This window comes from Syzygium oleosum, unplaced genomic scaffold (assembly GCF_021117445.2).
Source record: "Syzygium oleosum isolate NSW1041296 unplaced genomic scaffold, Sole_v2.1 Sole_v2.23, whole genome shotgun sequence".
In the NCBI taxonomy this organism is placed as follows: Eukaryota; Viridiplantae; Streptophyta; class Magnoliopsida; order Myrtales; family Myrtaceae; genus Syzygium; species Syzygium oleosum.
In genome coordinates this window covers 1-136,611 of record NW_026607507.1, presented here as the reverse complement: position 1 = coordinate 136,611, position 136,611 = coordinate 1, and the positions used below count along the sequence as shown (strand labels likewise).

Below are 136,611 nucleotides of genomic sequence, written 5' to 3'. Positions count from 1 at the left end.
GTTGTGGCACATGCGCATGGGTCATCCTTCTGACCGTGTGCTGCAAACTATTGATAAAACTTTATTTCATAATTGCAGTACTTGTGACTCTTGTCATTATGCTAAAGAACATAGATTACCTTTTCCTCAAAGTTCTAATTTAGCTTATGAGGTGTTTGATTTAGTACATTCGGATGTTTGGAGTGCTCCAATTGATTCAAGAGATGGTTTTAAGTATTTTGTTTCTTTTATTGATGACAAATCGCGAGCTACTTGGCTGTACCTTCTCAAAGCTAAAAGTGATGTGGTCACTATTTTTCAAGAATTTTGTAGCATGATTCAGAATCAGTTCAAAACATGCATAAAGGTCTTACGCACTGATAATGGCACAGAATATTCCAATCAAACCTTCCAATCTTATTTGAGCAGCTTGGGAATTATTAATCAAACTTCGTGTGTAGATACACCTCAGCAGAATGGGGTGGCCGAACGAAAGAATCGACACCTTCTTGAGGTGACTCGAGCATTATTATTTTCTGGAAGCATGCCGAAGACTTATTGGAGCGATGCTGTTTTAACTAGCTGTTATATTATTAATCGACTTCCTAGTCGTGTTCTGGGTTACAAGACTCCTATGGAAATCCTTTACGGGCGCAAACTTAATATCTGGCATTTGAGAGTTTTTGGGTGTGTCTGTTATGTGCACTCTCGAAGTGGTGGTAAGCTTGACCCCCGCGCTAAGAAGTGTGTGTTTATGGGCTATTCATCAACAAAAAAGGGGTACAAGTGCTTTGATCCAACCACTAGGCGGATGTATATATCGCGTGATGTTACATTTGATGAATCAACTATGTTTTTTCATTCCAGGAGTCCAATTCAGGGGGAGTACAATGAGTTGACAGTTGAATTAGCTCCTATTCCCATGGTGGATGAGTTGAACAATGGCCCTGGAATTGGAAGTAACCCGCGAAATGAGCCCGAAGGAATAGATGAGACTGAAGAAGTAATCAGCAATAACAGCCCTGAATCAATGCCTACACCAAGGACAGCATCGGATGGGATAGCTACCGAATTGATTCCCACTGCTTCTGAACCTGTTCCTGCAGCTCCAGTTCCTGTTCGGAGATCTACCCGTGTGTCTAGACCCTCAACACGACTTCAAGACTTCACCACTTATCACACGGTACAGTATCCCATCCAGAATCACATTGGCTATGACAAGTTATCTTCTGGTTTTGTTGGTTTTTTATCTGTTCTTGAAGAGACCACAGAACCTAATAGTTTTGAGGAAGCTAGCAAGCAACTTGTATGGGTTGAAGCCATGAAAGATGAGTTACAAGCGCTTGACAAGAATAATACTTGGGATGTAGTTCGCTTGCCTAATGGAAAGCGCACTATTGGGTGTCGCTGGATTTATAAAGTTAAATATAATAGTGATGGCTCGGTAGAGAGCTACAAAGCCAGGTTGGTTGCTAAGGGATACACCCAGACTTATGGTATTGACTATAAGGAAACTTTTGCTCCTGTTGTAAAAATGAATACTGTCAGGGTTCTTATGTCAGTTGCAGTCAATTGTGGGTGGCCCTTATTTCAAATGGACGTGAAGAATGCATTCCTTCATGGTGATCTCGAAGAGGAAGTGTACATGGATCTTCCGCCTGGGCACCGCTTGCAAAGAGAAGAAGGGATGGTGTGTAGACTCAGGAAGTCTATATATGGACTCAAACAGTCCCCTCGGGCTTGGTATGGAAAACTTAGCACCTCGCTTCTTAAGTTTGGATATAAGCGGGGAGCAACAGATTCCTCTATGTTTACCAAGACTGATGAAAATGGTCTTGTGGTATTACTTGTATATGTCGACGATATTGTCATCACTGGGAGTAATCAGTCAGGGATTGATGTGCTCAAAACTCAGTTGCGCCAGGAGTTCGATATTAAAGATCTTGGACGGCTGAAATATTTCTTGGGCATTGAGGTGGCAAATTCTAGCAAAGGCTTGTTTCTTTCACAACGAAAATATGTTTTAGATCTATTGAAGGAGACTGGCAAGATAGGTGCAAAACCAGCTAGTGTTCCCATGGACTACAGCAAGAAAATGGTTTCGGATGACTTTCCTTTGCAGGATGTGGGTCAATTTCAACGTCTTGTCGGTAGACTAATCTACTTAACTATTACCAGACCTGATATTACTTATGCTGTTAGTTTCGTGAGTCAGTTCATGCAAAATCCTACACAAGGACATATGTGTTTAGTTGATTATCTGCTAAGGTACTTAAAGGCCACACCAGGGAGAGGTTTATTGATGAAGAACAATGGTCATACAGAAATAGTCGGATATACGGATGCAGATTGGGCTGGAAGCCCTCATGACCGAAAATCCACCTCTGGATTCTGTATGTTCGTAGGAGGTAATGTTGTCACATGGAAAAGTAAGAAACAATCTGTGGTTGCCCGGTCAAGTGCTGAAACAGAGTATCGAGCAATGGCATCTGCTACTAGTGAAATTGTTTGGCTACAACTGCTACTTCAAGAATTGGGTTGTAGGCCTTCAGATTCACCTACGAAATTATTTTGTGACAACCAAGCCGCTACTCACATTGCCTTGAACCCTGTGTTTCATGAAAGGACTAAACACATTGAGGTGGACTGCCATTTCGTACGGGAAAAGGTTCAAGACAAAACCATTGAGACAACTTATATCCAGAGTGGAGAACAATTGGCGGATGTGTTCACCAAAGCTCTTCCTAAGGGGCCATTTCAAGAGATAGTGAGCAAGTTGACCTCCGATGATATCTTTGCTCCAACTTGAGGGGGAGTGTTGGCGTGATTGGTGCTGGTTCTCTTTCTTTTGGGAAGAAATTATGTAGATTTGTTTGATTTCTGTAATTTTGGGAATTGTCTATTTTGGCTTTAGGTTTTCTCGTTGTCTTCCTTTCCTGTACTTCATCAATAAAAGGCAGTCCCTCTCTCAAAGACAAGATAACAAAAAAGAAAAACTTTGAGAGAGGATTACCCGAGGACGTAGGCACATTGCTGAACCTCGTTAAATCGTGTCTTCTTGTCTAATTTCTTCAGAAAGGACTACATTGAACATTTTTATATAGTTCCGAGACCAAATTGAACATGTACCAAAAGTTTGGGAATAATATTAAACAAATTAAAAATTCAGCAATGAGGGGATCTATGCTGAGAGCCAGGGAAAACCAGGTCAGCTTACAGCAGGTATGCTATTCCACATGGGCGAACCTCTTGTTCAAGCCCTTCAGGAACTGCTTTTTAGCTGCAAAACTACCCGGAGATTTAGCTCAGAGCATAGAGACGCTCAGAGTGACCAGGATGATGTTATGCCCAACTGGCCGAGCTGCATTTCTTAGAGGATCATGTCAGGCTTTGAAGAAAGAGATTTTTAGAAAGGCATGGAAAGTGAGAGGATTTAGATTTCACAACTTTCTCTCTTATTCCAAACCGAAGGATTACATGGCCTTATATAGGCATTGGGGAATACATGCTGGACGACAGTCCAGATAAGACAAAACATACTTAGAACGAGTACATTATTGGACTTCTGTCCGCATAAAACAAAACTCACATAAACTAAATACATTATTTGGCACACATTGAGTTAAAGTTTATGGATCAAAGCAAATTAAAAATTTATGGATCATATTGCATATTAGATCAAAGTTCATGGACTGTTTGTGTTATTTTCCCTTTTTATTACGAGGTCAAAATGAAAATCTGTTTTACCACAAAACCGACACCGTCTTTTACGAAGGTCAACAAAAGTAACCCCTCCCAAAACACGGTTTCTGCTGACCAAAAGAAAGGAAAGAAAAAAAACGCGGTTTCTTCACCGACCACCGATTACCGGCTCGTGACCGGGATTCTCCTGGCGGGGCCATACAGTGGGCAGGTTCGGTTCCGCCGAACCTCGCCCCCACCGCCTAGGTTCGTGGCCCGCTTCCCTCTATATATACCCACCCACCTCTCCCACTGTACCACGCACGCCTCGCCATCCGGTCCGACCCGACCCGACCCGACCAAATCCATTTGCCCCCTCTCGCTCTCTCGTCTCGTCTCTCGGAGATATTGCGCCGCCGTTCAAGGTAATACGACTGATGGCCTCTCGTTTTCAATCCTTCTCGGATTTCGAGCGCCCTTTTCGCGGGTTCGATCGCGCGTAAACTAGAGATTACAGTCGAATTCGAGTCTGCGCTTGCTGATCCCATGTTGACTCGCTTGGATCCGAGAGAAAGTTGAAGATGGATCGAGCTTTTCCCCGATTTTTTTTTTTGTTGACGTACGGATTCGTCCGTGCCGTTTGATTGTCTTGAAGTGCCGAGGGATTCTGTTTTTTTGGAGAGATTCGTAGCTTGTTTGCTTTGATCTGTGGCGAGCTCGCGCTGATTTGGGAGGAGGAGGAGGAGGATAATCGCGCTTTTGTATCAGCTCTCCTCGCGTTATGTACCGTTTGAGCTTGTTAGCTTCGTGTTTGTGAATATATTAGGGCTTTTGGAGGCTCTAGCGAGCGTCTGTGTTGCGGTTGCGGTCGATAACGGCATGGAGAGCTCAAACAGCGAGGATCACTTCGAGGTCGCGGCAAAATATGGTTATTGGGACGTTTTGAGGGTTTTAGTAGCAAAATTATAGGATGTTTGGTACTAGGTTTGGTCTTGTTTTCTTGCATGACGAAAATAGTTATGCGGAAGAACAATCTGGTCTTATGTTTGTTGGTGGAATTTGAGAAAAGGTTTGTTTTTTTTTTTGGATCCCAATGAAATGGTAAAACGAGGAAAGAAAAGGAGCTCGTGGGATGGGTATTGTGCTAGTTGTTTGGGTCTCTGGAAAGATAATATAATCACACAGCAGCTGTTCTTTTCTGCTGTATGCACTGATCTAGCTCTTGGCTAGTTGATCGCAAATGATCTGCTGATCTAGAGGGAGAGAAGGGATATGGGCTCCATGATCTGTTTAATATGGCTGTGGTTTGTTTATTCTATGACGCATCTGATGCCGAATTACTTCTGATTCTTTCTTTAACATTTGGTGAACAGATAGGGAGTTGCTAGAGGCAAGTTATTTCGAAGATGGCGCTTGTTTCAGGAGGAAGGTCGTCCACATTGAACCCAGATGCCCCTCTATTCATACCCGCCGCTGTTCGCCAAGTCGAGGATTTCTCCCCAGAATGGTGGCAGCTGGTTACGACCTCTACATGGTATCGTGATTACTGGCTCAGCGAACATCCTGAAGGGCTTTATGACAATGTGGACTTGGAGGATGAACCTCATGGTAGCTACGTGGCAGATTTGCTTCCAGATACCTTTGATCTCAATGCTGAAGATTTTTCCATCATGGAATCCCAGTTCGAGGAGTTCATCCAATTTGCTGAGTCTGAGGGGAACGAATTGTGTTTTCCACCATTCGATGGAACAAGCGGAAAAGGTATACTGCTAGATTCCTGGAAGTCCTTGTTGGGAGAATGTTCATTGTTTGTAACTTTTCTCATGATAACTCCATCTCTATCCTTTCAGTCAAAATAAGCTTATGCCCAGCGTCTAAAAAGTATAGGACCAAAGCAAGCGAAAAGATCTCTCCATCCTAATCTATATCAAAACTGATCACAAATCCAAGACTGGAATAGAAAAACTTCATTTGATGTAGATTTAAGGAGCTCTACAGCTTTTATGAGAAAGCCATACTTGCAGAAGAGGGCATACTTGCTTAAACTTGTTGGGTCTTCTTTGGTTATGTTGAACTCCTAACAAATAATGGTCTTTCTTCTTGTTTTCTCCGAATTAGCAGGCCTTCAAGATATTGCGCCAATGAAGCAGAATGCAGACTTGTTGAAGTCTTTGGACGTTGAACGCCAATGGACAAAGAAAGAACCGGCAAAATATGCGGAGAAGCCAGCCAAGAATGTGAATGCAAAATGCAGCCCCCGCTTCATCCAACAGCCTCGCTGAAGTTCCCTCTCAGGATAGTTCTTCAGAGTAGGCTTGCATCGCTACTGGGGTAGCTTTTTTTCCTGTTTCCTGTAGCTTCTTTCTGTAGAGCAAGGTCGCTTTATCTTGCCCTTGACCCTCTGCCATGTATTTTCCTTTCTTAACCAAAGGCACTTTGTGAAAATGTAAAAAAATCAAAGTGTACAATCAACTAGAAAAAGAAAAGAGAAATCTACTTGTTCAGCCTACCTTATTCGTGCATCTGTTTTCATATGTTTCATCGTACAGAGCTGTAGTTTCGCAAAGGGACGTTTCATAGTATTTTGGGACGGCCATTTTGACAACTTTGTTACTTCCAGCCGCGTTGTGATACCTCGCCATCTTCTCAACGTCAAATGAGTCGAGTATAGGATGATGAGGAAAACAGAATGTTCTAAGGATTATGCCACTGACTGGGTCCGATAGTGAACTAAGGTGACTGCTGATTGGATTTCGGAGAACATACCACCTTCCAATTCTGAACTTTTTATAACCGAGTCTCTTCGACAACTTTCCTCCGTACATCGATACCGTCAGCAGGAGACTCAAAAGGGTTACCTACCTCTACCTGTCATCTCTTCCCCAATTTTTCCATCGAGAATTACTAGATCGGACGTCATTGTCCTGAACCAAAGGGTCACCTACCTCCACAGGAATACTTTCGACATTAGCAGATTAAGATGCAACTAGAACTTACTTAGTTGAGTAAAAAATGGGACACTGGTTTAAGTGATGCTGCCTCAAGAAAAGGAAGATTTTCGCGCCGGCAAACCTCGTGAATAATTTCAAGAGATGCATCTTTATCAACCCCTTGAATAGAAAACCAGTTGTTACATTTAGTTTGAATCATTCTACAATCATCTAACAGCTGATTCTGACATCGTTGTAGCAGCAACAGTCCTCACACTGATTCATTTGCACCTCCCCTGCCTTCTGAATCCAAAATTGGTGTTTGAAAAAGCCGACAAAAAGCGGGAGCTCTGTCTGTGGGCACATGAACCAAGCGCTCGGCACAAAAAGGCTGCATTGTTCCCCATGGCCTATAAACCTCTGCCACAGACCTTAATGCTCAATTACATCGCCAAAAGGGCGTTCATGCTTCAAACAGAGACCTGAGAAAGCAAATCATCAGTCTCCTCTTGGAGTTCCTTCTCTCTCTTGGATTCAAGTTTGTTTTGGTTGCCAATGGCTTCAGATATAGCTTTCGGCAGCCAGAACCCAGGTCTTTCAAGGAAAGGAGCCCGATCTAGAACCAAAGGTTCTCGTAAAGTGACTTCGATGCCATTGTATGTCCACAATGACAGGGTTGCCTCACCCTTGAGACCTACAGAAAACCAACCGAGTCCAGCTATTGCAATGTCCAAACTATTCACATCCCAACTGGTCCCGGAAACTTTGATTTCCCTTTCCTCCCATTTGCCTAATTCAGAGGCTCTTTCTTTTCCAACTGGAGGCTAAGAAAAAAGAGAGAACTCAGAATCATTGTCACAAGAAACACTGAATTTAGTTTGGACAAATTTATATTGTCAGCGACCACGTGGACACCCATCACAACATTTGCCAACAATTCAGTTCTAAATTGGTCAAGCTTTTAAGTGCACGTTCCCATAAGAAAAGGAAACGTGACGGAACATTGAGACTCAGTAAGCTAAAATAAACTCTGAAGATGCGATTACATCCCAAATTTGAAATGTTCTTTCAGCTTCAAAACTCAAGGACACAGAGCAATATGTGGAGAGAAACCAAACAGCTAAGGACAAGCTCAGGCATTTTCAGCTACAATATGCTCATTACGACTGAGTAGGGAAACAAGTACGGAAATACACATTTACAGTATCAAACCAGAACAAGAATATATATAAGCCAAACTAGGAACTCCATTGTTTTGATTGATAAACGAGGAGCCCCATGTTACTTGTAGTAAAAAAATTGGCCAGGCACTTACCTGCAACCTTATGCCAACATTGTTTCTCCAAATCTCTTCAGCATTTTCAATTTTCCCTAAATGTAGAGAGACGCTTGGAGATGCCCAGATCGTGACATAAATTGTCTCTACAGAAGCTTGATTAAGGTCTAATCTCGTTAAGCCACCAACATGCACAGCCTGCTCAGCCTACAAAAGCACAAGGAAGAATTAGTTCCTATGGCACAACCGACTCAAGCATCCATTGTAGGAACGCACCTACACAAAGCTTAGAAATGCCCAACATCTGTGTATCGTGAAGGTCCCACATTATTAAAAGTCTATACAGGCACATATCCTCCAGCTTTCTGCCAGCGCCATCTATAATCCTTCCAGGGGAAGAGGAAAAAAAGGCCTTTTGTTAAACTGAAGACCTTTACTAGGCTGGTGAAACTGGTGACCACCTCATCTCAATAAGCATGTTTTTTGAGATCGTTTAATCACAACATTGGCTATAAAGAGACAGTTTATGCCCTTAAAAGGTAATCCTAGTGCAGAAAATCTTAAGCACGTCAAGTTCAACTCTTTACCCTGTAAGTCAGTGATAGAGGGGAATGTATCATGCCGTTTATCATGATATGGTATCACTATCGATGAAAAATTTATGTAAAAGAATTTGTTGGTAAGAAGCTTGCCTTCACTCTGTAAGTCCGAGGTTGTAGCTCTTTTCTTATTTCGATCATTTTCTGCTCATCCCTGTTCAGTCTCATAGACATCAAGTATGGATGAAGAAGCCCTGGCGTGTCGTACATCTTTGCCTTGGCTGACAGAATCCCTCCAATCCTCAAAATACCCAGTGTCGTCCCAGGAATGGGAGCTTCCGTCAGTTTCGTGATTTTTGCTCCTTCCTTCCTTGCCATAATATTAATTAGAGTAGATTTTCCAGCATTTTGTGCCCCAACTACCCACACATTTCCTCTTGGACCTGCCAGCTGCTTGATGAACGCCAACAAATTCCTCACTCCCAAATCCTTACGAGAACTGACCATATAAACTCCACTTAGCTTAGGTGCTCCTCCTGCCTTAGCACGGTGCCGGACCCAACTATCTAATCTTGGGGGCGAAATTTGAGAAGGGAGCAGATCCACCTTTGTAGCCACAAGAACAAGCTTGGGCAACTTCTTATTAAGCTTCGGGTCATTTTTAGTTCCTTCAATTGCCTCGAACAAGGTCTTTGCTGCTCTTTTCGGGAAAGACCCATCGAAATCGACACAATCAACCACCATAACCACAACAGTAGAATTTGCGTTTCCAGTGGGCTTCATCAAACGGGTGGTGATTAACCTATCGAAATCAAAATCGGGTATCAAGTTCTCAGCTGCTTGGTTTTTCACATGCCCGTAGTTCCTCAACGAATGGCATCGAGCGCACACCGTGACCTTCTCTATCTCCTTCCGAGCCTCTCTAGCCAATCTCTTCCTTTCGGCTTTCGACAACTTCTCCTTCTTCTTCTGCTGCTGCTGTCGCTCCACAATCTCCTCCGTGATGTTGCCATACCCAACTCCAGCGGGCGTGAAACCATCCAATTCCAAATCCTCCGAATCGCTTTCCTCCAAGAACTCCCCCTCCCATCCATCACTCTCCCAATCAAACTCGCCTCCCACCTCACCATCCATCCCCAATTGACCCTGGAAAACGTCCCCAAGCTCCCCGATTTCTTCTTCGAAATGGTCCTCCACGACACCATCACCACTCTCATCCTCATCTCCCGACGCTCCTCCCTCACCGACCTTCCGCTTCTGGTAATACCCAGGAAGGTCCGGGTCCTCGTCCTGCATGAAGACTCCGCACCCGGGACAAATCTGCCCGCGCTGCTCATCCTCGTCCCTCCCTTCGCTCAAAACCGGACCCCTAACGCTCTTCCTACGCGCGACGTTGCCCTCGCCTCTCTTGCTCGTCTCCACAGCCGAATGGTTTCTCGCAGCCGAGGTCACGAGCGCAAAGTTCCGGTCTTTGTTGTCACCTGAGCATAACAGCAGCGTTTCTTTATCTCCGACGGTCTCCATATCATCTTCTTCCCCTTCTTCTGCTTGTAATCAGTTGGAAATCGACAAAGGGTGTGCGGAAGAGAGTGGTACTTACTTGGGAAGAGACGAGCTTTCGTCCTTCTTGTTGTTGTCGCGGGGAATGCTCCGACGACGTTGCCGCCGAGAGCTCTGAGCGTGATTGTAATGGAAGAGAGAGGCGATGAGGGTAGCGCCGTCGCCATTTTCGTCGGGCCTCGGAGGCGATATAGCTCGGCGCCGCTGATACAGAGCGTGTGACTTCGTTGATGATTTCTCATTTTTATTTATTTATTCACCTTTTATTATTGAAAATCTCGCTTTTTTTCTTTTTTAGATGTAGATGAAATGTCGATTTTTCCCGTTAATTTTCCCATTAATTTGTTTATTTTCTTTCGTAATTTGAATCGACAAAACGGATCTGACCAAAAAAAAAAAATCGACGAAACGGCTTGTACTTTCTCTTTGTTCTACGGTATTATTTTTTGTTAATTATAAATAAATTAAGAGTTACAATTCACGAAATTTTAATTCTTGATCCTAATTTGATTGTTCTTGCCTATGGAGCAATTTAACAAATAAAGCATCGTGCTAAGCACATTATTAAGCGATAAAAAATAAGATAGTATGGGTGCGGAGCCTTTTAAAATACTTTTTTACACCAATTTCATTTTTAAAATACTGTCTCCAAATTTATAGGCAAGTTATGTGACTGATTTTCTGTGGTTTTGAAAATATCTTAAACTAATGCTCTGTATGGGAAAAGGAGAGAGGAGGAGGGAATGATAGTAATGGCTGGATTAGAGAATTTTCTGTGAGAATAATTAACTAATTTTCTTCCAAATTTTCAATCCTCCTCATTTATCTAGTTTCCAAAAACGAAATAAATATCAACAGATTTTCAAAATGCTTTTCCGAAACGAAAGAAGTTTTACTATGCAATTATTTTGAATCTCAACAAATGTCTGATGACACCGATCGGAAGAGTTTAAAAGAAAATAAGAATAATGGCATTGGAGTCTATGAATTTTTTCTAGTCATGCAATGTTGTCTAAAGCAAACGGATCGTTGAACTGTACATTTATTCGTTTATATTGGTCTCCCCGTTTAAACATTCAACGGACATGGCGACAAAACCGTAAAGTGCCATGCGGGCGCTCATGTGGCATTGACATGGCATCCATGATGTGGTCGACAAAAAAAAACTTAGAAACGAAATTGTGAACTCTAAAGAACGGGGTGGGGGCGGTGGGCGGTGGCTGGCTGGTGCCTAGCTGCCAGTGAGGGTCACTGCCTCACTGGACCCGAACCGATGGCTGGGCGGCACCGCCGCACCTGATCGCCCCGTTGGCCTTCCCCTCTCTCTCGGATTGCAATTTTTTTTTTCTAATTTGTTATGTCTCTGATGGTCGTGTAGGCACCACGCAGGCGCTCACGAGGCACTTAACGGCCACGTCATTCGAATCTTTCTGATGGAGGGACGAAGGTGAATAAACAAACTTATATAGTTCAGGGATTTGATTGCAAAGAGAAGAAAGGTCTAGGGGCGACATTACAAAAACCGGAAAAATCCAGGACGTCCCACGCCATTATTCAAAGTAAATAGAGCAAAACATCGCGCGGAGAGCGTCCGAAATTTATCATTTTCCCGCCTTATAAAAATTGCTTGCTCGATACACCTGCGAGCGAAGTCCAAACGAACGATCCCCAACGCCGGAAAACTCCAGAAGCTCCCGTTCGCACCTCCCATGGCGACGCCGCCGACCGGAATTTCGTCTCCTTCCTCTCCAATCGCCATCGGTGAACCATCTGGAACCTCGACCGCTCCGCCATCGCTCTCACGTTTTTCTGTTTTTGACTTCTCCGGCGATGATTCCCCGGCGTCGATCGAACTGAGGTTTTTCCTGTGTGGTTTTCCTCGCAGGCAACTGCGAAGTGACGATCGAGTCCAAGAAGTTCGCGCTGGAATCCGACTCGAAATGCCTCGGCATATCCGTCTCCAGAAAGGCGCAGATCAAGATCGCAGGTACCGATGAATCGCAGGAGGTCCTGCGTGTGCGTCGCGTCTCTGTTCGTGCGTGGTTGCTTCGTTTTTTTTTGTTCTCTCTCGGGTGCGATCGTGTCCACGTCTGAACGCCGCACCTAGTTAGTTACCTTCTAACGTTCGCTGATTATTGTTGTACACGCTCGTTTTGAATGGATTTTGGTAGTGAAAGGAGATGTGAGTAGGAGCAGCAACGATGGAAATAGGCTCGCAGAATGTAAAGGTGAACTAGCACCGTCCCCTTTTCATAAGCTCGGTTAGGCGTAACCGGCTCATCTGACGTTTTTTTTTGCTTTTCTGAACATGTTTTGGCTCAGGCGAGGAGCTCGCATTCTCGGGCGACGAGTACTATTTTGTCTTGGTTAGTCCGAAAGATGCCGATTCCCGTTGCAGATCGCTGATTCAGGTCTCTTCTTTTTTCTCTGGCCTCTGTGTCATCATACCATATCCATTATCTGGGTGCTGTTTCTTTCGATTCCTTGTTTAGCATATCTGATCATATGGTTTTTGATCAGTTTTCAGCAGCACTATATTGATCAGTCCTGTTGGATCATTTCACTAGACCTAATTAAGAGCATACCTGCATGCAGGAAGTGCTAAAATTGTATTCGAACGAGCTACCTGCAATGAATTATGCTGCTAATACGGGGAAGGAGTCGATGTTCCTCGAACGATGCGTCGCCAATGGGTATGGTGCTTTTCCTTTTCTGTTTCTTGATGTCATTCTGACCATATCCAAATTTGGTGGTTTTCCATTCTTTATTCACATTAAAATTTCAGATACTGCACTTTGTTTTGAACTGATTACTCTTCTGTTTTTAATTCTGGGGCTTTCAATGAACTACTACCATCAGTTTTGACTGTATCTTGGTATTTATTGCAGAAAATACCGCACACTGCTTTTGAAAAGAAAGTCTCCGGAAGGTCTTGAGGAGGTAGTCATAGTATTTACCTTCTCTTTAAAAAAAATTATTTTTCCACCCTGCGCGATGCCATGGCGTCCTGCTAAGATTTTACCTGGAGCTGCAGCACTTGTATGCAATAGTGGTTGATTTGGTTTCCATGTGGAGTTGGCACTTGGCACCAAATTTGTGGGTCATGCAATAGTAATATGGACATAATAATGGCCTAATCCTGATCTATATGGCCAAGCAACAGTGGATCATATGGTAAATGGGCAACCATCTGACTGTTAGCCATTCCATTTATCAGCCTTATGCTAATATTCTTCCACACCACTTGCTGCTCAGCAGAAACCAGACTGCTATGGAAGAAAATGTCTTAGGTTTCTATAGATATTCATACTTTTGGAAGCCATATTTTGCAAAAGTAATCTGCCTGCTGGAAATTCTTGAGATTCACGCTCAAAGTCTGGTATCCAGAGAATGCTCCAGCCATTTCTCACATGCAGTGCAACCAGTAGTGATGCTTTGTTCCCTAAATTACAGCTTTAGATCACAGTCATTGGATTGATGCAAATGTTCTACCTGAAAGGCCCATCTACTGTGCATCATGATAGACTCTGCAACTGCGTCATTCGTGTCATGAACTCATTTATTCTAACAAATCATTATAATTGGGTACGGTGCTCCACCAGTGCATTGCATGAGTATTTTGCAAATCAATATTAGGATAAAATGACTTTCTGAAGTATACAAGGTCATTAATCATCATTCCACCCTTCCCATTCTTCTATATATATATAGGGGAGGGGTCTATGGACACCATAACCTCGCTGTAAACCCCTAGGCAGTGTACAACCTTAAGAATCTTCAGGTTGGCAGATGCCTCTCAGTCATTGTTGATTGATTTTGTTCTGATGATGATCAACAATCTTTGAGACAAAATGAAGTTTATCTTTGATAGTGCTATATTATACTTCTTGCTTGTGCCAATGCATTCAACAGTTTGACGAAGAAATGAGATGCCCAGAGACACAAAATTTACTTGGCTGTACGAATTAATAACTACTCTCATCTCATTCACGCAGGTTTTGGCTGCAATTACTTATCAAATAGTGCCTGTTGACACACATTATGCTGAGATTCCTCTCGCTGCTGTTAGTGCAATTTACCAGCATAAGGTTAATTTTTAGCTCATTTTTGTCTTATTGCCTCAATTTTTTAAACGTAGCTTGACATGGGGGATGCTGTCACTCTGGTCCTGTCTCCTGTTCTTTCACTAAATGTAGTGCTTCTTATGACCTCAAACATAGTTTCTTTATTTCTGGACTGTGCTAAACTCAAGAGCCAACACATTTCACAATTATGAGAGCTAGTCAAAGCGACGCGTGATAAATTAGTCCTTAATGCTAGAAAGATAGAATTTTTCGTTGATATTCATGATTATGTGAAGTAATTTCAAGTGTATATCCAGAAATTAGCATTTTGTTCCTTATAAACCATTTTCGCTCAATTTAGGCTAGCTCTTCATAAATAAATTGCCATTTAAGGACAAAAAGGAAAGCTTAAGAAATTATGACAATGCCCTTTCTCCTTGTAATGCCATCTCTTATTGTTTATGCTATTGCCATATGCTCGTAATCTCTACAGACAAACACATTGTAAAATTTGGACAACTGCATATTTCTATTCAGGATAAATTATATAAGCAGCATCTAACATCTCGAGCTAAATTATTGTTAATAGAGCTGATCTTGAAGGTCTGTCTTTACTTATTACTTACTTTTCCCCCTTTTTTCAGGGCATAGGCCGCCTCTTGTTCATGGAACTGAGAAATAGACTTCAGAGTGTTGGTATCTGCACGATATTTTGCTGGGGAGACAAGGAATCTGAAGAGTTTTGGTTCAAGATGGTAATTTTGAAACTTTTTTCCTAACGGTACTGAAGAGCATTACATGGTCGTGTTAGTTCATTTTTTCCCTCCATTTCCCAATTTTGTTATCTGGCCTATATGCTGTGTTCAATTAGTCATTACGTCAAAGAAATCTCCTCTAAGTATCTATATTCTCCAAATTATTTTGTTTCAAAGATGTTAGATAGGAATTGTGTAGTTCTGACCATTAGATTTCTTTCTGATAGTTGATCAATGCCGCAGGGCTTTGTATCAGTTGCGGAGGTTGACAGCAAGGGTAGAGCTCGCAGGCTTCCAGTCAGGGCTGACATTCGAAAAGGATTATGCTTTCCAGGTGGTTCAACCCTCATGGTTTCTCATCTTAGCAAGGATATTTCAGTTGATCCTTCAGATTCACTGAAGTTGTCTATGAGGCAAAGCAAGATGTTCTCCTCGTGTGCTTGCGTTAAAATTCAGGGGCTTGGTCCCTCAGGAGAAAATTGTACTACTCTGGCAATGACCAGCGGGACAGAGAACTGTCAACCTGAAGAATTGCTGGCAGATGGGATCACAAGAGAAGCTAAGAAGGCTGAGGGTAAGACATGGATTATTCTTTTTGTTTGACTATTTGCTAAAATACAGCTACATTGCATCTGCACCCATTCTCGCAAAAACAAATAAAATAATTGGGGTTTACAAATTTGTAAGAACTGACATAACTCTCCTGCATCACATGATATACAATTTCTGCGAAGAGAATTGACTTTGAAGGGAGTCCCTTGAGGATTCTACCAATACATAAGCTCTTTACTATCCCGGGTCTCACTGATTCTGTAATTATGGCCAAAACGAGGACTGAAGTAGTGTCTGGATCCATACTCCTTACTGAAGCCTTCTATTCATATGCCTTCACTTTCTTATGATCAGAAAATTTCTTATCGTAGTTCAGTGATTGCAGTTCTTTCTTTCAGGATGTTCTCAAAATTATGGCAGTGGTAAGGACAAGGTTCCTCCCAACAAAGTGGACTACCGTAACAAAAAACACAGTGCTGAACTTTCTGACTGCGGAGCTCATGATGATGTAGATTGCTGTCATTGCTCTGGACATGGCAAAAAGAGGATAGTCTGGGAAGCTACATTATCGTCATTGAAGTCCAAAAAAGTGAAGGGAAGCCAACAACCTGATTGTCAGTTACATTGTGATAGATATCCAGTTTTAGAAAGTGAAGGAAATGATTCTTGCTTTAAAGGATGCTCGTCCGGATTTCCAAGAAATAACTTCCTAGGGGAACCTATCCCTGGCAACCATGAGGAAAATATTGCTACAAATTTGACCACATTAGACACAGCATCAGCACCACTGCTTCAAAATGAAGTTCATTCTGGAGAAGCATGCTTCAGAATCATGCTGATGGACATTGCCGAAGATACTAAGAAAGCCCATCTCACAAAGGTATATCCACTTTTCCCTTTTACTTTTCACCTGACACATGTGCATGGTGGTAGTTATTCGTCTATTTCATTTTAGAGACCCCATAGTGTGCATATGTTAGGATTTTAAATTGCTGCAAAATCACTGTCAGACAATGTATTTATGGAAAGATTCCGATTCACGGGATAGTTTTTGCTATTTAAGCATGATTCTAAAAGACATGTTGACGAAGTTATAATGACAAACATAGATCACACAAAAAGAGATTAAAGTTATGCCTACTGCTATGTTTGAGATGAATGAAAGTGGAAGCATAGTGAAAAAAAATAATAACAGAGAATAGTGGAGGGAAATTGTTTGGAATAGGTACAAATAAGAGGGAAACAATTTGTCTGAACATCTGCTCATTGGGAGGACATGACTTGAAAGTTCCACTGCAGTTGCTCGAATACTACCCATCACTTTGTTTGAAAAGTAGAAAAGATGAAGGATTAGTTTATTAACTAACTTCATTTCTCTCCACAATTTTAGCCTTCAAGACTCATCCAAACAAGAATAGAATGGCATTTATCTTTCTCTTCTTTCCTTCAATTTCCTTTCTCATTTTCCCTTCATTTCTCTCACAACTTAATTGCCATGTATATCTTGATGCATACACAAAACTTCGAAATTTTGTGCTTTCACAACATTTTAATCTATGACTGGTCTTTTGTTTTTTAGGTAATTGAAGGACTTGGGGGTGTTGTAGCTTCAGATGGAAGCACAAGCACACACATCGTAACTGGGAAAGTCAGGAGGACTCTGAATTTCTGCACTGCCCTCTGCTCAGGGTATGGAATTTCTTAGGACATGAAACCATGATATTCTATTATTAGGTTCAACATGTTATAGCATGGAATGGGATGTTGCATCTGCAGCTGGTTTTAAATATTTGCTTCAAATTTCTGAATGGCATCCTGAATACAGCTGGCGTGATTTTTGTTGACAAGTAGATTGAGCAAACAGTTGTTCCTCTTCAGGTTTTGGCAAAATGACTCATCTTTTTTGATGTTATTGTTTAGTTTAAATTTCTGTTGGGATATTTTCATTGTTTCATTCAGAGTGATGATTATCCAGTTCCCTGACTTATAGTCAGCTGGGAGTCTGTGTTCCTGGATTATGAATGAGATGAGACAGAACACACTATTGATATTTGAGCTTGCCTGAAATAATTTGAATCCCGAGATAAATATACCTGACTTTGCTTGGTGAACACTCCTAAGGGTCTATGTGATTTTAAAGTCGTAGGTGTTATCCTTGATTCTAATCGCCAAGTTAAAACTGCAGAAAGAATATATCCTGTGATCACAAATAATTATTACGACATAATTAACTTTCCAGCTTTCAGTAATAACTCATGGCAATATTGCAAATTGTGTACATATGTCTTCTATGCGTTTTCCTTGTCAAGCTTGAAGTGTATATAGTTTTTAAATGAATTCATTTCTTGGCCCGATAAACAAAATGAGTTATCAACGATTGTTCATATTACTTGCATTATGGCAATATCGATTATGTAACTTGGCCTTTCTTTTTATCCTTCCTCTAAATCTAAGGCCAGTATCTTCAGCCGACCAATTATTTCTAATAATTGATGTGCATACAGTAGCAAAGATAACTATAAAATTCTCATTGCTGTCATGCTTTAGTTCATTTTCTTTCAGATATGGAGTACCTCTATGTTGCTTATGTTTGATCATATATATCATGGTATTTGCATCATTATGCAGAGCTTGGATACTCTCGCCCCTTTGGTTGAAACAGAGCTTTCGTGAAGGCAAATTCGTGGGTGGGTCAAGAGTAATGATACAGTCTCTGCTATTTCAATCGCTCAACTGTCTTACCTTGTCTCCTCTTATGTTGATGTGTTACAGATGAACTGCCATATATATTAGATGACAAAGAATATTCCCTGAAGTATAGATCGGAGTTAAAAGGTGCCGTTATCAGAGGAAAAACTATGACAAGGGCTCTACTTAAAGGGTATAAAGTATGCATTTCAGCTCATGTTCAACCCCCCATTAAGACTTTGACAGCCATTGTCATTGCTGCCGGTGGAACTGTAAGTATAAAAAATCTCCTGAAGCTTTAATTTTTCTTGGTTGTGCTAGCAGCTGAAGTGGTAACATAATTGCATAGAGCTACAAACAGTGTTCCTAATTACTGTTTGCACCAGGCTTTTAGTTAATTAGCATTCTCTATTAAGGAAACTGTTCTATATCAATTGCATAATTTGCGCTTTAGAGGAAATAGTTGAACTATATTTGGTAGTTTAAGAATTAGTTTTTAAATAATTATCAAATAAGGTAACTGAAGTTTTTCGAGTGTCTCCCTATGTTCAATAGATAAATGGAGTTGTATAATCTTTCAACAAATCAATCGAGTAATCATCTGGTCTTTAGTGGTTTTCTCTGTCTCTCTTGCAATCCTATAACATTCACGCACGTGAACAATTCTTTCCATCATTATGCTTAGTGATTTATTAAAGGAAACAGATTGGACAAATGTGGGTGGTCGAGTATGCGAAAATATTCTATTCAAAATCATCTGTTGAGAAACGGAGCTGAAATCAGACAATGATGTAACCTCGTCAATCCAGTATCAGTTAATTCATTCTGTCAAATTATGGTGAGACTTTTCTGGTATCTGCTGTAAGAGGAATAAGTGAAACTCACATCATGTCTGACCAGAAAAAGTAAACCTTACGTCCATATAATTTGAACATGCTTATATTTTCTATTCTCAATGTCTATGCTCAGTATCTCTTCCTTTCCCCGGAGAAAATTCAGATTATTCGTCGACTGGACAAAGTGAATGATCCATCGAAGACTATCTTCATAGCATGTGAGGAAGATATGGAGGAGGCATTGGCGGCTGTAAAGAAGGGAGCATGGACATTCAGCAGTGACTGGTTTATGAATTGCATCATGAGACAAAAGCTTGATTTGGAGGAGCCACAGTTTGCAGAGTCTCTATAAGAGGTAACTGTGTGTCGATGAAATGAAATAAGTCCCTACAACTAAGATTAGAGATGTAAATGGCTCTTGCTCTTTTAGGCATGAAATGTACAGGACCAACAGCACCACATTTATAAATTACTGTCATGATCATGGATCATCCTTTTATCCAAATGTGCATTGTCTGACGAAGGACACTGCTCAAATTGATGTCAGGAGGTTTAAATTCAAAATCTTTCCATAAGTATACTGGGAAAAGTCCTTTTACAGTGGGTTGTTTTCTTCACAACTAAACTGCATAGCTGTATTATGTATCCAAGACCGTACGCCTAGTGCATGTGAATTGAAGGTGCGCCCGTTAACTGAATGCTGGATTTGATGCTCTTTCCTTTCCTTACTCTTGTCCCGTAATTTAGGCAATTCTCTTGCTTCCTACATGAGGTACAATATATGTCCACTGAAGCAGAAAGCATTTTGAATATGTAAGCTCTTGATCTATTCCTTTGTTCCTACTCTTCACACTGAAGCTTCCTTAGGACGGCGTCCATCGTAAATCAGATGACAGAAGATCTATGAGGAAACTGCTCCCATGGGAGAACACAGTTTCATTGTGCATTAGCCATTTAAAAATCCTCGATGCATGCCCATTCAGGCTTATTTTTCTGACCAAGCCCGTCCTTGTGATGGGCGGGCCTATCGGATGGCCGAGCTTGTCTATTAGGTAGGTCTAATCCAAAGAAAGATGTGCTCTGAAGTTCTACAATTCCATATCTCCAACGTCTTTTCCTCCCTTTTGCTTTAGGACAGATGCTGAATGCGTTAAGGATCCAATGCACAACTCAATCTATGAGTAGCGCACGAGCCCCGGCGGCTTTTCAAGTCTGAATCAAGTATGAAGGCTAGGAAATATCAGGGCATGACTGAGGGTAAATAGCAGAAGAGGATGGCGGGCGCCGCAATTTTTTGGGTGGAGTGGGCCAAGAAATTGTCTACCTGCTCAGTTAGAATGCCTAGTTGCTCCAATGTTCTATCTCATGAGAGAGCCAGCTAGTGCTTGCTAAAAGTGAAAGTCATCTGGTTGGTGGGATGGTGTAGAGTTGGGACCTAGAGGCTTCCTTGCCAACACTCATTTGAAGACAAAGTCCGCTTAGGTGGTTCCAATTATAGACTTCATTATCTTAGAGTTGGGAATGAGTAATATAACAGGCAGAGATAACTGTAGACGAAAGTTCAAATTAGAAGCGTTAGAAAGTCCAACTTTCAATAATTAGTTTTAAATCTTAGGATTAAATTGACATCAATACAACGTTAGGGTATGTGAGTGTATGTATATATATATCCTATGAATGTGGAAAATATCCTAATTATGTCTAATATATGAATCAATGCATAGATTATCCTTGATTGATATGTTAGAAATAATTATGAGATTCTTCATATCTCATAATTAGTTCTAAATCTTAGGATTAAATTGACACCAATGCAACGTTAGGGTATGTGAGTGTATGTATATATATCCTATGAATGTGGAAAATATCCTTATTATGTCTAATATATGAATCAATACATAGATCATTCTTGATCAATATGTTAGAAATAATTATGAGATTCTTCATATCCCCTTTGATTCTCCATATCCATAAATGATATAACAATCATGAGATTTGGAGAATCAAGAGAGATATGAATAATCTCATAATTATATTTAATACATCAATCAAAGAAGATACATGCATAATCATGAGAGATTGGGCATATCTTATTAAATTTTAATTGACGTTGTAATATTGTATCATTTTAAATAGTCATCTTGTAAAGCATATATATACCGAATGTATTTTGCATTATGAAATACAGATAAATTATACGATTCTCTTCTGCTATATTCTTCTCTAGAAGCACATGCTTTTTAAACTTAGACTTCACCACTCCACTTTTCCCCCCATCCTAACTCTCGAGTCCTTGGACCATGCTTAAGAGCATTTCTGTCCACCAAAACAGAAGGGAACTCTTCCCCTACTCTCTGCTCTGTTCCAAAAGAGATAGAATTGGTGTATTAGATCCTCACACGCTCAAGATAGCAATTGGTCTAAGCATACTTTATTCGAAATATAATGAGAGTGTCTTTGAAGAATGTCTAGAGACTCTAAAGGGCCCAATGAAAAGTGGGATCTTAGGAGAGCTCCATTAAAGCCATGGAAGCAACAGCTCACCCTCCCAGGCCGAGGCATTTTGTTTAAGTGTATATCATGACCAGAAATGGGAGAGTGAAACAAAATGGCACAAGAGAGTCTAGGACTGACGAAAGAATTAATTTGTTTTTTTAGGCCAAGAATGAGAGCAAGCATTAATGTTTCTTTGAACCCCACGATGATCCAGAGTTGTATACTTTGTAGTTATTTCCTGATGGGAAATTCTATGGTCCCGCGTTGGATACACGAGGCCGGTCCCGCAATTTCCGTAAACTATTAGATTAATTTGAAAAAAAGGACGATTGGATCCTCTTTGAAAGATGGAACCTATTATCTTAGAAATCGATTTTAGGTCGTAATTTACAGGCTACTTTAGTAAATAGAAAAATTACACGAGAGATCGATTTTAAGTCATCACGATAAATAAAATTTACAAACTCAAAAGTAATCAAACTTATATTTGATTAAGGGAAATTAAAGACTCAAGGGTTGGCCAAATTTACCGACTCTAAAGGAAACAAGCCCGGTTAGGTATTAGACTAATAATGGGAGAAACGTTCTTTACTATTTTTTTTGGGTACGTTACTATTTCTTATGGAAAATTACGAATAAGGAGAACCAAAGTACTCTGGATGTTGAAAGGGAAATTACTCCACAAAAAAAATGGTTGTGCGATGATTTTTGATCGGCAAATTGTTATTAGTAAGGATAAATAGTCACGTAACCGATTCAATCAAATCATGTGTAAAATGAGTGGCGATGCATAAAATAGCACCATAATGATTTGATGATACATGCCCTCTTAACTTCTTTTAGCTCGCCAATAAGTATGCGACTCTGCTGGTAAATAAATTCGAGAGGTGAATAACGCTAGTATCACAGATGCGCGGGTCGACTTTTGGATTCTGCAAGATGCAGATCAAAAATCAGAAAGTGAGAAGGGATTTAGAGATAGGACAGATAAAAAAAAAAAAAAACCTCTTTTATCTCTCCATGCTTTTTCAAATTAAAAAGATGAATTTTATTACAAGTATACCGAGGGAGGGAAATAGAAGAGGTGGATTATGTCTTTGAACGATGGAATTTGTTCCAAATGCTTTTGGCGTGGCGTGAGAAAATAAATTTTAATAAGGAGGTATGATTTTCGCTGTTCCCGTGTCCCATATACTGTTTGATGGTTACGAGAGGTGTATATTTATTTGAGCGTTATGCTCGTATCTTATTTTAGTATAACTATTCTGCGAATTATCGATTACAATTTTCTCATATTGCCACCGACACGCTTTCGCACTAGACAAATGGTATTAAAGCCACATTTCCATACTCAGTAAGGCGGTGCCCTCTGTACAGGAGAGGGACCCGGGGAGAGAAGCAAGCCAAATGAGAGAGAATACCAAAACAAAAAGAAGCGTGCTTTGGAAATGGAGTCCTCCTAGCATTCATTATTGGAAAGGGTAATTTAAAATTTTATGGTATGGTGTGTCTTCGGCCATTTTTGGTTATGGATTTAGCTTCCTGGTTCTCATTATCTATGTGACGGATTTGAGTATTCCGAGCTTCAATTTTCCTTTTAGGAGTACAAAAGCCAAACCATGGTCTTCAAATTCGCCACAACCGATCTCACTTACGATCCTCCCGATTTTGATTCCGACTCGCCGCCCACTTCTCAATCACCGACGGTTTGCCTGTCATGTATTTCCCGGTTGCACTTTCAAGAAACCCATAACATCCCCCAGGCTGTCGCCAGGGCTTTGCTGCGCCTAACATTTCATCGGTTGCACTTGCAGGCCAAATGAATCTATGGAGCTCCGGCAGTGACACCTTAAAAGGTTCGCTTTCGGTGAGCTATAGGCAGCTACCAACCACTTCAGCGACGAAAAGATTGTGGGCAGGGGCGGGTTCGTTGCACTGATTAGCATCTACTTAATGTGACAATCCTATTTTTGCAAGTTCCTGTCTTCCTTTATAATTCGCCAACACAACCGGCGAGCCCTACCGTTTGGAGAGCTCACTAGGCTGCCAAAAAAACAAAAAAAAAGAGGAGACAAAGCTCAGAAAAATCTGAAAGTACGCAAGAAATGTCGTTAAAAACGGACCAAACTGCCCTATTAGACCGGGCACTCGTGATCGTATTCCCAAGCCTTTTACTAATCAAAATTGGGTAATATTACGAGAACAACCGCATCGGCCCGTCTTTTGACTTTGATGCTGCGGTTCTAAATAATACTTTGTGTGATATAAGCAAGACTGGATACTCAAACTTTTAAATTATCCTTCAACTTGTCAGCTATATACAATTATGTACATGCTATGTTGCAAGTCCGGTACTATTCTAGACCCACAGAAGTATTACGTGGCTAATGGATTTGATGTCTGAACTGATCCATCTTATATGCTACATGGGTATACTCGATGTCCATACCCGTAGCATTTACTCACGTGCATCTTCAATGTAATAAGGTTGTAATCTATTACGTAGTAATTTGGCATGGTTTGCAACCGACAGTAATAAGTCACCTGCACGATGGACTTGGTATAGACAGCGCAGTAATTTACACCCACGCATCAGTATTCTTGCGCGACCCACTATAGCCCGTCACAATGGCCACAGGACATCCCACGTCAATCCAGGCACAGCATTGTAGCAATGATCAGGCGAATGTTTGTACCAAGTGACTTGCACCTTCGTATGGGCACACAACAATATTTGCTTTTGAGTTACATTATCTAGACCATTAACTAGATAAATCCATCCTCTCCTACTTTTAATCGTCAACAAAAAGGGGAAACACACAAGAGGCAGTTAAGCCAAAAACCAGAAACATCCATTATTCATGGCCTTGCTGCTTCCCATATTGGGTAAAAATGCATAAGAGCCATTACATAATTTATAATTCAGGAGCAACAAATAATTAATAAACAAACATAAATCCGCAGTCGAAAAAAAACTTTAAAGAGGGGAAGAGGATCAGGTTGCAGAATCAAAGCCATCCATAACAGCTCTCTGGATGCCGCATGAAAGATGCTCTGGTTTCGTTAATTAATCACCAGCTCAATTCTAGAAGGCAAGTTTCCCTTGAGCTGTTGCTGAGCACGCTCTCTAGGTTCCTTCACTTTTTTCAACCCGCCCGTGACATATTCTTCTTCACAAGGATTCACCACTAACTTCTCTAGAGCAATGGCATTGTCGATAAAATAATTCACTAGTTCAAGATCACAAGATCGACCATAATAGTTATGAAATTCCACCACCTTTAGGTATCGATGTGGAGGTCCAACAACTCTTTTCAGTTCCCTCTGTCTGCACAGCATGTCCATCGGGTACATCAACTGTGGCAAAAGAAGAATGCCGTATATGAGTAATCAACGCAATATATCGTTGCCTTGGAGAATGCCCGTAGAAGAAAGAACTTGCAAAGTAGAGTATGTCCGTGTGGATGGTCGCATCTAGTAGATACTAGTCACATGATGTCGCAACAACGCGCCGGTGAGAGAGACTCCAATAGGATTCAATAGTGGCTGGGTTCATTAAATCCGATCCTACTGCACCAATCTAACGCCTAAATAGATGGAGACTTGAATGAGGCCCGAAAACCCACCTCTACTACAAAACTCCGCAAGCAGGGAAATGCCTCGATCACGGGAGTCAAGGGAAGTAGACTCGAGTCTCCAAATACCTCAAATCTCAGTTCCAATTGCTTGACGTTTGTTAATTTAGGCACTCGACGTAGATGAATCCATAGTCTTTCCTGCATTTTTGAGAGAGATAGAGAATCAAAGGCGGCACATATCGTGATAAGGAAATAACTCATGAAACCTTAGGAAAGATCAGTCAGTGCTCTTACCGGGGATGGCATAGAAAAGGAAAGCTTAAGAATCCGCAGACAAGAAAGACTTGAAAGCAGAGACATGATCAAAACCACTCGTTCCGCAAAAAATCCTTCAATGGACACCTCAGACAGCCGGGGGACCTCGTCCAAACACCATCGAATTTCATCTTCTATTCCTTTGTAAGTGAAGGACACTAGATTCGTGTCATAAATCTCGACGAGTTGAAGATCCTCACAACATCTTATGCGCAAGTATTTCAACTTCAGTGATTGGCCAGAAACTCTCAAACTTTTCAAAGCACGAGCTTTTTCCAAAACCAATTTCTCTAATACCGGACAAGTGGCGAGCAATTGCTCAATGAGTTCTCCTTCCACATTTACTCGAAATAAGGAGAGCTGTTCAAGATACCTACAGCCAACATGCCAAGAAATGGAAGGGCTCGAGCCAAAGTTGCCGAGACCCGAAGCCCGCCGTGAACACCCTACATCAGCATCTATAAGTATCTCACGCCCTAACAGATATGGCAAGCAACTAGGGTCACAATCAGGCTTAAAATCCCCGTAACACGCGGGCATGAAATATAGTTCAAGCACTTTAACTTGTTTTGCCAAAGCAAACCTAATCCAGCGATCGATGCGAGACTCGTAAGAGATATTCAGGTCAAACCGTAACGCGAATCTTCGTAAAGAGTGCTCTCCTCCAGTTTGACGATGCACGACATTGTCCACCCATTCCACATATCTCGCCCTCTTCTTTTCCACCCACTCGGGGTTTAATTCCTGCTTCTCCAATAAGTGCAACCAGTCGAAATCAAGGTCGGTGAGAAGAGAAGTATACAAGTGCCTCCATCTCCTGGAAAGAACACAAGTCGCTTGTGCTTCTCTAGATGTCAATCGAGATAATATACGGTCTATAACTTGTTCGGGCAAACAGCTGATCCGATCCTGGATTGAGTTTCGCCAGAAGAAAAAAAAAATTTAAAAAAAAAAAAAATCTGGGGAAAAGATGCAGGGAAAACAGGAAGCAGGAAAAATTCAACGACAAACATACAAAAATAACAACTCTAGCACAACAAGACCGAATCCCTGGTAGAAACAACTGGTATGTATCGGACATCAACCAAAAAAACTCAATAATCCGAGACCGCACAAAACGCAGAGAGACAGAGAGGTGTCTTCTTCCGACCAGAACCATGCTGAAAAACGAAACTTTACAAGAAGAATACGTTACCTTATCGTCAGATTCGGCTTCAGATTCAGAGCGGGGCCTCTGTGGAGATAGAGAATCCATAGACGACAGCTCCAGTTTCGGCTTTCGCAGAAACCCTTGAGTTCCTCTGTTTGAGTATGACGGTTGAGTCTTGACAAGGGTCATCCAGGGTTCAGATTGTACGTCATTTCATGGGAAGCACGGGCACGTATCAATCATTGAATGCCGTGATCTGCTCTTTCGCTTTACAGATTTCAACTTGGGCCACTTTTTAAGATAAGCAAATAAGGGTTATGGACTGGGTTGTTCTGGTCCAGCGGAATAAAATGCCCTTGTACAAGACTGCTCGTCTTTCTCTCTACGAGGCCTTATAGACTTGCTATGTAACGATGCCCTTTTAGACTCCGGACAGATTAGGGAAAGAATCCCACTAGATTAAATTAAATCAGATAAATTTAACTTACTTAATTGATCTGAATCTTAAAAAAAAATAAAAAAAAGAAGAAGTAGAAAATACCGAACATGATGACCTAACTAATGAGTCTACCTACGTGAACACTATTATCCTAACTTAATTCGTAAATATTCATAATATAATATACATTGAGAAATCGGCATAAGAAGTTTTTAGCCAATCGAATTACGATGGGACCTTTTGCGTAGTTTCTTAAGTGCTTATGAGGCGATAATCCATGATGGCACAACCCTTTTTACATAGACGTTGGGGATAATTGTTCTAAAAAGTCATAACATCTGTCGTACGGCGGCCAATGCAATCTTCAATCTTTCAATTGTGCTAGTTTAGCTAATACCTTTCGACGTTTTGCCAGTTTAGTTCTAAACCTTTCTCGACGATCACGAATGAAAATCCGTATAATCTAGCGATCCGGACATTCGATTTAAGAAAATTGGCGGTTGTTCTAAAGATGTCCCTATCTCACATAGATCAAATGTCATTGACCATGTCCTAAACATGCGTGAAGTTCAAAAAGAAGAACCTTGCTTTAGAACGTCGCTCTTAATCTATATGAATTTCGTATTTAGCCATACAATGGGATATGCATTGCATGCTTTTAATTAAGAAAAGCATTTCGTACACCAACCGTTTAAACATTTCCTGCTTTTCGAAAAGTTAATTAAGGAAGCAAAAATAATAAAATGAAGAGGCACGATCCATTAAGTAACATTGCATAGACGATACTCCAAACGAAAAACGAAATGATAGATGTGGGAGTGGGTTTCCGAAATGTTTTTTTTTTTCAAATTAAATACAAAAGAAAATGATAATCGAGTACGTGGAACTTTCAGGATTTTTTTTTTTTTGTGAATAGAGATACTTCTATTTATAAGACACCATCATCCTACATTCTTCAATGTCGTCTTCTCTCTCTCTATTTTTTTTTTTTTTGGCGATCACACCTGAGAGCATGTGACATGTATGGACTAATAAACTAAAACAGGTCTCTAAGACCAAATCTAACAAAGGCAATACAATTTAAGGACACGCTGTTGGTGGCTATGCCCCTTCCTTCTTTTTCTTTTTCAGACTTTTTTCCCCTTTTTTTTTTCTTCTTTATTAAGTTCTTAACACAATCATCAACATAATTTGATAAAAGTGGGTTGATGACGGAAAGAAAATAATTATAGATGATAAACTAAAACTTTAAGGATCCAAAATTAAAATTTTGAGTCATTTCTCTTTGCGGATCGACAGAAAGAAGGAAAAAAAGAAAGATAGAATTTGAGCACTTAAAGGAGAAACTCGATTGAATTTGCCTCCGCTTGTCTCTGGTCCACCGCACCAAAAGTGAGATCGAATTCATCCAATTTAGCTAAATGTCACACGACAGCAGATATCTTAAACGAGCCGCGTAACGAATTTTTCAAGCATATCAAAAGGACACTTCCATAACAAAATGAGCCTCATTTGGGGTTTCAGGTGAAGTTGCCGCTAGGGCTGAGGCCTCTGGCTCTCCCAATGGGCCCATAGCCTACCCAAAATTTCCGAGCTTTTGGTGCTAGACCAAGAAGCCAAAAAGCTATGTTTGGTGACGTTTTTGTTTTTCTAATTTTCCGTTCTTTTGTTCCCAGGAATATAAAAAAAAATGGAAATCCGTCTGGTAACGTCGGTTAATTTTTATATTCTCCGGAATAGAAAAGTGGCCAGGGAATAGATTTGGAATAGAAATAAGAACTAAAAAAAAATATACTTTTCTGTTCCAAGAACAAAAGGAGAAACAATAGAAAAACAAGATCGGCTCTCTCTTTATCTTTCACAAGACATTCCCGTGCTAAACCCTAAAACCTTAACCTTAATACCCAAACCCTAAAACCCTAAACCTTAAATCCTAAAATCCCAAAACACAAAACCTGAATCCCAAACCCCTAAATCCCAAAACCCTATACCTTAAACCCTAAAACCCTAAACCCCAAACCACAAATCATAAACTTGAAAACCGAAACCCTAACCCTAAAACCCTAAACTCTAAACCCCAAACCCCAAAACCCTAAACCAGAATCCCTAAAATCCTAACCCTAAACCCTAAACTGTAATTTCCTTGACCACCACCCGATATTTATTTTGTCTATAAGGAGTAATTTTTTTTTATGATTGTATTGAGGTCATCCAATTTTATATCATAATATATTTTGATTCTATTTCAAGTCTAGTTTTATCCAAATATGGATTGTTAAGTCTCCACTGACATTTTTGTAATTAAATGAACAAATTATGAGTAGAAATTTATAGGGTAGTACCACAAAATTGGACTAGAAATAGAATCATAATATATTATGATATAGAGTTGGATAATCTCAATACAATCATAAAGAAAATTACTCCTTATAAATAGTGGTCGAGGAAATTACAATTTAGGGTTTTAGTATTTGGGGTTTATGGTTTGGGATTTTGGATTTTCGGTTTTAGGGTTTGGGGTTTAGGTTTTCGAATTTAGGGTTTAGTGTTTTGGGTTTTAGGATTTAAGGTTTGGGGTTAGGGTTTTAGGGATTCGGATTTTAGGTTTTAAGGTTTAGGATTTACGGTTTAGGGTTCGTGGTTTTGCTGTTTAGGGTTTTTGGGTTTGGGGTTCATGATTTTAGGGGTTCGGGTTTTGGGGTTTACGGTTTAGTGTTTGGGGTTTAGGGTTTTAGGGTTTCGGGTTTCGAGTTTTGGTGTTTAGGGTTTTATGGTTTGGGTATTGAGGTTTAGGGTTTTAGGGTTCCGGATTTTGGGATTTAGGATTTAGCATGGGAATATCTTATGAAAGAGAGAGGATCTTGTTTCTCGTTTTGTTCTTGGGAACAGAAAAACAGACTTTTTTTACTTTCTATTTTTGTTCCAAATCTATTCCCTGACCTACTTTTCTATATGGGGAATAGAAAAAATAACTGACATTACCAAACGGATTTCTGTTCTTTTTCTATTCCGAGGAATAAGAACAGAAAAATAGAAAGACTGAATAAATGGCCATTCCACTCAGTCATGGCCACGGTTCGAAACCGGCCGGTTCCGGTTCGTGGCCATGTGTGAACCGGAACCGGCCGGTTCCGATTCCGAACCAGCCGGTTTCGGTTCGTAATTTAAAAATTAAAAAAAATAAATTATGAAATAAAAAATAAATAATTATAAAAATATGAAATAATGAATTATTCAAAATAAATTATAATCAAAATGAAAATTGTAGGGGTGATCGGTTCCTGATCGAAACCGGGAACCGAACCGGTAAGACCGGTCTTTTAATTTTAGAACTAGGAACCGGACCGGCAAACCATAGAATTGGGAACCGGACCATTGGTCCGGTCCGGTTCTAGGCGGTCCAATGGAACCCTTTGCTCTTAATTAGCAAACGATCGTAGCCACAAAAGGCATACAACTTCACATGCTCATGGCTTGGCTTGGATTTTATAAACAACCTCTTTGATGGTTTCTTCATTCCCATTCGATGTGGGACTCTTGGCATTTGCATGAAGACAAGTCAAGAGTCTCATATTGAAGGCGTTCAAGGCAAACCGAGAGTTCCACATCGAATGGGAATGAAGAGACCATCAAAGGGGTTGTTTATATATAAAACCCAAGCCAAGTCTTGTAATTAGAGTTCAATACACCCAAGCCAAGCATTGCAATTGGAGATCAATGCACTTACAATGCATGGCAATTAGAGTTTAATTTGTTTTATAAAAAAAATTAAATGATGAAATTTTTTTTAAAAAAAATTTTCATTATTATTTTTAAAAAAAAATAATAATTTGGAACCGGAACCGGGCCTGTAGGCCACGGGCCGGTTCCGGTTTTGAACCGCGGGCCGGGTCAACGGGCCGGACCCGGGTTTGACCGGGCCGGTTCCGGGCCAAAACCGGCCCGTGGCCATGACTAATTCCACTTCTCACCTCCGGATCTCGTCAGCAGTCGCCAAAATAAATCTTCTCCGTCTCATACTCGTGCTCACTTTAATATTTGAGTTAGGCTTGCAAAGTATTCTACATTTTAATGTTTTGAACATACTCATCCTCATGGAAACTAGTTAATAGCTTAATTTCGTCAATTATCATGGGAGAAGAAATTCGTGTTTTTTCTTGTCAACATCCGATTTTGTGAAGTTCTTACATAGCATTTATGAAAATAGCATTTACCTTCTTACGCGTTCATCGGATGTAGGCTTATTGACATGTTAAAATTATTAAGTCATACATACTGACTCGCCCAAGATAATATTGTCTCTAGACAATTATTTTGCTTACAACCGGATGTTGGATTCCAAGCGTGCATGTTGCATATCCTGAGAGAAACAAAAAAATCTAAAAGGGTAATTTTTATTACTGATTGGCTAACAAGTGCGTAGCATTTGGTTAATTATCAACTTATGGAAATCCAATTAGATTGGCTAGCGACGCCATCACTACCAACTCTTAATTTTGAACGTGTGCATAGTTGGCCAAAGCAATAAAGTACCGAATAACAGGGGAAAAAAAGAAAACAAAAAACGTAATAAAAAATTGGATAAAATTGCAAGTATGCATTTTTTCTAGGACCTAAAAAGTATTTCAATCTTCCAAGAAATAAAAACTCTCATCAATAATTCGTCTGCTTCAGAGTGAAAAGAGAGACAAAGAAACGAGCAGTTCCAAATCGAAAGAGCCAAGCTAGTGAACCGAGTTCTTCTTGTCCCAAACTAAAAATTAGTGCTACAACTCGACGATTTCGATGTAATTCGTCAGTTTGCATGGAATGAAAACTTGATGGTGGGCATTTTAAGTAAAAGTTCACTCTTTTTTTTTTTGCCTGAAAAGTGAGGATATTTTTGTCTAAGTGTGTATAAGTTTCGATTATATACTATATTTATTTGTGTCTGCTAGGATGTACGTAACATAAAATAAAATAAAGATACTCAATAGCAGGGATTATGAGTAATAATGAACTGTTCCACAAGCTTCGAGGGAGAGGCTTGTATATCATCCTTAATCGTTTTAAACCACTCGCTAATTAGTAGTTAATCTCATATTCACGTTACGAGATGTCACGACATATGAAAATGATCATGTATGTATGTATGTGTGTGTGTTCGAGATATTTTCCGAATACGGTGTCATGGACATAGCTTTAATTATTACAAAAATCTAACACCGGGGCAAAATTGAGTTGACCTACACAAAACGTATCTGGTGCAATTTGAAAGCGCGAGCTACAATTCTTAGCTTCATAAATCTGAAGGTCCGTCCATTTTTATATACCAAAAACGTCAACTCTTAAATCGTCCCTGCTGTATCCAAAGATCGACGCGTGCATGGTGTCAAATGTATCAAGTTCACATCCAAATTCTTATTTTTGGCTAACAAAATTGGAATTCTAATGTAATTGATTCATAAGCGAGCCCATGAGCGACTGAATTTGGGTGCCTCGAAACCAATTGTGGGGGGTTCGACCCCCGACCTATCCGGTGCAACTATAAAAGCAAATCGGTTGGGTCCAATCAAACTTCGCGGAACACTTCTTTTTTTGGGTACTAAATCGGGGTAATTTTTCAATGAAAAGTGCCTATATGTCATCAGAATAGAAGTCACAAGACCGAACAGCAATCAAACATCAACTTCTTTTTAGCTTCCCCTGAAGCTATGGAACAGAATTTGGCGTATGCCATCCCCCAAAAAATTAAGATCTTTTGTCTGGAGCTTATGTCGAAACTCCCCTTCCTCCTAAGGTAAGGAACAACCTGTTAGGTAGGAAAGTTGGTACATGACCCCTTGTGCCGGATCTGTCGAAGCCATCCAGAGACTAGGGAGCGAGCATCATTTCTTGCTTTGCCTATGGAAGAAACCTGTTCGGGGAGAACCCAGCCCTGTCGATGGATGGACATCCAAAACTTGGGATAATACCACGAAAAATCTTAAACCGGTACCCTTATGATAAATTTATCCCAGATTAATTTTTTGACTACCAAAAATTCCAAACTGATACACATGTGACAAATTTACCATCCGTTAGTTTCCGTTAAATTTTTATCATCGAATTGCTAAGTTGGATGGCACGTGGCAGTTGACGGGTGTATCAATTTGAGGTTTACCTTTGTTCGTCACATGTGTATCAGTTTGTGATTTTTCGTGGTATTAATCCAATTTAACGAAAACTAACGAAAGGTAAATTTGTCACAAATGTACCGGTTTGGATTTTTAATGATAAAAAAAATTAGTTTGGGGTAAATTTGTTATAAGTGTACCGGTTTGGGGTTTTTCGTAGGGGTGAGCACGGTTCCAAGGTAAAACCGGGAACCGGAGAATTTGATCGATGAGTCCGATTCAGTTCTCGATTCTAGGGAGGGAGGTTCCGGTTCCCGGTTCCACTTTTTTAGGAGCTGTCGGTTCCAGGTTCTATAGGAACCGAACCGGGAACCCTAAATCTAAATCTAAAATTTCTAATTTTCTTACTACTTCTCACTTCTCAGCTCTCGAATTCTTATCTACTTAGATTAGTGGTTGGAAGTTTAGTTTAGTTTAGTTTAGTTTTTTTCTTTTTTTTTGTCTCTATAAGGAGCTGGACCATTACCATGTGAGGAAAAGGGCAAATATCTTCTTTAAATGATCGACTCTAACAGGTCTAGCAAAATAATTGTGGCCCATCACTGCACGTGCATGGTTTGATCGGATGTCTTTCTCATCAATAGGAGAAGAATGATTTTCCGATTTACTGAGAGGTTGATATTCAATTTTCGTTTATTGCAAACACTTGCGTTTGGGAACGTAGCTATATGGTTTGGAGGGGCATGTAGAACATTTTCCAAAGTTGGTTTAGATGGTTTTGAAGTACCCACCATTTCGCATGCTCATTACTTTGCTTTGGGATTGTTTCCGTCATTTACTCTTTCGGGAAATATCTTAAGTTTGACGGTTGCATAATTATAACCGTGGTGATAATGGGTGGTGGGAGGAGAAAAGAAAAAGTTGTAGTTGCACTTGCAAACAATTTTAAATTTAAAACTATTTATTAAGTTATTAACTATGATTATTGTTTCTTTTGATCCCAGGTGGTCAGAATTCGGAACAAAATTTTATGAATGTTTGAAGACCAAAACCTCATCTTTCTTTCCTTCCATTTTGATTGTGGTCCTGGATATTGTCTTAATCGAAATGCCAGTCCCTTGTGAATTCGGTTGCATATCGATTCACCCAATAATTTATCACTTTAATTGTATTTATTTGAATCGTAAAGCCAGGAAAACTAGTCTTTTATATTCTCTTTGGGTAAATGACAAGCTCGTTCAGCATTGTTGCGTTTATTTTCGTTTTGTTTAACTAAAAAAGAAAAAAAGAGAACCTGGAAACCGCTAACCTCTAAATTTTTTCGTGGTATTAGCCATTTGGATTTTGTAAGAAATCAAGTAAACTCACCGAATTTCGAACGGGTCACAGGAATTCCATGGCTCGTCCGGAAGACTTGAAACAACACCGAGTTCCGATGTCTCCGACCAGAGTGGTCCGGCACCATTCAATTCGCCCCAGACTAGACTCTGCTCTAATGTTAGGCCAACTGAAATGAGCCCGGATCTCCAATTACTGCGAAATTTCACTTTCAATAATCGGACGAATTCCATCAATTCCAGATGGCGGTGGCGGATGATCCGAGGGGTGCTGCGGTGACGACACCGACAATGACGATGATCGATGAGACCTACGAGTTCTCTGCGCCTCGTTTCTTCGACTCCATCAACGGAGAACCAAAGTACACTGGAGTGTTGAAAGGGCAATTACTCCATAAAAAAAATGGTTGTGCGATGATATGTAATCGGCAAATTGTTGTTAGTAAGGATAAATATCGTCAAATTGTTATTAGTAAGGATAAATAGCCACACCAGAGGATTTAAAATATAGGCTCTTTACTAATGATAGGAGAAAATGAAGTTTAATCTTAAGGCTCAATTTGTTTCGCGAAAAACGAGTGATTTCTTAAAAATGATAATTAATTAATGAAAAAACATCTTCATTATGGACAAAATTTATGTCTCACGAAAATATTTTTCGTTTACTCATTTTTGTAAGAGATATAAGTGATCATTTTTAAAAAAAGAATATTTTTAAAAGATTTGATTTTTGCGAAATATAAGGAATTTTAGGTGCTGCATGAAAACCATTCTGGTTCTGTCCAGAACTGATTTTTTGTTCCCAAAATCAGTTTTGGACCAGAAACCCGTTTGGTAACGCAATTTCATTTTTCTATTTCCGGGACAAGTTTGCTTCCAAAACTAATTCTGAAACCAGAAATGAGAACCAAAAAAAAGTTGATTTTTCATTTCTGGAACAAAAGTGAGAACCATTTCTGAGGAATTCATTTTCTTCAACACACATATTCATATGGAAGTCACGATCTTTGAGGTGAGAAAAAAAAGTAAAAAATCAAAAATTTCAAAACTTAACAGAATGGTTTAGAATCTGTGACTACCCACTTTCAGTGAAATTTAAATTTTTTTAGGTACCGAAAAAAATAAAAATAAATAAATAAAAATAAAAAATTTCAAAATTTCACAAAATGGTTTAGAAAACCTATGGCCACCCACTTTGAGCAAAATTTAATTTTTTTAGTTGCCAAAAAAAAATAAAAAATTCTAAAATTTAAAAACTTCACGAATATCTTAGAATACCTGTACACCCAATTTGAGCGAAATTTTATTTTTTTAGGTGCCAAAAAATAAAAAAAGCAAAAATCAAAAATTTCAAAACTTCACGAAATCGGCTTAGAATACTTGTGGCCATCCACCGAGTAAATTTAAATTTTTTAGGTGCCGAAAAAAATTAAAAAAAAAAATTTCAAAACTTCACGGAATAGCTTTAAAATACCCGCGCCACCCACTTTGAGTGAAATTTAAATTTTTTATATGCCAAAAAAATAAAAAAAAAAAAAAGTAAAAATTTCAAAACTTTACGTAATGGCTTAAAATACCCGCGCCACCCACTTTGAGCGAAATTTTATTTTTTTAGGTGCCGAAAAAAATAAAAAAAAATTTCAAAACTTCACAAAATGGCTTAGAATACCTGTGGCCATCCACTTTAAGCGAAATTTAAATTTTTTTAGGTGCCAAAAAAAATAAAAAAATAAAAAACTTCACATAATTACTTAGAATACCTGTGGCCACCCACTTTGAGTGAAATTTAATTTTTTTTAGGTGTAAAAAAAAAATAAGCAAAAAAGAAAAATTTTCAAAACTTCACAGAATGGCTTAGAATACATGTGGCCATCCACTTTGAGTGAAATTTAATTTTCTTTAGGAACCAAAAAAAATAAAAAAAATAAAAAATACCATTTGGGCACCTAAAAAAAATTAAATTTTACTCAAAGTAGGTAGCTAGAGGTATTGTAAGTCATTCTGTGAAGTTTTGAAATTTTTGATTTTTTATGTTTTTTTTCACCTAAAAAAATTTAAATTTCACTCAAAGTGGATGGCCACATGTATTCTAAGTCATTCTATGAAGTTTTGAAATTTTTGATTTTTTGCTTTTTTTTTCACCTCCAAAATTAAAATTTCACTCAAAGTGGTGGCCACACACGTATTCTAAGCCATTCTGTAAATTTTTGAAATTTTTGAGTTTTTGAATTTTTTTGGGCACCTTAAAAAATTTAAATTTCACTCAAAGTGGGTGGCCACATGTATTCTAAACTATTCTGTGAAGTTTTGAAAATTTTGATTTTTTTAAGCACCTAAAAAATTTTAATTTCACTAAAAGTGGGTGGCCACAGTATTCTAAGCAATTCATGAAGTTTTGAAATTTTTGATTTCTTGATTTTTTTTGAAAAATTCAACAAATTTCCTATTTTCCTGAAATCTAAATTTTTTTTATTTTCTCTACATTTTGATGATTTTTTCTGGAATTTTTCCATTTTTTGGGATTTTTTGAATTTTTTTAAAGATTTTTATGAATTTTTTGGATTTTTTATTCCATTTCTAAAAAAATGGATTTTGTTCCCGGAAATAGAATTTTCTCATTGTTTATCAAACGGGTTTTATTTCGGGAAATAGAAATTTTGTCTTTGTTATCAAACGGGTTTAGTCAGTTCTAGAAATAGAAATTTTTGTCATTATCAAACAGGTTTTTTCTCGTAAACTCATCTAGGAACCAGTAAATGTAAAAATCTATTTCTGCCTCGGAACTCGCTCCTAACGTAATAGTTATTATTCGGCTACCTTAGGTTGCATTTATTTCGCGAAAAATTCAAAATGAAAAATAATTATTTGCATCGCTTACAAAAATCATTGAACGAAAAAAAAAATTTCATCACCCACACGAAAACAGCAGTTAGTTATAAATTCTCGTTACGATGAAAAAATTTTCTACTGACTGATTTTTTTAAACGGCGCGACTAATTATTTTTCGAAAGAATATTTTCTAAAATTTGAGTTCTTCGCGAAAGAAACGCACATTTCATGCCCCAGTTACCACCGCCGAACGATTATGGAAAATGCGGAAAGAGGGGGAAAAAAAAAGAAAAGAAAAGAAAAGAAAGAAGCTTCGGTGAATTTGACCGGGAGAAACAAGCACCAGCCAGGAGAATTCATTATGTTCAACGGCCAGGAAAAACAGTAAAACACGGGACGACGGCCAATTCCATTGGAGGGATTTCATGGAGGAGGAGGAGGAGGAGGAGGAGACAACGACGTTTGGTGCTAAACAAAGCGAGATGGGGTGGGGTCCTCCTCCCGATAACCCTAGAGGTCAGCCCTGGTCGCGTGAATTGTACTCGAACCAATTAACCCGCGTCCGCGCGAATCCCGTCGGCTTCTCACATCATCGTCGGCCGTATATATATGGGGAGGCAGTTCGAGCCACGAAGCTTGGAGCAGCAGGAGCAGAAGGAGGAGGGGACAAGGCCCATATCAACAGGTGGCGCTCCGGAGTTTGGAAACCAAGCTTCCGAGATAATGCTTCACGAGTGAGTCAATCCAATGCTCCCCCCCCGTCCTCCTCCTCCTCTCTCTCTCTCTCACCCTTCTTTCTCTTTTTTTTTTTATGTACTGTTTTGACTGGAGAGGTTGACGGCGGACACGCGTCTCGATGGGAATGTGTTCTGGGTGTCCTTCTATGTGCTGCTGTTTCATTAAACAAGTCATGGGTGTTTGCTTTTTTGGGGGGTTTGGAAGTTTGGTGGATTGGGGTTGATGAAGGGTTGTGTCGGGATTGGCGTGTAGAAGAAGTAGAGGAGGAGAGGAAGGAAAAAGGTTTTGACTTTTGTTGCGATGAGAGCCATGCTTGATGCTCTGTGTGGTTGAGTGGGTTAAGATTAATTTTGAAAGGAGGATTTTTTTCTGCGCCTGTGTTGGTTGTTGGATCTTGGAATTTGATAAACGATGCAGTCTTCGAGATTGGTGTGGTTAGTTTTTCCATATCCATGTATCTCCTTTATGTTCTGAAAGTCAAATTTAGCTCGTTCATATCCAAACTGCCTCCATAGTTTATATAATTAATTCTTCTTATTAATTTCCTTTGGCAGGGTTGGCATTCTCTAATGCTCGTGCATACAGAGGTTTACCTGAAGTGTGGAATACTTGGTTCTTCACACTTCCGTAGGGAGAGCCATCCATTATCAGGAAAAGCGACATGGCGCGTGTCTGACTTTCCGGCATCTGGTCTCTCTCAGAATCTCAAAGTACCAAGTAAGCTCTACTTTGAAGCAAGTCCTTGATTGTCCTAACTAGATACATGAAGTTTATAATGACAAGGAAATAAGTATTAAAGCTGTGTTTTCCAAGTACTTCTAGTTGAGTAAGGAATTCAGAGTCGTAGAATTCCAGCAACCTCTAGCAGAAGTTGGTTTGTGTTTGCTTTCTTTTCTGGGGATAGGTAGAAGGGGTTGAGGGAAGACTGGTGATGGAGATCATACTGTTGGACTGCAACTTTAGCGTTGTCTTGTACCCTGCTCGTCTCTGTATTGCTTTGATATTGGGTTTGCAAGCATTTTGGGTATTATATTATACTGACAGTTTCTAGCAATCTGAATGGTGAAAGTTTTCTGAATTAACTCGTAATACTTTTAAGATGGGGGGATCGCATCTCTGAAATGATCAAATGGGGCAGTTGGAAAGGAGAGAGATGTTGAATAGTAGGTACAGAGGAACCAAACGGTCGCTGGCCAACCCAAAGTGTCGTGGCTTCCCTGCAACGCCTCCAATAGTATTTCAGCACTCATAAAATTTCTGTGAGGTCTTTCATGTCAGGTAACCTGATTAGGGATTCTCCATCTGTGTGATTTGGGCATGCTCCTGCAAGCACGTGACTGTAATTTGTCCAAGTACTGCTTTGATTGATTTCATTGCTTTTTTTTGGATGAGAATTCTTGGAAATGCATCTTGTTTCTGGCTAGTTCATTTCGCTCTCTCTCTCTCTCTCTCTCTCTTCAGACCTTGTAGTCCTGCCTCATTCTCGAGTTGCTTCCTGCTATGTGTCCACTCAGGTGTCATGGTGGCACCTATAGAATTTGATTGAAGATTATATTCCGCTTTCATCTATTTCTTTTCTTTCCTGCTTTCGTCAATTTGATAGAATTATATAGGATAGGTGTCTTCATAATGTGAAAGAGCTTTATTTGTGGAGACTACTCAAAGTATGTGGTCATATTAATAAATGGGAAGTATTAGCAAGCATTTAGAAAATCAATCTTTGACTGACTCTGGTACCGTATTTCACCTTATTGCTTCAGGATCTAGATACACGAAAATGTCACTGCAAGTAGTAGAGAAAATGGAGAATGAGCTAACTTTTAAGGGCAATTGTCAAGACCTGCCTCTTTCATCTTCTTATGAAGCTGCAATGGAAGCACTTTCCTCACTCATAACTCGTCAGAATCGTGGAGACCGAACACCTGTTGCTGGGAAGTTTGGGAAACTGGAAAGGATGTCAATCTATCTCAGGGTATAATCCCATGGTCATTCAGATATGAATGCATTATGGAGTGACTTCATGGTTTTACATTGGAACTTAGCAGTCATGATTAAATAGAGTAGAAACATCTCTTTCTATCAACTCCATGCATTTTGAGGTCTGGCATTTACAAGTGAAAGTCTTTTCACATACTACCGCATCAACTTTTGACCAAGTCAAGCAATGCCATAATGCAGTAAGAACTATTTTTTTCTAATCATCCATTGCCTTTGCATGTTATTTATGTAGCATGTCTTTTCTAAGCATGCATGCTCTTGCTATTCTTCTTGCCCCTTATATGCAGTATGAGCTTTTCTTAAGCTCGTCTGGACTTTAATAGTCAACATAATGAAAGCATGGGCTTTGTCTACTAAATCATTTGCCTGGCTATCTTCGTAGATACTTGGGTTGGAGGAAAAGATTGCTGGGCTTAAAATAATACATGTTGCTGGAACTAAAGGGAAGGTAATGTTAAATTCTTCTGTTTTACCGTCTCTATTGAGCTCATTGCCTACCTCGACCGATGTTAATTCAACCTGTAAAGATCCTCTTATCTCCTATTACAGGTGTTTTAAACGGAAGTTATAGTCGATATCTTCAGTAGAAATCAACAGTTGCCTCTGCATTATATCTTAGTCAGTGAAAAAGTAGAAATTACAAATCGAAATATCCTAGATGGCGTAGCTGCAGATGAATGACTCTTTGTCTAATACTGAGTGACAGGTCTCTATGGTCTACTTTTCATATTATCGTAATATAATGTAAAAGTTTCTTCAGAATAACAGTGACAACAAATTTCGCATTCTTGACGGTGTTTCCTGTCTTCCTACATCCATTTTCTGATTTTTATTGCAGGGTTCGACATGTGCTTTCTGTGAGGCTATTTTGCGCGAGTGTGGATTTAGGACTGGACTGTTCACATCTCCTCACCTAATTGATGTGAGGGAAAGGTTCCGGTTGGATGGGTCAGTACATTCTTTGACTTGTGATTTCATTATAGCCTATAGATTAGTAAACCTTTTTCTCTGGTGTCGTATGGTGTGTTATTAACATGATGAATCATTATGGGTGAAGTTTGATGTTGAATAGCTGATGGCTCCATATTTTCTTTACTTTAAAAATGGTGGAAATGAGATATCCATTTGCAGTCAGTATGCCGGCACTATGATGACAACTCATTTTTGTAGTTTACCCCAGCTATCAAGAAATAGATAAATTAATTTTGTTTCTGAGTCAATTGACTGATTAAATGTGATACGAATACGCTCCCCCCCCTTGAAATTCAAGAATTTTCAAGATAGCTACTTGGCCAAAGGCTAATGTCACACGGCCTTTCATCTATTAATTTTTATAACCAGGGAGGAGATGAATTTGGACTTTATGGGGTAAAGCGAATTTATGAGTGACAATAACTTATTGTCATTATTGAACCCCATGGACTTTTCTGCAACTCACACACGAGGTAGCTAATGATTCTGCCATATGAGAGCTTTGTACGTGGATGGTGACTGTTGACATATGCCCCATGCTGATAATTCTTCTAATCATCAGTCTATTTGCCAAAGTGTAGATCGACGTCCGACGGGCTTTCATTTAAGAGCAGAAACTGAGTCTGAATTGTACTTAAATATGATTGCACCGATTATAATAGTGAACTCAAATTGTAATTTCTAGGATCAGATTGTTCATTCCAGTTTATGAGTGAAGTTATTTAAGGAAATGAATTTAAATGCAAGTTCAACATCTATTGTTTCTGTTTGAATGAACTTTGTTTAGGTTGGATGTGTCTGAGGAGAAGTTCCTGCTATATTTTTGGGATTGCTGGAGTCAACTGAAGGTAATATATTGTCCCTTTCTGAAATTGTTTAGTTATACCAACTTTGGCTCTTGAATGGCACAAGTAATGATCACGATGGGTTTTATATTTTGGATGAGGAACTGGGAGCTTCCTGTTTGTGGCATAAACAACCACATTCCTTGATTAAGTCTCTGCCTTTTTCGGCTTTGACAGCCAAATTAATACATTGGAATACGTTAAAGCATCGATTACCTCATTCTTCTCAAAAGCTGCATCTTCTTTTCTGGAAGCTTCTCAAATATCGGTTTCTCTTTAAAATCGAAGGTTCAGTTACTTTTACTATAAGAAAATAGATGAAGACATGAAATGTGGAAAAGTGATTTTTGAATTTGACTGACAGCACTTGCTCTTGAATTCGTGGCTTTGTGCTTAAATTATCATCTCAATGATTTATGAATGTGCTCGAGTAATCTGATACTTTATTTGGGTAGGTGATTTACATAGACTGTACTTTTAATTCAGACATTTGGATTTACAGGAAAATGTTTCAGAAGATCTGCCAATGCCACCGTTATTCCAATTTCTCACGATACTGGCTTTTAAAATGTTCTTATCTGAACAGGTTTGTCGTGATTTGTTTCTTGCTCCCAAATTTTCATAACTAATGACGCCTCTTTGTTTGAATCGGTTGCAGCAAGAGTTGCTTTGATCTCTTTACTTCATTTCATTAGGGTCTGTCTTGGCCTGCCGACAGGATGATGGCAGAAGATAGGTCTCGGAATAATGTTGGCACTTATGTTAGAGTTGATTGATTGGTGTGCTGAAGTAATGTTTTCCTGGTTCATATTGCAATTTGACATGATAAAGGCTTATTTGGGTTTTGTATCTAAGTTTAACAAGACTTTCTAGAGATTGATAGGAAAGCAGATAAAAGGTTCTGAGGCAGCCTGAGCTAACACATGAATTTGGCTCAATGCTTCCGAATCTTAAATGGGAAACACTTTCCAAAGAGCCTACATACTTTTCCTTTAGTTATATGTTGTTCCAATCATAAAGATCCTGCTAGGCAGTTTGTTTATGCCAGAGGCAGCGTTATCTGTTACTCCATCTATTAAGACCAGTTTGGAAGAGTTGCTTTCATTTTTCTATAGCTTCTTTGCCAGGATGTGGTTTTCGTCAAACTGACAATCCGAGAGTTCATGACCTTGTATTTAATGGAGAAAAGTACACAAATTCTAGATGAAAATATATTCAAAATTTTACATTTGAAGGAGGATTTTGGTTTTTGACATTTCCTAACCTTTCCATGTTCTGCAATTATGTAGCTCTTCCGAGATTATAAGTAGGGGAAGTTAGTTACCACCTTTTCCTTTGCTATAGAAATACAGTCATTGGTTTTTTGATACTTAGGCAGTCTTTCTGTGAAGTTTAATAGTTGGCGCAGTTTAACATGTTCCAGCACATTATCCTCTTTTGGTTATCTGTGGGTGAATTTAAATGTCAATGTATCTCTTGGTTAATCAGTTTTTGCCAAGGATTTTTGTAAGTACCACGTGACAGAATTGTTTTTTCAATAGGTTGATGTGGCAATAATTGAGGTGGGTCTTGGAGGGAAAAAGGACTCAACGAATGTGGTATATTCACCTCAGCTAATTTTGAGCTATTGTCTGTTCATGTATGTTTCCTTTTATTTAATTACAGAAAGAATGCCCCCAAGAAACCTTATACCAATATCTCCGTCTCCTCTACCTTGGACAAACTTAAATGTGAAACTGATAAGGCAGCCAATGGTCACTATTTTTGGTGCTATTGTGCAGATAAAAGAGCCTGTTGTTTGTGGCATTGCTTCCCTTGGGATGGATCACATGGAAGCTTTGGGTGTGTCTAATCTTGACAACTTGAATTTGTTTTAATTCATAAGCCCCTACCATCAGTATCACTGCTTAATTGGTTTTTTATGTGCCTATGTCAATCATGTTCAATAGGAGGGTCATCAAATCAAGCTTAACCTGTCTTGTGCTATGCAGGGAACACCCTAGGGCAGATTGCTTCTCATAAGGCTGGGATTTTCAAGGTGTAAGGCTCTTGCATAGCGGACTCAAATTCAGCATAGCATTGTCATTTAACAAAGATTAATTATTGCAGCATTTCCTTTATCATCAAATCAACATATGTAGTTTGAAATTTGAGTATCTATTTTGAATTTTGTGACTTCCTTGCTCCTGAAGCCTCAAATTCCAGCATTCACCGTTCCCCAACCATCTGAGGCAATGGATGCTCTTGAGGAGACAGCTGGTGAACTAAAGGTAATTGTTTTGCCTCTTAATTCTGATAGACTGATCATTTATGTCAACATTGATCAGGTCATTTCTCAAGTGGTAGTTAAACTACCTTTGCTTTTTCCTAAAGTTTAGTAGCACTTGCTACGTTTTGTTGCCAATCTTAAGTTATCGATTATAAACCTACCTACTTGTTAATTAAATGGGACGATTGATTTTTGTTGTGAAGCAGATGGAGTTGAAATGGTAATCATGGCATTTTCCAACATTTGAGTTGAGAGTTCTTATCGAAGGGAGAAGAATACTAGAAGTGCCAAAACTTGTGTACGGCGCTCACTTTAGTGCCAAAAGTTTTCGCCGGATCACTTACATGCCAAATCGGAGAAAAAATGATCACTTAAGTGCCAACGGCGAGAAATTCCGGCCAAATTAATACGTGACTTTTATAATTAAAATTTTAATCTAAGTTGGGTTTTTTTAAAAAAAAAATCAGTCTATGTGGCATTTCCATGTGTATATTTTAATTTTTTTAAATATTTTTTCTGATTTTTTCTTTTTTCCTTTTCTTTCTTTTTTCCTTTATTTTCTTTTTTTTCCTTTTCTGATCTTCTTTTTGTTTCGCCGGTGGCCGGCCGGCCACTGGCTAAGCCCGGGAAGGGCTGGGCGAGGGTCGCCCTTGCCCGACGGGCGAGGGCCACCCTCACCGGCAACAGCGAGGCCGCCGCTGTATCCGGGCGAGGCCTCGCCTCGGCGAGGCGACCCTTGCCCTGGGCGAGGCCGCCCTCGAAAGCCACAGGCGAGGGCCGGCCTAGCCTGGGCAATGGGTCTCGTTATTCTCGGTCGCGAGACCAATCCGATGACTCCGGCGTGCTCTCGCGGCTGAAGCGGAGGAAATGACCTTGGTCGGCGGCGGCGGCAATGGGGGAAGCGTCATCAGGTTGGTCTCGCGACCAAGAACCGCGGGACCTGTCGCCCAGGCGAGGCCGGCCCTCGCTTGTGGCTTTCGAGGGTGGCTTCGCCCATGGCGAGGGTCGCCTTGCTGAGGCAAGACTGGCCTTGCCCAGATCTGGCAAGGTCATCCCTCATCGGCAGCTGTTGACGCCAACCTCACTCAGATCTGGGCCGGTGAGGGTGGCCTTCACCAGATCGGGCGAGGGCGACCCTCGCCTAGCCCTTCCCAGGCTTTGCCGGTAGCCGGGCAAGCCACCGGCGAAACAAAGAGAAGAAGATAAGAAAAGGAAAAAAAGAAAAGAAAGGAAAAAAGAAAGAAAAGGAAAAAAAAGAAAGGAAAGGAAAAAAGAAAAAAAATAAAATTAAACCGAAATAGGGTGAATAAGCTAAACTACGTTGTTTTGAAGTGGACATGCTGACTGTACATGCTGACTAAACCTTCGGCGGGTCACATCGGCTTCAGAAATTAATAAAAAAATGACACGTCGGATTTCTGGCCAAACTCACCGGAGTTGACACTTAAGTAATCGTTTTTCAAAAAGTTTGGCACTTCAGTGATTCAACTGAAACTTTTGATACTAAAATGTGCGCTGTATACAAGTTTTGGCACTTATGCTGTTATTCTCCATCTTATTGAATGTGCGAGTAGTTTGGATATACTTCCGCAGATAGACATTATTTATGATCGCGTAAACTTTTAGAAGTAGGCATGGCTTGTTATTGGGGTTAGGAGTACTCTAAAACCAGAATCAAGCGAGAGAGCATCTTACCCTTCCCTCTCTTAAAATTCTTTTACATGGCACTGAGTCAGATAATATCCTTTAATAGATGAACAGTTTCCTGGCCGTTGCTTTGTATTTATATTAATTATCCTCTGCATTCATCGTTACTCACCTCAGAGAATAAATCATCTGTTTGTCCTTAGGTATAAATCTTCTTGATTTGAAAGAAAAATTTTGTGAGGCGATCAGTAGAGAAAGAAGGGCAACAAAAGTTGTAATATGAAACCCAGATTGGGCCCATGCAGTAGTGCATGCAATTTACGAGCGGAAATCTTGAACCTGAATTAAATCCTGAAGGAATATACCAGATTAGACCTATTGACTTTGGATGGATAAGATAACCTTAAAGCTGTTTGGTTCTTGTGCGGCTATTTTGAATACTGATGGGGTAGGGGATCTTTCTGTTTTTATTTGTTGATGCATCTATAACAAATTAATGGGCTGTTAAATTTGTAAATATTATGTATGGAAGTTGGAGATCTTATGACATTCTAAATCTCAATATCAAGCAGTACTTCTCTTATCGGCTGTTTGGCCCTTTGTGGGATTATAAGATTCAATGAGTGCAAATCTAGCTCACTGCATTTGATATGTACAGAGCATGTCTTCTCTTTATGTCATCCTTGAATACTTCACAGTTATAAGGACTCAGGAGAGACTGAAATATTTCAGATGGCTATTATACATATGGTTTCTTGTCTCATTTATAAGCACATTATTGCCATTAGTGGTTGTGACTTATTGAAGGTGATGTAGTTACTGTCAACACACGGAAACCTTGAACTTCTGCTGGTTGTATCTGAAGCCTGCAAGCCTTTTCTTATAGGTTCCATTGCAAGTAGCTGTACCACTTGATATTCAAAGGTGGGGCAGAGAAACACTTGGCCTGTCTGGTGATCACCAGTTTGTTAACGCTGGGCTTGCTGTTTCACTCTGCAAATGCTGGCTTCAGAGAACCGGAAACTGGGAAAAACTACTCAGAAAGGTTGCATTGTATTCTCATGGTCCTCTCTTGAATTTTAAACAGAACTTAAATGGACAAACCTGCAGACTTAAGCTCCTATTTTGTGTATAAATGGTTCGACAATTTGGGTTGAAGTGATGAGAGTATACTTGGATGACAAACCTTATGCATAATGGCATTGTACTTCTCAATCTTAATTTATGATTGAGCAGCAAAGTACTCTAATGTCAGTGCATATCCATTATTTATTTTCTCTTAAGGGAATGGTGCTCCTATCTGATTAATTTTGTGTTATCAGTATATCATGGTTATCTGAATTTGGCGACCACTTAATTCTGACATCTCAATCTGCTGGTGTGAGAAACAGGATGAGGAGGCCGCTGGATTAGAACTGCCTCCTGCATTCGTTAGAGGTCTTTCAACAGCACGCCTTTCTGGAAGGGCGCAGATTGTCCACGATAATGGCTCAGCAGATACTTCAGAAAATTCGGGAGAGTTGACTTTCTACTTAGATGGAGCTCATAGTCCTGAGAGCATGGAGGCTTGTGCCGGATGGTTCTCTGGTGCCACTAAAGCAAACCAAAAATTATCATCATTGTCGTCACCACCATCTACTTCTGTCGATGTTCACAGTATGAAATCATTGTGGGGAAATGGTTGCCTCCATTATGAAAAGGATTGCCTGAAGTCATCTAATAAGACGTCAAAGCAGGTAAAGTTACTTAGATTGAGTTTCTTTTGAGATGTAATTATTTTGAATTGCTTCTATGAGGTATCTTTTGGCAAAGACAAGACACATTTTTTTTTCTCATTTAAGAAGTTCAGTTTTGCTTGATTTATGGTTTTTGATACTTTGCTTGTTTTGTATTTGGTAGATTCTATTATTTAATTGCATGGATGTTAGAGACCCTCAAATTCTGCTCCCAAGACTTGTGAATATATGCGCTTCATCAGGTATCTCCACTTCCAAAGATATATGCAATCTTCATGATGCAAGCTGTTTCTTTTCGCATCCTGACGAAGCCTGTATAATTTAGTGCATGAAGGCATTTGATTTGCTAATTGATAGTTTTCTCTTGATGGTTGTCATTCTCATTCCCTGCTATGGGCCTGTTTGTTTCAACTTTGAAAATGCTACTTGGGGGAATGCAAATACCTTTGGGTGAAAGCCCATTGGGGAAATGCAAATGGTGTTTGGTAAAAATATTTTGTAAAGCTACTTTGGCCAAAATATATAGTGTTTGGTGAATTTTTTTTGCAAATGGACTTTGGGAATAAAAAACCTAATTTACCCTTCGCCGGAGCCAGCGCTGGCCGGCCGCCGGCGAGCCAGATCTGGCGCCGGCCGCCGTCGCCTGAGGTCGGGCGACCGCCGGCGGGCCAGATCTGGGCTAGCGACCGTCGCCCGCCTCGAGCGATGGATCGGCCGCTCGAGGTTGCGCGACCTCAGGCGCCGCCGCCCGGGTCGCGCGACCCAGCGCGCGGCCGGCCGAGGTCGCGCGACCCAGCGCCGGGCCGCCCGAGGTCGCTGCGACCCAGCGCCGGCCGCCCGAGGTCGCTGCGACCCAGCGCCGGCCGCCTCGAGGTCGCGCGACCCAGCGCCGGCCGCCCGAGGTCGCGCGACCCAGCGCCGGCCGCTGAGGTCGCATACCTCAGCGCCGGCCGCCCTGAGGTCGCGCGACCCAGCGCCGGCCGCTCGAGGTCGCGCGACCCAAAGTGCCGCTTGGTCCCGCCACCCTCGCCGAGGGTCGCCCGGCCTCGGGCGACGGCCGCCGGCCTCTTGCCGGCCCGATCCGGCGCCGGCCGCCTCGCCGGCCTCCCTCGCCGGCCACCTCACGAAGAAGAAGATGAACAGTACACACGAGGGGCAAAAGTGGGTTTTTAGACAAATTTTAAGGGCAAAAAAGGCAACTAACATATTTTCATTAATTGGGTATTAGCATTCCGAGAATGCTGAAAGCTCAAGGCACCCCCTAGGGTGCCTTGAGCTTTCAGCCTTGAGAAGGCCAACATTTGGCCAAAGAGTCCCAAAAATAATTTGCCAAACGCTCCATATTTCCCCCAAAGGGCTTTGGAGGCTGAAAGCTCCTTCACAGTGCCCAACCAAACACCTCCTATATCAATGTTATCATGTGTGCATTGATGCGTCAGTTCTCTTTTGTGTTGTATGCTTCTCATGTCTGATGGCTATCAGGGTCTTCAAAATGACTTCACCTCATTCTTTTATCAAAGCATATTTTGCCAGTTAGCTGTGTTCTTCTTACCCATCAGTAACACCCTTGTATAATAATTGTTAAATAGAAAAGGGGTATGTTATTTTTATGTAGAATTTAGTGCATCAGCTTTATCCTGGAAATAATCTTAAGCACTTATCATAAGTGAGGTGATGCAAGTTTCTGTTGCTGCTGCTTCCGTGGATGCAATGTTGGTTGTTCAGATTTGAACATTACTGGTAGATTAGTCACACTATATGTCATTTTGTGAGGCTTGCAAATGACTGTTTAAGAGTTTTGTTCTAATCTTGTGCAGGGACCCATTTCTCAAAGGCGTTGTTTGTCCCTAGCATGTCATCATATAATAAAGTCACTTCTGGTGCTTCAGTTATTACATCAGATATCCTTACTACTAGGGACTTGTCGTGGCAGTATAACCTCCAAAGGATTTGGGAGAAGATTATACACGGGAAAGGTTTGTCTGCTCACAGAAAAAAACTAAACTTACAAAAAATAGTGTAAATGAACTGCAGCCTGTAGAGTACCATGAATGGGATCCTTGTTAGCCCCAGCACTATATTTTCAGAAGTGGCATCAAACAAGTATATCATGTCAACTCTTTCCCTTACAGTTTGTTGCTATTGCTAATTCTGGTATTAGCTTCATTCTTCCACATGCTTCTGCTAATGTTAGTTGTAGTTCACAGCAAGCTGTAACTGGTCTACGAGATTAAGGTGGGTTTGCATTGCGTTGTCACATCAAATAAATTAATTAGCAATCTGGTAGTTCATAGTTGTTATCGAATCAATCAAATGATACCGCCTCTACTGGTTTAAGGTTGATGTTGCTAGTTGCCACTCGATTGAAAATGCTGCCACCACAATAAAGTTTACTGATCATGTATGGGAAAATGTCAAGTTTTGCTCAAGCTTGTAACATTTTCTTTATACATGAGCAGATGTTTCCCTTGAAAAGAGTTCCAGGACGGACAGTGTAGACTCCTTGCCCCCTCATGACTTTCTTTATGAAGACGTTTCCCACGGCAGTCCGGCAGATCAGAATTTCGCCTCCAGTGAGGTGATGCCTTCCTTGCCATTGACAATAAAGTGGCTGAGGGACTGTGTTAAGGAAAACCCTTCTTTACGCCTTCAGGTAACCCTTCTGTCATTAACATGATGTTCATAGGTTGCTACTAGAAGAGTCTTGCCAAACCATTCGTGGGACCAAATGGAAGATACATGCGTTTCTACTGTTAGTGCGAAAGAGGTTCTGAATTTGAGAGCATATATGGTCTTTTCACTTGATCTGGTCAGTCTTTCGTCATTCAGACCGAGGGAGATTTTTTTTCCTTTCATTTTGCCGTTGGTGCTTAGCAATACACAATATCTACCTTTCAGTGAAAAATAGTGTGGTTTACATGCTCTTGTATCAGACCATTGGAAATGTTATCTATCTAATTGGTGGATATACAGGTACTTGTCACCGGTTCGCTGCATCTGGTAGGGGATGTGCTCAAGCTATTGAGGAGGTGATGCAGATAAGGAAAGGCATTCTTGTTTAGAACTTCACATACCATGCAATTTACTCGTCCCTTTCCCCCACAATTGCTTGAGGCCGTGATTTGATTTTCATTTAACCGAATAATGCCCTCTTTGCCCCCCTCTTTTCCTTTTGTATTTGATCTTTTCCTTTTTATCCCCCGGGTAGTATTGGGGGCATTTGCCGTCTTTTATTCTCGATGGTGTAAAACTATCTCGTTGTAACATTATTATTGACATACATTCATTATTGGAATTAACTATAGAGTGCGTGGAGCAAAATTGATGATTCGAGTTTCCTGCAACTGAGTTAGTGTGTACCTACTTCTGGGATAGTAACGTAGCTCTGCACGGTTTGACGGGGCCTCCGTTTGGTCTTTCAATCTCGACGAGTCATCACACTGAAACATATAGTTAAAAATCTCAGCAGTTCCCGATCACAATTAGAGAAAGAATGACCTCAGGATGCAATAGCTCTTCGATAAATTAACCCGTCCGTAGAGAAAAATTCTAGAACATAGGAATAAACATCCATGACAGGTCAGCAGCAAAGAGGACTGCGGATACAACAACTTGCCATGGTATGTGAACTCTTTTGAACACGAGTAGAAATGTGATATAAAATCTTCCTAATGGGACTATTTGTATAGAGTAAATGGGGGTGAAAAGTAAATCCTCCCCGTCCACCCCCTACAAAAGGAAAAAAAAAATGTCAAAGAGTTCATGAATAAACATATAAGAAGAATGGCATTCCTGGGAAAGGACCCAAGATGACCAGAAGAAAAAAAGACGGGGCAAATCTAGAAAAGATCAGCCCGATGTAGTGGAAAAAAGAAGAATTCCTCCAAAGTCAATGCTATATGCTCGAAATCCCGAAATGTACATCAACACTTGGGTAGTGATCGGGAAGAACCCAAAAACTGGAACTGAACGTCCAATGCCGGCTAGATCTACTCAAATCTCTCTCATCCAGCACATTCCACTTTGGCAGAGATGTGTAAATCTCGTGCTTTACTTCAAATAAGACCGGTTATAAGGAGGCAACAGTCACTGTATCCTGAATGCATCAGACAACAAGAGAGAGTCACCCGCACCAGGAGGAGATAATGGTGGAACTGCTGAAGGGTGAATATCGCTCTCAGTACTTTCCAATACTCTTCTTGGCATTGCTTGAGACTCCCTGTTGGTACCTATCTTTCTTGAGGAAACCTCTCCAGATTCAAGTTTCGTAGAAGAGTTGCTGTTCTCAATGGACACAAGCTTGTCCTTTGAGAGAATCGTCTGTGCTGATGCTATTACAGAGCTGAAAACACCAGATTCCCTCAATCCTTGCACGATAACCTGTAAAGTTGGAAAGGAAACGCTAAAAGTGATTTTGTTCAATCTTATAAAAGTATCTCACTATCATAAACCTGCTTACCGTATAATTTAAAGAGGCATGTTAATTAGAACTTACCATAGGAGTATTAATGCGAGTCAAAATGCCTTTCCTGAGAAGTTTAATATTCACAGTCCTGTCTGTCCATACAACTCGTTCTCGATACCTGTAGGGAAAAAAAGAAGGAAGAAATGCACGCAAGAATTCAAGTTCATCTCCATGATGACGAAAATTACTTCTGAGAATTGATCCAGGGAAATGTAAATGATTACACAAAGAACTATTCTCAAAATCCTGTCATACATGCAAGACCCTATGGGGAAAGATGACTCTGTCTCTACTCTCAGTTAAGGGAGTTCCAATATGTAAGAGCTGGCAAAGAGATATGATAGTCTAAGTCCAAATGGATAGCGATAGAATTCTAATGCATGATTATAGTCTAGCTCCAAATGCACAGCAATGTTATTCTCATGAATGATCTTACTCCACACGAAGTACTTAAGTAAATGTTAATAGCCATAATTTATCCAACGATTTGAGAAAGAGTAAATTGTTTAAACTTAGGTCAAATCAACTCCTTTACCACAAATTTTCATTCCTAATGCAAATGAAACCAAAAGCACCACCCAGTTGAGGAGTGGGAATTTCCTTTCCTTGTCCCAATCAGAGAGACCTGGAATTCTGACCATGGTACAAGATAATAAGTCCTGGAAGAAATAGTGATGACGAAGTGCATTTACCAGCGAAGCATTTCCTCCTCCGTCGCAGTTGATGCAATAATGAAAGCCTGCAAATATAGTTAAGTGTTGAAGATATACATATTCACAATGCGTAAACAAATATTGCCATAGTCAATTATGATTTTAGTTGCCAGTCAAATGGAAATTAAATTCTTAATATTTCCGAAAAATTTGGTCCGGTTGCTAGGAGCCAGCAATGAAAGCCCCAGTGGGAAGGGAAAATATACTGTAGGAACTTACTGCTCGGTCAAACTCCAACATGAAGCATCTTTTCACATCCTCCTTAGTAGGCTTGCAGCCACACCGATCACGTCTTGATGTCAAATCCGAAAATTTTGGATATGTGTAATGCAGAACAGCAGCCTCTTCCAATTTAATCTCACTACAAACAGATTGCACCCAATAATATGCGCGTCAGCAGTATGAGATGAGATGACATCAACTTCAAACAAAAGACATGGCCAACAATGCACGCATTGCATGAGATGAGACCCCATAAACACTCCACAAGCAAAGGTGAAAAATTTAGAACACCTGACTACACACTCATGTACACATGGCATCTCTATATCATCAACCAAAAAGTGAAGCAAACAAGGATACAACCACAGCCATACTTTGGGGTTTTCATGTAGTTGTGCCATCTGTGAGCACCATTGGGACGAAGATGATCATGAATACGAGCCGCAGCCTTCCCATTTCCATAAGTCAGAAAGTAATTTGGATTACCACGAGTTGCATCTTTGTAATTGCCAAAGTATACATCCTTTGTTAGATGGTCATAGTTCTTTTTAAACATTGACACCTGTAAGAGATTAACAATTAGATAAATGTTGAAATAAAGAGTAATTGGTGAAGACATAGACTGATATAGGGAACAGGGCCAAAAACTCAACATAGACGTTTGATGATGATCTAGAGTAGAATATATGCCTCTAAATTATCCAATGCACTGTGAACTGCTTTATATTTAACCAAGTTGACAAATCCATCGGAAGGCTCCAAAGTAAATCATGCCTTTTAATTTTGTCAAAATGATTGTCCTCCGAATTATGCTGACATTGAAAACTTTTGATCTTTCCAGCCACTTAAGTTATATTCATTACTACTAAAATCAGCTGAAAGATAGATGACAAAATGATCAAAAACCTTACCTCACTAAAGGGCTCTTTAACATCATCTCTCTCCACACTGCTTTCCTGATATAAGATGATTGCACATTAGTGGATAATTAGGATATTACAGGGTAGACAGGGCATCCAGTTTCCACATACTAAAAATGTTTCACTCACATAATTTGGAAAAATGACCATATCAACATTTCCAGGCACATCAGCCAGCAGCTGTCTCACTGAGTACTCACGAGCTCCTGCTGGATATATGAGCTCGTCAGTGTCAAGATGGATGATCCAATCCATCCCTGCATCCTAAAATCGAAAGAAGATGTTAACTTGCTAAGAAAGATTCAAATGTTTTCTAAACGATTTAAAAAGACATTTTGGACGATAAAATTAACCAAATACTTTGCATACCCTTGCCATGACAATAGCCATTTCCATATTTAGGGATTGCTTCACAAATAGCTCATAGTTGCATGGCTTGTAAAAGAAGCTTGCCAACCAAGTCTCATTCCAGATACGGCTGAACATGACATAATATACGAAAATCAAAATAAATTCATCAAAATCGGAAGAGTCGAGCAAGATGCAAAAATGGTTGCTGGTCAGACATATAGGACAACTTCAGTTTTCCTTGTTCTTTTCAACTGATCACATTGTGGAGAGCTAGCGCGGTCAAAAAGTTGGCATGTTTGTCAAAATTCACTCAGATGACCCTATTTAAGCAGGAAATGACACTTAGCCCAAAAAGGAAAAGAATTCGGCGTAGGAAATGGCTCAATCATTGTTGCAGTAGATTTGCATGGAATATCAATGATTGCAGATGTTGATTGTACTTCTACACCCAATTACTTTTGTCAAGAATCTCCGCATCATATCATATCCAAAATCGATTGAAGTATTGTCAAATGTTCAAATAAGAAAGCATCAGAACATTATTATAAATAGATGACTTTCCTAAGATACGGATTATACAAACCTTTTTGCTTGCTGTTCCTCTAATTCTCTCGTCCTGTATATGACCTTGACCCCCTGAAAATGAAATCCTCAGCAAACTATGAAAAAATCAAGGATCAAAATTTAATGGGAAACAAGAGAAATCATTGCAGAACATGTGGGCCCCTGTCTATATAATTCAGAGAAAACATATAATTTCAACTCACTGGAATGGATTCCAAAACTTTAGACACGTCAGGTGAGGCGGCCTTTCCTTCCACGAAAAGGAAAAAAGTTGATACTCCAATAACCTTATGATAAAATATCCATGGTAGTGTCTGTTCTAGGCCAGCAGAAGTGCTTGTCGTAATGCATAGCTGAAAAAACACAATAGACATATTAAGTCACCTGTACATCGCTTTAGCAGGAAATAGAACAAAAGGCTGTTATGAGCAAACAAAACAACTACTCTACCTTATGAAATCTCACGAATAATTAGATGAGAGTTCTTTTCTTTATTGGTGGGAAGAGGAAGGGAGGCAGAGAAAAGGAATGAAATAAATTATCAGCCTCAAAACTTGCCATTTCTAGAAGCAAAACTCATTTTAAGAGAATATAGTAGAAATGACCCTCACTAAATTCAAATGAGCTAATATCATTCCACTGGCAGTGTGAAAAGGATAGGATTTTATTTATGTGAAACTGCCAGTTGAGATAATCTTCCCGTAAATTCATTGTTGGGCAGGATAAAAAAATCAACATATCGGATAAAGAATAGATGACAGAGCTTGGGTACTCATGTTATATGAGATGACACAACAGGGTTCTACAACTCTGCAGTATAGATGAAAAGGCATTTCCTCTGTTAAACGAATAGCCCTATTCTATTACCACAAAGTGCAAGGTCATCTTGAAATGCCAAGACATAGTATGCAACTCATGCAAAAAAAATGCCAGCTTTTCTCAAGGCTTTGTGAATGACTAGTCTATCTATATATATATATATATATATATATATATATATATATATATATATATATATATATATATATATATTGTATCGATTTATATAGAGTATAACTTAAAAAATTTACCACCAGAGTGAATGATCTAACTGATAGACTCTGACCAGTCTGATAACTTGTCCTCCCATTCGTACACACTACACAATGTCCATACATAATACCGGTACATTTTCTTCTACCTAATGAAACCCACACCATACTGGTTGGTCTATTTTCATAATCAGCAAATCACATGACCACAAGTTTGCATTCCTTATGGAGTAAGTTCCTTAACTCCTGATCCTTGCCTGGTATGATGGAGACAGACTCAATTTATAGACACGGGAGTCGATTACGTCATCCTAGATATGCCATACATCTCTGGCGGTACTGCCATTGGAGAGTGCACATTTGTCATCTCTCCCGCTGTGATTAATCTACCTATTGCCAAATAATTCAACAAAATCGAGATGCTACCGCCTCTTAATTGTGATCAGGTCATGCAAAAGCGAGAGCTGAATTCAATAGCCCACACATCAAACACGGCCGAGTACGCACGAACTGGACATCGAAACAAAAAGGAAATTCCAAATAGCATCTCGAGCAGCTCACTCAAAATCCAACTCCGTCTCACGAAAATCGTGTCTCACAAGCCGTGAGTCACAACACTTTTCGCACATTGCACAAGCACATGTCAGTAAGAGTCCACACGCGATTATCAACCCATTCGCTCACGCAGACACGCGCGACACGTCTCTCCTAGCTTTCGAACTCCGATAGCAAAACCACGGCGCGCTCAATCAGGAAACGCGCGCCCCCGCAACCGCCGGAGAACCGAACTCACCTGAGGCCGGAGATCCGATCCGAGATCGAACTTCCAATCGCGGTAGTACGGGAACGACGCCGTCCGGCTCCGGCCGAGGACGTCGACGCAATCGGAGCCGGAGCCGGAGCGGGACGGCACATTGGAATCCCCGCCGCCGGCGCCGTCGCCGCCCATGCCGGGGAACTCGAGGCGATCGGGTGACCAGCGGGTGGCGGGATCGTCGAGGCCGCCGCGCCACTGGAGGAGGAAGGCGAAGCAGGCGAGGGTCAACGGGAGGGCGGTGAGGAGGAGGAGGAGGATGCGCGAGGCGGCCGGCGGTTGACCCGCCATTGGAGGAGGTCGGCGAGAGAGACGGACGACCGGTGGCGCATCGACTGTATCAACTCTCTCTCTCTCTCTCTCTCTCTCTCGCCAAGCGTTATGTAGAGAACGACATTGAAAGTGCAGGCAGGAAGGAAGGAAGGAAGGAAAAGGCGGAAAAGGAAAGGGAACGTCTCGCTCGGAGCCGTTTTCGTTTTTTGTCCTTGGCGGTGTGTTTTTTCTTTCTTTTTTCCCCTTTCTCAGTTTTGCTTTTCGTCTTTTCCTCTTCCTTCTTTTCTCGGGGGACAAAATGAATTTTCCAAAAAAAAAAAACAAAAAAAATGGAACGAGAAAAAAAAAACTAAGAAGAAAAAAGTGATCTAAATAATACGATTTCGAGAATTTACATATTAAGAAGCCAAACATGGACATGAACGGAATGTCGGAATTGGCTTCGATTCCACAAAAATAAAAATTGCAATTAATATCGGCTGCATTAATTGCTTTAGTAAAGATTTTATTCATCCATGATGATAATAGTCCATTTTAAAGTTTTAAAAATATTTTTTATTTATCTATTGGAGCATTCATAAATTGTAGAAATAGAGAGATAGGACGATATCTATGATAATCCTGAATTTGCTAGAAATAAGCTCGGATTACAGTTCTAGTCTTTTAAGAGGGCTGCATCTTTAGGGGCACACAAGTTGATTCCCATCATATATTCTTGTGCGAGCAACTGACGAAGGGTCAGTTCCGCGCGTAGTTTCCATTTCCAAATCCAATATGAAGAAGGTCTGATCACATTAGCTAAAATCGTGTCGTAAATATAAACATTCGTGGTCCACTTGTTAAGCGCTGATTTGAGAAAGTTGAATCTGCCCGTGAGCATCTATTTCGCATGGTTGCATGAAATCGAGATACTCACCCATCTCCGAATGGACAGATGATATTAGTTTTACCAAAATACTGAATATATCTAACAAGTGGAATTAACGCATTTTTGTTACACCTTTCTATTGTTCTTCCTCCATCTGCATTTGTCCTAAACAAACTTTTAGTACATATTTAGATAAAACATCTTTTGAAGTACCTTTTTCTAGTGTTATTCCTTTAAATTCGCAACGCCACGCGTGCGCAAATAATTACATGTGCAAATTGGTATGTGTTATTGGAAGTATGTCCAAGAATTTTTCAGATGATAAACTTACTAAATTAAGACAGGATGGAGAATCATGTATCGAATAGTGATTTTTGCCCGTAATCACGAGTTAAAATTATTTCCACAATGCCATCGAAACGAGTTTGTAAAATATCAAATGCAGTTGTGAAGAATTATGTATTATGTTTGGCAAAAAAGACAGATAAAATCTCGATGTACTTTAAATATTCAACATGGATATCATCGGTTTCAATTTTCCGTCAACAAAAAGTGCACACACACGTGGCAGAATGTGACCAGATCACATGTCGAGACACGTGGCGGAACATGATTAGGAACCATGACGCGTGTGAATCCGACGTGGCTCCAAAGCGAGGTTGAGGAGAAGAGTCGCACAAGAACCAAAGACTCTTGTCTTTTTCCTTCTCTTCTCTTCGCTGGGCGACTCGCAAGATTCCGCCATGGCAGCTCGCGGGAGAGCTTCCGTTCCCTCGGACGCTTCCGCAAAGCCACCTCCCGTACCTCTACCTGATCGCGCGCCACTTCGACATCGATCGGGAGCTTGAGAGGTCGATCCTCATCGACGCCGGCCTCGGCCTCGGCCTCGCGGGGTTCTTCGCCATGGTGAGGTTGATCCCGGTCGCTTCCCGATACGTCCTCAGGCGCAACCTGTTCGGATTCGACAACAACAAGAAGAAAACTCCTCAGGGGACTAAATGGGATGTGGTTGGGGATTTGCACTATAATTTTCTTTCCTTTTTCTTCCGTTGGTTGGTGATCTTATTCCTCGGATTTCTCTTATGATCTTACAGAGAAAAATGGGAGTGCACAATGAGTATTCGAGTAAATTGTAACATCATTAAATGTTAGCTTGAACCTAGAAAAAGGAAAACCTGAAAACCTGACCTGGCCTGGGTTTACGTTTGGTCTTATGGTTTGGGTTGGGTCGGGTAGCATGGAAAGCCGACCTGACCCGACCTGGCGTGGGTTTATGTTCAGTCTTATGGTTTGGGTCGGGTCGGGTAGCATGGAAAGCCGACCCGACCCAACCCGACCCATTGACACCCCTAGATAGTGGTTTGAAGGGCTTTAATTTGGTCTTTCAATCTCGACAAGTCATCGCACTGAAACATAGTGAAAAAATCTCAGCAGTTTTCGGTCATAGTTCAGATAAAATAACCTTAGGATGTAAAAGCCCTTCGATAAATTATTTGGTCCATAGACAAGAATTTTAGAACATTGGAATAAACATCCACGACAGGGTAGCAGTAAAGAGGCCTGTAGATACAACAATGTGTGAGCATTTTGTAGCCCGTAAATGATTTGCTATACCAGTAGATATGCGGCCTTACTGGTAAAGGAATTAGGATCAAGGGCCGGAGAGTTCCAAGTTTAGGGTTTTGAACACGAGCGAAAATGTGATGTACAATCTTCCTAGAGTGACTGTTTGTCTATTGTAAATGAGGGTCAAAAGTAAATCCTCCCCCCTCCTAAAGGAAAAAAAATGTCTAGTTCATGAAAAACCATATAAAAAGATTGGCATTCCTAGGAAATGACCCAAGATAACCAGAAGAAAAAAGACAGGGCAAATGCAGAAATGATCAGCACGATATAGGGTAATAAAGAAGAAGAAAAATCCCTCCAAGTCAATAATATATGCTAGAAATCCCGAAATGTACATCTCGTGCTTAATTTTCTTCAAATAAGACCGGTTATAAGGAGGCAACAGTTACTGTATCCTGAATGCATCAGACAATAAGTGAGAGTCATCCGCACCAGGAGGAGATGACGGGGGGACTGCTGAAGGGTGAATATTGCTCTCAATAATTTCTAATACTCTTCTTGCGATTGCTTAAGACTCTCTGTAGGTACCTATCTTTCTCGAGGAAACGTCTCCAGATTCAAGTTTCCTAGAAGAGTTGCTGCTCTCAATGGACACAGACTTGTCCTTCGAGAGAGTCGTCTGTGCTGATGCTATTACGGAGCTGAAAACACCAGATTCCCTCAATTCTTGCACGATAACCTGTAAAGTTGGAAAGGAAACGCTACAAGTGATTTTGTTCAATCTCATAAAAGTATCTCACTACCATAAACCTGCTTACTGTACAATTTCAAGATGCGCCCTTATTAGAACTTACCATAGGAGCATAAATGCGAGTCAAAATGCCTGTCCTGAGAAGTTTAAGATTCAGAGTCTTGTTTGTCCATACAACTTGTTCTCGATACCTGTAGAGAAGAAAGAAAGAAATGCACGCAAGACAACTTCAGAATTCAAATGCATCTCCATGATGACAAAAATTACTTCTCAGAACTGATCTAGGGAAATGTAAATGATTACACAAAGTACCATTCTCAAAATCCTGTCATACATGCAAGACCTTATGATGAATGACGACAGTCCCTACTCTCAGTTAAAGGAGTTCCAATATGTAAGTGCTGGCACAGAGATATGATAGTCTAAGTCCAAATGGATAGCAATAGTATTCTAATGCATGATGGTAGTCTAGCTCCAAATGCACAGCAATGTTATTCTCATAAATGATCATACCTCACATGAAGAACATAAAGTAAATGTTCTTTACCAAAAGTATATGTTCTTTTGGATAGCCATAATTTATCCAATGACTTGAGAAAGAGTAAATTTTTTCAACTTAGGTCAAAACAATTCCTTTACCACCAATTTTCATTCCTAATGCAAATGAAACCAAAAGCACCTCCCAGTTGAGGAGTGGGGATTTCCTTTCCTCGTCCCAATAAGGGGAACCCGTAAATTCTGACCATGGTACAAGATAATTAGTCCTGGAAGATAGAGTGATGACGAAGTGCATTTACCATTGAAGCATTTCCTCCTCTGTCACAGTTGATGCAATAATGAAAGCCTGCAAATATAGTAAAGTGTTAAAGATATGCATATTCACAACACGTAAACAAATCTCGCCATCATCAATTATGATTTTAGTTGCCAGTCAAATGGAAATTAAATTCTTAATATTTCCGAAAATTTTGGTCTCGTTGTTCGGAGCCGGCGATGAAAGCCCCCGGTGGGAACGAAAAGTTAACTGCGGGAACTTACTGCTCGGTCAAAGTCCAACATGAAGCATCTTTTCACGGCCTCTTTTGTAGGCTTGCAGCCACACCGATCACGCCTTGATGTCAAATCCGAAAACTTTGAATATGTGTAATGCAGAACAGCAGCCTCTTCCAATTTAATCTCACTGCAACAGATTGCACCCAATAATACTGCGCGTCAGCAGTACGAGATAAGATGACATCCAACTTCAAACAAAAGACACGGCCAACGATGCATGCGTTGCGTGAGAAGAGACCCCATAAGCACTCCACAAACAAAGGCGAAACGTTTGGAACACCTGACTACACAAGCATGTGCACATGGCTTCTCTATATCATCAGCCAAAAAGTGAAGTAAACATGGATACAACCACAGCCATACTTTGGGTTTTTCATGTAGTTGTGCCATCTGTGAGCACCATGGGGACGCAGATGATCTTGAATACGAGCTGCAGCCTTCCCATTTCCATAAGTCAGAAAGTAATTTGGATTACCTCGAGTTGCCTCTTTGTAAATGTCAAAGCATACATCTTTTGGTAGATGGTCACGGTTCTTTTTAAACATTGACACCTGCAAGAGACTAAAAATTAGATAAATGTTGAAATAAAGAGTAATTGGTGAAGACATAGACCGATATAGGGAACAGGGCTGAAAACTCAACAAAGGCGTTTGATGATGATCTAGAGTAGAATATATGTCTCTAAATTATCCAATGCACCATGAGCTGCTTTATATTTATTTAACCAAGTTGACAAATCTATCGGAAGGTGCCAAAGTAAATTGTGCCTTTCAACCTTGTCAAAATGATTGTCCTCCGAATTATGCTGACATTGAAAACTTTTGATCTTTCAGCCAATTACCTTATATTCATTACTACTAAACTCACCTGAAAGATAGAGACAAAATGATCGAAAACCTTACCTCACTAAAGGGCTCTTTAACATCATCTCTCTCCACACAGCTTTCCTAATATAAGATGACCGCGCATTAGTGGATAATCAGGATATCATGGGATAGACAGGGCATCCAATTTCCACATGTTAAAGACGTTTCACTCACATAATTTGAAAAAATGACCATATCAACATTTCCAGGCACATCAGCCAGCAGGTGTCTCACTGAATACTCACGAGTTCCTGCTGGATATATGAGCTCGTCAGTGTCTAGATGGATGATCCAATCCATCCCTGCATCCTAAAATTGAAAGAAGAAGTTAACTTGCTAAGAAAGATTCAAATGTCTTTCTAAACAATTTAAAAAGACATTTTGGACGATAGAATTAACCAAATACTCTGCATACCCTTGCCATGACAATAGCCATTTCCATATTTAGATTTTGCTTCACAAATAGCTCATAGTTGCATGGCTTGTAGAAGTAGATTGCCAACCAAGTCTCATTCCAGATACGGCTGAACATGACATAATATACGAAAATCAAAATAAATTCATCAAAATCGGAAGAGTCGAGCAAGATGCAAAAATGGTTGCTGGTTGGACATATAGGATTACTTCAGCTTTCCTTATTCTTTTCAACCGATCACATTGTGGAGAGTCAGCAAGATCGAAAATCTGGCATGATCGTCAAGATCCACATAGATGACCCTATTTAAGTCGGAAATGGCACTTAGCCAAAAAAAGGAAAAGAAATGGCAGTAGGAAATGGCTCAATCATTGTTGTAGTAGATTCGCATGGAATTGCATATGTCGATTGTACGCCTACACCTAATTACTTTTGTCAAGAATTTCCGCATCATGTCATGTCCAAGAATCGGTTGAAGTATCGTCAAATGTTCAAATGAGAAAGCATACGAGCACAATCATAAATAGATGACTTCCCTAAGATACGGATTATACAAACCTCTTTGCTTGCTGTTCCTCTAATTCTCTCGTCCTGTTTATGACCTTGACCCCCTGGAAATGAAATCCTCAGCAAACTATGAAACAATCAAGGATCAAAATCATTGCAGAACATGTTGGCCCCCGTCTATATAATTCAGAGAAAACGTACAAATTTCAACTCACCGGAATGGATTCCAAAACTTTGGACACTTCAGGCGAGGCAGCCTTTCCTTCCACGAAGAGGAAAAAAGTCGATACTCCAATAACCTTATGATAAAATATCCACGGCAGCGTCTGTTCTAGGCCGGCAGAAGTGCTTGCCGTAATGCATATCTGAAAAAACACACAATAGAACAGAAGGCTGTCATATGCAAATGAAACAACTAGTCTACCTAATGATACCTCACGAATCACATTATACGAGAGTTCTTCTCTTTTTTGGCAAGGGAAGAGGAATGAAATAAGTGATCAGCCTCAAAACTCGCCATTTCTAGTGAGCAAAACTCATTTTCAAGAGAACATTAGTTGAAATCACCCAGATCAACATACATCTCTGGCGGTGATTAATCTACTTGTTTCCAAATAATTCAACAAAAATCGAGATGCTGCTGCCGCTTGGTCGTGAACAGGTCGTGCAAATGCGAGAGGTAAATTCATTGGTCCGCATCTGAAACACGGCCGAGTACGCACAATCTGGACATTGAAATAGAAGGGAAAACCCAAAATAGCAACTCGAATCCAACCGTCACAGGAAAATCGTGCCTCACAAGTCGTAAGTCACAACGCTTTTCTCACGTTGCACAAGCATGAACCAGAAGGAGTACGAGTCCACACACGATTGTCAACCCATTCCTTCACATTTTGCCAATTGAGTTCATCCGATCAAATTTGACCGGAAATTGCTAACGTGGATGTTAGCCGTCCTTCGTGGCACGTGGCACAAATGACGCTGACGTGAATAATTTTTAATAATATTTTTTAGTTTTACGAATTTATTATTTTCTTTATTTTTTTTTGTTCAAAGGGTCAGCGGAGGCTTGGGCAAGGGCCATGAAGCCCTCGCCAGCCAGGGGCAAGACCCTCGGTAGATCTGGCAAGGCGAGGGGCGTGGTGGCCCTTGCCTTGGCCCTCACCAGCTATAGTGAGGGCGGGCGTGATGGTGCGACGCCCTTGTTGTGGCCCGCAAGGGGTCGTGACCACTCGTCGGTCTTAGTGAGGAGTTGCGACCCCTCACCTCGCTAGATTTAGCATGGCTCGCCGACCCTTTGAGCCAAAAAAGAAAAAAAAAAGAAAAGAGAAAGGAAAATTAAAACTTAAAAAATAATAAAAAATTAAAAAGTTCGAAAAAAATATTTAAAAATATTGAATTTTTTCCACGTCAATGCCGGTTGTGTAACGTAGGACGGCCGGCATCCACGTTAGCAAATTTCGTCTAAAATTAATCGAATGGACTTAGTTGGTGAAACTTGAAGTGTTTAAGACTCAATTGGCAAAATTAAAAAGGTTTAGGACTGAATTGACAAAAGTTGAATAAGTTTATGACTTTGTGGATAATTTTTCCCATTCCTTCATGCAGACTCACAACATGTCTCGTTAGCTTCGAACTCTTGTAACAAAACCACGAGGCGCTCAATCAAGAACGCACCACAACCGCCAGAGAACTAAACTCACCTGAGGCCGAATATCCGATCCAAGATCGAACTTCCAATCGCGGTAGTACGGGAACAATGCCGTCCGGCTCTGGCCAAGGACGTCAACGCAATCGGAGCCGGAGCCATCGCCGCGCGACGAGCGGAATGGCACGTTGGAGCCCCCGCCGTTGTCCATGCCAAGGAACTCGAGGCGATCGGGAGACCAGTGGTTGACGGGATCGTAGAGGCCGCCGCACCATTGGAGGAAGAAGGCAAAGCAGGCAAGAGCCAACGGGAGGACGGTGAGGAGGAGGAGGAGGAGAAGGCGCGAGGCGAAGGCCCGGTGAGACGACTGAGAGGAGTGGTGACCCGCCATTGCAGGAGGTTGGCGAGAGAGAGAGAGAGATGGACGACTGGTGCAATGACTGTATCATCTCTGTAGCATTATGTAGAGAGAGACATTGAACTTGCAGGAGGAAGATGAAAGGAATGTCACTCGGAGCCATTTTGTTTTGGTGTTAGCGGTGTTGTTAATTCCCTTCCTTTTCTTTTTCACTTTGAAATCCCAAAATCCATTTAAAAAAGGAAAGAAAAATAAAGAAATGCAATATGAGATTTCGCTATAAATGAAACTGGTCTACTAATAAGAAAGAGTGATCTAGATACACGTGAATAGATTTCAAGAATTTAGATATCAAAAAGCAAAAATAAATGTGATTGGAACATTGAAATTGACTTCACAAGAAACAAATGTAATTAATGTCGGCTACATTAATTGCTTTAGTAAAGATTTTATTCATCAAAGATGATGATTGTCCGTTCTAAAATTATTTTTCTTTATCTGTTAAAGCATCTAAATTGTGGAAACAGAGATAGGTCGATATTCATGGTAATCTTGAATTTGCTAGAAATAAGCTTAGATCATAGTTATGAGTTTTAAGGATTGCATCTTTAAGGACAGATAAGTAGATTCCCGTCCTGGATTCTAGTGTGTAACTAAAGAATGGTCAATTCCATGCATAGTTTCCATTTTCCAATCCATTATGAAAATTTAACACTTGTAATTATGAATTAATGGCTCAACAAAAGTGTATTTAAAATTAGAGGTGGGTATGGTTTGAGGTTCTACCCTGGAACCTAAGAACCAAACCGGTGGAAACCTGTAGGTTTTGGGTTCCGGGTTCAAAAAATTGATAAACTTATTTCGACGGGTAAGTTCCAGATTCTAAGTAGGTGGAACCTGGAACTGGAAACCTGGAACCTTAAACATTAAACAAGTTTTTTGTATTTTTTCTTGGTTTATGTATTTGAGTGATCTTGCAGTGTTTGATGGCGTTTGATGATGAGTGTATAATCTGGAACCACTAGTCTGAACTTTTATTTTATGAATTATTAATGTTTTATATTTTTTATGTATCTAAATATAAGTTGTGGTAAGTGAATCGTAACAATAAGTGGTAATTATTAAAGGTGATGATTCACTGCAATTGTTCAATTAATAATACAAATGGAACCTGGGTGAACTCTGAAACCAATTCTAGAACCCGTGATAGGATAGGTTTCAGGTTTCGAAGTATGTAGAGTAGGTTCCAGGTTCCAACAAATGATGAACTTGTTTCCAGCTCATCCCTATTTAAAATTATAACTCTTAAGTTAATGTCCTTTCAGTTTTCTGCTACGGTTTTCTTTATCCATTGACAGAAACTAATCACCTTAAGGGGATTCAGTAATCCATACCTCACATTATGTTTAATTTTGTTACAATCTGTTTAGTTTTTCCCACATGATGTTGGTCAAAGTCGAATGACTGTGGCGGCTAGCCAATGCAACTTTGGGCAAGAGATGAAGGAACTCTCGCGCCTTTCCTCGTTTTCGAGACTGCATCTCTTAAAGAAGATGGCCCAGGGACTTTCCCTAGTTGATGCCCAGCACAAAGTTAGGCAATAACCCATTTACTCTATCCAGTAATTACGTTTGTCAGAATTAATTTGTTATCGCTTTCTCAAAGTTATTATTGCCTATTAATTCCTTTACTTGTTACAACAAACAGTATTATTGTATTGGATCCAACATTGATCACATCACCTGAAATTGTGTTGTAAAATATGAACGTCTTGGTCCACTTATTAAGCACTAATTTGAGAAAGTTGAATCTGCTCACAGCATCGATTTCATGTGATTCCATGAAATCAAGATACTGCGAATCTCGATAAAAGAGCTAGAGTGACGCCCTTTGAATGGACAAATGATATTAATTTCACCAAAATTTTGAATATCCTAACTAGCGCAATTAACACATCTTTGTTACACCCTTATGTCGATTTTCCTCCGTTTGCATTGTTCTAAACAAAAACCTTTAAGGCATATTTAGGCTCCATTTATTTCGCGAAAAATGTAACATTTGTAAAAAAATATTTTTTTGGAAGTCATTTTCCAGGATAATAACAACATTTTCTGGTGTTAGGCTGGGATCTAAAAATGAACTGGAAAGTATTTTCTATCGTGTAATAAAGAAAATCTCATTTGGTTGAAAATTGCCGACATAAACAATTTTTGTAATTTTATAAAAAATTTCAAATTTTTTATTTCTTTTCTTTTTCTTTCTTCCTTTGCTAGTTGCCTGGTCTTGGAGATAGCCGGCGATAGGCCATAGGCAAGGGCTGACCTCGTCGGGATGTGGCGAGGCTCGCCCGAAGGCTGGCGTGGCTCAACCTCATCAAAACTGGCAAGCTCAAGCCTTGCCGGCCCGTGCCTGTGGTCGGTTGTTGAGGTCCGGCGACCGGTAGAAGAAGAAGAAAGAAGAAAAAGAAAAAAATATATTAAAAAAATTTTGGCCTCGATGGACAAGGCGCAAACGTCAAGGACCCAGGCTTGGCCTTGATATTATTGAGCCTGGCCTCAATGGATCGGAGCACGGCCTAGATGGACCCGGGCCATGGCACTGGATTCCCAACCCCGGCCTCGATGGACCATGACGGCAACTTGCCAATATTACGTTTCAGCTAAGGGCGCGCATGGTAATATTTCTGTTTCTTTATTTTTCTATTTTTCTGTTCCCAGAAACATGTTTGGAACAGAAATTCGTTTGGTAACGCAATTTCATTTTTCTATTTCTGGAACAAATTTCTATTCCAGAAATAGGTTTGGAACAGAAATCAGAAGTAAAAAAAATTTACTTTTTTATTTCTGGAACAGAAATAAGAAATAAAAACTTTTCTTATCGCTAGCCCTCGCTACTTGCCGGTTATCCCCTTGCCACTCGCTATTGCCGCCGGCCGCCTCCCATCACCGCTGGCCGCCTCCCGCCACCGCCGGTCGCCTCCCGCCACCGCTGGCCGCCTCTTGCCGTTGGCCGCCTACCGCCGGTGTCCTTCGCCGACCGCTCCTCCCACCGCCATCTTCCGCTGCTCGCGCGCCTAACACCGGCCGCAACCTCCCCACCGCCGCTCTCCCGTGTTCTTCGCTGCCACTCGCCGGCCGGGCTTAGCCACGGCCGCCGGTTACCTTCGCCTCGCTGGCTGCCACTGTTTGCCGGCCCACCGCTTGGCCGTCTCTTGCAGCCGACCACCGTCCTCCGCCGCCTGACGCCGGCTGCCACCGGCGGCCGTCCTCCGCCGTCGGCTGCCATGCTCCACCGCCTAGTGCCCGCCCACCCTCCGCCGTCGGCTGACCAAACCCTTAAATCGCTGCCTGCCCGCTGCTGGCCGCCGACCGCCGCCGCTCGCTGGCCGGCCGTCGTGCTCCACCGCCGGCCGCGGCGGCCTCCGGCCACTCCTCCGCGTAAGTCGACCGCGCGTTCTCCACCGCCCTCCGCCGCCGGCCGTCGTGCTCCACTGCCCTTCGCCGCCGGCCGCCATGCTCCACCACCCGGCACCGGCCGCCATCATCCACCGCCACCGGCGGGCCACCTCCCATTGCCGGCCACTGTCCTTCGCCACCCGCCGTCCTTCGCCAGTTGCCCGGAACGGAGAAATTTTGTGTCGTTATCAAATAAATTTATATTTCGGAAACAGAAATTTTGTATCGTTATCAAACACGCATTTTTGCTTAGAAATTCGTCCACGAAATAGAAATAGAAAAATATATTTCTGGCCATAAATTAATTTTTGGAACAGAAATATTACCATGCGTGCCCTAAAAGGACAAAGGTCAAATCTCAATGTTGAACATCTGCCTTAAACGAAAGTCCACCCACTAAAGGCACGTGGCGGAACATGATTAGGAACCATGACGCGTATGAATCCGACGTGGCTCTAAAGCGAGGTCGAGCTCGACCAAGAGAGAGATAGAGAGAGAGAGAGAGAGAGAGAGAGAGAGGAGGTCACTGAGAACCAAAGACTCTGTTTTTTTCCCTTCTTCTCTTCGGTGAGCGACTCACAAGATTCAGCCATGGCAGCTCGCAAGAGGGCTTCCGTCTCCTCCGACGAGACCCTCAGGGCCCCGCCCAAACCCGCGGACGCCGCGCCGGTCGATCCCCCAATCGCCCCGCCGAAGCTCGGCTTCATCCTCAAGCTCGCCGTCCTCTTCCTGGTCCCCTACCTCTACCTGATCGCGCGCCACTTCGACATCGATCGGGAGCTCAGGAGGTCGATCCTCATCAACGCCGGCCTCAGCCTCGCGGGGTTCTTCGCCACCGTGAGGCTGATCCCCGTCGCTTCCCGATACGTCCTGAGGCGCAACCTGTTCGGGTACGACATCAACAAGAAGGGAACGCCTCAGGGGACCGTGAAAGTGTGAGTAGTTTTTTTGCACGAATTCCGCGATTTTAGCTGCAAATTTTCGATCTTTGTCGAGGTTGGAAATGGAATCGGCTGGTTTTGTACTGCGTTTGGATGCTTGTATTAGAATTTCCCCACAGTCGCGTTGTGTATGTTACATTGAGCTGGATAGGAGTGGAATTCACTTTGCCTCATGAGACGAAGTCGCTCGTACTAATTTTAGGACCTGTTGCATTTGTGATGTGGTTATTTGTGGCTTTCAGTGACGTGATTTGCTTTTGCATTTTCATTTCATTTCCCAGATTATAGAATGAAGTATTGCGACATCTCTACAGCTCCAATGGCTTGAATTAGAAGCCGTAATTTGGAATTGGGACGCTACAGCTGCAAATGATGTGGTCTTGTCTCATTAGGCTGCAGATTTAACTTATATTCTAGACTATAGGTATTGGAATTTTGTGTTTTCTTGTGATATAGGCGAGTTGTTCATTGCTTATTTGGAATCGTTGGATTCAGATATTGTTCACCTGGCATGTGATTATGGAAGGCATAAACTCACGTTTCCATATGTAGTTGGATCAATCAGTAAATATGACGCCTTCCAATTTTTTGGCTCTTCTTTGGCTAATGTAGTGGTGACACTTGTTGATATGCAGGCCTGAGTCGCTGGGTATTGTTGTTGGGATCGTATACTTGGTCTTGGCAATTGTGTTCCAGTATTTCAATTTTACAGCAGATTCAAATGTAAGTTCTCTTGTTTGAATGGTTGACGAGCGCGATTATTAGTTGGCTGGCTCTTGTTGTTTCATGGAGTAGTTGACTTTTGATAATCAATTGCGCCTCAAAGAGAACTACTTTAGTTTCTTCCTAAATTCAAACTTTTGGCATGCTGCATTTTTCTTAACTATTACATATTTCTTTTTTGCTCCCTTTTTGAGCTCATAAATTTTGTTATACTGAAATTTGAGCTGCTAACGCAATTCTCTTACCTTATTCTTCATTATGTGTTGCCTCAGCTTCATGACATGAATCCTGCCATCTTCCTGAACACGACTTAAAATGCGTAGGGAATAGTTCCTTCATTTTTTTGTCTGGTCGTTTATTTTCTAAATGCTTGGTTGAGTCATGCCAATTTCCAACTGGTGCTTCCTTTCTCCATCTTAACTTCTCCCGTAAATAACTCTTGGTGTTATCAGATTACGTCTAAAGCATTGGTAACACTGGATTTATCAAGTTCTTCTCCACCATGTATTTTTCAGCTCTGAGCTCCTCCTCTGCTAATTGAAAATTAAAATTCTACTATTTACTTTGTGCAGTGGCTTGTTGAGTATAATGCAGCGTTGGCATCAATTTGCTTCATGGTTTTGCTTGGTTTTATGGATGATGTCCTTGATGTTCCCTGGAGAGTGTAAGTATCTGTCAATCCTCCATCATTATCAGATGATATGAGAATATACTTAAATATTAGGAGAAAACTCATGTTGGTATAAGAAGCTCAACCATTCATCACATGGTTTATGTGAACAAATTATGAGATGGAACTGACTCTATTCTGGATTTCCTTCTAATCTGCAAGAACAGGAAGTTAATCCTACCATCATTTGCTGCTCTTCCTTTGCTGATGGCCTATGCTGGACATACAACTATTGTCATACCAAAGCCTCTTATTCCATACGTTGGTATGGAGATATTGGACTTAGGTATGTATTAGAATCATAGTTCACAAGTCTCAAGGAGTGAATGCATTCAATGCATTTGCTTTCCATGTAATTCTCAATTTTTTTCCCACCCTCAAGGTGATCTATTTTCGGAAATTGTATACAGTTGGACACGATATTTAGAGTGGACATGCATGTTGATGTAGATAACTCTTATATCTGTTCTCCAAAAAGTCCCATTGGAGCATAAGTATACTGACCTACTGAGATAACATAGATTGAGCTAGCTATCTTTTTGTCACTGACCTAAGTAAAAAAGGAGAGGTCAAAACCTAATTTTAATTTATCCGTTGATTGCAAACTCATAATGGGTAGTGTAAGTAATGTTGGACATATGGAGAGGATTAAATATGAGCAATCACCAAGATGTTTGTTGTTGTCTTGACCGTCGAGTTGCTTTATCCTCTATGTCACAAATCTAATTATTATCTGGACAGGATGGATTTATAAGTTATACATGGGACTTTTGGCGGTGTTTTGCACAAACTCCATCAACATTCACGCTGGCTTAAATGGTCTTGAAGTGGGTCAAACAGTTGTCATTGCAGCTGCGGTAAGCATGACCTTATGAGTATTTAGCATCCCATTATATAAGAATCTGACACATTTAACCCATTTACAGATTCTGCTGCACAACATTATCCAAATTGGAGCATCGAAAGATCCCGAGTACATGCAGGCTCATGCCTTTTCTATTTATCTTGTTCAACCAATGTTAGCCACATCCTTGGCTTTACTTTCATACAATTGGTAATCAATGAATACTTATCCTTGGTATTTTGAATGTGTTATTAGTATATGTGGAGAACCAACACCTGATAAAGCTCATGTCTCTGCCCAAAATAGGTATCCATCTTCAGTTTTTGTTGGAGATACGTACACTTACTTTGCTGGGATGACAATGGCAGTGGTTGGGATTTTAGGACATTACAGGTAGGCCCTTTCTTGTGGCCTTCCACATCTTAAAGATGCACTTTAACTGTTTAAGGAGATATCAAGTGCAGGCATAGGCGAAAGTGCTTTTATCTTTTTTCAGTTACTTAATCTGTCTTACCTGCATATGCTGTTTTATGCAGCTGAAATACAAGCATTATTCTAGTTATTCTGCACCAGTTAGAAAACTATTATATAGTGCCTATACTTTGTTCCATAAATGATTTACAGCGAGTTATTCTTTGTAGATCGTATTCCAAACCGAATGAATTAAGCCGTGCGATTAGCTGTTTAGACTCTAGAGAAGTGAATTATTATGGGGCTCTGCTCATAAGTCCTGAAAAGACTTGATGGTTAATTACATGTCTTTTGACCAGACTGTTAGAAAATTGTCCCCTGATGGTGATATTCCCCTTTACGTATGCACAATTAGCTGTTAAATTATCAATGGAAAATGAGAGCTGCTGTTTTAAATACCGATACCATAAAAGTCATTAGTTACGTCGTCATCGTGTGGGTCCCAATTTTTACCTTAGGCGAAGCTTTTGCTCGGTCCCAAAATTGCAAGTTTTCACTTCTTTTTTTTCTGGTCATAGTTCTGCACTGTTGCATTTGCTATTGCAGCAGAATTATTGGCAATGCTTTGGAGCTAATTATTTTTCCATTTCTACTCAATCTGGTTCAGTGAAACACTGCTGATCTTCTTCCTCCCGCAAATTCTGAACTTTTTACTTTCACTTCCACAGGTTCTCTCTCTCTCTCTCTCTCAATTCTGTGTATTATCGGTGTCGTTTTTTTATCAAGTTTAGCTTCTTTTTCCAGCTAGCGGGATTTGTCAAATGTCCAAGGCATCGTCTACCTAGGTAGTATTATTTACCTCAAAATTTTAGGTTTCCACTATGGTAATAATGGTCTATGTAATTTGATGACCTGATGATTTTATGTTGACGAATTTCAGGTTTGATCCTCAGAGTGGACTACTGACTGGCACCAATGATGGGACACTAGTCAATTTCTTTCTAAGAGCATTCGGCCGGAAAACAGAAAAGTCACTTTGCATCCTTCTTCTTCTGTTCCAGGTTTTTTTCATCTTGCCTCTGATTCTTTACTAGATGAAAGAAACGGAATCATTTAGGACTCTTGGTCCTCTGACCCATAATAAGCAAGGACGATTTTCCATTTTAGCTGTTTATAGGTCCTGCGTATTAACGAGTTTGTCTAGTCTAAAAGGTGTTGTTCTGCTACATCTTGCCCTAGTGGGCATGTTAGTTGGTTCTTCGGATGACCATTGATCAGGGTCGCAGGCTGCTAGATGGTTTACCTTTTCCCTCTTTTAGAGACCAATAGTTATATCTGTTATAAGTTTTTCTTTTTGCCTTTTTGAGAGAAGCATCTATTATTGCCTCAAATGGACATCACCTATAATTGGAGTCGGCATGCATCATCTTATTTTGTATTTATCTGCTTAGCCATTCTTCAGGATAGTCACAAATAGATATATGTCAACTTCCGACAGGCCATGGCATGCTGCTTCTGTTTCTTGTTGAGGTGGGTACTTACTGGATGGTACAAGTAGAGTGGTGGGATAAGAGTTGTGCATTACTGGTTCTGCTCATGAATTTGTGGAGCTTCACCTCCAAATGGCGGCACATGCTGTATTGTTTGAACTTCAATCACACAGTAAATTTACCCCCTCAGGGCACGCAGATAATCAGGAGAGATGCCAGAGATTTATAGCTTCGATAGAGTTGAACTTGATTTTGACACGAGATGGTTAAAAAGTAGGCTCTCTGACCAGCATGTTTTGTATTAGCTTTGTTTAGTTGTTTAAAATGAGTGCAAAGTTGAAGAGTCTTTGCAATTCTTAAGCCGCTTGTAACCATGCTTTTACAGCTCACTTTTATAGTTGAAGATATTGATTAGTTCTCTTAAATTTCTTTCTCAAAGCAATGTCTGAGATATGTGATTGGACAAATGTAAGATTTCGGCGGGGTATTCCAGCAGAAACATATAGTATTTTGACGGAGAAACTGTCTTGTAATTAGCAAGGATAGATACTAAGATGGGTTCGTTCATTGTCCTCGGTCCAAATTTTACCAAAACAACCTATTATACTTATATAGTGAATCCCACGTATTATATGGATGAGCTCAAATGGCTTTTGCGTGTGTATGTGTGTCTATATATCCATATATAATGAGGAAAGTGGGTGGGGAATAGTATTTGGGTGATGTGGCTTAATCCATAAATTTTTTCTTGCTTCTTTTTTTTTTCCTCATTTTGGTTGAGCGTTGGTAGGTGAAATCTTTCCTTAATAGTTTTTGTCTTTTCTTTTGTTTTTGAAATTAGAAGTGGTGAGTGATTTTCCAAGATGATTTTTGTATGTCCAATCGGTAAACAATATTGGGAATTCAACTCTTGTTTTTGATATTTTGGCTAGTGAGTTCAAAATTAAAAGTTTGATGAACTATTCAATCTTTTGAAAGAAAAGGAATAACTCTGAGCATTGTGGTAAATCTACCTGATGAACAATTGGTTGACTTTATTTTCAAAATTTGATGTAAATTTTATATTAATCTTCATCTACGCCAATTATTAGTGAATCTATCTATTATAGAATAAATATGTGAACTTCCATAGACATTTTCATTGTAATCTAACGGAGTATTTGGAACCATCTTTGATAATTTGAACGACGGGAGCGCATTAAACTCCATTTGCTCTCTAACGATTGGATCCTCAAGGATCTCTAAAAGCAAAACAATTGATGAAGAAAAATTCAATCAATCATTTCTCTAATTCTTTCGAGTGTGAAATAATACAAGCAGTATAGATGTGCTCATGTGATCCAAACAATTCCATTTTCAATTGCTTTATATTGCTTGACTTTTAAATTATTTGATGCATTATATATTTCACGTGCATTTTATTTTTTCAATTCTTGCTACATTAAATCTACGTCGGTTTAACTTTTCACAACGGGCATCGATAAAACTCTTTTTAATGTTGCCATGCAAAGGGTATTTCATATTTCAATATGCAAAACCGGAGGAGCGCAAATAAATTTGGAATTTTTAACAACCTAAATTTCCTAATGAGTTCCCATGATCAATGCACTACAATATATGTGAAAGATGCAATTTTTTTTTTGTTCTATGGCTATAACGATTGGTATGGAAATGAGGAAACGGTACCTTATAAAATGTCTTCTGCTTGTTCCTAAGACATAATGCACTCCACATCATAACGTTCCTTGCATCACAGGATCAAAATATAGAAAGGGGCAGAAACTACTGCTAAGATGGTTTTGTACTTTTAAATACCTTCCGATCTTCTAATTGAAAACTATAGTACAAGCAAGATAGACACGCTTTTGAACGGGGAAAATCGCTACACATCATGCCTCGGATCTGCCAAAATGTTTACAAACTCTCAACAGGATCAACTTCTGTGCTCCCGCTAAAACAGCACACGCTAACTGAAACCGAAATTTAGTCAACATCCATGACCCGTTCCCTCATGTCGTCGGTGCTAGTCCACAGCTTAATTGTTCTGTCATGCGACACTGTAACTATATGACTTGCATCTGCACAAAAAGCACATTCATGAGCAGTCAGCAGGTTGAGAGGAATCCACATTGACGGGGGAAATACAATGTCAACTGACATAATTCAACAGTGAAATGCTCTGTTTTCCTTTATTCTTGCGGGATTAATCAGTTTGTCATTACTCTTTCATGCCATACAATGTCAAGTGACATATTCAACAGTGAAATGCTCTGTTTTCCTCTATTCTTGGGGGGATTAATCAGTTTGGCATCACAATACCAAGAATTTCCCGATGCCAATTACTGAATACTGTGGAGTAACCAGTTTAAGAAACATCTGCATTACATTAAGTTCCAAAAGGCTTTGTAACAACTGAGCAATCAGAGTTCTCACAGATGCACTTGACAGTATTTCTAGATCACAATAGTCGCCAATGTCAGCCTGCGATCCACAGGATCATGGCATTTGCTTTTGAACATATTTACCTATTCACCAGCTCATAAGTACACACATGACCATAATAGCAAATATTTGGTTCCCACATCACCAGGGCTGATCAAAATTCGAGGATCATAATCATGCATTACTGGCCAATTAAGACATTGCAAAAGAATACTCATCACAACAATCAAAATTAAGTCACAACAGAAAATAAATGCGTTTTTCTCTGAAACCACAGGGGGCTATCAATTTGGTTGCTGAAACTTCAAACACCAATCAATACGAACAATATACGGTGCCGCCCCCAAATGTTGCTAAGTCATGCTCAACCACCATCACCTCATACCATCTAGGCCCCGTTTGGTTCAGCATTCGAAATAAGCACTGGGGCTCTAAAGTCCCTTGGCCAAATGCAAATGGCGTTTGGCAATTTTTTTGAAGCACTTTGGGGAAATGCAATTGCATTTCCAAAGGCCTCTAAAGTCCCTTAGTCCAAGGCAAGTTTGGAGGTACTTTGACAAGTTACATTTTCGGAATGCTAGTAGCACTGTTCATGGACCGTTCATCTTCCCTGAGGATCTAGTCCGGAGGCCGGCGACCGCCGCCTGAGGGCTGGGTCGCCGGGGTTGGGCGACCCCTAGGCAGCGGTCGCCGGAGGTCGGGCGACCCCCTCAGGCGGTGGTGACCGGGGTCGCACGACCCAGGCGACGCCTAGGTCACGCAACCTCAGGCGAGGCTGGCCGGCAGCCAGATCTGGCCGTTGGCGGTTGGCCAGCGGCCAGATCTCGCTAGCGGAGGTTGGCCGGCGACCGTTTTGGCTTGCCGGTGGCTAAGCTCCACCTCAAAATTTTTTTTTTTTTAAAATATTAGCAAAAGTCCTTAAAAAAATTAGTTTTTACCAAACGGTATTTAGACCAAAGTTGCTTTCAAACGTGATTTTAAAATACACATTACCAAACACTACTTGCATTTTAGAAAACCCCTTTAGCCCAAAGACCTTTGGATTTTACCAAAGACATTCCCCCAAAATCGAACCAAACAGGCCCCTAGTCTGGCCATCATATATGAACATTTTTTCTTTTTTTCTGGGTGGGGGTGCTGGGCATAGACTAACAAATTGTATAGACTGCCAAATAACCACTAACCACCAAAGTTGTTGCATATTGTTCCCATCCCACCCACTTCATCTCTTGAAACTTAGTGCTTTGCAATTGTTTTTCTTGGTTTTGCATCAATCCAAATGTTAAGAAACCTATTTGCTAAAGAAATGAACTAAAAACTGGATAATTTGATTTACTTCCGGAAAGATTGTCCTGAAAGTAAGTATCTTCAAATTGACAGAGAGAATACTATGGAACCAGACAGAGGCTCGGTTCATCTTATGGCACATATCTTGCATGCTCAGCCACGTCAAAATTTTCCCGACTAAGTGAGTAGAGAACTAATCATATTGCACAAAGTTTTGCATAATCTACCCTCAAAACCATATATCCAAGAGAATCATAACTATGTTATGCTTGCATAGGAGTGAAGAAACTTACCTGCGGTGATATCCACTGATGTTATTTTGGCTTCATGCACTGACAAAGTTTTCACCGGCTTAAAGTCTCGGGCCGACCAGACCTAATCACATGCAGACACCAGATGTTATAAAAACAAGAACAGATTTTTCCACAACAATATAATTAAAGGGCAGAAAGCCAATCTAGTAAAACGAATACCTTTGCCGTAGTATCATATGACGCAGTCACCAGAAAGTATCCTTCTTGAGGCTCAAATTTCACTTCTGATATAAGATTTGCATGAGCAGGAATAACATACAATGACTTTTTCTTTCTTAAATCCCAAATACGACAGGTATTATCTTCACCACCGGTGGCTAAATGATATCCATTGGGTGAAAAGCTGATTCCCAGAATCTGAAAAGTGTATGGAAGAGGTATAAAAATCAACAGATGACAATATATTGGCAGCCAAGCATAAGTCAGTAACAATTCCAGAGACTCACTGGCTTAACATGTCCTTCCAAAGCAAGGATGCTTCTACCGGTGCGGAGGTCCCAAACACGTGCAAGAGCATCCAGTCCGCAAGATGCCACTAAGGATCCATCCTGGTTGAAGTCTATCCCATAAACACTTCTACTATGGCCTTCTTGAAGAAGTAGTTCCTCACCACTTTCTATATCCCACAACCTCCATGTCTTGTCAAAGCTAGTCGTACCCACGTACTTCCCTGATGGATGAAATGCAATACGACCAAGGCGATCCAGATGCCCCTCAAAAGTCTTCAAGATAGCTCCTTCAGTATTCCATATCTTTGCAGTCCGGTCAGCAGAAGCAGTTGCTATAAGATTTTGCACCGGAGAAAAGGCCACATCAGTAGCACGTTCTGTGTGACCCTTCAATGTGGACACTTTATTCACTTGAGGCATGCGACATGTGTCCCATAACTTAGCAACTCCACTCATGGAACTAGCAGAAGCAGAAAAAGCTAAGCTAAGTGATTCTCATACAATTGCAAAGTCAATCGCTAATGTTCAAGTCTACCCATGAAATATTATTTGGAAAGCCTGATTCCTAATTCATAATGAAAATGCATAACGAAGTCATGCTCAACACTACTCAGCATGATCAGGGTGTACAGCTATCATATAAATTCAATGAGATTTCATCACTCGAGAGGCAATTTGGTTGGTTGAAATGTGGTTCTGGCAGGTGGACAAAGAGCTTCCAATATTCAAATGAGCACTTATGCACTCTAACACGCATGCATCAAGGAGAAGATAAGCAAATTACCATGTGGCAAGCAGCTTTCCATCATGGGAGAAAGAGCAGCCTGAAAGTGGTCGATCATCACCAATCTCACTGCAATGCAAGGACAAGCTCTCTGCCTTTCTCAATGCCCAATCTATCTCTGCATCCACGTCCTCATCAGGGTCATCCCTTCTCCTTCTTGCACGTTCAAGACGCAGTGCAGCCCTCGCGATCGAAAATTTTGCAATATCTATTCTAGCATCCAAAAGAGCTTTAGATCCTTCGGTATAGAATGGATACTGAAGCATCTCTTCCTCGACATCCTCCGGAGCAGCGGAAGCAGCAGCCTCCTCATCCTCATGGGCTTTCATGAGCTTCTCGAGCTGTCCTTCAGCATCTAATTTAGCCATAAGCATCCGCAGCCGGTCCCGCCTTTCCATCTCTCTTTCCCCAAAGAGGGTCATAGGTTCTCCGAGCCGGCGAAGACGGGCACGTACAGCCTTATCATTAGTAGGCACCGCCAGAGCAGCACCGCGCCGCTTCATCATCAGATCTTGCATTGCCTTCTCATGCCGCTCCCGCACCAGCCTGCTCTCCTCTGTAATCTCATACTCCGCGGTCGACCCAGGAACAGCGCCCGCACGCCCCGCGTCATCATCGTCAGAGTCCGAGCCGCTACTGCTTCCAGCCTCTTCTTTCTTGGGCGCAGGAGGCCTGAAAACGGGAGGGCGGATGGGCAGAGGCGCCAGGGGTCGAAGGACCGGAGGAACTGCAGGAACAGGAGCCACCTGAGGCACCGCGGGAGGCGGGATTGCGGGCGGAAGAATCGGTTGAAGGGTAACACTATCGACAGCAGAAGCCAGAGCCTGACTATCCACAGCGGCATCGGTAGACTCCGCGAGGGCATTCAAATCTTCGAGATCCTCTTCAACACCCATGACAGCTGAGAAGACAAGGTTCAAAACGAGGCGCTCATCACAACTGGAAAGGAAGAAAAACAAAAAAAAAAAGCACCCAAAAAGCTGCTTCAAGGGTTTCTTCGACGGCCGTACCGAATTCAAGAGCGCTAGGCAATCGACTCGATACAGGTCCAACTCGAATCAACACTTCCAGGCGCGCGCGCGCGTTGCTAGTAAACAAAAAAAAAAAACCACGCATCAAGCAGAACCCAAGCAAATACACACGACGCCTTAACAATAAGACGGAAGCTGGTAAGAGATTCAGCCACCCAAAACCCGTCATTTTCAAGAGCAAAATCGGGGAGGAGGAAGCGGAAGCTGCACGGGGGAGGAACGCACCAAGGTTCAGGAAATCCTCGCGCAGCAACAAAATGACCTGCTACGCGAGGTGAGAGAGGGAGAGAACCTGAAAAGATAGTCACCTGAAGCTTCCTCTCGATCGTCTGGAGTGCGCTGAGAGCGCGGTGCACTGCAGGAGAACGAGAACGAGAACGAGAACGAGGGAGCTCTCCAACCTCCGACGCCTCGAGCGTACACCAGCTTGGGCTCTCTGCGCTCCTGCGAGGGTTCACCAGATGGCGGGCTCGGGCTGAGCATTCCATGCGGAGTTATAGTTCGGGCCGGGCCGGGTCAATGGTGGGGGGGGCTCGGTTCAGATGAACTCTTATCTACTCAAAACAAACATGTAGATCCGGGCTTGTTGGGGCCTGTCGAGGTCGGATCAGGCCCACGAAGGACGCAACAATTGCAGGGCTAGTTCCCAAAAAAAAAAAAAAAAAAAACAGTACCAACTTTACCTTGAGTGATAATTCTGACCCCGAACTTTTCTTTGTCCCGATAAAAAAACACTAAATTTTACTCGAGTCTGAAATATGGCCCCCGTGATGTGAAATTTTCAAATTGTTCGGGCCAGATTTTGGATTTAAGTGAAAGTTTGTGATTTTTTATGAGACAAAAAAAAAAGTTCGAGTCAGAATTATTACTCAAGGTAAAGTTAATGCTTTTTTTTGGGAATTAGACCGCATTTGCATGCGCCTGACTCTTGTGTGGATCTTAAAGCCTACGAAAGACATCATATGTGTGATCAAGTTGATCAGTTTTGAAAGCAGCGAATTTCACATTTAAATCGCAGCATACTTTGATGCACGTGAATAAGGTGATTTAAAAGCATTCGCAAAGGTTAGTCAAATCGAGAATTCGAACGCACGTGTTATAAAATATAAGAGAGCATAAAAGAGTTGAAAGTAGCGGGTGATGATCTCAACTCAATTTTTTTTTTTGCGAGAACACTAATAAAGCGATTGACATGATGAATGCGGCCGCGATAATCGAAAATCTTGATGCTTCGGTCTTTTGGGGTCTCTCCACTCAAAGGGTGTAACCTCTAATCGGATATTCCATAGCAGGCATGATCCTCTAGCTGCTAGAGTTGGTCGCCGCTTTTGGCTCGTCAAGGGAAAAAGACATTGGGTTATATAGCACAAACGATTCCTAAATTTGCATTTAATGTGCAATGTCGATTATGAATTTTGGCCTAACGTGTCAATGTAGTCTATAAACAATACGAAAATCTTTATAAGTTCAAGGATCATATTGAACATTGGATCGAAATTCAAGGTCACGGCGAACAAATCAAAAATTTTGAGAATGACCTTGCACAATAAACTAAATTTTAGGGATTGTGTGTGTCATTTTCTCATAAAATTATATCTTTCGCCGGGAACCGGCAAAAAACATCCTAGGACGAAACGACGACGGAGGACACTAAAAAACGCAAAAAGTTAAAAAATCTAAGCTTAGATACTCTTAAAAGGTTTAGCATATTCGGTTTTTTCGTACGTGAACATCTAAAGAACGGCGATTCTCTATTACACTTCCCCCCTGAACATTACGCCGACGATCGCCGCTCGCCGGGAGCTCTGCTTCTCTTCTCTCTCCGCCGACCCAATGGCCGTATCGCCGGCGGCGGTTCGAGCCTTGATCCTTTCCTTCACATTTCTGCTGTTCCTGAACCTGCGTCCGATCTCGCCTACGAAGGTCGGATCCGATCCCGGCGCGCCCGGCTGTGACGGCGACTACTACCAGGAGAAGTTCAGGCGCCGGGCGTCGCCGGAGAAGCGCCTCCCGGCGAGGCAGGGGTCGCCGTTCAAGATCGCCCTGTTCGCCGATTTGCACTTCGGGGAGGACGCGTGGACGGACTGGGGGCCCCGCCAGGACGTCAACTCCGTCCAGGTCATGTCCACCGTGCTCGACGATGAGGTTCCAGGTAAGTGCTTGTTTGGATTGGGTTTCGTTTTTCTTCTAGCGCGTTTCGCTTCGTGCTTGGCTCGGCCAGTGATTTGGCGAGTGTAGTGGACAGCCCAGATCCCGGGAATTTGCAAGGATAGTTCATTGGACTCGTGCTTTGAGAATTTGAGTGTGCTGTGGTGGGCGAGCTCAAAACAGTAGACTGCGGGTCGTAAAGAGATCGAATATGGAAGAAGAGGCCATCACTGGGTGAATGGCGAACGACCTAGACCTGCGGTTGATGCGCGTTAATGGTGATCTGGACTGAAGTTGGAAACAATAGAGAGAGGGCAAAAATTTTTCGACTTTTGACAAAAATTAGGACGCTGCTAACAATTCATAGGCCTTAAGATCTTCAAATTTTAGCTCTTGTTGCTGCTATTTCCGTGAATCAGCTACCAACCTGCTAAGTTTTGTGCAGGGCTTGCATTCGTGCGTTTTGCGACAGACTTGCCTGATACTTTGCCCAGGAAGCTCTTTAAAATAGGGACCTGTCGTTTGTCTGATCCACATTCTGACAAGACACATTGAATTGCGTTGCAGATTTTGTTGTGTATCTTGGAGATGTCATTACGGCAAATAACATTCCGATAGCAAATGCAAGCTCGTACTGGGATCAAGCTCTATCTCCAACAAGATCGAGGGGCATTCCCTTTGCTAGTGTCTTTGGAAACCATGACGATGCACAGTTTGTGTGGCCACTGGAGTGGTTTTCAGCCCCAGGCATTCCTTTGATTCACTGCCCTGTTGCAAATTCATCATTTTCAGGTAAACATCGAGGTTTGCTTACGTATGTTAAAGTCGACAATGCTTACATTAAACTGCAAATGTTTCTAATAGCCTGAACGCAAGATCATGGACTGGGATATCTTCACATCGATGTGATAGCTAGCTTGATGGAGTCATCGCATGAACAAAAGAAGCAGAAAGAATTGCTAGTATCGTAAATAATTAGATATAAAGTTGCACGGCACCTACAGTCTTGGAGTCGAATTAACTCGAAAAATGATCTCGTCTTGCAGATACGTGATTTATGTGTTGGTCGTATTTATACGTGATTTTTCCGTGTGTGATTAGGAGATTGCAGCTTCAGAGGAACACAGCGTTTGCAGCTCATGAAGAATGAGATAGAGCAGAATGCACTGTCCTATTCTAGTAAGGGTCCAGAGGATCTTTGGCCAAGCATATCCAATTACGTCCTTCAGATCTCGACAACGGATAATCCTCAGTCGCCTGTAGCGTACCTTTACTTTCTCGATTCTGGCGGTGGATCCTATCCAGAAGTAATATCAAAAGCCCAATCTGAATGGTTCAATAACCGATCTCTACAGATCAACCCAGATTCAAGGTACAAAGAAATGATGGCAGAACTTTTATTTATTTCGTATGCACCTATTACTGTTACTCATAAACTGAACTTATCCAGTTAATTTTCCCTGGTTTCCAGGAAGAAGCAATCGCGAACGCTGATAATCATATTTCTGTTGCAAAGAAATTTTTTTCTTTTTTTCTTTATAAAAAGATGGAGAAACTGTATAACGAGTGAGCAATTCGATGTTGGTTAGAATATCTATGAACTCTTTCTCCAGTTTTCTTGTGAAAAACAATTTATCACGTGGCACAGGGTACCAGAGTTGATATTTTGGCATATACCTAGTAAAGCTTACGTAAAGGTGGCTCCATGGATCGGTGTACGTAAGCCTTGTGTGGGCTCGATCAACAGGGAGACAGTTGCTTCTCAAGAAGCTGAAGCAGGGATCATGGAAATTCTTGAAAAGCGGCCTTCTGTCAAGGTAATTAATGCCACAAATTGGTTTGTTCATTGATACTTTGACGATCATCTGCTGAGCTGCTTTTATCACCTTGGTTTCTAGGCTTTGTCAACATGCAAGTATTATCTTTAAGCAAGACAGGCATTGAAACAAAAAAAAAAAAAAAAGCGGCAACGCTAGATGCTTCAACCACTTTCCAAGACTTGCCTGGTTTCTCCTTTGCATTTTTTTTTTCCCGGTCTGCACATTCTTGCTCCAGATATAAATGCATGTGGCTATACACAAGTTACTCCCGTTTGGTCTTCAGTGCTTTCTTTAAGAAAAGAGAAACTTGCTTGTCAAACTTCTTTTACACCCAGTGGAAGCATATGCCGCCACTTTCATGCATTAAGTTTGAGATACTTGAATCTTTGATAAACATTCGTTATTTCAATCTGATATGAGTAAAAGTGTAATTTTTTGTCACGATGGCAGGCAGTATTTGTTGGACACAACCATGGATTGGACTGGTGCTGCCCCTATAAGAAGCTGTGGCTATGCTTTGCCAGGCATACTGGGTATGGTGGCTATGGCAATTGGGCTAGAGGCGCGAGAATAATTGAGATAAATCAACACCCTTTCTCTATCAAGTCTTGGATAAGGATGGAGAATCACGACGTACACAGTGAAGTCCATTTGAGTTCTTAAAAGCGCTCGGTGTACAGTGAAAAAAAAAGCCACGTGATAAAGGACAGTATTCTCATGTACAAATGTGTCTAGCTCTTATAGAGAATGTATAGAATAATAAATTGTTGATTATATCTTGCTGGTTACCCATTCACGATAACCTCGATCACAATACATAACCCATTTCGATGCCTGAAGCGTAAAATCCTTGCAATCATTTGTAATTGAGTTCTAACTCCTCCAAGCTTAGTGTAATATCAATTCATCAAACGGCAGAACAAATTTCCATCAGTGCAGTTAGGCAATTTTGTTTCCATTCGCACACCCTACGAGCTTCTAGAACTACGCCCTTTCCAATGTAAGGACGGTGATGGGAAAAAATCTAGCCTTCTGCGCTGTGGAGTGTGGACTCCTAATATCAAACTGAGTTTCCATGCAGCCACAGATCGACCAAGGACGGTGATAGGAAAAAATCTAGCCTGCTGCGCTGTGGAGTGTGGACTCCTAATATCAAACTGAGTTTCCATGCAGCCACAGATCGACCACTATTCTTTGTCTTGTAATAGAGGGTCGTCCTGAAACAAGATGCTGTGCGTTATACCTGCGTTACAGCTATCAAATTATGCTTTTGGAGGTTGGAATCCATTAATATCGAAGTTTATGATTATTAACATTCACCTGTTTAACTAATAGTTAATCATGTGTGATGGGTGTCGAGGATAAACTTTCTTAACTAAATACTCAAAATGAGCACTCTGTCATATGCGTTAGAGGAAGAATTATATGAGACTTTCGTGATTTATTGCGATTGCCATTTTCTCTTCTTTCCTGTTTTTGCATGTTACATACTGCAGCAACTCTCTTATTTTAACATCATTGAGCTCACGATAGGTGTGCCCTTATTCCTTAACACAAGTCGGTGTGTACCCATTAGTTGAAATTAATAGGGTATTTTGGCTGTCTATTGGGGAAAAAGAGCCCCCAATGTTTCTCAAGCTCCGGGGTCTTCTGGTCCTCGTCGAACATAGCAAATATGTAAGTTTCGATTGGCTTTCCAGGCTTCTTGGGAGTCCCTTGCTTCACGTGCTGAATCAAATTCGAGTTGTAGATTCTCGCGTTGTCAATGGACGTTGCCTTCCCGCCAGCAGATGGCCAACCGCTCTCCGACACAACCACTTCTAGGGACCCCCCACCGGCTTTCTCTAGTGCAGAGTAAACAGCATCTAGAATTGCGTCAAACAAGTTCCGGTACCCAAGTGGTCCATCTTGCACCACGACCGAGTTCGCCGTGAACAGAGCATAGTCAAGGCGTTCCTGGGGATTGTTCGCATAGCTGAAGTACGGATAGAGGTTGACAAGCAAAAGGGACTTGTTGTTGACTAGGAATTGGATTATAGGATCTAGAAGCGGTCTGTGATCGGACTTAAGTGTGCCCTTCGATGGAGGAGACGATTCTCCTAAGATGATCGTGTCCACAGCTGTGGAAACCTTGATCTGGGCCCCGAGTCCGGCGTTCGAGATGGCAGTCTGGATGTTTCGCATGGCGGGGACGAGAAACTGGGCATTTTGAGAAGAAGGCTGCACTTCATTGCCAACTGCTATGTACCTGAACTTGACATTGCCATAGTTCTTCACATTGTTTTGGACCCAAGTGTTTGCATTGGTTTGGCTAGAGGCAATCCTTTGGAGGTCCTCATTGGGAAGGCCCAGCATGAGCTCAATGTTGGTGCCTCTAAGGGCTTGGAGAGCGGGCTGGTCCGGGCCATAGAGCCGCATCCTGCGGATATTGCGCTGGTTGTAGAGCGCAACCACGTCTGGCCGCGAAGGCAAGTTGGTGCCGAGCATTCCATAGCAAACCCCTATTTGAGCACCTGCATGGAATGGACAGAAGAGTTATTGCTTCAACGTAATTCTAGACTCTTCTTACTATGTGAAAGAAAAGCTTGCAAGATCTAACATCGTTAGTTGAATGAAAGTTGTTGAAGGGATAAGTGGTCTTTCATACTGTCAAAGCAGGTTTAAGATCTTGTACTTCTAATACAAATGAAGCTTAGTTTTGTGACCTTACCAGCTATGACTTCAGGCATGGTCAATTCAAATAGTTTTTCCGACCAAAAAAAAAATTCAAATATTTTGGTAAGGCTACTTTTTTGAGAGGGCACAGATTTTCCCTTATATATTTCATGATTTATAGAAATTCTTCCGTAAATTTGCTTCATTTGGGCTAAGGGTAGAATAGTAAACCGCCCATCTATATACCATTCCATCCCGTGCATCTTTGATATTTGAACTGGATTTATCAGCATTAGTGATGCATAGATTACAATCATCAGCTTTGATGAGATTCCATTTCAGGGCCACAAGATACGTCCGCGGGCTGGATCGGCTCTATTCTATGCATAACATAATCAGCACATAAATCTATCACCACAAAGAAAGATGCCATGCATTACTTCCCTTTGTAATTGCTCAACCGTGAGGACAGGTCGGTGTAATCTCTATATGTCACCATGAATGCGAGTCTCAACTTGCTTATATAACTTATCTAGCTACCTCGGAGATCCTAGTTGTGAAAGGAGAAAACACAGCACGAGAACACGCACGAAAGATCACGTGATACGAATGAGTAGACATTATAGTCCATTAAGAAGTAAAAAAGATTATATTCATTATCTTACTAACGAAATGAAATCATTGGATGATCTTTCCACAGAGAGAGAGAGAGAGACGAGCCTGTTGTATCAAAATTAGCTGCTAAAAGAGCCACTGTTAGCATGACAGAGAATATGGAAGATGTGAATGAAGCCATTTGAGACGGAGCGAGAAAGTTGCAGTTTGCAATCTCGGAAGATGCTCCTTTTTATATAGGGAGATGTGCATTGTATCACTACTTGTGCAGATTTCTAAGTAATGGCACGTGAAGACTAAGCAGTCTCCCTCTCTCCTTCTCCTCGCCACGTCCATCTGATCAAGACTTGATCATTTGCCAGGTCAAGTGCGCACCCCAAATGAAGACATATATCTCTCTCTCTCTCATCCATGTGATCAAGACTTCATGGTCTGCCAGGTCCAGTACGCAATCCCAATGGAGACATCTTTGGAGTGATCTCCATCTGTAAAGGCTAATGGAATTTTCCCCTCCAGCGACTAAGACTAATTCGAAGTCCCACGAGGTCTACTACCGACTGGAACTCCAAGCTATCGTGGCATGAAAATCATTAGGACTTTGAAAAGTTGGCGGAGGCTAGTGCTAGAAATCAGGACATTTTTCCACGAATGGGAAAAAAAAAACACGATGCTAGTAATAACACTAATCAAGAAATCATGTTTCCCTTGGGACACGGCAGCCCTTCGGTTTCGTGCCCGCTTACACAGTAGTCAAGCTATAGTAACGAGCTTATCCTTACAATTGCATGTGGAAACCGAATTCCGTAACGGATGTAAAACTCTCTAAGTAATGCGCTCGCACTCTCTTCACACGTGTGCATACCCACGACAAAAGGATAACTCTATCAGGCTCCTTGTACTCGAGGTGTTTGTTGTGGTTAACTTTTCGCTTTTCTTATATGAACAAGTGCATTAAAAGTCTTAAAACTTGTCACGAAAGTGCAATTGAGTCTTTAAATTTTCAAAAAATGCAATCAAGTCTTGAAACTTATTACAAAAATGTAATCAAGTCCTAAAACTTTGAAAATGTACAATCAAATCCTAAAACTATTCGTGAAAATGCAATCAAGTCCTAAAACTTTCAAAAATTATAATCAACGGAAGGACTTGATTGAACCAATTTGACAAATTTTAGGACTTGATTGAACTTTTTAAAAGTTTTTGGACTCGATTGCACTTTCGTAACAAGTTTTAAGACTAGATTGCACTTTTTGAAAATTTTAAGAGTCAATTGCACCTTTCGTAATAAGTTTTAGGGCTTTCAGTGCACTTATCTCTTTATTTTAAATTGTTAGAATATGAAAACACATTCATATTGAGCATCTCAAATTCATAATGTTGACAAAAAAAGAATAAAAATCTTAAAGCCATCTAACCCATAACATTTTAAAATCATATTAGACTTTTCCATATTATACTCTTAGAAGGGGTTTTCCACTTTGTCACGACTCAGGGAGTCACAGGTGTATTTATAGTTTCCCAAGTTTTGCTTGAACCAAGAGAACTTATCTTCATGAATAGACCTCATCAAACAACCTATTCAACCATTCGCCCACTCCACTGATTCCCTGTGGATATTGTTAATTTTTTTTTTTTGGTCGAAATGGATATTGTTATTTGTATGGTAGGAATTTTAGGCCTGCCACAATAGTCAAAAGCCGTAAAATCATACTGGGACCGGGATTCGTCTTGCTATCGAGATTGGACCTAGATTAATGAATTCTAAGGTTGAAATTCAAGCCTTGTGGTCCAATGACATACCGATTCAAGCGCCGTGATTAGCGTCATTGCATTCGGGTCTTACTAATCAAGTGTCATCAATCTTGTCATGGATCTATATCAGCATCAGGGATAGTTAACAAAGTGATCCTATCTAGACAAATGAACTTGTACCATCGATTAAGGGGACATCTTGTCCTGTCCTTTAATTGCCTTTCACTCTCTCTAAAATTTTGAAATCGAGGAAGAGCATATACATCAAGACAAATGAAGAAGGCAACTGCACAGATTTTTATCAGAAAGCAATCAGAATAACTTATTTTATTTCTTTTCTTGATAAGAAACAGAAGGAGCTCCACTGAACTAAAGAGTACAGAACAGTAACTTGCAAAAAAAAAGAAAAAGGGAAAAAGTTCCACTTCATCTACTGATAGACAACTAACTGTCGTACAGAAGTATAAACTCACAAATAATGCAACGCCAGATGCTCTAGACCAATTTACAACGAAAAAGTTACCTTAATATACCAGCGGCAATTAGATAGTTGCTAGAATCACATTGCCTCGGCAATATCCTGATTGGTGGGCAATCCACAAGCCATGGAGATGAATATCCACTCCTCCCCAGGATGTTAATATAAAAGGGCGCCTCACAACAAATCAGCTTCACTTTTTGGAGCCGATCTTTGACACGCCCATTTTATAAGAATCCGTGCATATGCGAGCACACAAAAATGCTGCAGTTCAATGAGATCATATCTTGTCATTCAATGTCAACCAGCTTCAACCATCAAGAACGGAAAGGCATTAGGCAGGTTGTCCAGGAAAGCTCAATCGCCTAAGGACATGTCATCCTCATCCAACCAAGGACCTAGTGTCATCACTCTTCATTTTCAAGCAGATGACTCCTCAATATCATGATTATCTTTTGAAGGACCCCATCATTTTGAGCCAGATATTCTTCCGCTTCATGTTTAGCACAGAAAACCTTCCCGTATATGTTGTGTGTGGATCCTTCTTTCCAGATAATCCCATGATCACAGGCCAATTCTAAGACCTCAGATTCCAAGCAAAAACCCTTTCCAAACATGATTCCTAGTTCAGCTTTCTTCTTAACGGGTGCCAACTTATTTTTCACCACTTCCTCGCAAACCCGAAGACCAGTTGGCCAGTGAAATTGCCGCCCAAAAGTAAATGTCAAACAGATAATTAGAGATAAATACTATTGGAAAATCATAGTGCAAGAAAATTCTCTGTACAAACAATCTTAAGTTAGAAACTGAATTCCGTCAACTAATAAAAACAACACTCTGAAAGTCCAAACATTCTCATAAATACAGTTAAGAAAAAAAAAAACTCCATCTTGAAGATCTTGTTTACGTAATCATTCACACAAATATTCAAATAGATCAGCTTTCCCTGTCGTGAGATTTTGGTAGAACCACTGCCAACTGTTCTAAAAGCTTAAACTGTTAGATGAAGGCGTAGTTTAATATTTAATTACTTTAACACTCTCCTCCATGCTTAGTTTGGTCTTTTTGCCTAGTACTAAGCGTGGACATATTTAATTGGGGAGACAAATGGGGCCTGGAAAGATTGGAACTCAGGACCACCAGCTCTGATACCATATGAGATTTTGGTAAAACCATTGCCAACTGTTTTAAAAGCTTAAGCTGTTAGATGAAGGCATAGTTTAATATTTAATTACTCTAACACCTACAAATCAGAACAATATCGTAATGAGCAAATCCTGTCATACTTCTGCTCCCTTCCAAATTTTGAGAGCCTAACAAAAACATAATAGAGGACGCTATATGCTCCATCAATTAATTCATAGAAATTTGCACTGCCGGAACATATTAATAAATAATACTGATCCCGTGGAAAAAGTACATAGCACTAATTTGAGAAAAATCCTCTACTTCCAACAAATGAGTAAATGCAACTACTAGAGGGAGATTATATATATAGGCCCATTGAAATCCATTAAGTAAATGAACAGGGATACTTATGCACTCTAACACGCGTGCATCAAGGAGAAGATAAGTAAATTACCATGTGGCAAGCAGCTTTCCATCGTGGGAGAAAGAGCAGCCTAACAGTGGTCGATCATCACCAATCTCACTGCAATGCAAGGACAAGCTCTCTGCCTTTTTCAATTCCCAATCTATCTCTGCATCCTCATCCTCATCGGGGCCGTCCCTTCTCCTTCTTGCACGTTCAAGATGCAGTGCAGCCCTCGCGATCGAAAATTTTGCAATATCTATTCTAGCATCCAAAAGAGCTTTAGAACGTTCGGTATAGAATGGATACTGAAGCATCTCTTCCTCGACATCCTCCGGTGCAGCGGAAGCAGCAGCCTCCTCATCCTCATGGTCTTTCATGAGCTTCTCGGGCTGTCCTTCAGTATCTAATTTAGCCATAAGCATTCGCAGCCGGTCCCGCCTTTCCATTTCTCTTTCCCCAAAGAGGGTCATAAGTTTCTCCGAGCCGGCGAAGATGGGCACGCACAGCCTTATCATTAGTGGGCACCGCCAGAGCAGCACCGCGGCGCTTCATCATCAGATCTTGCATTGCCTTTTCATGCCGCTCCCGCACCAGCCTGCTCTCTTCTGTAATCTCATACTCCACGGTCGACCCGGGAACAGCGCCTGCACGCCCTGCGTCATCATCGTCCGATTCCGAGTCACTACTGCTTCCAGCCTCTTCTTTCTTGGGTGAAGGAGGCCTGAGGCCTGAAAACGGGAGGGCGGATGGGCAGAGGCGCCAGAGGTCGAAGGACCGGAGGAACTGCAGGAACAGGAGCAACCGGAGGCGCAGCGGGAGGCGGGATTGCGGGCGGAAGGCTGGGCAGGGTGGGTTGAAGGGTAACGCCATCGACGGCAGAAGCCAGAGCCTGACTATCCACAGCGGCATCAGTAGACTCCGCGAGGGCATTCAAATCTTCGAGATCCTCTTCAACACCCATGACAGCTGACAAGACAAGGTTCAAAACGAGGCGCTCATCACAACCGGAGAGGAAAACAAAAACACCCAAAAGCTGCTTCAAGGGTTTCTTGAACGGCCGTACCGAATTCAAGAACGCTAGGCAATCGACTCGATACCGAGCCAACTCGAATCAACACTCCAGGCGCGCGTTGCTAGTGAAAAGAAAACCACATATCAAGCAGAACCCAAGCGAAACAGACGACCCCTTAACAATGAGACGGAAGCTGATAAGAGATTCAGCCACCCAAAACCCATCATTTTCAAGAGCAAATCGGGGAGGAGGAAGCAGAAACTGCACAGGGGAGGAACGCACGAAGGTTCAGGAAATCCTGGCGCACCAACAAAATGCCCTGCTACGTGGGGTGAGACAGGAAGAGAACCTGAAAAGATTGTCAGCTGAAGCTTCCTCTCGATCGTTTGGAGTGCACTGAGAGCGCAGTGCAGTGCAGGAGAACGAGAACGAGAACGAGAACGACGGAGCTCTCCAACCTCCGACGCCTCGAACGTGTACCAGCTTGGGCCTGCGCTCCTGCGAGGGATCACTAGATGGCGGGCTCGGGCTGAGCATCATGTGCCGAGTTGTCTCTCGGGCCGGGCCAATGGGCAGACCCGGCTCGTACGGGCCCGTCGCGGTCGGATCAGGCCCACGGAGGAAGCAAACGTTTGCGTGTACCCGACTCTCGTGTGAATCTAAAGAAACATCAAGCCGTCGTCGGATCAGCGTGATGCAGAATCCCGCACGAGGCTCGACAACTACGAAAGACATAGCATGTGCAATCAAGTTGATCGGTTCGAAATTAGCGAACTCCATATTTGTACACCTGATGCACGTGAACAGGACGATTCAAGCACATTCATAAAGATTTCATTAAAAAAAGAGAAAGAGAAAGAGCATGAAAGAGTTAGAGAAAGTATCGGGTAATAAATCCCGAATCGGTCGTTTTCTGCTAGAACACTAATAAAAGGAGACCTACTAATAAAAGTGATTGGGCGTGATGAATGGGACCGCAATAATGATCGAAAATCCTTGGGCTTTAACATCCTCGGACGAGACGACAACGGAGGACATTAAAAAACGCAAAAAGAGCTGAACATCTAAAGCTTAGATACTCCTAAAAGGTTTCGCATATTCGGTTTTTTCGTACGTGAGCATGTAAAGAACGGCGATTCTCTATTACACTTCCCCCCTGAACATTACGTCGACGATCGCCGATCGCCGGGAGCTCTGCTTCTCTCCTCTCTCCGATGACCCAATGGCCGTATCGCCGCCGGCGGCTCGAGGCTTGATCCTCTCCTTCGCATTTCTGCTGTTCCTGAACCTGCGTCCGATCTCGCCTTCGGCGGTCGGATCCGATCCCGGCACGCCCGGCTGTGCCGGTGACTACTACCGGGAGAAGTTCAGGGGCCGGGCGTCGCCGGAGAAGCGCCTCCCGGCGAGGCAGAGGTCGCCGTTCAAGATCGCCCTGTTCGCCGATTTGCACTTCGGGGAGGACGCCTGGACGGACTGGGGGCCCCGCCAGGACGTCAACTCCGTCCAGGTCATGTCCACCGTGCTCGACGATGAGGTTCCCGGTAAGCGCTTGCTTGGATTGGGTTTCGTTTTTCTTGTAGCGCGTTTCGCTTCGTGCTTGGCTCGGCCAGTGATTCGGCGAGTGTCGTGGACCGCCCGGATCCCGGGAATTGCGAGGATAGTTCATTGGACTCGTGCCTTGAGAATTTGAGTGTGCTGTGGGGGGCGAGCTCGAAACAGTTGAATGCGGGTCGTAAGGAGATCGAATATCCAAGAAGAGGGCGTTATGTGGTGGGTCGCAAATGACCTGTGGTTTGGTTTGTGCGCGTTGATGGTGATCTGGACTGAAGTTGGAAACGATGGAGACCTTGGAGTTGGCGAATACTTTGGAGACCTTATTTCTCATACCAAGCATGCCCACGTGAGTTTAGGGAAATCGAAATATGAACCGACGATATGTGACCCAACGGATGGAATATCGGAGCAAATCGGTTTTTTTCTTTTAGGCTTGTGTTTTAAGCTGACTCGTTTGTTGTGGGATCAAACGGATTCAAATGGGCTTGGATTTTGGGCCCATTTTAAGTTCTATATATTGTACTTGTATGAGAGATCATTGTGACAAGTGGTTGTGATTATAAACCTAAATATCATAGTGGAATCCTTTTGCAAGACGTAGCCCTATTCTGGAGTGAATCTGGGTAAACTCGTGTATCGATTTTTCTATTATCCGTGTGATTGTTCTGATTTTGTTTAGGATATAAACCATCAGGAGAAAGGGAGAAATGGTTGTTCTTCTTTTGAAAAAATTAGGACACTGCCACTAATTCATAGGACTTAAGGTTTTCAAATTTTAGCTCATGCTGCTGCTATTCCGTGAATCAGCTTCCAACCTGCTAAGTTTAGTGCAGGGCTTTAATTCGTGCGTTTTGCGACAAACTCAGCCTGCTACTTTGCCCGGGAAGCTCTTTGAAATGGGGACCTGTCTTTAGTCTGATCCACATTCTGACGAGACACATTGAATTGCGTTGCAGATTTTGTTGTATATCTTGGAGATGTCATAACGGCAAATAACATTCCGATAGCAAATGCAAGTTCGTACTGGGATCCAGCTCTATCTCCAACAAGATCGAGGGGCATTCCCTTTGCTAGTGTCTTTGGAAACCATGACGATGCACCGTTTGTGTGGCCATTGGAGTGGTTTTCAGCCCCAGGCATTCCTTTGATTCACTGCCCTGTTGCAAATTCATCATTTTCAGGTAAACATCGAGGTTTGCTTACGTATGTTAAAGTCAACAATGCTTACATTTAACTGCAAATGTTTCTAATAGCCAGAACGCAAGTTCATGGACTGGGATATCTTCACATTGATGTTATAGCTAGCTTGATGGAGTCATCGCATGAACAAAAGAAGCAGAAAGAATTGATAGTATAGTATATAATTAGATATAAAGTTGCACGGCACCTACAGTCTTGGAGTCGAATTAACTCGAAAAATGATCTCGTCTTGCAGATACGTGATTTATGTGTTGGTCGTATTTATACATGATTTTTCCGTGTGTGATTAGGAGATTGCAGCTTCAGAGGAGCACAGCGTTTGTAGCTCATGAAGAATGAGATAGAGCAGAATGCACTGTCCTATTCTAGTAAGGGTCCAGAGGATCTTTGGCCAAGCATATATATCCAATTACGTCCTTCAGTTCTCGACAACGGATAATCCTTAGTCCCCTGTAGCGTACCTTTACTTTCTCGATTCTGGCGGTGGATCCTATCCAGAAGTAATATCAAAAGCCCAATCTGAATGGTTCAATAACCGATCTCTACAGATCAACCCAGATTCAAGGTACAAAGAAATGATGGCAGAACTTTTATTTATTTCGTATGCACCTATTACTATTACTCATAAACTGAACTTATACAGTTAATTTTCCCTGGTTTCGAGGAAGAAGCAATCACGAACACTGATAATCCTATTTCTGTTGCAAAGAAATTTTTTTCCTTTTTTCTCAATAAAAAGATGGAGAAACTGTATAACGAGTGAGCAATTCGATGTTGGTTAGAATATCTATAAACTCTTTCTTCAGTTTTCTTGTGAAAAACAATTTATCACGTGGCACAGGGTACCAGAGTTGATATTTTGGCATATACCTAGTAAAGCTTACGAAAAGGTGGCTCCATGGATCGGTGTACGTAAGCCTTGTGTGGGCTCGATCAACAAGGAGACAGTTGCTTCTCAAGAAGCTGAAGCAGGGATCATGGAAATTCTTGAAAAGCGGCCTTCTGTCAAGGTAATTAATGCCACAAATTGGTTTGTTCATTGATACTTTGACGATCATCTGCTGAGCTGCTTTTATCACCTTGGTTTCTAGGCTTTGTCAACATGCAAGTATTATCTTTAAGCAAGACAGCCATTGAAAACACAAAAAAAAAAAGCGGCAACGCTAAATGCTTCAACCACTTTCCAAGACTTGCCTGGTTTCTTCTTTGCATTTTTTTTCCCGGTCTGCACATTCTTGCTCCAGATATAAATGCATGTGGCTATACACAAGTTGCTCCGGTTTGGTCTTCAGTGCTTTCTTAAGAAAAAGAGAAACTTGCTTGTCAAACTTCTTTTACACCCAGTGGAAGCATATGCCGCCACTTTCATGCATTAAGTTTGAGATACTTGAATTTTTTATAAACATTCGTTATTTCAATCTGATATGAGTAAAAGTGTAATTTTTTGTCACGATGGCAGGCAGTATTTGTTGGACACAACCATGGATTGGACTGGTGCTGCCCCTACAAGAAGCTGTGGCTATGCTTTGCCAGGCATACTGGGTATGATGGCTATGGCAATTGGGCTAGAGGCGCAAGAATTATTGAGATAAATCAACACCCTTTCTCTATTAAGTTTGGATAAGGATGGAGAATCACGACGTACACAGTGAAGTCGATTGGAGTTCTTAAAAGCGTACGATGTACAGTGAAAAAAAGCCACATGATAAAGGACAGTGTTCTCATGTACAAATGTGTCTAGCTCTTATAGAGAATGTATAGAATAATAAATTGTTGATTATGTCGTGCTGGTTACCCATTCATGATAACCTCGATCACAATACATAACCCATTTCGATGCCTGAAGAGTAAAATCCTTGCAATCATTCGTAATTGAGTTCTAACTCCTCCAAGCTTAGTGTAATATCAATTCATCAAACGGCAGAACCAATTTCCATCAGTGCAGCTAGGCAATTTTGTTTCCATTCGCACACCCTACAAGCTTTTGGAACGACGCCTTTTCGAATGTAAGGACGGTGATAGGAAAAAATCTAGCCTGCTACACTGTGGAGTGTGGACTCCTAATATCAAGCTGAGTTTCCATGCAGCCACAGATGGACCACTATTCTTAGTCTTGTAATAGAGGATCGTCCTGAAACAAGATGCTGTGCGTTATACCTATGTTACAGTTATCAAATTATGTTTTTGGGGGTTGGAATCCATTAATATCGAAGTTTATGATTATGAACATTCACCTGTTAACTAATAGTTGATCATGTGTGATGGGTGTCGAGGATAAACTTTCTTAACTAAATACTCAAAATGAGCACTCTGTCATATGCGTTAGAGGAAGAATTATATGACTTTCGTGATTTATTGCGATTGCCATTTTCTCTTCTTTCCTGTTTTCGCATGCTACATACTGCAGCAACTCTCTTATTTTAACATCATTGAGCTCACGATAGGTGTGCCCTTATTCCTTAATACAAGTCGGTGTGTACCCATTAGTTGAAATTAATAGGGTATTTTGGCTGTCTATTGGGGAAAAAGAGCCCCCAATGTTTCTCATACTCCGGGGTCTTCTGGTCCTCGTCGAACATAGCAAATATGTAAGTTTCGATCGGCTTTCCAGGCTTCTTGGGAGTCCCTTGCTTCACGTGCTGAATCAAATTCGAGTTGTAGATTCTCGCGTTGTCAATGGACGTTGCCTTCCCGCCAGCAGATGGCCAACCGCTCTCCGACACAACCACTTCTAGGGACCCCCCACCGGCTTTCTCTAGTGCAGAGTAAACAGCATCTAGAATTGCGTCAAACAAGTTCCGGTACCCAAGTGATCCATCCGACACCACGACTGAGTTCGCCGTGAACAGAGCATAGTCGAGGCGTTCCTGGGGATTATCCTTGTAGCTGATGTACGGATAGTGGTTGACAAGCAAAGGGGACTTGTTGTTGACTAGGAATTGGATTATAGGATCTAGAAGCGGTCTGTAATCGGGCTTAAGTGTGCCCTTCGATGGGGGAAACGATTCTCCTAAGATGCCCGTGTCCACAGCTGTGGAGACCTTGATCTGGGCCCCGAGTCCGGCGTTCGAGATGGCAGTCTGGATGTTTCGCATGGCGGGGACGAGAAACTGGGCATCTTGAGAAGAAGGCTGCACTTCATTGCCAACTGCTATGTACCTGAACTTGACATTGCCATAGTTCTTCACATTGTTTTGGACCCAAGTGTCTGCTTCGGCTTGGCTAGAGGCAATCCTTCGGAGGTAGTCATTGGGAAGGCCCAGCATGAGCTCAATGTTGGTGCCTCTAAGGGCTTGGAGAGCGGGCTGATCTGGGTCATAGAGCCGCATCCTGCGGATATTGCGCTGGTTGTAGAGCGCAACCACATCTGGCCGCAAAGGCAAGTTGCTGCCTTGCATTCCATAGCAAACCCCTATTTGAGCACCTGCATGGAATGGACAGAAGAGTTATTGCTTCAACATAATTCTAGACTCTTCTTACTATGTGAAAGAAAAGCTTGCAAGATCTAACATCTTTAGTTGAATGAAAGTTGTTGAAACGAAAAATGGTCTTTCATACGGTTTCAAACTTATGATTATTGAATGGAAAAGTGGTATTTCATACTGTCAAAGCAGGTTTAAGATCTTGTACTTCTAATATAAATGAAGCTTAGTTTTGTGACCTTACCAGCTATGACTTCAGGCGAGGTCAATTCAAATAGTTTGGTAAGCCTACTTTTTTGAGAGGTTTCTTCATTGGGGTATGGGTAGAATAGGGAACTGCCTATCTATATACCATTCCATCCCATGCCTCTTTGAAATTTGAACTGAATTGATCAGCATTAGTGATGCATAGATTACAATCATCAGCTTTGATGAGAATCCATTTCAGGGCCACAAGATACGTCCGCGGGCTGGTTTGACTCCATTCTACTTAGATATGCATAACATATTAAGCACGTAAATCTATCGTGAACCATGAAGAAAGATGCCATGCATTACTTCCCCTTATAATTGCTCAAACGAGAGGACAAGTCAGCGTAATCTCTGTATGTCACCATGCATGTGAGTGGCTACCTTGCTTATATAACTCATACCGCAGAGACCCTAGTTGTGAAAGAAGAAAACACGACACGAGAACACGCACACAGAATCACGAGATAAGAATGAGTAGACCTTATAGTCCGTTGAGAAGTAAAAAAGATTTGATCCATCATCTTAGTGACGAAATGAAACCATTGGATAATCTTTTTAGAGAGAGAGAGAGACGGACCTGTTGTATCAAAGCTAACTGTTAAAAGAGTCAGTGTTAGCATGACAGAGAATATGAAAGATGTGAATGAAGCCATCTGAGACGGAGTGAGAAAGTTGCACTTTGCAATCTTGGAAGAGGCTCCGTTTTATTGAGGGAGATGTGCATTGTATCACGACTCGTGCAGATTTCTGAGTAATGACATGCGAAGACTAGGCACAGTCTCCCTCTCTCCCTCTCCGCCATGTCCATCTGATCAAGACTTGATCATTTGCCAGGTCAAGTACGCACTCCAAATGAAGACATCTCTCTCTCTCTCTCTCTCTCTCTCTCTCTCTCTCTCTCTCTCTCTCTCTCTCTCATCCATCTGATCAAGACTTCATCATCTGCCGGGTCAAGTACGCTGTCCCAATGAAGACATCTTCAGCTGCAGCCAAACGAGAAGAAGTTATCTCCATCTATTAAGTCGAATGGAATTTTCCACTCCAGCGACTAAGACTGCTTCAAAGTCCCACGAGGTCAACTACCGAGTGGAACTCCAAGCTATCGTGGCACGAAAATCATTAGGACTATGAAAACTTGGCGGAGGCTAGTGTTAGAAATCAGGACATTTTTCCACAAACGGGAAAAAAAATACACGATACTAGTAATAACACTAATCAAGAAATCATGTTTCCCTCGGGCCACGGCAGGCCTTCGGTTTCGTGCACGCTTACACAGTAGTCAGGCTACAGTAACGAGCTCATCCTTACAATTGCACGTGGAAACCGAATTTCGTAACGGATGCGAAACTCCCTGAGTAATGCGCTCGCACCCTCTTCACATGTGTGCATAGACATGACAAAAGCATAACTCTTTGCAGGCTCCTTGTACTCGAGGGCTGCGTTTGGTCGACCGTATAAAAGCCAGGATAGGATATGTTTTATCCTATCCTGTGTTTGGTGGTGGTCCAGGATAGGATAAGGTCGGATATAGACCGGATATAGCCAGGATAAAAAAATCCGGGGGGAGGGGGTGCGATAGACCCGGATAGGATTTCTAATGCCTATTTTTCCAGAAACTCTACGCTCCACTCACCGTCATCTTCATCCCCACACCTTGTGCGCTTTCACCAAAAAAATTTCTCGGCTTTTTTTTCTTCACTGACTCCTCCGAACCCATGAATAACAAAAAAAAAAAAAATTATCTTATCCGACTTTAAATCCGTAGTCCACCAAACAGTGGATAGGATATGAAGAAATCCCAAGATTTCTTATCCTATCCTATCCTGTTTAGAAATCCGGACGACCAAACGCAGCCGAGGTGTTTGTTGTGGTTAACTTTTTGCTTTTCTTATGGGGACAAGTGCATTAAAAGTTCTAAAACTTGTCACGAAAGTCCATTTAAATTTTAAAACTTACAAAAAATACAATCAAGTCCTAAAACTTTTAAAATGTGCAATCAAATTCTAAAACTAGTCGCGAAAGTGCAATCAAATCCTAAAACTTTCAAAAGGTGTAATCAACGGAAGGAAACTTTCAAAAAGTATAATCAACGGAAGGACTTGATTGAATTAATTTGATAAATTTTAGGACTTGATTGAACTTTTTAAAAGTTTTAGTACTCGATTACACTTTCATGACAACTTTTAGAACTAAACTGCACTTTTTGAAAATTTTAGGACACAATTGCACTTTCGTAATAAATTTTAGGATTTTCAATGCACTTATCCCTTTCTTATAAACTGTTAGAATATGAAAATATTCATATTGAGCATCTCAAATTCATAAAGCCGCTGACCAAAAAAGAATAAAAATCTTAAAGCCATCTAACCCATAACATTTTAAAATCATATTAGACTTTTCCATAATATATTCTTAGAAGGGGTTTTCCACTTTGTCACGACTCACGGAGTCCCGGGATGTATTTATAGTTTCGAAAGTTCACTTCTAACCAAGAGAACTTATCTTCATGAATAGAACTCGTCAAACAACCTACTCGAGCATTCGCCCACTCCATTGATTCCCTGTTGATATTCTTATTTGGATGGTAGGAATTTTAGGCCTGCCACAATAGTCAAAAGCCGTAAAATCATACTGGAACCGTCATTCATCTTGCTATCGAGATTGGACCGAGATTAATGAATTCCGAGGTTGAAGTTCAAGCCTCGTGGTCCATTGACATTCCGATTCAATCACCATGATTAGCGCCGTTGCATTTGGGTCTTACTAATCAAGTGTCATCAATCTTGTCATGGATCTACATCAGCATCAGGGATTGTTAACAAAGTGATCCTATCTAGACAAATGAACTTGCACCATCGATTAAGGGGACATCTTGTCCTGTCCTTTAATTAATTTTCACTCTCTCTAAAATTTTGAAATCGAGGAAGAGCATATAAATCAAGACAAATGAAGAAGGCGATTGCACAGATTTTCATCAGAAAGTAATCAGAATAACTTATTTTATTTCTTTTCTTGATAAGAAACAGAAGGAGTTCCACTGAACTAAAGAGTACAGAACAGTAATTATAAAAAAAGAAAAAGGGAAAAAGTTCCACTTCATCTACTGATAGACAACTAACTGTCGTACAGAAGTATAAACTCAAAAATAATGGAGCACCAGATGATCTAGACCAATTTACAGCGAAAAAGTTACCTTAATATACCAGTGGCAATTAGACAGTTACTAGAATCACCGTTGCCTCGGCAAGATCCTGATTGTTGGGCAATCTACAAGCCATGGAGATGAATATCCACTCCTCCCCAGGATGTTTACTTAAAAGGGCGTCTCACAACAAATCAGCTTCACTTTTTGGAGCCGATCTTTGACAAGCCCATTTTATAAGAATCCATGCGTATGTGAGCACATACAAATGCTGCAGTTCAATGAGGTCATATCTTGTCATTCAATGTCAACCTGCTCCAACCACCAAGAACAGAAAGGCGTTAGGCAGGTTGTCCAGAATGGCTCGATCGCCTAAGGACATGTCATCCTCACCCAACCAAGGACCTAGTGTCATCACTCTTCATTTTCAAGCAGATGACTCCTCAATATCATGATTATCTTTTGAAGGACCCCGTCATTTTGAGCCAGATATTCTTCCGCTTCATGTTTAGCACAGAAAACCTCCCCGTCTATGTTGTATGTGGATCCTTCTTTCCAGATAATCCCATGATCACAGGCCAATTCTAAGACCTCAGATTCCAAGCAAAAACCCTTTCCAAACATGATTCCTAATTCAGCTTTCTTCTTAGCGGGTGCCAACTTATTTTTCACCACTTCCACGCAAACCCGAAGACCAGTTGGCTAGTGAAATTGCCGCCCAAAAGTAAATGTCAAACAGATAATTAGAGATAAATACTATTGGAAAATCATTGTGCAAGAAAATTCTCTGTACAAACAATCTAAAGTTAGAAACTGAATTCCATCAACTAAAAAAAACAACCATCTGAAAGTCAAAACATTCTCATATTTACAGTTAAGAAAAAAAAAAACTCCATCTTGAAGAGCTTGTTTCATTCACACAAATATTCAAATAGATCAGCTTTCCCTACAAATCAGAACAAGATCGTAATGAGCAAATCCTGTCATACTTCTGCTCCCTTCCAATTTTTTAGAGCCTAACAAAAGCATAATTGAGGACGCTACATGCTCCACCAATTAATTCATAGAAATTTGCATGGCTGGAACATATTAAAAAAAAATACTGATCCCGTGGAAAAAGTACATAGCATTGGCTCCGTTCGTTTCACGGAAAATAACTTCCCACGGAAAATATTTTCCTTCCTATGGACAAAACTCCTTCACTTTTGTGGAAAATGACTTCCTCTTTCTCAAAAGAGGAAAACATTTTCCCTGATTTCACCATTTATTTTCACTATTTTCTTTTTTCTTTTTTTTTCCTTCTTCTTCTTCTTCCTCAGCCGGTCACTGGTGGCCAGCGACCGGCCAGCTCGAGCCTCGCCGGCCCATAGCAAGGCTCGAGCTTGCCCGTGGCGGTTCTTGGCCGCCGCGGTGGCCAAACTGACTACGGAGAAGAAGAAGAAGGAAAACGAAGAAAAAGAAAAAGAAAAAAAGAAAATTAAAAATATTTTTAATAAATAAAAATTATTAAAAGTATTGCAAGGAGGAAAATCTTTTTCATACCGAACAACGAAAAATATTTTCCGAGACTTTTTCAGATTTCAGCTAAACACCGGAAAATTGTCATTTTCCAGGAAAATGACTTCTAGGAAAACATTTTCCAGAAACGTAACATTTTCCGCGAAACAAACGGAGCATTAATTTGAGAAAAATCCTCTACTTCCAACAAATGGGTAAATGCAACTACTAGAGAAAGATTATATATATAGGCCCATTGAAATCCATTAAGTAAAGGGTTAATACCACGAAAAACCCTAAACCGGTACACTTGTGACACATTTACCCCAAACTATTTTTTTGACCATAAAAAACCCCAAACTGGTACACCTGTGACAATTTTAACCTGAACTATTTTTTGATCACCAAAAACCCTAAACGTAGATCTGTGACAATTTTACTGAACTTACCACAAAAACCCCAACCAGTACATATGTGACAATTTTACCCGAATTAAAATTTTAATATTATTTTTTATTTTTTTCGAATTTTTATTTAGTTTCCTTTTTTTTTTTTTTTTTCTTTATCTTCAACCTCGGCCGGTTGCGGTCCGCGACCGCCGAGGCGCGAGCCGGTGAGGCCGCCCACGCTGCGTCGGGCGAGGCCGCCACGCCGGCGCCGGGCGAGGCCGCCCACGCCGGCGTCCGGCGAGGGCCGCCCTCGCCGGCGTCGGGCGAGGGCCGCCCTCGCCGGCGTCGGCGCGGGGCCGCCCTCGCCGGCGTCGGGCGGCCGCCCTCGCCGGCGTCGGGCGAGGCCGCCTCGCCGCCCTCGGGCGAGGCCGCCCTCGCCGGCGTCGGGCGAGGCCGCCCTCGCCGAGCCCTCGGGCGAGGCCGCCCTCGCCGGCGTCGGGCGAGGCCGCCCTCGCCCCCTCGGGCGAGGGCCGCCCTCGCCGGCGTCGGGCGGGCCGCCCTCGCCGGCGTCCGGGCGAGGCCGCCCTCGCCGGCGTCGGGCGAGGCCGCCCTCGCCGGCGTCGGGCGAGGGCCGCCTCCGCCGGCGTCGAGCGAGGCCGCCACGCCCGGCGTCGGGCGAGGGCCGCCTCGCCGGCGTCGGGCGAGGGCCGCCCTCGCCGGCGTCGGGCGAGGGCCGTCCTCGCCCACCCGGGGCAAGGGCGATCCTCGCCCGACTCGGGTGAGGGCCGCCCTCGCCGGATCGGGCGAGGGCGACCCTCGCCTGCGTCGGGCGAGGGCTGCGGGCGAGGGTTGCCCTCGCCGGCGTCGGGCGAGGGCGGCCCTCGCCAGCGGCTGCCGAGGGTGGCCCTCGCCGGCTTCCGCCTCTGGTCGGTCGCCGGACCGGCGACCGGCCAGAGGTTGAAGTGAAGAAAAAAAAAGAAAAGAAAAGAAAAAAGAAAAAATTCAAAAAAATTCAAAAAAATAATATTAAAAATTAGTTGGGGTAAAATTGTCACATGTGTACCAGTTTGGGGTTTTTTGTGGTATGTTCGGGGTAAAATTGTCACAGGTGTACCAGTTTGGGGTTTTTTATGGTCAAAAAAATAGTTTTGGGTAAATGTGTCACAAGTGTACCAGTTTAGGGTTTTTCGTGGTATTAACCCTTAAGTAAATGAACAGGGATACTTTAAGATATTGAACCTAACTCCGATACCAAATTAGAATATGCAACCTAATAGCTTAGACTATACGGTGGAAGAAGATTACATGTATAAAGACAATTGAAAACGTGTTAAAGTGGTCCAAAATACTTGAAATGCTTCCTTAAGGAAGTAGCATTGTAACAGATAGCATCTTTAATTGATTTGCAGTGACCCCCACTAGAAATAGTATCTCCAAAAATCAAGGGAGGTTATCTTCTTCACCGAAACCAAATGGTCATTTACCTTATCGTCCGTTTTAAGCAATCCCATCCTGACCAGTCTCATCCGGACAGCCGCATAGAACTTCAAAGCATTTCCACCGCATGTAACCTCATCTCGATGTCCTCCAAATGCGTGACCATATTTTGGAACTGACCTAACCTGGAATTGAGTGAAGCTCATGGTTTAGTGGCCATCATCCTTCTTCCAACAAGAGACAAGTCATCCCATGCAAAAGAAATGGAAGTTAAAATAAACCTGATTCACAAAAACAATGAGAGTTTTCGACTGGAAAAGAGAACCATGGATCTTTCTAAGAGCCTGTGTCATGATTCTTGATTGTATGTCTTTGTTTCTGCTGCCTATTGGTTCATCAATTTCACATTGGGGCACAAGGGCAGCGACCTACAAGAGCAATGCATGCCACAGGCATATGAAAAGGCATGAAAAAATGCATGGTAGTAACACCAGAGAGAGATAGGCCCACAAAAAGCATGCTACCCTTCAATCACAACCTGTGTTCTCTACGGGAGTAGTATTAGACAACTTTATCAACAAGCATTATCAGAAACCAACAAAAGAAATTGAAGAAATAAAACACTAGATTTGCTCTAGAAGAATATTGCGTAAAGATAAATAATACTAAAGGGACATAAAGAGTTCTAGTTAAAATAAGGGATAAACAAAGAGAAGAGCCAACCACTTACGCTGTCAATGACAATGACATCTAGGGACCCACTTTTTGTCAGTGTATCAACTGCACTAAGCAAATTTTCAGCAGAATTTGGACGGAAAAGAAGAAGATTTTCTGTGTTTATGCCCATTGATTCTGCGAGTGATGGGTCGAGTGCATTCTCTGCATCAAAGTATGCACAATAACCTGCTCAAAAAAAGAAAAACTAAAGGAGATGAAGATAACAGTCTCTCTGATGATATGCCATTCAAAATAATCAAATAAGAGACTTAAGAGTCAGATACAGAATAGGTAAACAATTGCTTAGAAACACAACTAACTCTGAAAAACGCAAAAAGGTCACACAAGCTTGCTATCTTCACGGCAGGACCAAGAGAAATCAAATCTTAGCCTAAAAACAGATACTCTGCAAGAAGACAGACGCATACCACCAAGTTTCTGTGCTTCTTTAATGATGTGAAGGGCAAGTGTTGTCTTGCCAGATGCCTCTTTCCCATATATTTCAACAATTCTACCCTGAAAATGGAATGGAATTGTTTTTATTTTTGGGCTCAAGGGCGTGAATAATCTAACAAATTCAAAACTTCAGCACAGGCATATCAAAATGTTCAACTCAAACTCTTTATGCAAGAAACAATTGGACATGGAGAATTCATATCCAACAGAAATTAAAAGTTCAATCCTAATCAACTTAACATAAAGATAATAGACAGTGCTAAAAGCAGCCATAAAGTAATTACCATGGTGCTATATGTTCAGGCAATATGTTACAATGTTGCTCATAAATCATGTCTAAGAGTAGTTCCAAGATTTAAGTTAAGCTTAAACACAAGCCTTCTTATCTTTACCAACAATCGATCTTGACAGAAAATGCATTTGATACAATTCCCATAACTAAAATCCGATGTGCAATTGTCAGGAAATCCATGGTAATAGCTATCTCGATCAACTGGACATAACCATAGCCTTGTGACCAAGTAAACCATTACCTTCACTATTAAAAATATAAGAAATATCTATAATGAATTCCAGTTATAGAGATATTCTCTTTGATTATAAACTTTTATCAAATAATCCTCTGCGTGTATATGTTTGCGATGCAGAAATATGTAAGTAAATTTCTGCCTTCCAGCCTTTGCTATCTCTATCTCAATAGTTCCAATAGAAAGAGGTCCTTACCCTCGGTAACCCTCCAATCTCAAGGGCTTGATCAAGCTTTAAAGAACCAGTAGATATTACTGGTTGACGTCGTGAACTGAAAAATCGCCTCAAAGACAGCATGGATTCCCTACCAAATTCACCAGCAAGGCTTGCCAGAGCATGACGTAGGGCATCTTCTCTCTCCATCATCTTCACATCATCATGAAGTCCATCGCGTTCAAAATCCAACTCTTCAACTTAAATTGGAAGAACATGCATCAAGTTCAGAAATCAGTCCTAACCACCATCAAAGACCAATTCAACTACTCAACCACCAAAAGAACTTTTGCTGGACGTGTTTTCCAAATGACGAAGCATTAGTGCTATGTGAAGTTACATCTTTTCCAGCAGCCATACGAATGAAGAATGTGACTCACAAAGCTAAGAAAGTGTCGTCCAACCAAACAAAACATGCCAGAGAAGCTACCCTGTGAGACAGTTTGTAAAATGCATTTTCAAGTTACAGCATTTTAAGATTGTTGAAGCAGAATCCCATTACCAAATGCCAACAATTCCAGCTAATTTTCAGAATAGTAGGGACATTATAACTTTACAAATCATGCCACTGAAAACCAGAGCCTTGAAAATTGGGAGGCAGTTAGAGTCAACTCATAATCGGGCAAAAGAGTTAGGCTAAATTTGCGTTCTGACAATTCCCAGCATACAATTTTGCAAGGCATCGACGAAGAACGGAAGCAATAAGACACGTGCATGGGGGAAGGGAGTGAGCCCCGACAATGGCTGATTACCTACAGTGGAAAGGCAGCATGCGGGCACCCTTGTTCTGGAAACTGGATTCCTTCCGATGCTCTGTCGACGGGAGGAGGAGAAAACATCACATAACAGAAAGACCGGGGGGCACAGACATGCCAAATCAAAAGCAAACAAGCACGATACCAAAACCCTCTAACTAGGTGAAGATTTCAAGACAACTGAGACCTCCGGTTACTAAGAAAAACAACATCGTCCGAGAAAGACAAGAACCCCTGCCCCCCGAACAGTCCGGCACGAAACGCTTATACACAAGCCTCCCTCCCTAATGAGTTATGAGTCCACACTCACAGCTACAGAAAAAACCGCCAGCTCTCGCTTTCACCATCCGCGGCGCGTCCCTACGCGCTCGTAATTACCCAGAAAAAGAGGGGAAAAAAAAAACTCAAACTTCAACCGAGTTGCTTGGTTGTCGAGCAACTCACCTGGCCGCCGCCGCCGGCGGAGGACCACCTCAGGAGAGAGGAGAACGAGACACCGCGAGAGGCTCCGAGGCGGAGAGAACGGGAAAGCGGGCAAGGGAGGAGGAACGCCATGGCTCTTCGCCGGCGATCGCAGCGATGGGAGCGGAAGTGGTTAGGGTTTTCAAATGGCGCGAAGAAGCGCCAATTTCACCACCGTTCCGTTCATATAGATGCGCCTCCTCCTCTGGCCTTTCTTCGCCATTTTGTCACTTTTCGTTCCGGTTTGGGCTTTTGCTATCGACCCCTCAACTTCTTGGTATTTATCGTTGTCGCGCGGGTGGATTGACATTTTGCCCCCTCATATTTTGGGATTTTGGCAAGTAGCCCCCGACTCTCAACTTTTTTTGCAATTTTCCCTCTGAATCTTCGAAATCGGGCACAATCTTCGAAATAGGGCGTTGGCTCCAGCCAAATTTTGCTTGCAACTCTGACCGCATGATTTGATGTAACATTCTTCTAGGGCAAATTGGTTACATATTAAAATATATGGAAATAAAATAAATGGACGACTCGATAGTATGATCGATAAACTATATGTTAATATGCACCTAGCATTAACTTCTGTCAAATACTCGCTAGATTTTGTGTCGCATGCTCTTGTATACAATTCCAAACTGTCATGCTACTTTTTCGTGTGAATACAATTTTATCGTCGATGCCGCAAGGATTCATCGTAATCGATTTTGTAAAATTCGAGAGATAAATTTCAAAAATCGAAGGTTGCGCCGAATAATTACCCAAATCCACCCATGGCCAAAGCTTACATATAAATACCAGCCCGAGTCGATACCATCTCGAAGCTGGACGGGACGGACTTTCTCACGTAAGAACATAGTTTAAGCTCATCATTTTGGGTTTGACCATTGATCGCCCCAGTGCTTAAAATGTCGAACGGTAGTAGAGCAAAGCCCAAACCACAATCCTCTCTACGTATTGCAGGCCTGTTCAATCGCAAACCGGGCTTCTCCTTTCTTTTCTCATCAATTCGACGAGTTCAGCCTATTTGGGTTCGTAATGCCGATTCGGTCTTCGAAACCATTACGCTAATCAAAAGTATAGTAATTAAATTAACCGCACCCACAACTCTTCGAAATTCGAGAATGAAAGTGTCAAATGTTTCTTTCTCGTGGGAAAACACAGGCTATTCAAGAAGGAAAAGAATCTGATCATCCGATGGGATTAATGTTTCGCTCATGTTGGGTGATTTCGCTGGGTTAGAATTTTCCGAATAAAGACAGACATGTACGAGTTGGCCACTAAGGATGTGTTTGGTAACCATTATGCTCTCGAAAATAATTTTTGCTCAGAAATAATTATATTTTATTTCATTCCCGGAAATAATTTCTAAGAATTTGAAGGCGTTTTGGTAACTGTCCAAAATTTATATTATTGAACTAGAAAAAGAACATAAATGCGTTTGGTAACTATACAAAATTTCTTTTTATTAATAATATTTTGAATATTCTTTTTGTTTTCTTTTTCTTCCCCTTCCTTGGCCCATGTCCAAGTCGCCGAATCCGCCGAGGGCGGTGGCGATTGGCGAGGGTCACACATGCCAGATTCGGCAAGGGCAGCCCTCGCCGACCACCGACGAGGGCCGCGATGCCGTTGCCAGCCTTGGCCTGAAGCCAGTTGCCGGTGGCCAGCCACAGGCGAGAAAGAAAACCAAGAAGGAGAAGAAAAAGAAAAAGTTTCATTTCTGATTCTTGTTCCCATGTTTTTTAATTTTGTTACAAAACCGATTCTGAAAGTAAAATAAAAAGATTTACAATGAATTCCCGTTTCAAAACTAATTCTAGAACAAAAGAATTGAATCATTTACCAAACGCAGCCTAACTCCCCCCACCAGAACCATCACGAACAAGTCAAATCAAATCAAAACGCAGCCTTTTCTCTCTACTGATTGAACTCTCTGCCTCCTTCTTCTTCTTGCCTTCGATTTCGATTCCCGGAGTCGATTCGCGACGTCGGGATGGCATCATCAACCGCGACAGCGGCGACCGTCGCCCCGTCTCAGCTCTCCTGCTTCTCCGCCATCGATCGCAAGCTCCGGCTGCGCAAGCTCTCCACTTTGACCTTCCAGAACCATCGATCGAAGGTACGCGGACGCGGAATTGTTTCGATTGTGCTTTGCTCGGGGTCGCCGCATTGCGGGGTGTCGCTTGTTTGCTCGAGGGATGCGTCAAAAAGTTGTCTTTTTGGGGATACGCAATATGGGTCGTCGCCGACGTTCTTGATTTTTCTTACGTACGGCCGTAATAGGAGTACCTGCTGAGAATCATGGTATTTGTGCTTGTTCATTGAGTCTCACGTGCCTTGCAATCGAATTGTGGAACTGGGATGATGTGGTATATTTGTTGATGTTGCATAACTCTTTTGCGATGTCTGCATTATGGAATCAGAATGGTTTTTTCAACTGCATTTCTTGCATTCCCATACACTGGACTAGCTTTTTGAATCTTTTTCCAATATAGGAAGAGATATTCTTTAAGAATCATCGTTCTGCCGTTAATGGGCCGTAGATATCGTTGACCCAATATTTGCGTCTTCATCTCGGGATCTATCCTCGGGTGTTGCAAGCATGTTTGTAGACAGTAGCCAGATGCCCAGGATAGCATTAGTGTGACTTGCTTATAGATTCTCTGCAAGACAGAGCTTTTCATTCTACGTAGGGAGTGAAAGTGGAGAGTGTTTTGTGTTATCTCATTGCCTGCTACTTTTTTATGAAGTTCATTTCCGGGATTTCATGTATCAGGAAGTATTATTGTAAGAAGATTGTATCCTACCAACGGCTTTATCTTGGTCCATTAAGGAAGTTTTCAACTGTAAATTCAGTTTATATATAGTGGAGTCATACTCTTTTTTCCCTTTTTTTTTCTTTTGCTTCATAATGTTTGTATAATAACTGGAACATTGTACAGTCATCGGTCGTCATGAGTCTTGAAGGACGTGGCCCAGAGACTACTTCCCCTGGCAACAAAAGTTCTTTCAGTTACACAGATGACGCATCAAGATCGCAAATGAACGGGGCAGCAAAGTCATATACATCTATAGAAGACCATAATGCTGAAAATATGGGAATAAGTGAGCCCGAACAGGAACAGGGTGTCGCGGAGCCGAAGAGGGCTGCTAAAATTCATGATTTTTGTCTTGGAATTCCCTTTGGTGAGTGTGCTGAATATGAACTCCTCGTTGCTGATCATCATAAGAACTTATAACTTGAGGCCTATTTGTAATGCATGCCATCGATCCCCATCTTAGTTCAACACTGTTGAACAGCAGTTGAGATTTGTCTTGTTGATCACTTGAGTAAATATAACATGTCCATCTTACAGGTTCAACTTTTAAACCTGTTAAAGTTTGTAATTTGACAGCTTTAGGAGGAAAATTACTCAGGCAATCCTATTGTTTCGTCTAACAGGCGGTCTAGTTTTCAGTGGTGGACTTCTTGGTTTCATTTTCTCCAGAAATCCAACTGCTCTGGGCAATGGTGTACTATTTGGAGGCGCTATACTAGCCCTTAGCACCCTTAGCTTGAAGATCTGGAGGGAAGGAAAATCCAGCTTGCCTTTCATTTTAGGACAAATAGGTACTTGTTATTCTATTAATCCATCCTCGTGAATTTTCATCTTTATATTTATGAGTAGTACAAGCAAAAAGCATATGATAGATAACCTGGAAGTATCAGCGTGGTATTTTCCATTTTCTATACCTTGCTTTCTGCATCAAATGGTAAATCTTGTATTCTTTGGACTGTTTTGGGTCCACAATCAGTGTTTATGCACCTTGCATATGGGACTGGAGCTCATTATTTATGACAAGTGAATATAACTACTTGACCAAATGAAGTGTGTATATTGTTATAGCGGACTCAACTGTTGGCAATGTAGAATTTCCGCATAGAAACCTGGTTGTACTTTCACTTTCTGCTGATGGAATTAGTGACAGATTTGAGCATGGCTTCAAAAGGACTGTGGAGATGAAGCAGCATGCTTGTTAAAGGTCCTTCTGCTCCTTCAAATGGAGGATTTTCTGGAAGTGAACCTCGCTTGTTTAGGAGATGCAATATTTGATTATCATTGGATCTTTAGGTCTACGTTTTTACAAAAGAACGCGGCTTTTTAACCTCAATTATCTAATTTGTGGTCTTTCAAGTACAATTTTCAAACAATCTAAGAAGAATCTTCTCTCTTTAAATCAAAACCTGCTAAGCCTGACTTGCAATGATGATTCCATTATGCTGATCATAGTAGTTATTGTATGATATGTATAAAGGAGTAGTTGTATGGTCTGGGCACTGACCTGTTGCATAATGTGCATTTGAGTTAATGGACGTCCTTGGTCACAATTTCTGTGTGGAGATCTCTCCGAGATTATCTGTGCTTATTATGCATCTTCTTTTTTCTGTGTGGAGATCTCTCCGAGCTTATCTGTGCTTATTATGCATCTTCTTTTCTCTTGCAGTCCTCTCTGCTGTCATCTTCTGGAAGAACTTTCAAACTTACTCTCTGGTAGGTCTCAAGCACCATACCCTATGATGCTCTTAATCTGTGAAAGTATGATGTGCATGAGCGCATGCCTGGGCATTTCCTATAGATTGCATATAAAGACTCATTGGATGGTTCTTTGTTTTAATACTCACCTCTTCTGTCACGGATGCAGACAAAGAAAGTATTTCCAACAGGGCTTAATGTTCTTATCAGGTACTTCTGTTGTTGCAGAGAAATGCTTTGCTTACTAGACTGTGAATTCGGTAAAGTGACTCGTTTGATTTTTCATTTGTGCATGTAGTGCTGCGATGCTGTGCTTCTATTCGTATGTAATCTTGTCGGGAGGAAATCCGCCACCAAAGAAGTTGAAATCTTCTGCTTATGTCGCGTAGTTACGTGGATGCAAATGTTTGAATGAGATAAGAGAGGTTAGAATCTTTTTCTTCCTTTTCGGCTGTAATACAGAGGTGTATGGTGAACTGAAGAGAAGTCATGGGTGGATGGGTGAAGCCTGTAATTTCATGTTGATTTGTATCTGTTTACTTACATAGCTCCTAGTTATTTGCTTTTAGAGTTCAAAAGGATGGTTTGCTAGTATAAAGTTATTTTGAGGAAGGAGGACACCACTTAGACTGACTCTTTCTTGTGAACCCCTGAGCCTTGTCAAAGAGTGAAGATTTGGAGGTATAGGGACTTCATGCAGTGTTTCTTATGTAAGCATCTTTGGTGCGGTGTGCCACTGTGGGTAATAATAGAAATTTTTTCTTAACGGTAGTTAACTTCTTAGCCCTTCGTGTACTCGGACCTTGTCACTCTATGTATTAAACCAGAATAAGAAAATGAGGGTGAAGATGTGAAGATCTTCCTAGTTATGGACCTGCTGGTCTCCTACCGGAGTGGTTTTCACTGATTATTGGGGCCTGATCGGTGTGAAGGTTGTCATTATGATAAGTTATAAACTATGCAGCAGTGTAGAATGAAAGCAAAATTTCATTGACACGAGGTTGAAGGGGTATGCTACATTGAATCTTGGATTTTCTTGGGTGCGTTCAGTTTCAAAGAACATCTTTAGTTTGGATTGATATTTGGAAACACAACGAATGCAGAATTTCTGTTTAGACAATCAAATCTCAATACAAGTTGCGGGAACAAAATCATGGCATTTATATTTTTGCTTGCATAGACCGACTTGTTCATTTCACTATTGGCTTTTATTAGCGTAACCGGCCTAAACATGCTCAGTGAAAGCTTAATGAATAACTGTGACTAATGGTGGCCCATTTGGCGATGCCATCATTTTCGTTTCATTACCAGCAGAGCCAATTTTAATGACTTCCGTGTCACAGTCGAGCATTTGCTATCAAATATAGCTGCTTAATAGGCGGTTAAAATAAAGGATTGTTTCCACGAGCTAAGGCAAGAGAAAATATTATGGTTGCGAATCAGATCCATCAAGAAAGGCACACAATAATGTAACTAAGCTATTGTCAATTGAAAATATTCATCTATTCTGAGTTAAGTTCATAAATTGTGAGTTACAAAACTTACAACAAAATTTACAAGGAGACTCAAATTTGCGCATCAGAGACAACTATGTACATCAAAGAGAGAGTTCATCGAGGTAATGGTGTAAAAGTACAAAAGAAGTCAAGCTCATCAACAGGTACGAAAGTTGGAAGCGGTAGCTTATTCTCTTTGTGTACCTTCTGTCCAGCCAAGGCCCGGTCTGCATACTTCCTCTTGCAATTCCTCATAGTCTCGTGCGGCACGCAGAGCAGCTTCAAAGTCTGTAGAATCACTAGCAACTGGAAGAAAGCTACTTATATCATCTCTGGCCCCAAAACCTCCAGCCCTTATTACATCATCAGGAATTATGAGCGCTTCCATGTTTACTTCACCAGAAATGTTAGGGTCATTAACAATTGCATTAGGTCCAACAGTTCCCCCAGCTTCTGGATCAAAAACTTTGGCCTTTGGAATACTTCCAGGAGAACTTGGAATGGGTTCCGAGACATCCTTATCTTTGATCGAGGAAAGCTGATCCTCCTTAATAACATCAACCCCTTTGTCGATCTTCTTGCTGTTTATCTTATCTGTAGCACCCACAATGCAAAGATTCTCAATTTGGAAGGAGGATAGGGCGACCAAGTCTATACACTTAAGGCAAGCCAAAAATTTCCATGGTCAAACTAATAGACCGGATGTGACAATTTGCCAGAAATTCCTTCATCAAATGCGTGTTTTTATTTTCAGTACAGAGAGGTAGTGTAGTGACAGGCAACCAACATAGAGAAAAAGATTGGGCACAGAGGTAGATGTCTCGACATTCCAGTCTAGAAGTCGGCATGGACTAAACTGCCAATAGCCGGTATTCATTTGGACAGTGACACGAAAGATCTCAAGAAGTCAAGCTACTGAAATCATCAAGTAATGTACTATGAATAACCATAACATCCACTTGCTGCATAAATAGCCCCTCTTACACACATTACAACCCTTCAAAATCTGTCATGGAAAGGACGTGTGAGCACATCCCTGCAAACAGCAGATCTTGTGTGCGAGAGGGGGGGGGCGGGGGGCGCGCGCGCAAGAGTTCCGCAAGGGGCACCAAGAGTACTCTTATTAGGAAATCTACTAGACTTAAAATTCTCCTAACCCAAATATTTTCCGACAGCAGACGAATTTCAAACAGCTTCTCTGTTCCTAAAATCATATAAGCTCTCGTCATGGCAAAGGAATTGAACATCAAAGTATGAATAAGTTCTTACCCTGTGAAGTTTCCGACCGACTGTCCATGTGAAATCCACTACTTTCAAGCGAAGGCTCGAAAATTTGCGTGATACTTCCTTAAGCAGTCCTCCAAAACTTGCCTAGGAAAACCAAACAAGAGAATAAAGATACTAATGAATTTGCGGGGACAGAAACATTGCCCAAAATGAGCATGATAAAACACGTCACCCAGAGAAGCATTGCCAGAGCAGCAGACGAAAGAGATATAACTATGATCTTCTGTTCTAGAACTTAGTTGACCCGGTTCGAACGTCGACCAACAACGCGAATTCGTCTGCTAATAAAAGTCTATGCTATACCTAAGAGCTGCATGTCCGGAAGCCAAAACCCATACGAGAGAAAACAAAAAGTTCGGATACGAACTCCACCAGATAGATACCGATAGAAACCAACAAGCAGACGACCCTTCCTTCTTCCGGAACAGAGCACGCCCAAGCAATCTCACTCCGACTGCTTCGCCGTACGAACAAGAATCGCGACGGGATCCGGGGCATTCGTATTGATCGCAAAAGCGGACAAAGAAAGGGGGGCGGGGGAGAAAACGGGAAGTTTCACAGAAATGAATCGTGGCGGCTCGTATAACTGGAAATAGTCTCTAGATTTTCCGATGAGCTCTGTCGGACATCAAAATATAGAGAGGGAATCGAGACATGTCGCGTTAGAGAAATCAAGCAGAACCGGCGAAAGAGAGCGTACCTGAGCGAACGCGACGCGATCGAAACAACCAGGTGATAAGAGAGAGAACGAGTGTTTTCTATGCATGCCGGTGAGAGCAGCTTTAAAGCTTAAATGCGGGTCGGTCCGGTCGATGAAACACGGGCAAGTGTTCGGATCTAGACGATCCGGACCCATAGCATGATGGTTAGGCTCGGCCCAACACGGCCCGGGACCTGAATTCTAAAGGGATCAAGACACAAATGGTACCTTCAACGTTAACATTTTTATATAGTCTAGGGATCAAATTGAACATGTACAAAAAGTTTAGGGATCATATCGAACAATTTAAAAGTTCGGAGACCAAATTGTACAATGTGATAAAGTTTAGTTCAGACACCGTATTATATATTAAGTCAAAGTTTATGGATCAATTTATGTCATTTTCTCAAAAAATAAATCATTTTCCCTAAAATAACAAAAGTGCTTTTCCCGAATATATCGGGTTCTTACCTTCGAACCCCCCCCCCCTATATAAGAGGACGCTTTCCTGTTCGTGTCTTTGTCGCGCAAGTCGAACTGGAAAGAGAGAATGAGAAATCCGAAGTGACCAGATTTGTAATATCTAATTTACTAACCGGCTAGGTAATCTCAATTGAAAATCATCAGCTGAACTTGCATTCGATTGAAGTTCCATGAGATCGATCCCTGAGCAGGGGCGATCGGATATGTCCTAAACCTCGCTCAGGACGTCCCGCGTCGCGGACACGCAGGTTAAGAGCCATAGCTGATGCCTTCAAGAGCGCATCGGAGACTAATAACCGAAAACTGAAACGTATGATCATAGGATTCAATCCATGCCATATGAAAGCCTCGATGGACCTCCGTTAATACGGAGCAAATTCGAATCACGTTCCATTATCGCTTGAACAAAATATTCTAATGGCCAGAGCAAAATTGCAACTTGGCATCTGTCAATACAAATAATCAACAAGGATTGTTGGTAAGCAAACGTGAATGATCTCTCACAAATTTCAACTTTTCTCATCTCTCACAACAGAAGCTTCCTTTGGACAAAAGCTTAACATAAAAAGTAAAAACACCTTAACCCTAAAAAACAGAGTAATACTCAAAATCTTCAGCAACCAAAGTTATCGAGCAGTCTGTGTCTGTGCGTGCTCCAGAACCTGAGTGACTAGCTTGTAAGTGCGCCCTGAGAGTGCCTTCGTATGGTCTATCAGTTGTTCATACCTGCAGGAAAGGATAAAAACAAAAGTGCTTATAAGATCAGCATACTTAATTTACCGACGTGGAGAAAGAAAAGACACCCAAGTGTGACACGAAAAGGTGGTGGTTGAGATATCATAACGATCAACAAAAATTCGTGAAGAGATTGGAATTTGTAGGCAATCTTACACGTTGGGGTTATTAGGTTCTATGAGAATAGTCCCCGATTTGGAATCAATCTTGGCTTCGAGTTTTGAGGTCCGAATAAGATTGACAATCCATCTCTCAGCCTCCTCATAATTCAAATTCAGTTTCTCCGCAAGGACCCTGCAAATAAAATCCTACAATTAGAACAGCGTCTAAGAAGCCTCTATACATGGTATATAATTGGAAACCATGCATCAGGTGTTTCAAGAACAGAGTCTAACAATTCCATCACAGCTATTCCTTTCACGTAGAAAACAATTTTGGGTCGTACAATCTTCAAGAAAACAGTAGAAGCAAATTAGACATGTTAAGGTCCCCTGTTGTTATGGTATTTAACTGGTGTTTTTTTGCTATCATAAGAGTTGCATGCGAATTGATTTAAATCAAGACAACAAGAAACTATATTCTCCCCCAAGAATAACTTGCATGTTTGAATAGGGTCAGTCCAACTACTATAGAGCTGAATGCCACACATTTTCCCAATTTCTTTTTAAACCCCTTGCAGTGGAGATGATCACATTGCTACTTGCTACCTCTTCACTCGAATGATATCATATGAGAACCGTCATGGGAGGAGTCTCCTAACTCTATGTGGTATTATCACTCAGACAAGACTATGAGAATAAAATGAAGTCGCATTGGATGCCCCAAAACGAGCTTCCGAATAAGAGAGCTCAAAGCAATATCAAAGATTTTCAAAACGCTGTGAGAAGATTAACTTCAAATTGTCTGTTAAGTTAAATCTTCCTTCTAGATAGGCTAATCATGTGACTTGGATGATTTCTTCCTTTCAGATTATGACCTACATTCTCGAACTGCAAGTGTCGAGTAAGCAATAAGGGCACCTAACTCGCTACTAGCAAGAGAAGAAAACTTCGATTCATGTTATCATATGTTCCTCATTTACCAATTCTTCCAAGGGTATGTTCCACGCACGAACTGCCAAACAATGGCAAAATGAGCAAAAAAACTAAAAAATAGGAGAAATAAGATGAGCAATCAATATCCATTGCCATGCAAACTATTTCAAGCAACCAAAGAGAGATAGCAATCCCTTCACATGGAACTACATTATACATTCCGTCACGACATACATACCCTATATCAATTCTTCTATGTATACGGCAGTAGGTCTCGAATATGAAAAGGCGGGCATTTTCTAGAAACTCATCTCTCAATGGCACACTGGAAAAGTTCCCTTCCTCAACTCTTTTTCCAAGGAAAGGGTCATTCAAGATCGCCTGCAGAGAATGACAATTAGTAAGACCACAGTCCAAGCTACAGCACTTCACTTCTGAACATGGTACGGCAGAAAGAAGGCTAAATAAAATTTCAAAGACCACGCAGCATATCTTTCCTATCAAAAGCAGAATATCAATTCCCCCTTCCCAAGACAAAAAGAGGATTTAAACTGAAGCCTCGCATCCACCTTAATACTGTGAATGAATCAAGAGTAGCATCAGGACAAAAAACTTACTTCTTCACACTCTCTCATTTTCTTTTGTGCACCATCAAAGTCGTAATTGACATAGACACATGCTAAAAACTCTGTGATTGGATCTTTGAAGGAATACTGCTCTTGTTGAACAACCCTGATAAAATCCTTGAACTGAGGGCGTCTTCTTTTGTTGACGATAAATGCAGTGGCCAGATAACGTAAAAGATGGGGAGCATTTGTCTGAATGGCATTCAAGTACCTGCAAAGAAGAAAGTTAAATTATTTTCAGACAAACTTATTCAACAAGATCGCGCTAGTGAATACGTATTAATACAACGCCGCATGAAGAGCGTGAGTGACATCTTGGGCAGAAACTTTTCTTAAGGCCTAATGCATAAAAGATGAAGATTGATCAAACAAGGAAATAAAGAACCATACTTGTCTTGATTAAACAGGTCAATGATCTGAGTCCTCCCATTCTCATTGTTGAAAAAGATGAAGAGACTCCAATTCATCAACCATATCCTGCTTTGCACTTGGTTCAGAGGGGACGAAAAATTCTGCAAAAGAAATCAGCATGAACAATTTAAACCCGGGCTCAATAACAAAAACTAATCTATCAATTTAACCAAGAAAAGGATTATTTGATCAATTCCGAATACAACAGTCAGGTATGCGGCCAAAACCTTGGAGTCTATGATCTCCTTCAGACGATTAAGTTCATCGAGAGCAATATCCCAGTTTTGCATCAGAATCTCGGCAGCCAGCTTTCCCCACAATGCACTTAGACTCCTTTCACTGTTTGTGCACAGTTCCCTGTACTGATACAAATAGTCGGCAGCACCTGAGTAGTTCCCGCATTCGAACTGGAATTTGGCATACTGATACAATGCCTCTATCTGCTCAGGACCGATCTGGCAAACCGCACCACCAAGTACACCAAATTCATATCATAAACTTACCTCAATAACATAAGCAGAACAACAAGCAGTATAACCAAACTCGAGAAATCAAAATACGGCACTTCTGGCTCCACGAACAAGTGCAAATCGCTGCACGTGACAAAGCTTTTACTTTTACAAAGATGTGTACGAGGGGCTCGCATCAGCGTGTGTGAAAGAGAGAGAGAGCTTCAATTTAATCGATGATATGACCTTGCACGCACCAAACGCTTCGTGACTTTACCTGATATCGATCGTTGAGCATCTGGAGATTGTAGCTCTTGTCGGCCCTCAGCTCCTGGACGGCGCTAGGGTTCAGAAGGAACGTGACGAGGGGCGCCGCCGCCTCCTCCAGCGCCTTGAGCCTCGCCACCACCTCCGCCCTCCTCTCCACCATATCTACACAATAACAAACGCGCGCGCGCGCGCCCGCACCAATCAAAATCGCAGACTCGCTGTATAAACCCTAGCGCTCAGGCACAGAAATCAACAAAGAAAAAAAAACAAGGGAAGAACAAAAACCACCAACAACGAATAAGAAAGGACCTTGAGGGACGTCTTCGGTGTGGTAGAGGCTCTTGTGGATGTCCATGGCGTAGTCGACCATGTTGGTCTGGCTCAGGAGCTCGATCTTCGACTTGAGGATCTCCTCGTCGGGGTAGAGCTGCCGCTCCTGGAGGAACTCCAGGATGGGGAACACCAGGTGCCGGTCGAGGTTCGGCGCGATGCGCGGCGTGAGGTCGTACGAAGCCATGGCTGCGTCCCTCTCCTTCGTTCGACCGACGGAAGGAGGAAGATGAGGCTGAGGAAGAGGAAGAGCTTGGGGTTTCCGTGTAGCTTTTAGGTTTTCTCCAGATCCCCTCCCGGGTCAAGTACTAGAAATCGGATCCGAGACGTCCGACCCGTGAACTATACAAGTGATATATCCATTAGGCATAGGAATTAAGGGAAAAAAAATTGGGAATAGGAATGATGGGAAAAATTAAGAAGTGGATGTGAAAAATACTTGGAGTTAATACCACGAAAAAATCCTAAACTATTACACAAATGACAATTTTATCACGAACTAATTTTTTGACCGTCAAAAATACCAAACTGGTACACCTGTGATAAATTTACCCCGAACTATTTTTTTTACCATTAAAAATCCAATACTGGTACACTTGTGACAATTTTACCCCGAACTAATTTTTTGACTAAAAAAAATCTCAAATTGGTACACCTGTGATAATTTTACCCCAAACTAATTTTTTTACCACTAAAAACCCCAAACCGGTACATTTGTGACAAACTTACCCTCCGTTAAATTGGATTAATATCACAAAAAATCACAAATTGGTAAACTTGTGACAAATAGAGGGGTAAAACCCCAAACTGATACATACATCAACTACCACATGTCATTAAATTTAGCAATTTGATAGTAAAATTTAACGAAAACTAACGGATGGTAAATTTGTCACAAGTGTACCAGTTTAAGGTTTTTTATGGTCAAAAAATTAGTTCGGGGTAAAATTGTCACGAGTGTACCAGTTTGAGGTTTTTTATGGTCAAAAAATTAGTTTGGGGTAAAATTATCGCGGGTGTACTAATTTGGGGTTTTTGGTCATCAAAAAAATAGTTTGGAGTAAAATTGTCACAGATGTACTAGTTTGGAGTTTTTTGTAGTCCAAAAAATAGTTTTTGGTAAATTTGTTATAGGTGTACAAGTTTTTAATTTTTCGTGGTATTAATCCATAAATTTAAGGCCACCACTTTAAAGGGAAAGTAAGTATTCTTGTACGACTACAATCCGTCCTTTCATGCATCACAATATTTAGCATTAACTTGATTTGTAAGCAGGTTTCGGGTCGGGCTCTCCTAGCTCGACAGTCGAGCTTAAATGAATCGAGCTCAATCTCGAGCCTGAATTCACGTCTAGACCAATCATTATGAAAAAACTGGAAAAAATTTGTTAGGTTTGGGAAAAATAAGTTCAAGAAAGGATCTCAAAATTTAACTGCTTACAATATATTGCTATTTACTTTTTTTTCTCATGAGTTACAAATGATGCTAACCAATTCATGCTACTTCCAAAATTACCTTTAATTTGGAAAACTTATTACTCGGGGCAAATTTACTAATAAATTGGTAAGAGATAAAAAATTTTCTTGAGTCTTTAAACTTACTAACCTAGATAAGAAACTTACTTCATATAATAAGTAAAACATTATTTTTCAAAAAATTACTAACATTTATAGTGCAATCAACAACTTTACATACTTAAAAAAAATAAGCAGTCTTCTCATATTTGTGAATAGTTGTCTTTCAAGAGGATTAGTAAGTTTCGAGATAAGAAGAGTAATTCTCAAGTAAACCCGCCCGATCATCACACGATCCCAAACCAAACCCTGCCTTAGGATAACAGCTATAAGTCTAATCTAAACCCGAGATTTTGAGCCTTAAGCACTACTTATTGATTTAAATAACATTATACTTTGATAAAATTCATAAACGAGAGCTACATTTCATCGATTTGACATGGATCATCTATCCTGCGAGTTTTTATGTGGGTATCTTGACCATCAATGCATAATTTATCTATGCAAATTGACAATTAAAACCCAATTGAAACACCAATGAAAGCATCATGCAAGATTGAGAATTTTCATTCCAATTCCAACTTTGCCATTTTTTTCTTTGTCTTGTTAGAGTCAAAAGCAAAATAACAGAGCAAGCACTCTACAAAACAATTTATTTAAATTAACAAATGTCTATTTGTTTTCCTAAGAAAAGCAAAATTAGTAAAATCTTCTTCACCACTTCTAACTTTGTATCTGTATTTCTTCTCTGAACTTGCTTTTTTTGAGATCGAACGACAGCGCTTCGCACATTGTGGAAATGAGCTACTTCTCTTTGATCAACGGCTAAGATCAATGTTAGGGAATACTTGGGAACCAATTTAATCTAAATTTCTTAATTAGTGAAAAATTGATGCATTTAACGAGGTAGTTCGTCACATAAATTATGCACCGCACAGTTCAAGATTGTTTTGTGCTAAAACTTTCGCAAACTTTAAGAATGAGGGCTAATTCCCAAAAAAAAAAAGTACTAACTTTACCCTAAGTGACAATTCTGGTCTGAACTTTTTTTTGTCTCATATAAATACACAATTAATAATCTAAGCAGTAAGTTTTCTGAAGATCTTATTAAGGAAAAACTAGTAATTATGTGCGCTAATAAACTCGGCCATGGATCCTCAACAGCCTGGAATCTGCCATTCCCTTATCACTTGCATACAGTCTGATTTTAGACTTATCTTCACCAGAACATCAGATGCGTTGTCACAGTAGTGCAGAGATACATACAAGACTAGGAATGGCCATAGAAGCACTGCAGCACCATTTTTGGCCGGCCGCAACTGTTCCAGATCAGACAGAGAAAAACTTTCATGGCAACAATCAGATCGAAGAAAGTAATGATGTATTATCGTCCGAGGACCAATTCAACGACCGATTCAACACCCGTTGCCCTTTCTGTCCGTCTGTCCGTCCGTGTTCTAAAGAGGAAGGGCATCACTGGAGGCCCTTCTGACTTCTTGCAAATGTTTTATTAAGAAACGAAGAAGAGTGAATAATGGCATTGGCAAGCCCTTGGAGAAGTAAAACTACATTGAAAAGTTCGAAGCTTATTTGACTGAAGCAAACGTGACATTATACCAGTTCACTGGGGGGCAAAGATGCCACAGACGGCGAAAATTACTTGGGAAACATCAACGATACTGCCCGAGAACCATATTAAGGTCTCAAACTCAAGCAATAAGGAAAGGCAACACAGTCAGCATGAAGCCCTCGTAGTTGAAAGTCGCCGAGCCCGAGTACATGGGGTCCCTCTCCTTGAACTTCTCGGTCAGTCCCTGCGCACATCATGTGAACAATGAGGATCAATAAGACAAATTCTCACTCCTTCGCTTCTGGTTAAAACCACTTTAGACATCAATCAAAACTCAATTGAGGCAAACAGCGAGTGCCCGTATTAATATAAAAGCTTTATCTTCTGAGCTTAAAGCGAAGAGCCCAGGTAAGAAAGTCGCGGTGTTTGATGGCAGTTAGGCTAAAAATTATGAAGCGAAAGCGAAGTCCAGTGCATAAACCCAAATAGAAATTGGAAAGAATGGTTATGTGGAGCGAGAACTCTCACCTTGACAGTAAGGCAGCACCTGCATAAAAATCAAACAAAGGAAATTCAAGCATTGGTTAGTGAGCGGTGACAACAGGGAAATCCAATAATTTACGAGGCATAAACTCATGACATAGTGGGAACTAGGCAGACACTAGGCACGGTACGTACTCGATGAAGTTGTCGTATTCGATGGCCCTGTTCTTGCCTCCGCTTTTGTCGAACTTGGAGACAAGCAAGTCGAGAACGACGGGCGAGACGGAGAATCCCAGACTCAGAAGCGCCTCTCTCAACTCGTTGGCATCGATCTTCCCACTCCTATCCCTGTCAAATCTCTCAAATATGCCCTGAAGAAGTTGGTAACAGCACAAATTAGGGAAGCCGGAAGCATATGTGGATATCTCGTGCCGTTTGAGATTACAAATGAAGAGCTGCAGATTTAGGACTTTACCCTCCAGTTCTGGAGACTGTAAAACACCTGGGTGAATTCCTTTGGTCCTGCCAAAAGGTGGGAAATTTGTAAAGGACGTCCTCGGAGGTCATCAAGATATAAGCACGGTCACCATTTGAATTGATGAAAACTCGAGCATCTCAAGACGAGTACCGTAAAAGTCAGATCGAACAGAATCGCAGATGAAATGATCGAAGCTTCACCTCTTTCAGTGCTCAGCTATACATCGGTCATGATTAATATAAGGATTTTGTATATCCATTTTGATTTTCCCGCGCCGTGAGCGTACGCCGGAGCGGCGCTCTGTAGCCGTAGTTCGGCAGCGCGTTCGGGTATATCCTGCCATTTTGATTGCGAGAGAGTTCACGGCGCGGAGAGTGTCTGTGGAGGGCGAAGGCGAACGTAGCGGGCTTGGACAGAGCGAAACGGTGGCGTATTAAGTAGTGTTCAGATTGGGGGATTAGGCTCGCGATTGGGGATTATTACGGTTGTGCCACTCACGTCAATTGCATTTACTTGGTTAGTCGGTCAACGCGTTATTTAAAGTGCGAGATTGGTCCGTCGCTGGTGGATTGCAACGACGGTGCCGTTTTGCTAGTGAAGCTTCAGTACGGACAGGCATCTCTCCGTGAATTCATCGCAAAAGAGACCAAAACGCGCGTCGTCGCGCACAAGGCAGGGCAAGACTTTACCAGCGAAACGACCCTCCAAACCCCCAAATCAAACGGCGAAAAAACACGCCCACCATCCACAAACCCTCGCGATCGATCGAGCAAAAAGATGGAGACACGAATCGACCGGAGAAATGGAGAAGAACTCACCGATCTTCCTCGCGTTGGTGTTGGTGAACAGGTACATCAGCAGGTGGACCGTCCTCATGCTGAAGCTCTGGTTGTACGTCGACAGCGCCCTCTGGAGCTCCGTGTCGTCGATGAGCCCGCTCCCGTCCTGGTCCGCCATCTGGAAGCACGCCACCACGCTCGGGTCCGTCCCCGGCGGGAACTGCGACGGCATCAGCGCCGCGAACGGGTTCCCGTACCCCGGCGCCGGCGGGTACCCCCCGGCGCCCGCCGCCGGTGGCGGGACGGCTCCGTAGGGGTCCTTCGGGGGCTTGTCCTTCGCCGGCTTGTCCGCGGGGTGCGGCGCGCCGTAGGGGGCGGACGGCGCCGCGCCGTAGGGCTGCTGCCCGTACGCCGGGGCGGCGCCGTACGGTGGTGGTGGGGCTCCGTAGCCGTAGTTCGGCGGCGGGTTCGGGTATCCGGCCATTTCGGTTCGCTAGAGAGTTCACGCGCGCGGAGAGTGAGTGTCGAGAGCAATGGGGGAAGGCCGTGCTTCAGCAGCGGAGCGAAGTGGCGACGCATAAGTAGCCTTTCGGTTGGGGGACTAGGCTCGCGATTGGGGATTATTACGGTCGTGCCACTGACGTGAATTGCATTATCTTTGGTTGGTTGGTCAACGTTTTGTTTAAAAATGCGAGAAATCGATATAAATAGTAAGGAGGCGGACCGCATGAATGTTTTCATCAAGGAAAAATACCACTAAAAATCTTAAATTATGTCACTTGTGATAAATTTACCTTGAATTTTTTTTTGTGACACGAAAAATCCAAACTATGCCACTTGTGAAATATTTACCCCACAATACTTTGGCCTATGGGTATTTTCGTCTTTTTTCTTTTTTTTTTCTTTTCTTCTTTCTTCCCTCCCCTAGCCATGGCGGAGGAAAGCCGGTGAGGGCGACCCTCACCAGCGTCGGGCGAGGGCTGCCCTCGCTCAACGCTGGATCTGGCGAGGGCGACTTCGCCCGACTCTGGCGAGGGCTACCCTCGCTGGATCTGGCGAGGGCGACTCTCAGGCGGGCGAGGGTAGCCTTGCCCGACGCCAGTGAGGGTCGCCCTCGCCTGAGTCGGACGAGGGCGACTTCTCCCGACTCAGGCGAGGGCGACTTCTCCCGACTCAGGCGAGGGCGACCCTCGCCCGACGCCGGCGAGGGTCGCGCTCGCTGGATCCGACAAAGGCTGCCCTAGCCAACTTCCCTCCGCCATGGCCGGCGGAGGGAAGAGAAAAGAAAAGAAAAAAAAATAGAAAAAGGAAAAAGATGAAAATGCCTATAGACCAAAGTATTGTGGGGTAAATGTACACAAGTGGCATAATTTGGGGTTTTTCGTGTCACAAAAAAAAATTCAGGGTAACAAGTGGCATAATTTAGGATTTTTGGTGGTATTTTTCCTTTCATTAATGCAAGTTGGGATATATCTAGTAAAATAAGGATGTTTTTTCGCTTTTTACTAGGAGTGGAGTTTTCATTTTTAAATGGGAATTATCATAATATGGAAAGTGGTTTAGTCATGCAAATTTGAAAAGTTACGTGAAGTCGTAGATCACGGGCGTGAAATTTATTAGGTAACATGCCACCCCTAGATTTTATGGGTTCTCTTTTTGACATCATAGTATAAACGGTAATGTTCTTGTGCGTTCTTTTCACGTTGTCTAAACCTAAAAGTTTCACGTACATAGTGCAGGGGTCGTGAGGCCGCTCTTAATCGCCTGGATACAACTCAATGTGACGTGAATCATCCGAAGCGCATTAAATGTAATCAAATTTGCAATCGAAGCTCCTCAAATAGATAGATGAGGCAATTCGACGAGATGATCTAACTTGCTCATTCATTGGATTTGGGATGGCTCCTCTCTTCTCTGCATACATCCCTAATCAGTATATGGACTATGAATCGCTATCTCGCGAGTATATATACATATACTTAAGGTATCTTTTATTTGAGGAAAGCTATCAATGTCAAGCAATTGATTAATTCTGTTGCTACTTCTTGTAATGACAAACTCGAGATTATTTTATAGTATTTCCATATATTCATGTGATTTTGAAATGAAATCATCATATATCCTGAAAGTGAAAATTGATATGCTGCACGATTACTTGACAAAAAATAAGATGTGAAACGGTTTAGAAAAATTGAAATGTTGTTTAACCGAGAACATATAGCAAGGTATCCATATTGTGTGGCCAGAAGTTGTTGCGCTAGAAAATAGTTTGTATGTTCTTCGAAAACATATGGAAATTTTTTTTTTTACTGAAAATAACACGTAAATACATACATTATATATGACTTCAATTCGAATAAATACTCTCGATACTTTATTTGAAAGCATGGAGGGGAGGAAAGATGAGAGAAAATTTATAAATTTCCACCATTTTCTCTTGAAGACACCATTTTACATGCACATTGGAAAGTCTCTACCATTTTGTTGTCAATACTTATGCATTTCTCTTAAGGTGCGTTTGTTTCGCGAAAAATTAATGATTTGAAAAATATTTTCTTAAAAATTATTACTTATACCGGTTACATGCAAATTTATTGTTCACGACAATATTTAGACTTAAATTGTTGTCAATAATAAAAATATTTTTATTGACTAATTATGTCAAGCGATATAAATAATTATTTTTAGGAATATATTTTTTTAAACCATTCATTTTCCGCGAAATAAACAGTATTAATATAAATTACCTCATGTCATTGTAAAAATCATTATCTAGGTTTAAGAAAGTGGGGGAGAAACCACAAACTTCAAGCATGATTAGCTAATTGCGATCCACATTTTGCGGCGCCTCGCTCGGCTCATCTCTTCCCACATGACTCCCTCTCTCTCTCTCTCTCTCTTCTGGGTCTTAGCATCCAGCTTTCATCAGTTGACTAGCGATCAAAGTCAACTCCGATTATCCAAATATAAAAAGAAAAAGTCAACTTGCTATGAGTACCATTACTATGTACATCATCCTCTTTTATGTCTCACCCTCTTATCAAATTTTTTGTTTGGTCGAATCCCTCTTATCAATTTAATAATAAAAATTTATACACTCACAGATCAATTTATACTGTGTACATTATCCTCCAAAGATAAAAAAAAAAAGAGTCAACTTGCTATTAGTAGCATCACTATGTACACTATCCTCTTTAAGTCTCACCCTCTTATCAATTTAACAATCGAAATTCAGACGCGCACGGAATGATGCTTATTTGTACTAATCTAAACCCAAGCTTGTCCAAAGCAGATCGATCGCAATTTTCTCAGATCGAAGATCAATTGGGGATCCGAACCTTTACCCTCAACGCCTGCCAAGACTTAAAAGTCAACTCCGGGTGTGAAAGCTGCGATAAGAGAGTAGCGAAAGTAAAATTATGAGGACAAGAACGTAGCTTCATTCAAAATTCGCGGCCGATCACCGCCGTTGACTTCTCAAAGTTTCGTTTGACTAATTATGGATCCTTCTATTTCCTTCCAGCACAATATCAACAAAAAAAACATAATTCTTTTGATAATCATATAAAATGATTTCAAAGATCTCTTGTCAAATTTGTCTTTATACATTTGAGGTTTTCAATACTATTAAAAGGGCACTACTATTGTACATATATCATTAAAAATATCATTTTCAACGAATTGATTGTGCATAATGCGAGGGAAGCGGCGTTTTAAGAAATAATAATTTTTTTTTATTTGGATGTTTAACTAGTGCCCTTGGCCTTGAGGCGCTCGTGAACAAAATCCTAATGAGAATATTACTCTCGAACTTAAACATATTCTAAAACGTCCTAAAACTATCTTAATATTCTTTAGCGATGACAATTGCTTTGAGAATGTAATATGTATGCAGCGGTGGAACTAGTTTTAGACCCGAAAAGAAAAAAATCAATTCCAAGTCTAAGTCGGCATGAGTTGTTGAAACATGGGTTTAAGATGACTCATGCTCATTGGGGCACTCAAGGTTTGCTTAGATGGGTGGGAAAGTTCGAATTAATCGCTGGTTGATGAAGGGCTGATGTGAAGTCAAATTTGGTTCGCCGAATCGAGATCTCGCTTAGTCATCGCCATTAAAAAGGAGAGAGTAATTATAGCATGCATCATCGGCATTTTCATGCACCACTGATTTGAGAGGGCGGATACTTATAAGAGCGCGAATGGTAACCATTCTGCTCCAGAAATCAAATTCTTGCCAGAAATTATTTTCTGGAATTCTTGTCAGAAATTGATTTCTGGAGGAGAAATCTGTTCGATAAAACATGACTAATTCTGCTCCAGAAATTGATTTTTGGAATAGAAATCTGTTTTGATTTGTTGATTTTTTTTGCACATAAAAAAATTAAAATTTCACTCAAAGTGGGTGGCCACGGGTATTCTAAGCCATTCTGTGAAGTTTTAAAATTTTTTATTTTTGATTTTTTTGGGCACCTCAAAAAATTTAAATTTCACTCAAAGTGGGTGGCCAAAGGTATTCTAAGACATTTTGTGAAGTTTTGAAATTTTTAATTTTTTTGGGCACATCAAAAAAATTAAATTTCATTCAAAATGGTTGGCCACATGTATTCTTAAGCCATTCTATGAAGTTTTGAAATTTTTAATTTTTTTTGGGCACCTCAAAAAATTTAAATTTCACTAAAAGTGAGTAGCTACGAGTATTCTAAGTCATTATGTGAAGTTTTGAAATTTTTGATTTTTTGATTTTTTTGGACACCTAAAAAAATTTAAATTTCACTCAAGGGTGGCTTCTAAGCCATTATGTGAAGTTTCGAAATTTTTGATTTTTTTTAAATATTTTTTGAAAAAATTCACCAAATTTCATATTTTCCCGAAATCTGACTTTTTTTATTTTCTAGAAATTTTTATGAATTTTTCTGGAATTTTTCAATTTTTATGCATTTTCTGAAAAAAAAAATTAGTGAGATCTCAAAATGTGTTGTAAAGGCGACGAAAAAGAGAGAAAAGAGGGAGAATGCATTCTGGAAGAAAAAAGCTACAAAAAGTAGCTTCTCTTTTTCTTGCCCAAAACTCATTTTGAAATCAAGTATTTTTAACAAACGCATTTTTATTCCAGAATACAAAAATTACTCCAGAATGCATTCCGAAACTTTTTTAACAAACGCATTTCTGTTCCGAAATGCATTCTGGAGCAGAATTTTTGCTCCAGAATGGATTCCATGCGTGCCCTTACAATCTTCAAATCAAGAGCGACAAAGATGTCCGTGTAAAATTTCTTTCCACCGGCGACGTATGACTTGCTTTTTCCTAGAAAAATATGCCTGCTTAGTATCTGTTTGGTAAATCTTTCTCATTGCAACTTTAGCCGTGAAAAGGGTGTTCGGCAAACATCTCAGCCACCGCAAACACTTCCGAAACTACAACTGTACAACATACAAATACCACAGTTTTTCTGAAACTTTGAGATTCTGCAACTTTAAAACTTACGTCTCTAAACATATAAATCACCGCACGTCACAAATGCAGTTACAGCACAAACAGCTAAATTCGTCGACGGCTATACCAAACAGACTTATTAGTTTAAAATATTACGGCTCAAATTTACAGAATTGGGTCATATAACGGGAGCACGTTCATTTGAATTGAGCTAGTTAAACTTATATAATGGCCATGGGGGAAAATCTCGCGCAAATTGCATTTTCCCCCGTCAACTTGGAATGTTCGAAAGTGAATTTATAGCTTTTTCAAATTTCTCGAGACGTCGCGTATGTAGTTTTTAGAGTCGGCTTCCATACATAAGACTAAGGGCCCGTTTGGTTCGACTTTGGGGGAATGCATTTTGGGGAATGCAAATATCTTTGGGCTAAAGGGTTTTTCGAAATGCAAGTAGCGTTTGGTAAGTGTTTTTTAAAAGGGAAAAAATCGCAAAAAATCCCAAACTTTGCCCTCTGTGACACATTTACCCCAAACTTTTTTTTGTGACACCAAAAATCCCAAACTTTGCTATTTGTGACACATTTACCCAATATCTTGTAGCCTAGGGTATTTTAGTCTTTTCCCTTTTTCTATTTTTTTTTTTTTTTTTTCTTTTTTCCGCAAAGGCCGCCCTCGCCGACGAGGTCTCCGCGACCTCGCCGCGCAGCGAGGCCGCCCTCACCGGCGTTGGGCGAGGCGGCACTCGCCTCGCCTAAGATCGAGCGAGGACCCTCGCCCCGCCTGTGCGAGGTGAAGGCCTCGCCTCGCTCGGGCGGGGCGAGGGAAGCCCTCGCCCGACGCCGGCGAGGGCTTCCCTCGCCCGCCCGGGCGAGGCGACCTTCGCTCGACGCGGCGAGGGTCGCCCTCGCTCGGGCGAGCGAGGGCAAGCCCTCGCCGACGCCGCCCCCTTCGCCGGCGTCGCGGGGCCGCCCTCGCTCGCCCGGGCGGGCGACCCTCCCGACGCCCGGCGAGGGCCGCCCTCGCCGGATCGGCGAGGGGGCCTCGCCGCGTCGAGCGAGGGCGGCCCTCGCGTATCCGGCGAGGGCGACCCTCGCCGCGTCGAGCGAGGTCGCCACTCGCCGGATCTGCGAGGGCCGCCCTCGCTCCGGCGCTGGCGAGGAAGCCCCGCCGACGCCGGCGGTGACCTCACCCCGCCCGGGCGAGGCCGCCCTTCACCTCGCTTTGGCGGGCGAGGGTCCCTCGCCCGACTCCGGCGAGGCGAGGGCTGCACTCGCCCAACGCCGGCGAGGCGTACCCTTTCCGCTGGCGTGGCGAGTGGTCCCTCGCCCGACGCCGGCGGGCGAGGCTGCCCTCGCCCAACGCCGGCGAGGCGGCCCTCGCTTTGTGGCCGGCGAGGTCGCCGGAGACCTCGCCGGCGGGGCACCTTGCTTAGGAAAAAGAAAAAAAACAGAAAAAAAATAGAAAAAGGGAAAAGACTAAAATATCCTAGGCTACAGTATATTGGGGTAAATGTGTCACAAATAGCAAAGTTTGAGGTTTTTGGTGTCACAAAAAAAAGTTTGGGGTAAATGTGTCACAGATGGCAAAATTTGGGGTTTTTGGTGGTTTTTTCCCTTTTTAAAATCAACTTGGACTAAAGGACTTTTGCTATTTTTTTTTTTAAAAGCTCCGGTGGAGCTACACCGCCGGCCATCGCCTCCGGCGGATCCGGTCGCCGGCCAACCGCCGACGGCCGGATCTGTCGCCGCGCAGCCCAGAGCGACGGTCAGGCGGGGTCATGCGACCCTCGGGCGACCACCGCTTGGGGTCGCGCGACCCCGGCGACCGCCGCTGGGGTCGTCGGACCTCGGGCATCGCTTGGGTCTCGTGACCCGGGGCAACGCCCGCACGAGGTCGCGCGACCCGAGCTGACCGCCAAGTCCGGCGACCCGAGCGGTGGTCGCTCGAGGTCGCTGCATGACCCTCCGGCGACCACCGCACAGGGGGGTCGCGCGACCACAGCGACCGCCGCTGGGGCCGCCGGGACCTCGGGCGGTCGCACAGGTCGCGCGACCCGAGCGAAACGTTGCACGGGTCTCGCGACCCAAGCGGCCGCCAGGAGTGCGCGACCTCGAGGCGGCGGTCGCCGAGTCGTGCAACCCGGGCGGTGGTCGCGGAGTCGGAGCTAGCCCTCGGGCGGCGGCCGTCGGACCTCGGTTTAGGGGAAGATGAACGAGTGTCGATGAATAGTGCAAGTTGCATTCCGAAAATGCAACTTCCCAAAGCACCTTCAGAGGTGCATTGGCCAAAGGTCCCTTGGGGAGCATTCCAAATGCAATTGCATTTCCCCAAAGTGAGTAAAAAAAATTGCCAAACGCCATTTGCATTTGGCCAAGGGACTTTAGAGGCCAAATGAGCATTGGGAATGCTGAACCAAACGGGGCCTAAATATATCTTTCCTATTTCCGTGAAAGCCGTGCCATTAAGCCCATGATCGGGTGGATTCACCAAATTATTATTTTCTTGTGGCTTGACTTCAAAAGCCCATCGGGCTATCACACACTGTCATGACTCCTCCATCACCACTGATCTCCGCCGTTATCACCACCCCAAACACTGTTATATCCATCGTCTGGCCGCCGCCACCGCCGCAGTCGGTGCACCTATTTTGCCAACACCACCATTACAAAATTAGGTTTACAGTGCCTTCAACCTCTTGCTCCTCTCCTTCAATGCAATTTTTGTGGAATAATTAGAATTAGAGAAAATGACACAAATAATCCTTGAACTTTAACTCAATATGTAATTTTGTCCCTGAATTTTTAATTTGTTCAATGTAGTCCCTAAACTTTAGCATAATGTTCAATATGATCCTTAAACTTTCAATTAGTTCAATGTGGTCCCTGAACTTTTGATACATATTCAATATAGTCTTTGTACTTTATAAAAATGTTCAATGTAGTTCTTTCATTAATTTAAGTTCAACGACTATATTGTGCATTTTCATATATACCAAAAGTTCAGGGACCATATTGAACAAATTGAAAATTTAGGGATCACATCGAACGTTAGGCTAAAGTTCAGGGATTACATTGAACAAATTAAAAATTCACGGATCAAATTATACATTGAGTTAAAATTCAGGAACTGTTTGTGTCATTATTCCTTAGAATTAAGTAGTGGGCGGTTACTTTTGTGACATAGGAAAGGGTTATTAATGTGAGGCGAAGGAATAAAACTTTTTCCATTATAAAAAAAATAAATATGGATATAAATAGATAGATAGGTAACATGCATGCACTCGTCATTAATTAAAAAGGAGAAAAGAATAAAGACACGCGTGCACATGTCTCAAAATGGATTCCAAAATCAACTAAAGAAAAGTTAGAACCATAAACACCCAAAAAAGCTAGTAACTTTAGACTTTCTTTATTTTTTTTCCTAGCACTCGATTTTAATTCTTTTTAGTCATACATAAACAACAACGAATAGTTCTTTTTATTCACTTATAAAGAGGACTAAACGAATGACCGTGTTTAATTAACAATAATGATGCGTTACTTAGATAAAAGGTACTTTCGACATTATTATTAATAGTTATTTTATTTTTCCTTATCAATCTACCGACATGTCTATTTATAAGGCCTAATTTTTCTTTTTCAATAATACCTCACCAAAGTAGTGGCGCGTTTTGGATTGGATCTTTGGTGGTAGTTACCGAAGGTACTTCACCAGAGCATGGGAAGCAAACTTCCGACAAGGCCGCTCTGCCTGTCCACATGTATACACCTGATGGACTAACATGATGCGTTATTTATTTTTAAGTGCTGGTGTTTGCACGCTCAGCTCCCCCAACTGACGAGAAAGTTTTTCTTCCCTGCTCCCAAGAAATACCATCGTATTTTACGTCCCAAAGTTAAGACAAAACAGTTTAAGGACTTACTTAGGTCCAAACATGTCTATTTATAACGCCGAATTTTTCTTTTTCATTTTTTAACTTTATGTTTACGTTAATCGGTAACATTCATTTATAATCAAACTTAAGTAAATATCAAATTGTAGTACCTTTCTAGTAGCTTAAAATAAAAAGGAGTTCACGACTCTGATATTATTATCAAGTGTCCGCACTGATATTTTCACATACCATTAGTCTCCATCTAACTAGAACTTATAATAGCATCCCATCTGTTATTTTGTTATTTTATAATCCGAAATAGATGATGATTTGGTCGGCCTTGTTTACTATGTAAAAAAATGTTGAAACTATCTGAAAAATGAAAACTACAAAAACAGATGAAAAAAATATAAAAAAAATATAAGTTCCTCATTTTCATTTGTTGATGTATTATTTTGAAAAAAAAAATAGAGCGGGTATTTGGTTTTTTCTTTTTGTACGTGGAATTATGTGACATTAAAATCGGCCCACTTGGGATTTATGAAATGGATGGTTTTATGAACGTACTTGTAGTTAGATCTCGCCCGGAGCTCCGATCATTCCTGGGATACTAACCGTTAGGGAAAGGCTAATTAGGGATTTAAATTCGCGCGACCAAAGAACTCGATCGTGAACCGACTTTTGACCATGAAAATTGTCGAGGTGACATTTTGAGCCACTGTAGGCCGATCCAAGGATAGCTAGGGATCAGTTCGCCATTATCATACGAGTGGATCGCGGGTGATTCCACTTGACCACGAAATGAATTGACGAATGGCCCCGAACCTATACCAAACGATCGTGCCCGTCGGAACTAGCGATCGATCCTCGCAATTAAGTGACAACCGAAGTCGTCCCGACCCGAGTAAACTTGTACGTGGCAAGATTCAGTATCGGCCACGGGTCAAATGTACGAATTTCCCCAAAAGCCACCCGTTGAGTCTGAGATACGCGCAAGTTACGTTATTTAGAACTTAGTCATTAATTAGAGACCGAGTTGGGCATTGAAAATTTAGAAAGTCACGACAGATCATTTGGACGATGTTGTCATTTGCTCGGTTAGCCTTGGAATTGTCCGAATCCTTCAGAAAAATCGAATTTCAACGAGAAATGGAAAATGACCGTTTTACCCCTGGAAGTTTGTTAAGGCCAAGTGTATTTGGGGAAGGGCATTTTGGTCATTTCGCCCTAGCCTTAGAAATATAAATTTTTGGACAATTTTGCCTTTGGACTTTTTGTGAAATTTCCAAATTGCCCTTGGATATTTTGGAAAAAATTCGATCCGGACCGTTGATCTCAAGATAAGATCAAATCTAAGCCGTTGATTTGGATTGTGAGAGAGGGGCATGATGGTCTTTTGGCATTTCAATTATTGGCCTTGGATTATTTAAGACAAATTTCTCTCTCTCTCTCTCCTCATTCTCTCTCTCACCCTCACGACATCTCTCTCTCCTCACTCTCCCCTAGAGACTCTCCTCCTCACCAGTGGCCAGTCGCCGCCGCCATCCCGGTGGACGGCCGCCGCCGGAGAGCTGCGCCGCACCGGATCGGCCGCTCGCCTAGCCAGGTCCCTCACCCCACCGTCCCTCTCTCTCCCTTGTTACGCCTGCCAACCACCATCACCACCACCCCCAATCCGTCCCCGTTCGGATCGCCCACTTGTCCGCCCGGGAAGCCGCCGTCGCCGCCGCCGAGCCGCTCGCAGCCGCCGCACGCCGCCGACTGCCGCCCATTCCACTTTAGCCGAGCCAGTCTAGAATTCGTGTAAGTCGCCCCCTAAACCTTATTTAGGATGTCGGGTATCGATAGACGCGATTAGGGGCTAAATCGGGTTAATTAGTGGTTGTTTAATGGTTAATTAGAGGCTGTTTTGGGATTAAATTAGTAGACTGACCTGGAGGTTGATATGGGCTGATTTGAAACTGATTTGGTGACGTGTCGAGGCTGAATGGATGCCGAGTTGAATGCTGAAAATTGGGACTCGTATTGACGAGTATATGGTTCGAATTGGGGACAAATGGTGTCGGTTTGGTGCATGGTATGGTGGCTGGATTGTGATGTTCATTTTGACTTGAAATGAGTTTGGAAATACTGAATTTATGCTCGTGGTATTGGCTGTGATTGTGGGCCCGTTAGAGGCCTTGTATGTTTGTTGTATCGTGAGCCGATTGATTGAAATGCGAGTTGTTATGTGCACGCTTGGGCTGAATTGAACTTGATTGTCAATTGGCCGTGTTGGGTGCTTATTAAGCATGAGAAATGTGTGTGATTTGGTGCGTGCACGGGCCAAGTGTGATTGGCTAATATATTGGCATGTGGGTGTTGAGCATGTGAACGAGTAAGAAATCGCGTGTGGTGCGGTATGTGTGGTTACGGAAATCCCTGAGGTGGTACCATTACGCGGGGAATTGATCCGTCCTGAGGCGGTACGACTACGCGGGACGATACCGGTATTACCGGGGAGGGCGGCCAACCCTAAGGCGGTACCATTACGCGGGTTGTGTCGTAGGTGGTGGGTGTTGAGCTTGAGGCGGTACC

At 41.6% G+C, this 136,611-nt stretch overlaps 15 protein-coding genes, 1 long non-coding RNA gene and 2 pseudogenes across 32 annotated transcripts; 7 read left to right on the top strand and 11 right to left on the bottom strand.

Moving 5' to 3' along the window:
- Positions 1-3,971: 3,971 nt before the first annotated feature.
- On the top strand, positions 3,972-6,169 carry LOC130134467 (protein EARLY RESPONSIVE TO DEHYDRATION 15-like; annotated as a pseudogene).
- Positions 5,233-10,214, bottom strand: LOC130141010 (GTP-binding protein BRASSINAZOLE INSENSITIVE PALE GREEN 2, chloroplastic-like). Its single transcript, XM_056321614.1, has 4 exons — positions 10,006-10,214; positions 8,559-9,886; positions 7,906-8,073; positions 5,233-7,414 (listed from the first exon to the last, which is right to left on the bottom strand). The coding sequence occupies exons 1-4, from the start codon at positions 10,205-10,207 to the stop codon at positions 7,061-7,063; spliced, it is 2,052 nt and encodes a 683-aa protein (XP_056177589.1). The 5' UTR covers positions 10,208-10,214; the 3' UTR covers positions 5,233-7,060.
- Positions 10,215-11,613: 1,399 nt separating this feature from the next.
- Positions 11,614-19,524, top strand: LOC115674619 (uncharacterized). The gene is made up of 14 exons (XM_030597069.2): positions 11,614-11,726; positions 11,851-11,952; positions 12,137-12,193; positions 12,288-12,376; positions 12,561-12,658; positions 12,854-12,905; positions 13,961-14,053; positions 14,674-14,784; positions 15,028-15,358; positions 15,735-16,216; positions 16,916-17,025; positions 17,965-18,023; positions 18,109-18,296; positions 19,024-19,524. Exons 1-14 carry the CDS (start codon positions 11,675-11,677, stop codon positions 19,210-19,212), a joined length of 2,013 nt encoding a protein of 670 aa, XP_030452929.2. The 5' UTR covers positions 11,614-11,674; the 3' UTR covers positions 19,213-19,524.
- Positions 19,525-24,169: 4,645 nt separating this feature from the next.
- Positions 24,170-26,605, bottom strand: LOC115674621 (F-box/LRR-repeat protein At2g42730-like). Its single transcript, XM_030597071.2, has 4 exons — positions 26,445-26,605; positions 25,229-26,158; positions 24,983-25,132; positions 24,170-24,713 (listed from the first exon to the last, which is right to left on the bottom strand). Exons 1-4 carry the CDS (start codon positions 26,586-26,588, stop codon positions 24,420-24,422), a joined length of 1,518 nt encoding a protein of 505 aa, XP_030452931.2. The 5' UTR covers positions 26,589-26,605; the 3' UTR covers positions 24,170-24,419.
- Positions 26,606-37,495: 10,890 nt separating this feature from the next.
- Positions 37,496-50,608, top strand: LOC130134408 (folylpolyglutamate synthase-like). Of its 8 annotated transcripts, XM_056321632.1 has the most exons (18): positions 37,501-37,615; positions 37,721-37,833; positions 38,392-38,554; positions 39,598-39,809; positions 40,218-40,283; positions 40,674-40,783; positions 41,595-41,655; positions 42,155-42,238; positions 43,194-43,250; positions 43,434-43,494; positions 43,644-43,690; positions 43,845-43,922; positions 46,455-46,613; positions 46,954-47,304; positions 47,468-47,546; positions 49,122-49,280; positions 49,764-49,957; positions 50,278-50,608. In XM_056321632.1, exons 1-18 carry the CDS (start codon positions 37,525-37,527, stop codon positions 50,335-50,337), a joined length of 2,145 nt encoding a protein of 714 aa, XP_056177607.1. In that variant the 5' UTR covers positions 37,501-37,524; the 3' UTR covers positions 50,338-50,608. The 8 variants fall into 8 exon arrangements, with proteins under 8 accessions (XP_056177604.1, XP_056177607.1, XP_056177606.1 ...); XM_056321629.1 differs by having other exon boundaries at positions 37,496-37,833; XM_056321631.1 differs by having other exon boundaries at positions 37,501-37,833; positions 46,960-47,304.
- Positions 50,609-51,364: 756 nt separating this feature from the next.
- Positions 51,365-56,811, bottom strand: LOC130134790 (glycosyltransferase-like At2g41451). Its single transcript, XM_056302482.1, has 11 exons — positions 56,364-56,811; positions 54,743-54,892; positions 54,559-54,611; positions 53,994-54,102; positions 53,754-53,888; positions 53,616-53,660; positions 53,079-53,266; positions 52,702-52,843; positions 52,462-52,508; positions 51,800-51,887; positions 51,365-51,684 (listed from the first exon to the last, which is right to left on the bottom strand). The coding sequence occupies exons 1-11, from the start codon at positions 56,673-56,675 to the stop codon at positions 51,391-51,393; spliced, it is 1,563 nt and encodes a 520-aa protein (XP_056158457.1). The 5' UTR covers positions 56,676-56,811; the 3' UTR covers positions 51,365-51,390.
- Positions 56,812-59,525: 2,714 nt separating this feature from the next.
- LOC130134745 (glycosyltransferase-like At2g41451) lies at positions 59,526-64,722 on the bottom strand. The gene is made up of 11 exons (XM_056302403.1): positions 64,387-64,722; positions 62,899-63,048; positions 62,735-62,787; positions 62,177-62,285; positions 61,936-62,070; positions 61,798-61,842; positions 61,259-61,446; positions 60,881-61,022; positions 60,640-60,686; positions 59,946-60,033; positions 59,526-59,830 (listed from the first exon to the last, which is right to left on the bottom strand). Exons 1-11 carry the CDS (start codon positions 64,720-64,722, stop codon positions 59,660-59,662), a joined length of 1,464 nt encoding a protein of 487 aa, XP_056158378.1. The 3' UTR covers positions 59,526-59,659.
- A 3,924-nt stretch (positions 64,723-68,646) lies between these two features.
- LOC130134795 (uncharacterized) lies at positions 68,647-73,648 on the top strand. Its single transcript, XM_056302486.1, has 11 exons — positions 68,647-69,079; positions 69,721-69,808; positions 70,381-70,472; positions 70,646-70,764; positions 71,220-71,335; positions 71,405-71,532; positions 71,629-71,715; positions 72,401-72,461; positions 72,538-72,578; positions 72,674-72,794; positions 73,232-73,648. Exons 1-11 carry the CDS (start codon positions 68,736-68,738, stop codon positions 73,289-73,291), a joined length of 1,257 nt encoding a protein of 418 aa, XP_056158461.1. The 5' UTR covers positions 68,647-68,735; the 3' UTR covers positions 73,292-73,648.
- Positions 73,649-75,020: 1,372 nt separating this feature from the next.
- LOC130134729 (U4/U6 small nuclear ribonucleoprotein PRP4-like protein) lies at positions 75,021-92,099 on the bottom strand. 2 transcript variants are annotated; one of them, XM_056302367.1, is made up of 8 exons: positions 91,969-92,099; positions 79,823-79,885; positions 79,510-79,586; positions 78,500-79,400; positions 77,713-78,175; positions 77,426-77,623; positions 77,246-77,327; positions 75,021-75,301 (listed from the first exon to the last, which is right to left on the bottom strand). In XM_056302367.1, the coding sequence occupies exons 1-8, from the start codon at positions 92,082-92,084 to the stop codon at positions 75,207-75,209; spliced, it is 1,995 nt and encodes a 664-aa protein (XP_056158342.1). In that variant the 5' UTR covers positions 92,085-92,099; the 3' UTR covers positions 75,021-75,206. The 2 variants fall into 2 exon arrangements, with proteins under 2 accessions (XP_056158342.1, XP_056158343.1); XM_056302368.1 differs by lacking the exon at positions 91,969-92,099 and having other exon boundaries at positions 79,756-79,914.
- On the top strand, positions 81,271-84,337 carry LOC130134731 (probable inactive purple acid phosphatase 16). 2 transcript variants are annotated; one of them, XM_056302373.1, is made up of 5 exons: positions 81,271-81,682; positions 82,246-82,470; positions 82,783-83,050; positions 83,327-83,495; positions 83,949-84,337. In XM_056302373.1, the coding sequence occupies exons 1-5, from the start codon at positions 81,364-81,366 to the stop codon at positions 84,159-84,161; spliced, it is 1,194 nt and encodes a 397-aa protein (XP_056158348.1). In that variant the 5' UTR covers positions 81,271-81,363; the 3' UTR covers positions 84,162-84,337. The 2 variants fall into 2 exon arrangements, with proteins under 2 accessions (XP_056158348.1, XP_056158347.1); XM_056302372.1 differs by having other exon boundaries at positions 81,285-81,682; positions 82,780-83,050.
- On the bottom strand, positions 84,904-98,708 carry LOC130134732 (glucan endo-1,3-beta-glucosidase, basic isoform-like). Of its 4 annotated transcripts, none has more exons than XM_056302374.1 (2): positions 98,550-98,687; positions 84,904-86,011 (listed from the first exon to the last, which is right to left on the bottom strand). In XM_056302374.1, the coding sequence occupies exons 1-2, from the start codon at positions 98,623-98,625 to the stop codon at positions 85,071-85,073; spliced, it is 1,017 nt and encodes a 338-aa protein (XP_056158349.1). In that variant the 5' UTR covers positions 98,626-98,687; the 3' UTR covers positions 84,904-85,070. The 4 variants fall into 4 exon arrangements, with proteins under 4 accessions (XP_056158349.1, XP_056158351.1, XP_056158352.1 ...); XM_056302376.1 differs by lacking the exon at positions 98,550-98,687 and adding an exon at positions 86,874-86,973; XM_056302377.1 differs by lacking the exon at positions 98,550-98,687 and adding an exon at positions 86,819-86,841.
- On the bottom strand, positions 89,751-90,573 carry LOC130134733 (uncharacterized). The gene is made up of 2 exons (XR_008814261.1): positions 90,242-90,573; positions 89,751-89,944 (listed from the first exon to the last, which is right to left on the bottom strand). It is a non-coding gene; the product is annotated as an uncharacterized LOC130134733 (long non-coding RNA).
- Positions 92,619-96,151, top strand: LOC115669345 (probable inactive purple acid phosphatase 16; annotated as a pseudogene).
- Positions 98,709-100,954: 2,246 nt separating the features above from the next.
- Positions 100,955-107,765, bottom strand: LOC130134730 (DNA repair protein recA homolog 2, mitochondrial-like). Of its 2 annotated transcripts, none has more exons than XM_056302370.1 (8): positions 107,551-107,765; positions 107,104-107,164; positions 106,334-106,551; positions 105,583-105,670; positions 105,168-105,340; positions 104,719-104,865; positions 104,485-104,622; positions 100,955-101,816 (listed from the first exon to the last, which is right to left on the bottom strand). In XM_056302370.1, exons 1-8 carry the CDS (start codon positions 107,659-107,661, stop codon positions 101,529-101,531), a joined length of 1,224 nt encoding a protein of 407 aa, XP_056158345.1. In that variant the 5' UTR covers positions 107,662-107,765; the 3' UTR covers positions 100,955-101,528. The 2 variants fall into 2 exon arrangements, with proteins under 2 accessions (XP_056158345.1, XP_056158346.1); XM_056302371.1 differs by lacking the exon at positions 100,955-101,816 and adding an exon at positions 101,858-102,060.
- A 1,710-nt stretch (positions 107,766-109,475) lies between these two features.
- LOC115674681 (protein FATTY ACID EXPORT 1, chloroplastic) lies at positions 109,476-112,853 on the top strand. Its single transcript, XM_030597151.2, has 6 exons — positions 109,476-109,687; positions 110,511-110,754; positions 111,011-111,178; positions 112,054-112,100; positions 112,252-112,292; positions 112,381-112,853. Exons 1-6 carry the CDS (start codon positions 109,562-109,564, stop codon positions 112,469-112,471), a joined length of 717 nt encoding a protein of 238 aa, XP_030453011.2. The 5' UTR covers positions 109,476-109,561; the 3' UTR covers positions 112,472-112,853.
- Positions 112,854-113,563: 710 nt separating this feature from the next.
- On the bottom strand, positions 113,564-115,622 carry LOC130134489 (uncharacterized). Of its 4 annotated transcripts, none has more exons than XM_056302361.1 (3): positions 115,566-115,622; positions 114,848-114,949; positions 113,564-114,172 (listed from the first exon to the last, which is right to left on the bottom strand). In XM_056302361.1, exons 2-3 carry the CDS (start codon positions 114,873-114,875, stop codon positions 113,766-113,768), a joined length of 435 nt encoding a protein of 144 aa, XP_056158336.1. In that variant the 5' UTR covers positions 114,876-114,949; positions 115,566-115,622; the 3' UTR covers positions 113,564-113,765. The 4 variants fall into 4 exon arrangements, with proteins under 4 accessions (XP_056158336.1, XP_056158338.1, XP_056158339.1 ...); XM_056302363.1 differs by lacking the exon at positions 115,566-115,622 and adding an exon at positions 115,238-115,413; XM_056302364.1 differs by lacking the exon at positions 115,566-115,622 and adding an exon at positions 115,249-115,413.
- Positions 115,623-116,338: 716 nt separating this feature from the next.
- Positions 116,339-120,174, bottom strand: LOC130134789 (eukaryotic translation initiation factor 3 subunit E). Its single transcript, XM_056302478.1, has 8 exons — positions 119,883-120,174; positions 119,581-119,735; positions 119,082-119,309; positions 118,834-118,955; positions 118,435-118,654; positions 118,056-118,198; positions 116,940-117,077; positions 116,339-116,774 (listed from the first exon to the last, which is right to left on the bottom strand). The coding sequence occupies exons 1-8, from the start codon at positions 120,088-120,090 to the stop codon at positions 116,675-116,677; spliced, it is 1,314 nt and encodes a 437-aa protein (XP_056158453.1). The 5' UTR covers positions 120,091-120,174; the 3' UTR covers positions 116,339-116,674.
- A 2,794-nt stretch (positions 120,175-122,968) lies between these two features.
- On the bottom strand, positions 122,969-125,286 carry LOC115665123 (calcium-binding protein CBP-like). The gene is made up of 5 exons (XM_030587009.2): positions 124,767-125,286; positions 123,946-123,992; positions 123,666-123,841; positions 123,516-123,534; positions 122,969-123,231 (listed from the first exon to the last, which is right to left on the bottom strand). The coding sequence occupies exons 1-5, from the start codon at positions 125,209-125,211 to the stop codon at positions 123,127-123,129; spliced, it is 792 nt and encodes a 263-aa protein (XP_030442869.2). The 5' UTR covers positions 125,212-125,286; the 3' UTR covers positions 122,969-123,126.
- Between the last annotated feature and the right edge of the window lie 11,325 nt (positions 125,287-136,611).

Excerpts from the sequence above, each read along its gene's own strand:
- LOC130141010 (XM_056321614.1), bottom strand. The coding sequence starts at position 10,207 with ATGAGAAATCATCAACGAAGTCACACGCTCTGTATCAGCGGCGCCGAG. Across the intron at positions 9,887-10,005 it reads GAAAGCTCGTCTCTTCCCAA|GTGACAACAAAGACCGGAAC; the intron begins GTAAGTACCACT and ends TGTTATGCTCAG. Across the intron at positions 8,074-8,558 it reads CTCGGACTTACAGAGTGAAG|GCTGAGCAGGCTGTGCATGT; the intron begins GCAAGCTTCTTA and ends GTGCTTTTGTAG.
- LOC115674619 (XM_030597069.2), top strand. The coding sequence starts at position 11,675 with ATGGCGACGCCGCCGACCGGAATTTCGTCTCCTTCCTCTCCAATCGCC. Across the intron at positions 11,953-12,136 it reads GGCGCAGATCAAGATCGCAG|TGAAAGGAGATGTGAGTAGG; the intron begins GTACCGATGAAT and ends GGATTTTGGTAG. Across the intron at positions 12,659-12,853 it reads GAACGATGCGTCGCCAATGG|AAAATACCGCACACTGCTTT; the intron begins GTATGGTGCTTT and ends TATTTATTGCAG.
- LOC115674621 (XM_030597071.2), bottom strand. The coding sequence starts at position 26,588 with ATGACCCTTGTCAAGACTCAACCGTCATACTCAAACAGAGGAACTCAA. Across the intron at positions 26,159-26,444 it reads AAGCCGAATCTGACGATAAG|GATCGGATCAGCTGTTTGCC; the intron begins GTAACGTATTCT and ends AACTCAATCCAG. Across the intron at positions 25,133-25,228 it reads CCTTTTCTATGCCATCCCCG|GAAAGACTATGGATTCATCT; the intron begins GTAAGAGCACTG and ends TCAAAAATGCAG.
- LOC130134408 (XM_056321629.1), top strand. The coding sequence starts at position 37,525 with ATGGAGGAGGAGGAGGAGGAGGAGGAGACAACGACGTTTGGTGCTAAA. Across the intron at positions 43,923-46,454 it reads AGACAGCTGGTGAACTAAAG|GTTCCATTGCAAGTAGCTGT; the intron begins GTAATTGTTTTG and ends CTTTTCTTATAG. Across the intron at positions 49,281-49,763 it reads GAAGATTATACACGGGAAAG|ATGTTTCCCTTGAAAAGAGT; the intron begins GTTTGTCTGCTC and ends ATACATGAGCAG.
- LOC130134790 (XM_056302482.1), bottom strand. The coding sequence starts at position 56,675 with ATGGCGGGTCAACCGCCGGCCGCCTCGCGCATCCTCCTCCTCCTCCTC. Across the intron at positions 53,267-53,615 it reads TTAAAGAGCCCTTTAGTGAG|GTGTCAATGTTTAAAAAGAA; the intron begins GTAAGGTTTTTG and ends AATCTCTTACAG. Across the intron at positions 51,685-51,799 it reads CTCGCATTAATACTCCTATG|GTTATCGTGCAAGGATTGAG; the intron begins GTAAGTTCTAAT and ends CCAACTTTACAG.
- LOC130134745 (XM_056302403.1), bottom strand. The coding sequence starts at position 64,722 with ATGGCGGGTCACCACTCCTCTCAGTCGTCTCACCGGGCCTTCGCCTCG. Across the intron at positions 62,071-62,176 it reads TGGCTATTGTCATGGCAAGG|GATGCAGGGATGGATTGGAT; the intron begins GTATGCAGAGTA and ends TTTCAATTTTAG. Across the intron at positions 59,831-59,945 it reads CTCGCATTTATGCTCCTATG|GTTATCGTGCAAGAATTGAG; the intron begins GTAAGTTCTAAT and ends CCAACTTTACAG.
- LOC130134795 (XM_056302486.1), top strand. The coding sequence starts at position 68,736 with ATGGCAGCTCGCAAGAGGGCTTCCGTCTCCTCCGACGAGACCCTCAGG. Across the intron at positions 69,080-69,720 it reads CCTCAGGGGACCGTGAAAGT|GCCTGAGTCGCTGGGTATTG; the intron begins GTGAGTAGTTTT and ends GTTGATATGCAG. Across the intron at positions 70,473-70,645 it reads CTTGATGTTCCCTGGAGAGT|GAAGTTAATCCTACCATCAT; the intron begins GTAAGTATCTGT and ends CTGCAAGAACAG.
- LOC130134731 (XM_056302372.1), top strand. The coding sequence starts at position 81,364 with ATGGCCGTATCGCCGGCGGCGGTTCGAGCCTTGATCCTTTCCTTCACA. Across the intron at positions 82,471-82,779 it reads TGCAAATTCATCATTTTCAG|GAGATTGCAGCTTCAGAGGA; the intron begins GTAAACATCGAG and ends GTGTGTGATTAG. Across the intron at positions 83,496-83,948 it reads AAAAGCGGCCTTCTGTCAAG|GCAGTATTTGTTGGACACAA; the intron begins GTAATTAATGCC and ends TCACGATGGCAG.
- LOC130134729 (XM_056302367.1), bottom strand. The coding sequence starts at position 92,084 with ATGATGCTCAGCCCGAGCCCGCCATCTAGTGATCCCTCGCAGGAGCGC. Across the intron at positions 79,587-79,822 it reads TCAGGTGACTATCTTTTCAG|CAACGCGCGCGCGCGCCTGG; the intron begins GTTCTCTCCCTC and ends TTTGTTTACTAG. Across the intron at positions 78,176-78,499 it reads GGAAAGCTGCTTGCCACATG|TTCCATGAGTGGAGTTGCTA; the intron begins GTAATTTGCTTA and ends TGCTTCTGCTAG.
- LOC130134732 (XM_056302375.1), bottom strand. The coding sequence starts at position 98,625 with ATGGCTTCATTCACATCTTTCATATTCTCTGTCATGCTAACACTGACT. Across the intron at positions 97,723-98,549 it reads AGTTAGCTTTGATACAACAG|GTGCTCAAATAGGGGTTTGC; the intron begins GTCCGTCTCTCT and ends CATTCCATGCAG.
- LOC130134730 (XM_056302370.1), bottom strand. The coding sequence starts at position 107,661 with ATGGCGTTCCTCCTCCCTTGCCCGCTTTCCCGTTCTCTCCGCCTCGGA. Across the intron at positions 106,552-107,103 it reads ATGCTGCCTTTCCACTGTAG|TTGAAGAGTTGGATTTTGAA; the intron begins GTAATCAGCCAT and ends TTCCAATTTAAG. Across the intron at positions 105,341-105,582 it reads AGAAGCACAGAAACTTGGTG|GTTATTGTGCATACTTTGAT; the intron begins GTATGCGTCTGT and ends TTTTTTGAGCAG.
- LOC115674681 (XM_030597151.2), top strand. The coding sequence starts at position 109,562 with ATGGCATCATCAACCGCGACAGCGGCGACCGTCGCCCCGTCTCAGCTC. Across the intron at positions 110,755-111,010 it reads TTGTCTTGGAATTCCCTTTG|GCGGTCTAGTTTTCAGTGGT; the intron begins GTGAGTGTGCTG and ends TTCGTCTAACAG. Across the intron at positions 112,293-112,380 it reads GGGCTTAATGTTCTTATCAG|TGCTGCGATGCTGTGCTTCT; the intron begins GTACTTCTGTTG and ends TTGTGCATGTAG.
- LOC130134489 (XM_056302361.1), bottom strand. The coding sequence starts at position 114,875 with ATGGACAGTCGGTCGGAAACTTCACAGG. Across the intron at positions 114,173-114,847 it reads TCGGTCGGAAACTTCACAGG|ATAAGATAAACAGCAAGAAG; the intron begins GTAAGAACTTAT and ends TGGGTGCTACAG.
- LOC130134789 (XM_056302478.1), bottom strand. The coding sequence starts at position 120,090 with ATGGCTTCGTACGACCTCACGCCGCGCATCGCGCCGAACCTCGACCGG. Across the intron at positions 118,655-118,833 it reads GACCTGTTTAATCAAGACAA|GTACTTGAATGCCATTCAGA; the intron begins GTATGGTTCTTT and ends TCTTCTTTGCAG. Across the intron at positions 118,199-118,434 it reads AAATGAGAGAGTGTGAAGAA|GCGATCTTGAATGACCCTTT; the intron begins GTAAGTTTTTTG and ends CATTCTCTGCAG.
- LOC115665123 (XM_030587009.2), bottom strand. The coding sequence starts at position 125,211 with ATGGCCGGATACCCGAACCCGCCGCCGAACTACGGCTACGGAGCCCCA. Across the intron at positions 123,993-124,766 it reads CACCAACGCGAGGAAGATCG|GACCAAAGGAATTCACCCAG; the intron begins GTGAGTTCTTCT and ends ACCTTTTGGCAG. Across the intron at positions 123,842-123,945 it reads ACAGTCTCCAGAACTGGAGG|GGCATATTTGAGAGATTTGA; the intron begins GTAAAGTCCTAA and ends CAACTTCTTCAG.